Genomic DNA, 144179 nt, shown 5'->3' with positions numbered 1-144179 from the left:
AAGCCATATGGGACAAGAGACAAGATGTCACATTGTTTGGCTGGTATGAACACCAGCACTGGCAGGGAAACAGTGTGTCCAGGAGCAGGCAGCTGGGACATCAGCTTCCTGAATCTGCAGCCTCTTGACCATTGCAGAGGCCACCACTCCACTGAGCCAGTTCCACAGTTTGGTCTTAGAAATTGATCTTGGAAATTCAGCTTAGAGGGTAGTTCTTTGCCTCCTGCTGGTCCAATAAACCATAAAACACCCTTTAATAAACCCCTTTCTCTTAAACTTCCTGAATAGAGTCTTTTCTTCAAAACTTAACCCTGGCTAATACAATAGCCATAGCAGAATTTTTCCTATTTCCCTCTTAATAAGATAATACTAAAAGGAAAACAACTGTCATTGATTAGTCTTTTTGCTCAAAGCTTTCTTCTTATCAAGAAAGACAGCATGGAGGGACCTGGAGAGTATTATGCTAAGGGAAATAAGCCAGCCAGAGAAAGACAAGTATTACATGATCTCACTTATATGTGGACTCTAATGAACAAAATAAACTGATGAACAAAATAGATCGAGACACACAGAAGCAATGGAACAGACTGAGGGATCTCAGAGGGAAGGGTGGGGTGGGGGGATTAACCAAAGAATTTATATTCATATTCGCAAAACCCATGGACACAGATAATAGCGTGGTGAAGACCTGGGGAGGGGGAGGGGGAGGGAGCGGAGGGAGGAAATGGGGGGTAAGGGGGACATCTGTAATACTTTCAACAATAAAGATAAATTTTTTAAAAAGAAAGACTGTAAGGTTTCCTGTTCTTCAATTTAAATAGGAATTACGTTTATAAATATAACATAAAGGTTGTGTGTGTTTTTGTATCTCATAGCTCAGCTTTTTTGAGACAGACAATACATATTGGTAATACCAAATTGCTATACCAATCATACTTCTTTATAGTGAAACAATATTGTGCTTACTGAGTATTAAAATTCTATAGAGAAGTGTGTGACACTGTGATAATTAAATAAAGTTCAGCTTGCTATTAAAGTCACATCTACTAGATATTCCTAATATACAATCATTACTGAAGAGGGCTTATTACAATCCCGAAGTGACAGGAGTGTGTGTGATGTGGGTACTTACTCAGATAGGTCACTCATCCAGCAAAAAGGGACCCCTCAGGGTGTCTGCTCATCTTCAGAGGATGGCTCAGTCTTCAGGCAGGAGTCCGGCGATTGTGCAGCATGGCTCTCCACTGAGGGATGCCTACGTTAGACAAAATTTCTGCCAATAGCATTTCCTTTAGAAGAGCCTTCTGTTTCCCATGTGTTGCATTTGTGGCAAAATTATAATCAAGGGCAGGAGAAAGTATAACAACGTAATCATATTAAGACCACTGCTTTCTGCTAGGCTCCTCCTGTGATTGATTGATTGATTGATTGATTGATTGATTGATTGATTTACTGTGAGTGTGATCAAATCCTATTAAAACTATATGGTAAAAGGCATTTCATTCGCTTCCCCAACACAGCTTGCAGAAGGGCCAGCCATACATACCATAGAGGTTGAAGGGCATGCAGGAGTGGGGGGGAAGAAAAAAGGGGGAGACATTAGCTACAGCTCATTGGACATATGGTGACTACCTGACTAGAAGATGATCCAGCAAAGAATTTGAACTCAGATCCACAAAAATCCAACATCAGTGGTAGACCTGATGCTAAATTGGGACTGGGGACGGTTGGGTCATGTGTAAAAAGATAAGCAGGTAAAAGAACTTGCTGTAGAGAAAGACAGAGTAAAGCAAACAGGAAAAAAGAAGCACAGACATACAAGGCCACACAGCCTTGACTTCCATTCCTGCTAAGAGAATATAATCTATTCTAAACAATGCTTCAAAACCACGCATATTAAAAGCAAAACAAGCCCTGGCCAGTGTGGCTCAGTTGGTTGGAGTGTCATCCTGTGCACAAAAGGTGGTGAGTTCAATTTCCGTTCAGGGCACATACCCAAGTTGCGGAGTCGATCCCTGGTCAGGGTGCGTACGGGAGGCAACCAATCGATGTTTCTCTCTCACATCTATGTGTCTCTATCTATCTCTCTGTTCCATCGTCTTTCTCTGAAATCAATTAAAAATGGGTGAGGACTGCCCAGCTGATGTGGCTCAGTGGCTGAGCATCGATCTATGAACCAGGAGGTCAGGGTTCGATTCCCATCAGGGCACATGCCCAGGTTGTGGGCTGGATCCCCAGTAGGGGGCGTGCAGGAGGCAGCGGATCAATGACTCTCATCATTGATGTTTCTATCTCTCTCTCTCCCTCTCTCTTCCTCTCTCTGAAATCAAAGACATATTTTTAACAAATGGGTGAGGGTTAATAAAATTAGTTTAAAAAAATAAATAAAAAACAAAGCCATGCAGAAACACACATCAAATAACTTTCCCAAGGCTTCTGCTTAGATACTACCCAATCACAATGTTGAACGGATAATTATTTCCAGGCCTCATTACGGCCTTTGTGGAATGTAGGGCCTTTTGCCTTCAAGGGTCCCATCTTCCATAAAAATATATATAAATTATATTTTATGACTGTATTGGTATAAAGGCAAATAGAATCCAACTGGATTCATTATTATATATTCATTATTATTATTACTGTAGCATTTTTCTTCTGCTTTTAAACAGAATTAAAAATGAGTCATTTTCATGGGCCTTGAAAGCATCAAGCATGAGAATGTACCTAATAGGTAAGTCAGCCCTAAGAATTTCTAATACCTTCGAGGATTAGTTATAGGGGCTTTTGTAGAGCATAAGTTACAGTTTCAGTCCTCACTGCTCCTTTTAAGACCGCTTCAGGTTTTTTTAAGGTGTATTTTAAATTCTTCACACGCATCATTTACAAATGCATGACCTGTTTGTCAGCAGGTACTTCCTGTTCCAAGCACATCTGTAATTTGGCTGTTGGTTTTTTAAGTGGTTGTCATTCCCATCCTAGAAACTGATGCATTTACTTCGCTGCCTCATTTGAGGAAGTCTGTGTCTTTGAACTGAGTCACCCTAAGGACATGATTGGCTTTCCAAATGAGACTGAGTCTCCTGAGAGCATCAACTGAGAATTATTCAGAGAAGGGATGGAGAATTCATCTGAAGAGATTGGAAAAGACTGGGTGCAAAACTCACGGAAAAATGGAATACATCTGACCGATGTGTTGCAGATTTGATAAATTTTGATAAATGTGGTCCTTTTTCTGCTGACCAATAGGAGCCCAGCCTCCTGTGAGTCTCATTCCAGGACCTGGAATGAAATAAGCAAAAGCCAGTTAGCACTATTCATAGGATGGATAAATAGCAAATAGAATATAACTGTTTCTCAGGAATCCTGTATTTTAAGAAAATAATTATAATTTTGAGAATAATTTTTAATGTTGATTTTAAATTACATTAAGTAGTTTAGCTTCTCTTTTTTAGTCTTTAACAGATTAAGTAAACTATAAAGCAGTTTCTTAACACAGAGAAGATAAATAATTTAACAAATGATGTAATAAGTATATATGTAGAATTCTACACCTAAAAACATTGGAACACTGCCCTTTTCCTTTTCATGTGCTCATAGGATTATTTACAGAAGTTAATCATAGAGGAAGCCACAAAGAAAATCTCAATAAATTCCAAAAATAAACAGACAATTTGCCACCAATATTTCCTGGCCAACATACAATAGAGGTAGAAATGATTAACAGAAGTGTGAACAAAAGAATCCAACTCCTTAGGTGACCAGTCAGGGCACATACTCAAGGTTGCAGGTTTGATCCCTCATTGGGGTGGGTATGGGAGGGAACCAATCGATTTTTCTCTCTCTCTTTCTCTTTCTCTCCCTCCCTCTCTCTCTAAAATCAACAAAAACATTTAAAAAATCCAACTCCCTGAAAATGTTAAAACTCCCCCCAAGAAACTTAGATCAAAGGAGAAATCAAACTGTAATTCCAGACTATTTCGAAAATAGCAGTAATAGCACTACATATCACACAGTTGAGGTACAACCGAAGTTATACTCACAGAAAAATTTTTATTTTTAAACACTTCATTATTAAATAATAATAAATAGAAATAGATCAACACTCAACCCAAGAAATTAGAAAAAGAGAACAGCAACACAAACTTAGGGAAATCATAATAACTTTAATAAGGATTTTAAAAGAAATTGATGAATTTTTAAAAATTAGTAGAATTAACATTCAAATTTACATTAAAATGTGTATTTAATAAACATCAGTGAATTGCTTTGGCTATTTTCATCCTTACTGTGTTTCAGAATATTGTCTTTTTCTTGTTTCTGTTAGTGTTGAGTGGAATTAGGGCTTAGGTTTTGAAGCTAGTAAAAATATTAATATTTATAAGCGCTTTAGTGGTTTATGAAATAATTTTATATATATTATCTCACTTAACAACTCTGGCAGGTAGGGATAGGCATGACTATTACCCCCATTTTACAGGTGAGGAAATTGAGACTGAGAGAAGCTAACAGATCACTGTATTGAATATTTCTTTACATTTCATTTGGGATTATTTAACTTGGAGAATAGGGAAGGTAAAACAGTGTCCATCCATGCTTGGGAATTTCCCCGTTCCTAACACTGTTTTGTACGTTAGCCCTGGCAACAGGAATAACTGCATGCTGTCAAGTTTAGGACTCAGATAGTAAGTAGGTTGGGACTTACTTTCTTTTTGTCCATTAAGACCCAAGGAGCTCAAGCCACTCAGGTGAACAGTGTGTTCCATCCACCTTATCTTCCTAAACAGATAAAAACTGTGAGCCAGTAAAAACTGGACCTTTGTTCTTCCAGCTGCGTATGAGTAGAAAATAAACCAATGAGAACTCTACTTGTGATGTCACAGAGGTGAGGGGGGACAGTGAGAGGTCACCCTGAATCTACTGGACAATATTTGGGGAGGTGTGGCCGGAGAAGAGTTCCATAGAAGCTAAGCAGTTGTTACCTTCACACCCATCTTGTCAGGCGACAGACACCCTGAGACACAGGCTTGCCTTCTGCAGCTCCGTGTAGAGGCCTAGTGGAGTTCATCTAGTCTTGGAGAAATCGTCACATCCATTTCCATTCGTCTCAGAACTAAAAATGCCTACCCTGAGGGCAGTGTGCTCTAGAGCCAGGGGTAGAAGTATGTGCCATTTGGCAATTAGTCTCATTTTCTAATTGAGCGTGTCCCCCCCAAAAATGTATATACACCTTAATAGGTGGTAGCTCAATTTTGAAAATGAAATGTGCTTTAGTAAACATTGCCTTTATAATTATTAAAAATGTGTGTATACATTTGGGGGGGGGACATCCTATATTTATTTATTTTTGTCTATAATGTCAAAATTACAATAAATGCCCCCTTTACTTTTTAAAGTGTCTTCTCTATAGAGCACTTCATTTGATGACAGCAGATGGATCGTTAGGCAAAATTCTAAAAGGTTGTCTGAAAATAACTTGCATAGACCAGAAGAACTGCCAAAAATTATGCTATTAACAAGAAGATGTCCTGATCCCAAATCTGATTGTTCTTTCCACTTTTCTCCTCTCCCACTGTGGGAATAATTCCACGTCAGATTCAAAGCCAATCTTACTATGGTTCTCAGAGTCCCTAGTTCCTGCTACTGCCCTCAAATTTCCCATCACTGGTGATACGTCAAATAAACTAAAAAGGCTGTCTGCCCCCTAAATACCTTCCCCATTCACTTCCTGAGTTGCCATGTTAGAGTCATGTACATGAGGCAAATGGAATATAGCTTTTGACTCTTGAAGCAACAGAAAATTTTATAATAGAAAGACAAATAAGATGAAAAACAAAAATAAACAAATATATGATAAAAACAATAAAATTAAGATAAAAAGAACAACAAAATGAAGATAAAGGAAAGCAGAGAAAGAATGGGAAAGCACTTTTAATACAAGAACAGCCAGAGAATAAGTTCTGCTCTTAGTCGGACAAGACTGTGAAATGCAGTAATCAAATTATTACAATTTTTGAAAGCAACCATGCATATTAAGACCCATCACAGACTCCTAATAACAACTAAGACCAATTTAAATTCTATGACACCACAGCACAGAGAAGTGAAGGGACCGGCCCCAAACCGCACAGCCAGGAAGTAGAGCAACTGGGATTTGATCCCAGGTGGTCTGGCTCCAGAGCCTGTGCTTGGCATCTGCACCATGTGCCTCCGAGAGCCTTTGACAAAATACCACTGCTCCTAGGCATTTACTCCAGGAAACAAATTCACAACTTAAAAAAAAAAAGTTTGCTGCAGCATATTTGAAGCAAACAGACCAACAAAAAAGGAACTAGCAATAAACTGGATGTAAAAGAGACCCAGAAGCACTAACAACCACTACAGTTTATTGAGCACATACCCTTACGCACCAGACGCTGTTTATTTAGTCTTCACAGCACAGTGAACGTCCCCTCTTACCAATGAGGAAATGGAGCTTAGGAAGGTTAAGTCACCTCCGAGGTCCTAGAGCAAGTAAGTGACAGAGCAAGGATTCAAATGCAGGCTGGCTCATTCTAAATTCCCTGCACTTACCCTCCACTAAGAGCCCTAAGCAGTGCTTGCATCTTTCCCAACCTGGCCCTGGGCTTTACTAACTAAAAGGACCTCAAACAGTAACACAGGCAGGTGGGGCTTTGGGAAAAGCACAGTTAGAGTCAGGCCATGCAGGTCCCCATTCCCCTGTGTCCCAGCAGGGTTTTCCTATACCAGTTTTGAAATGAGATGCACCATCAGAAGGTGTGAAGGGCGATGCCTGCAGTGAAAGTCCCAGGGGTTGGGGAGGGGGGAGGGGGGGTAGTGTGTGTGTGTGGGGGGGGGCACAATACTCCAGGAGTGAAGAGAAAGGCATCTTGCTAAAGGACAGCCATGTCTTCCCAATCCCTGTACCGTTCTGACTGTACGGGGAAAACTGGACGCAGAGGTGCCAGATCTAGCAATTAAAAACACAGGATGCCCAACTAGATTTGAATTTTAGATAAATAACAAATGATTGCATGTCCCACGCAACATTTGACCTGGGAAACCCAACTGGGCAGGATGTTTTTATTTTGTCACACTCGGAGTGCCACTTTGAAAGATCATTTGTACACATGACAACTGCTCTGCAGTGCTCAGCCTTCAAGTCTTTCTTCCTCACCAGAGGCTGGGCTGACGTCCTGGTCTTTGACCCCGCTCCTGTGCCTAGCAAAGTGCCTGGCACACAATGAGCATTCCCTAAACTATCTCAACCCTAAATGTATGTTAAAGTGAACAAATGCTAGAGGAATTTATAATTTATTATTATAACATAGAATATAAATAGATCATTTATTATTTCAACGTCTCCCTGAAAAGTGATCTCTTCTGCGAAGACCTCCCAGATAACCATCCATATTAACCAGGGTTCTCCAGAGAAACAGAACCAAAAGGATGTGAATATATACATATATATATATATATATATATATAGAGAGAGAGAGAGAGAGAGAGAGAGATTTATTATAAGGAATTGGCTCCAGCAATTGTGGAGGTTGACAAGTGCCAGGATCTGAAGTTAGCAAGCTGGAGACCCAGGGGAGCCAGTGGTTCCATTTGAGCCTGTAGCCAGTCGGGGGAAATCAATATCCCAACTCCAAGGGGGGAAGGTCAACCTTTTTGTTCTACTCAAGCCCTCAGTTGATTGAATGGGGCCCACCTGCACTAGGGAAGGCAACCCGATTTACTCAATTTAAATGGTAAACTCATTCAAAAATACCCTCACAGAAACACTCAAAGTAATGTGTGACCACAAATGTGGGCGACCTGTGACTCAGTCAAGTTGACACATAAAATTAATCATCACACCATCCCCAGGCTGAACTAGTCATCCCCTGTGGGCTCCTGTAACACTGAAAGAAAGGTACAAGGCATTCATTTAAGCCTTTTAAAGGTATAAGTAGCACTTTATCTGTTAGGTATTTTTATTCCTCTACTATAAGATTCTTCTAGTCTTTCTGACCCTTTACACCAGTCCCTGTGATGGCTACATGTTTGTGCCTAGCTCATTGTGAGTTCCTTCAGAACAGAATCTTTGTGCCTAGCACACAGTAAGATCTCAACTACGGCTTATTTTTTATTTTATTTTTTTAGATATGTTTTTTAAATTGATTTTTAAGAGAGAGAGAGAAAAAGGGAGAGAGAGAAACATCGATGAGCGAGAAACCATCAATCAGCTGCCTCCTGCACACCCCCTACTGGGGATCGAGCCTGAAACCTACGCATGTGCCCCGACTGGGAATCAAACTAGCAACCTCTTGGTGTATGGGATGATGCATAACCAACGGAGCCACACCGGCCAGGGCCAAGCTTCATTTGATTCAGATATCCTCAGTTAGAAACTACTGCTGTGTTGTGAACTTGGGGGACAGACAAGCTATCCTGGGGACATGCCATCTCTGAATGGCAGGGGGAATCATGACCCGGTGAGCACAGCCTGCACAAGCGACTACCCCATTCTGCTACCAGACAGAAAATCATCATCATTAAACTATAGATTTCATCTCTGAAATGATACGCCCCAGCCCCATTTCAGGGCACCCTACAGAGATACACTCACTCCTGGGAGACTTCCTATGGGGTGATTAGGCCTTTGCTTCCTTTCCCCCCAAATCTCCTCCACTGGCTCACCAAGGGGCTTAAATTCTAGTCAGTAATCACACATTAGAGCAATGTCTGTAGGTGTGCTCCACAGACCACCTAAGTCAGAAGGATTCAGGTGATTGTTGAAAATACAGGTTCAAAAGCCTAAATGCAAATATATAATATCAGAATCTCTGGGGTAGAAAAATCTCCATTTTCACAAGCTCTCATGTGATTCTTATATCCAGGAAGGTCTGAGATCCATAGCTTTAGTTTTCAAAATGCTCTTATATATACGGGGGTGGCAAAAGTAGGTTTATAGTTATTTGTATGAAGAATAATACATTAATTAATAAATAATAATACAAGAATACTCACAACTGTAAACGTACTATTTCCCACCGCCTGTATTACCCCTTTTAAAACTCACCTCAGTGCTGCTATTAGCCTGGTTCTCACTAGCCTCATTTTGAAATAGAAATAGAAATATTGTATTAATTTCTTTTCTTTTTTAAATATATCTTTATTGATATCAGAGAGAGGAAGGGAGAGGAAGAGACAGAGATAGAAACATCAATGATGAGAGAGTCATTGATCGAGCCCGCAACCCAGGCATGTGCCCTGACCGGGAATCGAACCCCGATCGCCTGGATCCTAGGTCGATGCTCAACCGCTGAGCCATGCCCGGCTGGGCTGTATTAATTTCTTAGTGCTGCTTTAAGAAATTACCATACACCTATTGCATTAAAACCATATAGTTTATTCTCTTTCCAACCTTGAAGGCCAGAAGTCTAATCAAGCTGTAGGCAGGCTGGCTTCCTCTGGAGGCTCTGGGAGAGTCCGTCCCTCGTCTCTTCCAGCGTCTAGAGGCCACCTCGCCAGTGACCGCATCACTCTGCCCTCCGCTTTGGCCTTCCCCCTTCCTCCTCCCACTCTGTTCTCCTGCCCCCCTCTTCTACGGATTCCTGTGCTCACGCTGCGCCTACCTAGATAATCCAAGATAATCTCCCCATCTCCGATCCTAAGGCAGTCACAGCTGCATTCCAGGTAATCCCATTTGCCATACAAGGTAACATTCACACGCCCCAGGGGGTAGGATGTGGGCAGCTCTGGGGCATTGTTCAGCCTCCACAGGCACTAAATGGCTCTCTGAGATCCGGAGCTGGTGAGTGCCAGAGCAAGGATGCCAGCCAAAGACTTGATTTCAAATGGAAATGACCACATTAAACCTTGTTTTCTATCGACACGTTATCGAGCACTGGCTCCTCACATTAGCTTCAAGTTGATTGGGGGCAGGACAGGGCAACCTGAAGCACAGGGAAAGGCCACTCCCAGGTGGGATGCCACAGGGAGATTCCCAGGCTTCCACGAGGCACCTTTCAGAGGGCATCTGGAAGGACGAAAGGGGCTAGAGAACCACCAAAAACTTTAGCTAACCTGGGGCAGGCCTCAGATGCAATGCCACCAGCCTGTGGAACTTTTGCATTTATTAGAGATGAGCCCTCTTCAGACTGCAAATTGGAGAACTGAGGATACCCAGGACTGCACAAGGGGGCTTGTAATCTTTCTACGCCCAGACCAGCAGCACTGGCTGCACCTTGTTAGAATGCAGAGCCTCGGGCCCCACCCCAGGCCAAAATCCACATTTTAAGAAGATTCCCAGGTGATTTGCATGCACATGAAACTTCAAGAAGCATTCACTTTTATCACAGCCTATTGCCTCATGCACTCGGGAGAGTGAAGCTGTTGATACATTTCAGGCCCAGGGCATCATTATTTTCTGAAACTGGTCATTCTTAAAGGGATGCTGTGAACTCTACACAGGCTGACTGATGTAAAACAGAGGAAAGCTCTGAGTCCAAATGCCCTCAAGGTTATCTGCTGTAGAATCAGGATAGATATTGGGTTCATTAAAAGAAACAATTTCAAGCCAGAAAGGACAAGAGTCAAGGACGTCTTTTGAACATAGCTTCTGTTTGATCTTGGAAAACATCCAAGTATGATCTTAGAGCTACAGTCATGCAATGCTAAAACCCACTGCTGAGTCAGAATAAATGGAAAGGAAATGTAAATGTCACCTGAATACAATCTAAGAATGTATGTCATCCAAAGGTTAGCACATTAATAGAAGACAAGATGTAAAATACGGGAAGTCATTATGAAGCTTTATTCACTTATTTTTTGAAAAATCAATTACTTAAAAAAGTTATAAATGAATTTGTTCTGATTTGGTTAAGCCAGAATAGGTATATTTATTCACTCAATTGGGCAAACATTTGTTGACTGCCTTCTATGTGCCAGGTGCAGTAGATATAAACAAGACACAGTATTTGCTCTCAAGAAATTCACAGAAGAAACACGCAGGCTTGTTTTGTTTTTAACAGTACAACACAGGGTAATAAGTACAGGGTAGTAAGTGCAGAGTAATAGGTACAGGGTAATAAGGCGCAATCTCTGTAATTAAAGGAAGCATATGTTGTTCACCTGAAAAATGAACTTTTCCTCCCAGTGAAACAAAAGGAATTTATTATTTTTAATGATGCTCTTTACATGACTTTCTCCATTAGAGCAAAAACTGTAATACTAAATCTTTACTCAACAGTGGCCTAATTTAATTCTGAGGGAGAATTTCAAGAAGCTGAAGGACTGGGAAACTGATAAGTCCCTCAGACTTAGTATTGGAAACTGCTTCAAGTAAGCTTCCAGCAGGTCTCAACTCATAGTCAAACTAACTCCTGACTTCTCTGAAAGTGCTGGTAATCTATGTCATTAATTAAAGAGCGCTCCATGTTGCTCTTTAATTAAGTGCCGGGATGTTGTCAGAGTTAACTTTCTGAGATGACAATTTATTTAGAAACACAATTTTTGCCCAAGTAAAAGATCATTTCCATGTTAGTTAGGTTTGCTCGGGGAGCAAGGGCCAGAGCGGAAATGTTACAAGTCTGGCCTAACGAGAGCTGGAATGTTGAATCTCTCTCAGGGTCAGTGTTTCCAGCATTTCTGTGACCTCGCCTTAGTCCTAGTGACATAGCCATCATCTCACCCTTCCTGGTTCCTGCTAACAACTGGTCTCCTAAGCCTCTTCTATCTTTACTTCTTTTATATTTCTGTTGCTTCCATCCTTTCTCTCTGTAAGTGCCACATTCAACATGCACTTCAGAGGGAGAGGATTTGATTGAATCGTAGCCACCCAGTATGGAGCACCCTTATTAAGTGAATGAGGTACCCACAGAGACTTAAAAGTAATTACTCTAGAGTCAGACAGAAAGAAAGACCCTGGGTTCAAGCCCCAGCAACTCCAATTACCAGCCAGTGACATGTGACCTGTTACGAAACCTCTGTGATGTGGGCTGGTCATGGGTGATTACTGAGAACTTTTGCATCCTGTCAGGACTACATGTGTATTCTTATTAAGATGCATTTGATAATATTCCTGCCAAACTCATAGAACTGTTGTGAAGTTTAAATAAAACAACCAAGTGAAGGCCTCAGCATAGTGTTTGACTCACAAAACGTGCTCATTAAATATTTAGCTTTTATTACTACATTCAGCTCCTGACAATTACTTTTGACAGGATTTCTGGATCAATCTGTTTTGGCCAGGTAATAGGGTCACATAACACTGGTCCTGGTAACTGTGGATGCAAGGAACCATCTTTTCTCCTAAATGGACAATCAACATGGTATTCGCTTAGTGTTTTACACATTGTTCAGGAAGATTCCATTTCTGCATGAAATGGGATGCATTTAGCATCATAAGCCTGGAAGATATGGTTTGGGCTTTAAATAATTAAAGATGTTATTACAAACTATCCTCTTTGACCGTTAAAGAAAAGAACCACTAAAATGGCATTCTGAGAGACTTCCAGGATTTATCTACTTTTCTTTCCCAATCATTTCCTAGATATAAATCTTGATGCCACAGCAAGATTAGAAGCTTGAGAATAGAAAACCATATAACTTAATTTCTTTTTATTTCCCCAAGTTCCCAGGCAAATAAATAAAAGATTCTCAAAAAGCACTTGTGATCTGTCTTGAAAACAAACATTTGCTCAGTGGTAAATGGAAATAACCTGCATTTTTAAAAACAATTTTCAAGGTATGACTAAAGCAGAAATTCTCTTGGAGTCCTTGGAAAATGCTGTGCTCTCCTCTCCCTATGCGTCCCCCCCACTACATTTATCACAGTGGTTCAGCAGATCTCTACGATTGCTTAGAAAACGAGAGAGACTCAGGTCATTTCCATTTTTGTGTGGCTTCTGCATTATTTGTAAGATAATTAAAAAGATATATACAAATATTAATTAATAAAGGAAATATAACAAAAATAATTTTAATGGTCCATTTACAGTGTTTCTGTAGTTTAAATTTTTCTCAAAATTAAAGGACAAAGAAAAATACCGTAAAATAAACATATTAACTCACTGTGTACTACAGATGGTGCGGGCTGGCAATGAGATAAGCATGTTTAAGTTGTAGGATCTTCGACAACGTCTTTGAATCTTGTCAGTGTCTCTGCAACTATATGTGTGTTATTTGTAAACAATGTCTTGAGGTCCATCCCTGACTCCCAGCCAAGTGTAAGAATTTCATCAGCTGCTTCAGGAGTAGTGTCTCCTTGTAATGTTCAGAATTTGAAGGTCCTTAGATGTTTCTTGGCCAGCCCCATTCTCCCACCCACCTTTCTTCTCCCTCCCTCTTCCCCTACTCTACCAACATCGGCTTCTATATTCAGTGAAAACGGGTCAACATTTTTAATAATCAGCAAAGTGATCTAAAATTTCTAAAGCAAATCTATACTCCGACCCTTCCTTGTATTCTAAAAGCTGTGCTGCACAGAGGGCCTTGCTCCTATGGGAGCATGTTATAGGAGTCCTTCAAGCTCCTATAATAAATCTTAATCCATTTTATCTCCTCAGCCAGAAATCTTGGAGCCCCTTTTGTTCTACCCCTTCTCTTTTCTCCCTCTCATTATCAATCTGACATCAAGCTTTGTCGATTCTTTCTTTAAAGTACTGATTTTTATTTTGGGGGGGTAATAGACCCCTATAGAATAAAAAAAATTGAGTAATAGGCACTTTACAGTATAGTTGTTTTGTTGCTTTGTTATCTCAAGAAGGTTAAGTAATTTGTCTACGTTTTGAAAGCTAGTAAGTGGTAGTGATGGTGTCTGAACCTAGATTTTCTAACTTCAATGTCAGTGATCTTAAAACATTCTGCTAGCCCTGGCTGGTGTGGCTCAGTTGGCTGGGCATCGAGCCCTGCTCAGGAAAGGTCCCCAGTTTGATTCCAGGTCAGGGAACACGCCCAGGTTGCAGGTTCAATCCCTGGTAGGGGGTGTGCAGGAGGCAGCTGATCAGTGTTATGCTCTCACATCGATGTTTCTCTCTCTCTCCCCCTTCCCCTTCCTCTCTCTAAAAATCAATACACTGTTCTTTGAAGAAAAAAACAAGTACTCTGCTATATTTCCCATTCAGAGGTTAGTGAAACCTATAAAACTTACTGTCCATAGAAAAATACATAAAGTTTAAATTTGAGGGTTCAAAAATCCTAAAGTTTATCCTTGAATCCCAAAATGGATCCATGGTCCACAGATTAAGAAATTTTGCTTTAACGTATATCTTGGTTCCACTTTCCCCCCCCATTCCCATTGCCATCGCCCATGCCTGGGCCCCTCACAACGTTTACCCCTTTCAGTCTATTCTGCTGCCAACATAATCATCCTGAATTCTGCTTTCATCATCTCATGCCTCTGTTGAAACATCCACAGCAATGGTGAAGGTGAATCTTTGCATGTTTTAATCATTTACTTAACAATTGATAATTTTTTAGATGCTGTCTTATCCACTATACTGTAAAATCCATGGAAGGCAGGGATAATGCCTTTTTTGTTTATCACAATGCAGCAATTCTTAAGCACACAATAAATATTTGTTGCTTGACTAGGTTTTTGAATACTCTCCCCTATGAAAAGGGGGAACATAAATTGCAGAGAAATTTGCCAGTGTATTTATGTGCATAGGAAAACTGCTGGGAAATACAAGTTATGTTCATAGTAGATATCCCTGAGAAGTGGGATTACAGAGGGCTTTTATTTTCTAGGTCATCTAAATAAAACCCCAGCTCCAATGTTCCCTTTAATCTTCAAGATATCTCTTCCTTCCTTCCTTCCCCCTCCCTTGGCTTGTCTTTTAAAAGGTCCTTCAATGTCTGGTCCCATCTAACTTGATCTCCCTCTGCTCTCTCGTTAGAAAGATCTCCTCCAGTTAATTTATCAACCACCCATGTGAACAATGTCGATTGAGAGCTCATGACTTGTCTGGCATGTGGAGCAGGGAAACACATACAAACAACTCATTACAATGCAGTGTGGTTAGTCCTGCATTACAGACACATATAAAGGCCGTGGCGGTGCAGAGCAGGGAGGGACTGACCTTCGCCAAGGTGCCGAGGGAGCAGGGGAAGGCTCTGGGAAAGGAAATCATATTTGAGCTGAACCTTGGAAAGGGATTTAGCCAGGCAATTAGTAGAGGAAAAATATTCTAGGCAGAGTGAGCAGCCCATGAATAATGTCATGAGGTTTATAATTTCACAGGAAATACATGTGTGTGTGTATTTCACATGGGGTGAAATACTGTGTGTCTGAACCACGGCGTCCCCAGGCAGGACTGACTTCCAAACCCAGACATCTCAACTCTTGCTTCCTCTGGTAAGTCTTCCTGGATGCTCTTGGTGCCCTGTGGGCTTTCCCTTCTTGTAGACCTTGTGCTCCCTTATTTGGCACTTGAGTCAAGACTTCTATTTTTATTCTCTTATACAGTATTTCCCCCGTGTGGTTTGCCTCATTCTTAAGAGCAAGGACTATATCTTATGTTTGTTTCTCTAGTCTAATCATCAGACTAATTAATGTACTCATTGGCACATAGTAGGTTCTTAAAACTCATTGCTGATTGATAGGTAGCCCTTTAGCTTCTATGTTTTCAGTTCAAGGTTCTCCGAAGAGCCACACAAAAATGGTCATTTCTAAAGGTGACCGACCGGAGCAATTTGGTGTGAGTACTCACCACTGGGATGAGTACCGGTGTGCAATCACCCCAGACCATCTCTGGAATCTTCTCTCCCAGTGAAAAGGGCAGGCCCACTGCTAGTGCAGAACAGAGTTTCTGTAAATAAGGCCTGCTGCGGCCCGTCAGGCCTTTCAGCACTGACTGAGGAGCTTGCAGTGTTTACTGAACTCCCGAGGTCACTGAAGTCAGGAGTAATCTCTCAGGCCCCGTGAATCTCCAGTGTTTGAAATAATTACCAGTGTGTAACAAATCTCTGGGCTCTGGAGGTTTAAGCCACACAGATGTGTTGCTTCAGAAGAATGATGACAGATGTGATTGCGCCCTTCAGTCATTCAGCCCGCACTCCAGGGATACCTGCCGTGGCCAAGGCACCAAACTGGGCTCTTGCCCTGTGACCCACCTTCTACGTCCTCACTGCTCTATGTCAGTGAAAAATGGACTGTCTCACTCACACAAACACCTGGAAGGTCTACGAATGCAAATTAAGGGAGTATTTTAGTGATTAAATGTATCAGAGGAAGTTACCCATTGGCGCGCGTAAGGATAAAGACTTGAGAGTCTTTCTATCTTTCCTCCTTTCCTTTCCCTCCTCCTTTCCTTTCCCTCCCCCTTCCTTCCTTCCTTCCTTCCTTCCTTCCTTCCTTCCTTCCTTCCTTCCTTCCTTCCTTCCTTCCTTCCTTCCTTCCTTCCTTCCTTCCTTCCTTCCTTCCTTAAATGTTTATAGGGAACCTATAATGTATCAGATACAGTCTCCCATCAATAAATGTTTATAGGGAACCTATAATGTATCAGATACTGTACCTGAAACCAGAGAAAGGATAATAAAAAATAGACACAAAAGACAAATTTCCGGTTACAAAATAAATAATTATGGGAATGTAAAGTAAAGCATGCTGACTAGTTAATGATACTATATTGCATCTTGGAAAACTGCTAAGAGAGTAAATCTTAAAAGTTCTCATCACAAGAAAAAAAGTTATAACCATGTATGTGACAAATGTTAACTAAACTTATGGTGATCATTTTGCAATATATATAAATATCAATTCATTACATTGTACACCTGAAACCAAATGTTATATGCCAATTACACCTCAATTTAAAAAAAGAGAGAGAGAGAGAGACTCTGGCAGGTGTGGCTCAGCTGGCTGGGTGTCATCCTGTGCTCCAAAAGGTTGCTGGTTCAGCTCCTGGTCAGGAAACATGCTCAGGTTGCTGCCTTGATCCCTGGTAGGAGACGTGCAAGAGGCAGCAGGTAGAGCATCACTCTCACATTGATGCTTCTCCCTCTCCCTTCTTCTCTCTCTAAAAAAAAAAAAAAAAAAAAAAAAAAAATCTTAAAAGAGAGAGAGGGAAGTTCTGCCCATTTGGAATAGAAATAGCTTGTGCACAGAAGGCAGAGTCATCTAGAGCTTTACATTTACCATCCTTCACTAACTACTTAAAATGATCAAGATATTTTGAGTAAATTATATATGCCCATTACTTGAAAGTGTGTGTTTTACTTGGATGATGACAAGTGTTTAGAACAGGGGATGTGGAATTAAAAGGCTCGGGGTCTCCTTTGCCTTGTATTAGGTATGTAAGCTGAGAAAATCATTCCTTCTTTGTGCCTCAGTTTCCTTATCTATAAAGTTGGCAGAGTGTTAGTGCCTAATTCCTGGGAGCTAGGGAATAGCCTGTAAGATAACTCTCTGTGCCTTTCTCCCTCCCTCAATTGCCTTTCCCATTTCCCCATCCTATTTTCCTTACTCCTACTTATCTTTGAAACACTTCATGTAGGAAGTCTCCCCGTCTGTCCCTGATGGTGCTGGGGACTCTCCCCCCCAGCCCCCACCGTGCCCACCCAGGCTTTTATATGCAACAACCACGTGATATCATTAGGCAGAAATGCAGAGCCTGCGTCTAATCCACGCGCTCAGCACCTAGCATAGTACCTGGCCCGTAACCAGTGCTCAAAAAATCCGCTGAATAAATGAATAAAAATATGTTGGGAAAACGCTTCATAAATTCCAGAGTATTAAACAAAAGTAATATATTGTGGTCACCATTATGCTTCTCGTTCAAGCGGGACTCAATTCATTTTTATAAAATACAAAATTTATTTTGGCCTAATTCTGCTCACTAACGTATCAGTGACCTGTCCTTCTGGGCTTAGAGGAGAAGTGGACTTTCTGGAAGGTGCGACTAACCATGCGATTGTGTCAGCCAGTGAAATGTATGGCGCGGTCATTTCCACGTGGCAGCATTTTGTGGCCAATGTCTAGCCTATACCGGTGATGACAGAAGCGCATTTAGACATTGACCCCGAAGCAGCCCAGCACGGTGACCGTGCACCGCGTGGGGAACAGCTGTCCGCAGAGACACAGGCCAAAAGCGGACTTGGCGTGGCTGAGCGACAATGTGTATTCTAGTAACCCTCTGAGATGCTACCATTTTTTATTACCACAGCATGATCTAACATACCAGACTGATAAAGTCACCAAAACTAACTTCTGGGGGGAAAATATGTGAATTTTCTGGAAACATGGTAATAATCAAAACCAAAAGCATGAAGAAAAAACTTGTCTGAAAAGTATATATCTGAGGGTCAAAACATAATACAAGGGCTCTCGTTTACTTTATAGGGGTCTTAAGACTCTAACTTGAGTCTACTCAAAATCTAAAGAAATTTCCCTTATAGTCCATGCTGAAGCTGAGACCAAATCCCATGCTTACACCAGAAGGAAATTATATGCACCAAAATACTTTTTAAATAAGGCATTTGGCATAAGTTGTTTTAAAGAAATGTGTTTTAGATATTCCACCAACATGATCACTGTTAACATGGTTACCCATGTATATATTTCACAAACATACACATACACACACGCAAAGCACACGAAATATATTTACGGTTTAACAAAAAGTATAAAGTGAAACTGGCATCACCACTACTCTGGTCAATAAATAGTACATTGCCAAGACTAGAAACCACTGGCCTGGCTTTTTGGAATGATCACTTTCTTATTTCCCTTCTAGTGTTACTACTGAGCCTGTTTTAAAATGTGTTCTATCATCCGACTGCTCCATGGTGGAGAGATTAATCAAAGAACTTAGATGCACATATACATGACCTATGGACACAGACCATAGTGTGGAAAAGACCTGGGGGCAGGGAGGGGAAGGGGTGGATGCCGGGTGGAAGGGATCAATGGGGGGGGAGGGGCATCTGTAATACTTTCAACAAGAAAGAAAAGAAAAGAAAAATAGTTATATCATATATTGTGTACCATTTAAAAGCATACAGTTTAGTGAGTTTTGCAAATGTCTATACCTATGTTACCACCACTCCTGTCAAGATATAGAATTTCCATCACCCCCCCAAAAGTTTCCTCATGTCCCTTTGCAGTAAAGCCCCCAGTCCCAGTCCCAGGCCCCTGCTAATCTGCTTTCTATCACTATTGGTTAGTTTGGCCTTCGGTAGACTTTTGTATAAATGGAACCACACAGTATATACTGGCTTCTTTTACTGAGCATAATTTATGTCTGATTTTGAACAGTGCATAAACAGAATCATAATGTATGTTATGATTCTTTTGTGTCTTGAATTTTTGTTCAACATTATGCTTGTAAAATTCATCCACAAACTTGCATGTACCTATAATTCATTCATTTTTATTGCTGTATATAAAACATTGTATGACTATAGTATAATTCATTTCTCCATTCTGTTATTAATAGACAGTGGCTGTTCTATAGCTCCACTGCCGTCATGTATTGATTTTGTAAGTAGATTTTTACATCCAGCTAACTTGCTAATCCTTCTTATTAATAACAACTCCTTGGTGTGGCTCCGTGCATTGGAGTGTCACCCTATACACCAAAGTTTCACGGGTTCGATTACTGCTCAGGGTGTGTACCCAGGCTGAAGGCTCAGTCCCAGGTCAGGGCATGTGTGGGGAGCAACCGAAGGTTTCTCTCTCACATTGATGTTTCTCTCTCTCCCTCTCCCTTCCTCTCTCTAAAATCAATGAAAACACATCCTCAGGCGAGGATTAAAATAATAATAATAATGATAATAGTAATAACAACTCCTCTGTAGATTCTTTTGAAGATTCAGAGCATATATTCATATTGTCGGTGAATAATGACAACCTTTAATCCTTAATAATCTCTATATTTTGTTTAACTGCTCTCATAAGGACTGCTAGTACAAATATTGATAGCAGGGTCCCTGCACTATCCCTGATTTCAAGGAAAAGCTTTTTAATCATTAGGCATAATTATTAGGTCTAATGTTTACTGAAGATTTTTGTGTTTATTTGTTATCAGAATTTCTTTACAAGAATTAAGCTCTCTTTCAACTGCAGAAGTTTTAGGAGGAAAAATCATAAATTATGTAAATTTGCTAACAGTTTCAATATGATTGGAAAAGAATTTTATCATATACTTTTTCTACAACTATTGAGATGATCATAGGAAGTGATAGTCTATTATATTAGATTAAGGTTCTATTATTAAACCAGTCTTTCATTCTTGATATAAACCAATTTGGTAATTCTATCTTATCCATTATGTATTTTGTTTATTTTTGTTTACATCCAACTTCATGAATAAATTGGACTGTAATTCTCTTTTCTCATACTCTCCTTGTCAGGCTTCGGTTTCAAAGTTTTGCTAATCTCTTAAAACCATAGGGGAGTGTACTCTCTTTTAAAATGTCAATCTTGCCCGGCTGGGCATGGCTCAGCGGTTGAGCGTCAACCTAGGATCCAGGTGATCCGGGTTCGATTCCCGATCAGCGCACATGCCCGGGTTTCCGGCTCCATCCCCAGTCGGGGGTGTGCAGGAGGCAGCCGATCAATGCCTCTCTCATCATTGATGTTTCTCTCTCTCTCCCCCTCTCCTTTCCTCTCTCTGAAATCAATAAAGATATATTTTAAAAAATATAAAAATTAAAAAAATTAAAAATTTCAATCTTGTGTAAGATTGGACTTATTTTTCCCGTGAATGTTTGGTAGAACTTACCAGTGAAGCCATCTGAGCCAGAAATTTTCTGTGTGGGAAACTTTTGCTTATATATTTAAATTTAGGTTTTTCACTTCTATTCCTTTTTGAGTAAATTGGTAACATTTTTTCTAGGAATTGCCCTGTTTTTCTAAATTTTATTTATTGGTATGAAGTTCTTCATAAAAATTCTTACATTAACATTTAATAGCTCTAGCATTCTGCATTGTTCTATATACTTAGATTAAACGCACTCTGCTCATTACATTGTACAAATCTGCTCTGTTCTTGCCTTTTCTGTTTGTTGGTGCATTTGTTCACTTATTGAGATAAGTGGATTAAAGTTATCCACGCTATAGTTTTGTGTATTCTCTCTGAGTGTTCAAATCTGAGCTTTACACATTTAGAGGACATGTTTATTGATCAGTGCATATACTTTTATATTTGTTCGATATTCTAAAGAACTGAGTATATTTATCAATATGAAATCATCCTCTATCTTTAGTAGTTGTTTTGCCATAAAGTTTCTTTTTTCTGATATTAATGTAGCTGCATCAACCTTCTTTGGTAGGTAATTTTGTAAGGTATATATTTTCTAAAACATTTACCTTAGATTTTAGATGTGTCCCCTGAAAATAGTAGCCTGACTATCTTTGCCTTTTAACTGCATTCTTTTTTTCACTTATAAATAATACAACTACTGATATATTTGGATTTAACAATATAATTTCTCATTTCTAATGCATATTCCTTATTCAGTGTTTTTTTTTTCCCTTTCCTACCTTTCTTACCTTTTGTTGATCAATAGAGTACTTTTATTACTTTACTTTTCCCCTACTAGTTTTCAATTTATGCAGTTCATTTCTATTCTGTTCATGGTTAACCTAGAACTGTGTTCTCCAATACAGTAGCCACTAGTCCCATGTGGCTATTTATATTTTAATTAGTTAAAATTAAATAACATTAAAAATTTAGTACATCAGTCAGAGGAGGCACATTTCAAGGGCTCTAAAGCTGTACCCATCTAGTGGTTACTACACTGATCAGTATAATGGGACATTTTCGTCACCTCAGGAAGCTCTATAGAAGAGAGTCGCCTCACAAGCTACAGTACACGCACAATATTCATATACATCAAAGTCCAAAGTAAACGACACCTTGACTCTCCTCCTTGATAATTCAAGGATTTTAGAACATTATATGTAACTCAATTGAACACATCCCAATTTGTATATTGTGATGGCTGCATAGGTTAATTCATTAAAAAATCTCACTAGGACATATTATTAGAGTTTTATACAGTTAATATTTTTTCCACATGCCCATATTTTTTCACTTTTTTAATTCTTCATCCCTTCTATGGTAGTGATAAATTCTCTTTGTTTGCTTGCAAATATCTTTACTTTACCCTTATTCTTAAAAGACCTTTTTACTGGATGTAGTGTTCTAGGTTGTCAGGCAGTTAATTAATAAAAAATATTTTGCTAACTTTGTCATCTTTCATCAAAGTTCATCAAAATTTGCATTTTAAAAATATTGCGACTGTACATAGGCACACTGCTAGGGTTTGAGGACTGCCACAGCTCTATGCCCTAGAAACAGGGGGGCGGCCACTCCAAGCCCCCGCAGGAGGGGGCTCGGCAGAAGGGGGGACGCTGTCTACTGGCTCCCGCTCACTTCTGCAAACTGAACAAAACATGTCATCACATTGCCCAAGACTGAAACCACCCTCAATATTGGAAAGAAAGTGTGGGCGCCCCCCCCCCCACACACACACGCACACGCCTGAATGTATCGCTCCTATAATCAGGCACAGCCTCTCCTGATCTGCAGAGGGTTTGGTAAGGGTGGAGTTCCAGTACTGGTGACTTTCAGGGACAAGTGGATTGACCTCATTTTTAGAAACTGCTGCTGGGTGAGACTCCTGTTGATTGGCTGACAGTCAGAGGCATGTTCGTTGGACTGAGTCTCTGGCTAACTTTCGGGAGTGAGTGGCTGAGGCTGTTTGGCTGACTTTCAAAGGGCGTTCATTGAGGCAAGTTGCTCTTCCTGAACAGGGGTTTCAAACCAGTTCTGATAGCTTCTTGCTACTACAGCTACAGAACAACCAGGTTTTCCTTAGGAGTCTGGAAACCTTTCTTTATTCTCATTTCCAAGGCCCTCGCTGGGCTTTACAAGACATTGATGTAAATGAGGAGCCTTAACATTTAAATTTCCTTAACTTCATGGTAAATCTATCTCTGTGGCCAGGATAACCACTATTTCACCTTTACCACAAGAATGTAGCCCTTCAGGTTCCTGTTTATGGAGGGGGGCATTTTTCAGGTTCCCTAGCTCAAATAGAAGACAAAAAATTCTATCCCATTGAAATGCAAGGCTAACAAAACCAAGGCCCATCTATAAAACAGAACTGCAACAACCGGACAGTCATGTAAAAAAAAAAATGAATCTAGACACACACCTTATACTCCTCGCAGAAATTAACTCAGTATGGATCACAGATAGTCATTCATGTAAAATGCAAAACTATAAAACTCCTGAAAGATAACATAGGAGAAAACCTAGATGACCTTTGGTATGGTAATACCATTTTAGATAAAACACCCAAGACACAATCCATAAAAGAAATAATCTATAACCTGGACTTCATTAAAATGAAAAACTTCTGCTCTGTGAAAGGCAATAGCAAGAGGATTAGACGACAAGCCACAGCCTGGGAGAAAATATTTGCAAAAGACATCTGATGAAGGACTGTTGTCCAAACTATACAAAGAACTCTTAAAACTCAACAGTAAGAAAATGACCAACGAGTTTAAAAATGGGCCAAACACTTTAATAGATACCTCAACAAAGAAGATATACAGATGGCAAATAAGTGTGTAAAAAGACGTTCCCTATATATCACATGCCTATTAGAATGACTGAAACCTGGAACATGAACACCACCACATGCTGGCAAGGATGTGGAGCGAAAGCAACTTTCATTCATTGCTGGCAGGAATGCAAACTGGTACAACCACTCTGGAAGACTAGTTGGAGGTTTCCTACTAAACTAAACATACTTGTACCATAGGACCCAGCAATCACACTCCTGGTGTTTACCCAAATGAGTTGAAAACTCATGTCCAGACAAAACCAGCACATGGATGTTTACAACAGCTCTATTCATAACCGCTGACGCTTGGAAGCCAAGATGTCCTTTAGGAGGTGAATGGGTGAACAAACTTGGATACATACAGACATGGAATATTATTCAGTACCAAAAAAAGAACTTTCACGCCATGAAGAGACAAAGAGGGAGCTTAAATGCATATTCTTACATGCATATTACTAACTTAAAGAAGCCAATCTGAGAAGGCTACGTAACGTATGATTCCAACTATATTACATCCTAGAAAAGGCAAAAGTAGGTTTAAAGTTGTGAGTACATGAAACGCAGAGGTTATTCTTGTATTGTTTATTAATTACTGTATTATTTTTATACAAATAACTAAACCTACTTTTGCCCCCCTCACCCTCCCCGTATAGAAACAATAAAAAGATCAGTGGTTGGCAGGGTTGGGATGGCAGGGGGTGGGGGTGATGGAGAAATGACTAGGCAGGGCACAGGGTTTTTAGGGCAATGAAAATACAACGTATGATATTATAGTGATAAGTGTATGTCATTATATATTTGACCAAACCCACAGGATATACAACATAAGAGTGAACTCTAAGGGAAACTGTGGATTCCAGGTGATTATTATGTATAAATGTAGGTTCGTCCTTGGTTTTAAAAAGAGTACCATGTGGCAAGTGATGTTGATAATGGGGGAGGCTATGCATGTATTATGGTAGGAGACATATGAGAAATCTCTGTGCCTTCTAGTCAATTTTACTGTAAACTCAAAACTGCTCTAAAAAATAAAATCTTAAAATTAAAAAAAAAAAAGAGTTCTGGAAATGGATGTTGGTGATGATTGCTCAACAATATAAATGTACTTAATACCACTGACCTGTGCATTTAAAAAGAGTTAAGACGGTAAATTTTACATTATATGTATTTTACCACAATTAAAAAAAAAAATCTATGAGGTGGGGAGGGTCAACCCCAATAACCTAGTTGACTATTACTAGAAATGGAAGTTGGGAACTCACATTTATACTAAATACTTGTAAAGGCATCTGGTCCAGGACTTTTGTTTGCTGGGAGTTTTTACTGCTTTGATTTCATATTAAAAACCTAGTTCTGTGCCAAGGATGATGTCATATGTTTTACATTTTACTTCATATAATTAGTAATAATTTAAGTAAGAGCTACTTGCTTATTTGGCAAGCAGTCACTAGCACTTACTATGGCCTTACTATGTAGGCATTGTAGTAGGTGGCGGAGATTCAACAGTAAAATCATTAGCTGAGTCCACGCCTGCGAAGGGCCGACAGTGGAGGGCCCTGGTGCAGGACGGAGCCCCCGCTGCACAGCGAGATGATGGGAGCAGAAGAGGAGCGCCTGCCCGGCTCCTGTGTTCCAGGCTTCCTGCTAACATTTGCACACATATCTCATTGAATTTCCCCAGCAACTCTAAGAATTAGGAATATTACCTCCATTTTACAAAGGATCCCCTTAAGTCTCAGATTTAACTTACTTGAGATCGCACAACTGCTAAGTGGTAGAGCTGAAATGCAAAGACCACGCCTGCTACCCCAGAGCCCATGCCCACGGCACACACGGGCTCCCGACACAGTTCTGAGGACCACGCTGCCTCAGGGCAGAGTTTCGCCATGAATAAAGAAAACAGTACAGACAATACACCGAGTTTTCTATTAAAAAAACAACTACTGTGTTCCATTAATAGGCTGCCCTCTATATTGCAGTTTGCCCCTTTTTACAGTTTGGTACTAAATGTTCTTTTCTTTTATGAACTGATGGGGATAATAGATGGCATTTGTCACTTTTTTAGGGTCACAATATCTAAACCCTATTCCTACGTTTGGACAATTCTGTGCTTTGTAAATCTTGGTGGTTAGCACAGTCTGCCTCCAAGGACACGAGCCCCTGGGCTACACTCCACTGACCGTAAGTTCACCCCAGAAGTGCACTCTAGACTTTAAACCAGAAACCAGCAGCATGAAGAAGGAAGGATCCCCCAGAAGCCATTCTGGGGTGAATGGGGGCCATGGCAATGGCCATGTTGGGTCCCCAGGGCTATGTGTCAGCGGAGCCATCAGCAGCAGTGTGGTGATGTTAGAGTTAACCCAGGACAGTGGCTAAATATAATTCTGTATTATTTAGTTGTTAATATGGCCAAAGTTACAAGACTGACTCGTGTTACAAGTCTATCTTCTTAGCAAACCAGATTGACTACGTGTCTATGCAATTGCTTCCTCGGCTGCTGTGAAACATTTGATCCAGTTCACAACATAGATCAGCTCCTCTTTTTAAAAGATTAAAACAGCATGTAATTAATTAACTGATTACTTTATTGATTCATTATATTTACTTACTGAGTACAGCTATAGGTTTCCACCAAGCAAGACGCCTGGCATGCACAAAAGATACAAAGCTTCTCAATTATAAACCATTCTTTCCATCTCCCCTGCAACCACCATTAGTAGCCAACCACTGTGATTTCTCGTCTATGCTTTTGTAATTGCTCCCTAGCTAGTTTCTTTCTTTCTTTTTTTTTTACTCTTGCTCTTCTGCAATCCAGTTTCCATTGAGGAACTAGGGCATTCTTTTAAAACGTTAATTTGGTCCTATGACTGCTCTGCCACAAATCCTTCAACATTTTTCCAATATCCTTAACTTTAACTCCAAAGTTCTTAACACAACCTGGAAGCCCCCACGGTATCTGCCTATGTTTCTAATTTTATCCCACTCCTGCGACCTGCCCCATGTCCCAGTGTCCCAGACGTGCTGTCCCCTCAATTTCTAGATTGCTTTATCTCTTTCTTGACTCAAGGTCTTCAAATATATGATCCCTTCTGCCTGGAATGCTTTTCCTCCTACTGTCCACCTGGCTAATCCCTACTTATGCCTCCTATTTTAGATTTCACTTCCCAGAGACACCTTCTCTGACCACCCCAACTTAAGGCAGACCCCTGATTTACTCTCTCAACACATCTGACAGTTTACTTTCATATTATTACATTCTGTAATTCTAGAAGAAATGCTCCAATTGCCTGGGCTGTTGACAGCACCTGAATAACTAACGTTATTCGAGATAATGGCTCCACATGCATTGCAGAAGTCCACTATGCTTGATTATTTCCTTCCCAGTGAAATTTTTAACCAAAATTTTAATAATTTATGAGGCTAGTAGGTATTTTGAAAATAACAACTACAAATGTATTTTTATAGAAAAATACCACCAAATCAACACATGAACTTGATAAAAATAACAGGAATGAGACACTTAGAATGGCATCTTCTGTCTGATGTTGGAGAAATGATCAATAACCTTGAATGTCTCTTACATTTTTCTCCTCCACCAAGTTAGCTCAGACTTTCATTATCTTGCTGGATTACTGCAAAGCCGCTGAAGAGAAATCTTTTTAAGCTCCTGTCTTTCCCCTCTTCAGACCTCACACTGTCTCCAGATCACACCACTGTCTTACTCAAGAGCTTTCAGGGACCCTCCACTACTGACCAAAATCAATGGCATTCAGGGCCCTGGTGTTCAAGGGCCTTCCTTTTAATGTGACCCAAACTCACTTTTCAAGCTTTTTTCCCAATCTCTCTTTGCATGTACTTCACGGCTCAATCAACTGGCTTGCTTGCTATTACCCAAATTTCCCTCATGCTCCCATTTCTCTGAGCCTTGGCTGCAACCTTTCTGCCCTGATGACTGTTGTCTTAATCTGTTCAGGCTGCCACAAGAAGAATACCACAGGCTGGGTGACTTAAACAACAAACATTTACTTCTCACCGTTCTGGATTCTGAGACGTTCAAGATCAAGGCTCTGGCAGATTTGGTGTCTGGCAAGGGCTTGCCTTCTGGTTCATAGATGGCCATCTTCTTGTGTCCTCACATGGATAGCGCTTGGACAGGGCTGCATGAGGGAGGAAGTCCCTCACTGCATGAAAATGTCCAGAGGCGACAGTATAGGGGCCCCTATCCAGAAGGAGAGGAGGGCAAGGGAAATCCAAGGGGAGAGAAGGGCTGGAGAGGGGGTTTCTGTGACTAGGTCACATGTGTCTGGGAAGAAAGCTACAAAGGGCCATAGCAGCTTGGGGGCTTATACCCGCAACCCTATTTTATCAATGGCCAGCAGATGTAAGGCTTGGTTTCACAGGGTATGCAAAACAGGTAGGCTCTAAATGGATAAAAATATGCTTGTTTAGGCTATTTTTAAAATAACTGCACGTGTAAAGTTTTGAGACTGATGCTGGTAGGTTCTTGAACTAATAGATCTCAACCTTCAGTGAAGTAATAAACAAACTAGGGGTCAATACCCAGAGACCATCTTTGGCCCATTTATATAACTCAGTGGGGTGACTAGCAGTCAGTGCCACAGCAACCATTTGCAAATTGCATTAAGTATTAAACATTCACAATTTAGGAGCTATTCCAGCAAACAAGAAGACATTCTTTAGAATTACAAACCAGGAAAGAACAAAAAGGATTTGACTGGTGATGGCCATACTTGGGAATGAAGGATGGGGAGGCAACTGTTGGCTCAAATAAAGATATATAGATGTCCTACCGTGTTTTTATTTAGAGGTAAAATCATCATTTATTCTTCCATTTCTCTCCCAAATAAATCCATGGGAACTCTAATCAGAGTTGATGCCCAAGCTGAATGTTGTCGAGCATGATGGGGAACAGAAGCCCTCAATGCTATGACCACACTCATGGTGCCCCTCTTGTGGCTGCTGTGCAGGTTTGTTTTCATGAATAGACTTCCCTTCCAAATGGAAGAGATGAAAATTAGTGGGTAAAATGTATTATTATCCCATGGCATGCTATACCACTAGAATTGTTTATGTAGTCACAATTAAAGTGTCCCACAATTAAAGTATAAATAATAAATTTATATTACTCCCCGCAGAGCACATCTTCTTTATTTTAATATATGAATCACCTTCTGTTATCGGTGGAAGTGGGGTTCTTGGGGTACTGCTGGAATAAGAATTTCCAGAGGCCCCCACTGGAGGATGTTATTGTATAAAGCTTTATTTCTGTGGAATTACACCCCTAAGTTTACATGGTTCCATTTTCTCTTGTACCACCAAGGAAGAAGTGTAGCTGGGGCTTCAGCAAGCTAGAATCAGAGCCAGTGTTCAGAGTTTCCTTTCCATGTTGCAGCAGAGTCCAGTCCATCATCAGGCTAGCTTAGCTTATATTTCCCATTGCAGTTCATGTTCATCAGTCCATTGCATGAGAGGTCTGCAGGGCAACATGGCTTGGAGGGAACACAGGCAAAAGCAAGGAAGCCAAGAAAGAAAATTCCTTTGCTTGGGGGATAATGTATCCCCAAATTTTCATGGGTTTGCAATGGCCCTGTCTAGTCTGGCCAATGATCTCTGTTCCCAGATTTGACTGACAGACAAGTACTTCCCTATTTCACTGCATATGCATCTATGTCCCCTTTGTTGGACTCCTTTCCCCAGTGTTTTTCAGGGAATGGGCCAGTGGTTCCCTGGGGAGTGTGAAATTGCAGCTTCTTGGTGAAGCTGCCCAAATGGCATGCCTATAATGTCTGGCTTCCCCCTTTGCTCCTTTCCTATTATGAATAATTAGCTAATTACAACAGTATTACTACAACTCAGATCCATTCCCTACAGTCCAGAGTTGACAAATACCCCCAATTATTTGTTTGCATGTAAGTCCAAAAGCACAGAAATTCTTTACAAAACGAGAGCTTAGCATATCACAAATTTACAAGTCCCTTAAGAAGTTTCTGAGACATGGGCCATAATATAAGATTTTAATTACTGCTTAATACTCCCTGAGATGTTTCCTAAGTTAGTTAATTCGAATAGGTAGTTTTAATCATGTGACCCTTCATATTTATGTTTTTGTTCAACAAATATTTACTGAGTACCTGCTATGAGCTAGGCACTGGGCCAGAAAATGGGAACATGGCAGTGAGTAAGTTCAATGTAATTGCTTGCCCTAATGGTGTGGGGAATGATGCAGCCACCATAAAGCTGCCCCAAATTGAAGATCCTGACAGTGTAAGACAAAAAGAAGCAGTTTTACTGTTTTATTTTCTTCTGGTCTGGGCTCTCCTGGGGCTGGAACTGATTGACTTCAGTTATGAATCCTGCTGGAGAGAAAGTGCTTTTTTAAGGGGAATTGATAGCCCTGCAAACATATCACTAGTCTGAGGACTTGAGCTAAGCTCCAATTTGCTTCCTCAAGGTTCCCGATCAGCCTCAAGGAGGCTGGTTCACGGAATCCCACATTCTGACTCATCAAAATATTCATTTGACCTTGAAAACATTCCTCTTGGTGCCATACAGCTAGAAAACAAAGTATTTGAACAAAATGTTTGCATCAGTGACTCCAAACTGACACAAACTCTGTAGGTGGTCTAGGCTGAGCAACCTCTTGAAGGCTCATTTTATCTAGTGCTTGCAGATTTTTATTATTCTCTAAAAGATGACAAGCAGCATGTTACAGAACTGACATCTTTCAATTTACTCTTTTCTCACTACTTGCACTATTCCGCTTTCTCCCCCAACTCCCATCCCCACTCCTGCCATTACCAAAGAAGTGTAAATGAAAGGTTTCACATGAATAATTTTGGGGGGGCGAATGCTATCTTTCTCATCAAACATTTTATAGTAAAGTCAAACTGTGTGCCCTGTTATGATCTTTTTAACACAAGAAAAAATAATTTTGATAAAGGTTAATGCCTCCTTAATATTTATATACTTGAATTGTATTGAAAATGCATTTTTGGAATTCTGAAGTCTTGAATTAATATCACAATGTGCAAAGACTGTGTGACATCATTTGTAATTCATTAGTACATACATTACGATGTATGAGCATCAAATGTGGATGCTCTGTCAGCTCTGGCAAGCCTGGGAGTTTCATCCGAGTCTATTCTCTAGCACTTCAAGGTTTTGACTTGGATGTCCAGAGACAATTCCAAATGATTCTTGCAGATCAGGAATAAATTAATTCTCCAGCAACCTGCTAGGTATAATATACTACCCTGAGAGACATGCTTACCTAACAGCCATAGTCCAGTTTCTAGCAGATTTTAAACACCAGGCTGCCATAGTGTGCAGGAATTGTGACATGATTCTGGTAAATTGGAGACTGAATCTGCTGCACTGCACCCGGCACGTGTCTGCTCATAGTGAGTCTGCAGATAATTAACAGTCCCTACAACTCATTTTGAAATAAAGCCTATTTAACCCCACAGGCATCGTCAATGGGTCCTGGGATGGATAAAAATCTAACAGTGTCATAGGCGTCATAAGTTTGTCCTTTGCTGATGCTGAAACCCTCTCGAATATTTATGCTAATGACCTGATCTCCTGGGAACCTGAAAACCAGTCTCTGACTGACAGCTATACACAATGTCCGAAACAGTAATTGAATGGCTATATTTAGCTTGGCTATCACCTCATATACTTAAATCTTAGTTTCTAAAAATTTCCAAATCTCCAAAATTCCTTGGGCATCCTAGAATATTCGGTTCCCCTGAGTTGGAAAACTTTTGTTAAGGACTATAGCAAAGAAGTTGATGTTTTAAAATGCTTATGAGGATGTTTCAGGTTTTATTATTATTAATGAGAAAGCTGATTCATCTGAATTTTAGAATTGACAAGTCTACGTCATGTTTATTGTTAATCTCTGTGACCGAACTATTTAGAACTATAGGACAACATTTTTTACCAATTGTGTAGTGCGTGCACATAAGTTTGTGTGTGTGGATGTGCATATGCATCCAGATTTTCCTGGAACACAGCAAATACACTGTTGGATGCACGAACGCAGTCTGTCTCTGTGATCGCTGTTGCTTGTGCAAGTCAAATTGTTCTTGCTTCCTCCCTTTGAACAATGACAGACTGCTTTGTACTTAGCTCATCCCTGCAGTGGTGCTTCTTCCCTCCAGTAGTGTGTCAGGGACTACTAATTTCTATCTAATACCCATCTTATCCCCTCTATAGTAATACAATGCTGGGTTTTAGCTGGATACATTGCTGCCCACACATTTTCCAGTCTTCCTTGCAGTTAGGTGTGGGAAAATTACCTCATTTTAGACAATAAGACATAAGTGGACCTTCCTTGGACGCCTTCCATCAAGCTGCTGCCTGGAACACCAACTTGATGGCTTGGTCTCCAGCAGCCATCTTGTGCAATATCGAGTGAGGCTTATGTGCACACACTACACAATTGGTAAAAAATGTTGTCCTATAGTTCTAAATAGTTTGGTCGCAGAGATTAACAATAAACATGACGTAGACTTGTCAATTCTAAAATTCAGATGAATCAGCTTTCTCATTAATAGTAATAAAACCTGAAACATCCTCATAAGCATTTTAAAACATCAACTTATTTGCTATAGTCCTTAACAAAAGTTTTCAAATTCAGGGGAACCGAATCTTGTGACTTGGAAAGAGCCTTGTACTCTGACCACTGGAGGACCTCACCAGTTCCAGGGTGACTATCTTAAGCTATTTTATGTAAGAAAGAAATAAGCCTCTATCCTGTCCAAGACATTGGGTCTCCTGTTGCTGTGCATGCAGACAAACTAAATCCTAACTGATAAGTGTCCTAGCCATTTATTTCACACCTGCCCTTGGTGCCATCTGTCCCCTGCTCTGAGCCCTGCTGTCCCAACCTCTATCCCTCCAAAAGTGTCCTCATTAGACTCAAACTTATATTCTACCCCCTTAGTAACCCAAACAGAAAGGAAGCATCTTCCCCATGGCTCTGGGAGTAAAATCCCAGAGAACTGTCTGATTGGCTGATTTCAATCATATGCTTATCCCTGAAGTTGAGTTTGATTAGGGAGAAGGGTAATGTAGTTGGCCAGGCCCAGGTCATACTCAACCAAGTGAATAGAGCAGACTGGTTTCAGCCTCTACCTGAACTAATCACATGGAAGGAGTGTCTCTACAGGAGAGAGGGTTTCCAAAAGAAGGTGAAAAAATGTCAGACAGGCAAAAATGGAAGATTTCTACCACAGATATGCTCTCTCCTTACAGATGAGGAAACTGAGCTTAGAGAGACTATTTCATTTTCCCAAGAACACACAAGAGATAAGTCATGGAGCTGGGATCCAAATCCAGTTCTGTTTGACTCTAGAGTCTTGGATTCCTAATCACTCTGCTCCATTATGTTCCTTTATAAAGTACTAAAATATAAACACTAAACCTTCAAAATTTAACTGGTGATGAACCAGAAATAAAGAAAAAATAATTAATTTACCCAAATTTGTGAGGTAAGGCTAAGGCTGTGATCTGAATGGCCACCCAGTATCCTACCCAACCGAGTAATGTCTTGTACACTCTTCCTTTTCACACATTGTCCACAAACAAATAAATAAAAACATATACGAGCCACTTCATGTCTTTAGGGATTTTATTGTTTCACTTCTTTTGAAGATTTATTCTTGGCATAGATAGTCCCTTCAGAGATATTTTCTAAATGATACTCAGCTTTTTAATACCTCTTCCTGACTACACATAATCATAGCACCTTAAACTACCCAAATGGATTTGTATGTACACTGCACTTGTCTTGGCATGGGTTAACACTGGTCATGCTTTTTCTGACTTCCCTAAGAAAACATAGGCTACCATACCTACATATTTTCTTTCTTTTTTTTCTTTTTTTAAATATATCTTTATTGATTTCAGAGAGAGGAAAGGAGAGGGAGAGAGAGATAGAAACATCAATGATGAGAGAGTCATTGACTGAGCCCGCAACCCGGGCATGTGCCCTGACCGGGAATAGAACCCCGATCCCCTGGATCCTAGGCCGACGCTCAACCGCTGAGCCACACCTGGCCGGGCTTACCCACATATTTTCTATGCTCAAACACTCATCCATAGAAATGCTACAAGAGTAAAACATGCCACATCAAAATTAAGTGATTCACATGCAGGAAATGATCTTAGAGATCACTAAAACCCAATTATCTCATTTACAGATGAGAGAGATGAGATTCAAAGGGTAAGTGGCTTGTTCAAAGTCACTCCACTGGCTTGGCAGAATTTGGGGCCCTCGGTTTTCCAAGGCTTTGTCTAACATTGTACCATTACCCACACTGGCCCATGTCTCCTTTACCACACACCGTTAGGTCTTCCTCTCCAGAACCTGAGACACAACATCCACTGAGACTCTGTGAGCCAGAAAATTCAAGCTATAAGCTTTTGCCCTTGCATACTAGCCATGTGATTAATATAAAGATGAGGCAGAGACAATCAAATTCCAAGGAATATAAAAGTACCATTGAAAAATGCCAGGAGATTTTAACAGCTGCTGTGCTTGATAGATTTAAGTAGGCTCCTTAAATCTTGTACAGAAACTCATTTTCAACATAGAACAAATAATCCCACTGCTGTAGGAATGGGGGGGGGGGGGAATCAAAACACCCAAAGAATGAAAACTGTGATAAAAGAGTGACAAAAAGTCCTTACAAATGACTCTTAAAAGCTATCTAGATAGGTCTGGTATTCTATTTTTCTGTCACAAAGCATTTCTTTTCTCTTCCTTTTAATAATCCCTTTCATGAAGATATTCAAACCTCATTAAATTGTCATGTTGTCACAGTAGCCTCATCTTCAAATGTGAATTAACTGTACGTTGACTTCAAGAAACATTATTTTCTTATAAAAGTGTTATGCCAATACCCCTAGTGGAGTTATTTGTGTTACTTTGAAAGCTCTCAAGTAATTAAATTCTATCAATCATAGTACTTATAAACTTTCAAAGTATATCTTCATGTTAGTGTTTAGAAACGGAAATAGGATTTTTCAACTGTAGCAATTTCCCTGGAATAATAGAGTTCTGTAGTAATGACTTACTTACATGCTTTAATCAAGGTGTTTCTCAGAACTAGGTATATTGGGATACATGTTCCAACTTGATATACCAGAAACAGATTCTGGGCTTGTTTTCACTTAAATTCAAAAATCCACGGCCAGGCCTATAAAAGATTGAATATTTCCTTAGGCTAAAAATAGCAAATAGTTATCATCTAAAGACCCAACTTGGCCCGGCCGGGCGTGGCTCAGCAGTTGAGCATCGACCTAGGTTCCAAGCAATCGGGGTTCAATTCCTGGTCAGGGCACCTGCCCGGGTTGCGGGTTCGATCCCCAGTCGGGGGCATGCAGGAGGCAGCCGATCAATGACTCTCTCACCATTGATGTTTCTATCTCTCTCTCCCTCTCTCCTTTCCTCTCTCTGAAATCAATAAAGGTATATTTAAAAAAATAATAAATAAATAAATAAATAAATAAATACCCAACTCTGATAAACCTAGAAATAGATATTGGGAAGGATTGTGAGTCTGTTTCTAGGCTCTGGATGGAAAGAGAGCTGTTAACAATTAGTAATGTTTCCTACAAAGAAAAAAGGGAGGGGTAGTGTCTGTGGGATGCATTTGTACTCTCTGAAATACATTCCTCATTGTATCTTTGTTTTATTTCTTTTACTAGTTTCAATTTTAATTTTTACATATGTATATATGGTTAGAAAGTCATAGTCATAATTAGCCCAATAAAAAGGCTTATAATAAAAAAGTAGTTTCCTGATCTACTTCTTCTACTCCTGAATTTCATGTTTCTAATATTTCTCAACTTACATATTTTATTGAATTTATTGGGGTAACATTGGTTAATAAAATTATATAAGTTTCAGGGGTATAATTCTATAATACATCATCTGTATATTGTACTGTGTTTACCTCCCCAAGTCAAGTCTCCTTCCATCACCATTTATCCCCCCTTTACCCTCTTCTACCTCCCCACCCCCCTTTCCCTCTGGTAATCACAACACTGGTGTCTGCATCTATGAGTTTGTTTGTTTTTGTTTAATCCCTTCACTTTTTTCACCCAACCCCTCCAATCACCCTCCCCTCTGACAGCATCTTGGGTACCTACTATGTGACAAGTGCATTATACACATAACTGCCTTAATTTAATATTTACTACAGCCTTATTAGTACTTCCCACCATAGAAATGAGGAAACTAATATTTAATAAGATTTTAAAAGTTAGTCACAGTCATATAGCTATTAAACAACAGAGCGGGGATTCAAACTCTTCTTTGAATTCAAAGCCCATATTCTTTCAATAATGCTCAGCTGGCTTTCTTAGATATAAATCATTGTATAGCTGTCTTCTCATATTGTATGCTCAAAGAAAAAGGAAGGCTCAAGAAAAGAATTCCACAATTTAAAATGATCACCCTTTGGGACAGCCTGGAAGGACCTGGAGAGTATTATGCTAAGCGAAATAAGCCAGACAGAGAAAGACAAGTACCACATGATCTCATTTATATGTGGAATCTAATGAACAAAATAAACTGATGAACAAAATAGATACAGAGACATAGAAGCATGGAGCAGCCAGATGAATTTCAGAGGGAAGGAGGCAGTGGGGGTGTAGGTGGGGGGAGAGATTAATCGAAGAACTTAAGATGCATATATGCACGACCTGTGGACATAGACAATAGTGTGGAGAAGGCCTGGGGGGCAGGGGTGGATGCCTGATGGAGGGGATCAATGGGTGGGAAAGGGAACATCTGTAACACTTGCAACAATAAAGATAAATTTTTTAAAAAGAATCAAATTAAATGATGAACATTGAAATTATGTTTTTCCTGCCTGGAATGCATTGCATATGGCTATTGATTCTTTTTCAGAAAAATAAGCATTTTCCTTTCCTTCATGGTTTATAAATTTAATTCAGCCATGACTTGTATCCAGTTAAAGTGAGGAAATGGAAAGGTTGAACTATGATAGATTTACAAACTTAAAAGTGAGATATCAATGGATGACTCATACCCAGTCAAAGTGAGAAAATGCAGCCTAAAGTTTTAACTGTAAAAAGGAAATGTGGTTTCTTCTCACAATGATTATCAGTCTCTACCATCTAAGGATTTATGTCAAGCTGAGAAAATTCTCCCAGTTTGTTTAGAAATAGGACTGCATAATGAATTTTAACACAAGTCCAGGATAATGAGATTGATGCCTTCTTCACAAAGCAATTTAAAAACTTTCAGAGATAATTTGGGCTTCTGGATGTTGATGTCACCACAGACTGAAGGTGAGTATCCTTTTCAGGTGACATTCCAAAATGTTCCATCAGAATTATGTAAATTTACTTTTAAGAGAAGGTAACTCCCCTAAACTGTCAAGAGTTGTTTTCTCACAAGCTTTATGTTGAATCACAGCACTGCAGAATGAAACCGAGCGGGAGTTAACCACACTGTAATGAGGGTGCTATGAGCCAGAGTTCATGGTACACATTTCACACTTCCTTTTCTGAGACATGTCTGAGCGTTTTCATAATTTGAGCCCAGGAAAAGAAAAAGAAAGAAATGCCTGGGTTTTCTTTTTTTCCTATTGACTGTGGCAGCCTCATGCTCCCTCAGTGCTGAACTCAGATGCCTCCCAGAATAATGTTTTCTTATAGGCATAAAACTCACATTCAGCAGCACCAGCGACAATGCGAGCAAGTTTATACCAGGAACAGGTGAGGCCTAATGGAGGCGACAGGACGCATAGTCTCGCAACACAAAGCTAAGCAATGAGGGCACCGAGAGTCATTTTTCTTCAACCTGTGTGTTGTGCCACATGATCGTTGAAAGGTGACACTAAAATGGATAAAACATTGGTATCTCTCTAAAACAGGTGCTGCATCTCTCATGGTGATGACAGAATGTTTATTAATATTTGTTCAAAATACTTCTTTGTGTATCTCTAGCTCCGTTTTATTCAGCCAACTGCATGTTGGCCAGTGTTTATAAGATAACCAGAAAACACGACCCTCAGAGATACACAGGAAGTAATTCTCAATTCATAGGAATCATTGCAACAAAATTAAACAACAATAAAATAACAATAACCATACTTCCTAAGATAAAATTTTGTTATAAATATATTTTAAGGCCATATTCTCCTATTTTATAAATGACTATATTGTATTCTCTAATTTTTTACTAACATCATGATTTATAGTAAATGGGAGTCTGATCTTGGAGCATTACTTATTTAACCCATTCATAATTTTCACCCTTTCTGTTTCCAAAAAGAAAGAGTTGAGGGAACATAGAAGACATTTATATATAATGAAATATGAAAAAAATTTTAAATAATATAAAAAGTTCCATTTCTGACAGCATGTTTGATTAGATACCCTGAGCAACACTCATTAGACAAAAAGGTATTATATAAAATATAAATATATTACTGAGTTCGAATGAAAGAATGGAACCAATATATTTTGAAATCCATGTGAAAGCAAGAACTCTAACAAGGGAGTGGATGCTAAAAGGAGCTTTGCCCTGAGTGTTTCTGCTTATACTGGGATGGCTACATGCAGAAGGACAATAGGAGAGAAAGACCAACCCAGATGAGGATGCCAACAGAAGACTTCTGCATAAAACCGGGATCCCCAATGGCTACCCTCACTATTAAAATAAAGGAGGCACAAAGAGTGAAGCTTACGGTATGCAAACTTAAAAAAAATTACCAAGGGGGTAGGAGGATCCCAGGATAGAAGGCAATATGTGACAAAAGAATCTAACTGTATTACAAAGATATGAAACAACCTTATTGAAAGAGATGGGGAGAAAAGGTACTGACCTAAATAACTTTGGAAATGAGTAGAATCTGTAAGACCAAAGGCAAAATTAACCGCACATAAATACTATACTCTAATTGATAAAGTTGTGTCCCATAGGGTATAGATCAACAATTCTAATACTGCTATACCTATATACCGAGGTTGGATAATTAAGTAAATTAGATGGTGGATGGTGAGAGCCAACTTTTTACCGTTGGAGTAGGAGTTTTAAAGGAGAGGAGGCTAGAATAATCTATGTGCATAATAGATTAGAGGTGGAGATAACAGTGGAAACTCATGTTTAGCCTAATCAAGATATGAATGGTTACATATAGAAATATTTATAGATATTTCTATATACATACATGGGTTAGTATAGACACATATATTTCCTTGCTTGGTCACCTAAGAGAGCCGAGAATCAATGACACACAGTAGCAATGACCACACCTAGTGCCCAGATCTTGGTTTCTAATTGATTTCTAAAGTAAAGAAACTAGAGCTCCTTGGAGAAATAGCTGATTCTAGTATAGAAGCAAAAATTATGCATATACAAGATGAGCCTGGGGCATTTTATAATGCCAGAAAGTAATAAAATGCTAAAAAAAAATTTTTAAACCCCACTAATCTAAACTAAAACCCACAATTAGGAGGGTATGGCAAAGAGAAATAGGGGTTAACTGGAAGGGCTCCCAAAGGCCAAAGCTGGAACAATTTGAGAAACAAAATTAAGTAGCTTTCAATTAAAATTCAAAGTATATAATAAATATCCATGAATCCATACTGCTATAAGTAAATGAGAGAGAAGAGACAAATCTTCCATGAAAAAGAATTCTAGATAATATATACTCTACCCTTAAGATGGTGATGGAGCATAACTCCTCACCCCTTAAGCGTGGGCTGCGTGTAGTGACTTCCATCTAAAGACGACAGAATGGAAAGGGAAGGGGGAGAAACTTTACGATGGAGAGGCCTAACCAGCACTATCTCAACCAAGAGCCCAAGATCAACACCAACAGTCCTAAGTCACATTGATAGGATGTGCATGTGATAGAATGTGATAAAAATAGAAGAATATTTCTGTGATTCCCTTCCCTCACACCCATAATCAGCCTAATCATGAGAAAAATACCATGTTTCAATTGAGGAACATTCTATGAAATATCTGACCAGCAAGCACCTCTCAAAAGTGTCAAGATCATCAAAAACAAGATAATTCTTAGAAATGCCAAAGTCAAGATATGATAAGTGTAATGAATGTGGTATCCTGGATGGGATAACACAGCTTAAAAAAAAAACAAAAAAAAAAAACCCCTCACTAAACTAATCTAAACTAAAACCCACAATTAGGAGGGAATGGCAAATATGTTTATTTACTTAAATGTCACAGCTAAGAAGACATGATACATAAATGCAATGTGGTATCCTGGATGGGATCCTGCAACAACAACAACAAAAAGGAAAGAAACCTGCAGAATGGACTTTGGTTACTAATAATATATCAGCATCTGTTTATTAATTGTGATGAGTGGACCATACTAATGTAAGATGTTGATGATAAGAGTTACTAGATGTGGGGTATGTGGAAATTCTCTGTATTATCTTCACAAGTTTTCTACAGATCTAAAACTGTTCTAAAATAAAAAGCTTATTTTTTTTTTTTAAAAAAAGCAACATTCTTTTGGCCATTTCTGATTACATTTTATATCTTACCCTGACTTTGCTGTGCCCTCTTCAGATTCTCTTTCTGGACTAGCCACACTCTCCTCCTCCCTTAAACACAGGGAGTTCCTGCTCTCCTCATTAATTTCACCTGAAAAAATCTAACACTGGGTACTTTTCAGGGTAAATAGGTACATTTCAGGGTAAATTCCTCTTTGCAGTTACTTCGGGGGTGGGGATACAGGCAGGCCTTTGCACTTTAAGCCTTAAGTTTCAACCTGAAATGAACACCTTTATTTCTATTAAATTGAAAGAGGGGGATTTCTACTCTAAATTTTCTTAAAATCCATCACAGTTACGTGTTCTCTCATACTTATGCTTTGCAAGCCCTGCCCACACCCATTCTCTCTTGTGAAAATGTGGCTTTAAATACATCTGTAGTCACCTATGCAAGATTCTGACGGCTAAAGAAACCTACTGGACATGAAATTTGAGACAGTTTGAAAAGCACTAGACTTGTAGTAAGATGATCTAGGTTCTTAGTTGTACTTGAACTGGATGTGTGTCGTCCTTTATTCCCTCTAAACCTTAGGTTCCTAACCTGCTTAAAAGGAGCTAGAACACCTGTTACACTAGTGTTATATGGTACTTCAGAGCATCTAAGGAACTAATGAACATGAAAGTACTTACAAATGGTAAAGAGCTACACAGTGTGAGTGATACTGGGCATCCTGAAACTTCATTAAATTTTGTTCCTAGTTCCATTTTTCCTTCCTCGGGTCAGAATAAATACATTGACCCATTCAGTTTAGACAAGAATGAAGAATAAGACTAAGGTTTTCAGAATAATGGAAAGTTTCAAGTTAAGATAAAATGATTACTCTTTTCATTCAATCATAATATGAGAGCTATGATGATACACTTATTAGAATTAATAGCCTGAGTTGCTTTTACACAATTCATCTATGAAACTCAATTTGTCAAGAAACAGCAAATGGTTTTTTGAAATTCAGGTGGAACCTGGAGGGACTGGTGTTGGTTTTAAATTGACAGTCATATTAAAGTAGCAAATTGTTAATGTTATGAAAGTGGAATATAAATAAAAGACTTTAGGAATTAGAAGTAATTGACTATGTTATTGGAGAGGAATTCTGTTCCTAAAATAGATGCAAGAACATTTTCCAAACACAAAATATAAGTGCTGTCCAGAGGGAGTGGCTCAGTAGTTGAGCGTGGGCCCCTGAACCAGGAGGTCATCAGTGGGATTCCTGGTCAGTTCACATGCCCGGGATGCAGCTCAATACACAGTAGGAGGTTTGCAGGAGGCAGCCCATTAATGATTCTCTCTCATTGCTGTTTCTCTCTCTCTCTCTCCCTTCCTCTCTCCGAAATAAAAAAAAAACAACCCATATTTTTAAAAATTCAAGAGCTTAAAAATATCACTCAGTATATAATACATACACATATATGTACATGTACATATTCTTTCCTATCATTTCTTCTAAATCAGGGCTGCGAGACAGAGCTTCTGTCATCAATTATTCTTGGAATTTGATGAAAAATGGAAAGAATTTGGAATCACTCGCTCTGGGTTCCATCCCTCTGAGGAGCTATTTCCGTCCCCCTAAGCGGGAGGCCGGTCTGCTCGGCCTAAGGCTCCCACCTCGAAGAGTTGCTCTAAGGCCCCAATGCGCGGCAGGGGAAAGGCAGGTACGGGGGGGGGGTACAGGTGTATGGGGGGGTACAGGTGTATGGGGGGTACAGGTGTATGGGGGGGCACAGGTGTATGGGGGGGTACAGGTGTATGGGGGGCACAGGTGTATGGGGGGGCACAGGTGTATGGGGGGGTACAGGTGTATGGGGGGTACAGGTGTATGGGGGGTACAGGTGTATGGGGGGGCACAGGTGTATGGGGGGCACAGGTGTATGGGGGGCACAGGTGTATGGGGGGTACAGGTGTATGGGGGTACAGGTGTATGGGGGATACAGGTGTATGGGGGGGGCACAGGTGTATGGGGGGGCACAGGTGTATGGGGGGCACAGGTGTATGGGGGGGCACAGGTGTATGGGGGCGGGGGGGTACAGGTGTATGGGGGGTACAGGTGTATGGGGGTACAGGTGTATGGGGGATACAGGTGTATGGGGGGGGCACAGGTGTATGGGGGGGCACAGGTGTATGGGGGGCACAGGTGTATGGGGGGGCACAGGTGTATGGGGGCGGGGGGGTACAGGTGTATGGGGGGTACAGGTGTATGGGGGGTACAGGTGTATGGGGGGATACAGGTGTATGGGGGGGCACAGGTGTATGGGGGGCACAGGTGTATGGGGGGTACAGGTGTATGGGGGTACAGGTGTATGGGGGATACAGGTGTATGGGGGGGCACAGGTGTATGGGGGGGCACAGGTGTATGGGGGGCACAGGTGTATGGGGGGGCACAGGTGTATGGGGGCGGGGGGGTACAGGTGTATGGGGGGTACAGGTGTATGGGAAAGAAAGGGCCGTTGCTGTTGCTGTCGCGACAGAGTAGCTGCGCGCTGAGCGATGCTAACAGAAGCCCAGCTCCCACCACCTGGAAGACACGGTGAAGGGAAGGGCGGCTCTTTACCCCAAGTTTCTTTTTCATACCGTTTCCTATGCGGTTGAGAGGGAGGAGGGCCCGGGGGATTTTAGAAACTTGGATGCAGACCCCCCCCCCCCGCCCCGTTTACATTCTGACCCTTCTTTCGTTCGTTCGTTCATTCATTCATTCATTCATTCATTCAACACACAGTTCCCGGACTCGGGCTGGGGTGCCGGGTACTCGGCAGGCCGTGGGGGCCCCAAAGAGGAAAGGGCTCAGAAAGTGGTCCCGGGGAGCCCTCCCGCTGGGGAGCCCACACGAGACCTAAACCCGCGGGGCAGCGAGCGCGCGCGGGCGGGAAGTCTCGGCGGCCAGGGAGCCCCGCGGCCCGCTCCCGCCGCGCCTCCCGCCGGCCCGCCCATCCCCCACGGCGCCGCCGCGTCCCCATGGCAACCAGCGGTGACGCCGCCGCCGGGCGGGGCCCCGAGGTGAGGCCGTAACCGCCGGGGCCGCGCGCTGCGAGCCCCGGGCGGCGGGAGCGTGGCTTCCAGTGGCGGGGACCCTGGGGCGTGGCGGGGAGCCCGGGGGCGGGGGGGCGACCCCGACGAGCCCGCTCCCCGGGTTCTCAGACCTTTCGGGAGAGCGCAGCGCTGCGCGGCGCAGGTAACCCCCCGGCCCCCCATCCGTCCGCGCCGCCCCGATCCCTCCGCGTCCGCGTACCCTTCCTTGCCCCCTCGTCCGGGCTCGCCCAAGAGGGGCGGGGGACCCCAACAGGCCGCTGCCCCTTGACCCCCGCGCGGGTCGCGGCAGGAGGCCGGGGTCGCGGCTGGGGCGCCTGGCGGGTGGAGGGTGCGCGGGGTGCAGGGGTGGCCTCTGCAGAATCCGCAGCAGGGTTTCTCCCTAAATTAGAAGGTCTGGGTTCTAGTTGCGCGGCCTTGGGTAAGTCTCCTAGCTTCCCTGTGCCTCGGTTTCCCTGATGTTAAAGGGAGGGATTTGAGACCCACGAAATTAATTTACTCATCTGTCCGTTCCCCCCACGCCTGCTCCTTGCCCCTCCGCGCCACACACAGTTTCAGGGTCTCTCACAAATTCTCAAACCCTTTGATCTGAGTGACCTGAGCCCAGGGCTCTTCCTCCTCTTCCTACTATCTTGAATGCTAATTGTTATTCAGTAATTCAGAGGCGCTGAAGTCCTGTTCAATGCTTTATCCATTTATCCTCATAGATTGCTTTTCAGTTAAAACTTTGTTGTTGGGAAAAGCATTTTATTTTTTTAAATTTTTTTTTACTTGAGGCAAATACTAACACCCCTATTTTGTCAAAAGGATTGAGCAGGTACGTTTGAGGAATTGTAAGATTTCTATTTTTAGGGAATTCTTAGTCTTTTTGTTTTAGATCTCTGACAAAACCCAGACAGGGCCAAATAAAGAATTTACTCAAATAATGGCAAACTTTTAGAGGGGTCCACAAGAAAGGAAAGTTTGAGAGCCTTTAGCTGGAACTCCTCTCAAATAGGAATTCTATTTCCATCATCTCATGTACCTGGCACCAAGCTGTTGTTCCGTATACAGGGAGTGAGCGCTCCTCTGAGTGAGTATCCCACTTACCTACCTGTCACTAAGCCAGTGTCGTAAATGTGTAGGGACACACACACACGTGCAAGTGTCTACCTTTTGTAGAACCAAGAGCTACTACACTGAGAAAAACTCATACTAAATGATTTGCCAGAAGCAAAATCTTCTTGTTTTATAAGTTAATAAATGTTAGCATATTAGGAATCTAGATCATTTTTCCCCCTTGCAGGTTAAAAATCGAGAAATATACACCAGATGCAGCAGTTTCTCGACATGGAGAACCAAGCCCATAATAATACAGTGGGGTAAGTGCTGAGAAATTTCTGTTTAATAAGCTGGTACTTAACTATGCCAAAAAATTCCTGATCACACATGAATTTTGAAATTTAGTATTAATAGAAGGATATGCCAATTATTTTTGGTGAGGAGGGTGAAGGGAAAACTCGAGTGACTTTAAGCATCTATAGTTTGAGTCTCCAATTGTGACCAGGGATCTGCAGTTGAAATCACCATTTTTCAACTTTTAGTGAGTTTTTCTTTAGTGTTTTAGGGCAATGGGTGTGCACAACAGGCCTCATATGCTCTTGGGTTTCCACAGTGTGGCATCTCCTGGCCAACTTGCCCCTTTCTTGCTGCACCAAGAATCCAAGCATCCCTCCATGCTTGTCCTTAAGGCTGAGCTCAGCACTTAAACATAGCCTCAAAACAGATTTAGCTCCTCAAAACAGCAACAAGAATTGGATATTTTACAAAAAGTTTCATGAAGAGATAAGGAATAGAATTTGTATAGCATTCACCATCATAAAAAAATTAAATTCCTTTTCACAAATATCTGTCCCCACCCCTTCCCTGCCCCCAGCACCACAAAGGTTTCTTTCTACTGTTTCATTAGCTAACTGGCCACTGGCTGAGCCCAGAGCTCAGTGGGGAGGGGGGTAAGGTTCGGAGGGAGGTATTATAGTGCCTTTCTTGACTGTGACTAATTTTGCACTAGTCAAACCACTTCAGGTGTCTCACTTTCAGTTGTGCTCAGACCATGACTTTGACATCAGGCTAACAGAAGCTGCACAAGTCTGGATAATTCTAGCTATCCCTTTTTAAGTCCTATTGCATACTCCTCCTTCCTGCTAGACATTACTGTCATTTCACAACTAAGAAATTGGGCATGTTAGTTAGAATATAGTCTAAGCTCTTGTAACAAAAAAGACCCCAAAATACAGTGGTTTAAATAAGATTGAAGTGCATTTCTGTTTCATGTGCAAGTCCAGATATAAGCAGACCAGGACTGGTAGAGCAGCTCTGCCATTGTCACTACATCATTTCCATCTCTGGGCCCAAAGTGATTGTTTCAGCTCCCATCATCATGACTGTACTCCTGCTGGAGGGAAGGGCAAGAGGAGAGAGTAAGACCATTCCTCTTAGGACTATGACCTTGAAGTGGCAGGCCTCACTTCTCTTCACTTCCCATTGGCCAGAACTTAGTCCAGAGCTGCAGTCAGCTGCAAGGAAGGCTGGGAAAGGTGGTCTCTAACTGGGCAGCCATATGATCAGCTAAAGTTTAGAAGTTCTATAAGGAAAAAGAATGGATTATTGGTGGACAATCTGCCACATTGAGCTCAGAAAGGTAGAAAAAAGAGAAAGCAACAACTTGCCCCTAATAGACAGCTGGTTCGTGGAGGAAGTAGGATTCAGATATCTCTGGCTCCAGTCCCTGAATTCTTTGCTACACTGGAAATGGATGGCAGTGAGATGTGGGGAGCAGCCTGCCTAGTACCTGTAGCAGAGCCAGGTTAGGATTCTGGATTGAGCAGTTGTTAGGTCCTTGACATGGAGAACGAATATGCAGATTGAAGGTCTCGAACCCAAGGCTGGGCACCCAATATCACTTCAAAGCTATTTTTCTTCACTCATTCTTTTGGAAATGTATGCCAGGCTCAACATTAAGCACTATGTTTCATGCAAAGATCATTAAGAAACAGACCTTAAAGAACTTAAGAGTTTAGTAGGGAACCATAGAGTCTGTTTGGGTACAACATAATTACAAACCAAAAGTGAATGCAAATTACTGGAAGTTTCCATGAGGAACTGCTCCACTCATCACAGCAGACATGAGACCAGATGTTGTCCACCCTGGTCTCCAAAGCATGGAGAGCCAGGTCGGCTTTGCCTCTGTCTCACATGCTATTGAGAAATATGTAAACATCTAGATCATGAAGACAATCAAACATCCTTCCTCAGGGATTTGTTATGTACTTGCCAAACCATGTCACTGCCATACACAGTAATGTTTTATGGAGCAAGCTTCCTTTAACAGATACTTATCTAGAATCTGCTATGAGCCAGCCATTGGCCGAAGCACCAGGAAGATAGCAGGGGAGCAGAGACCACTGCTCCAAGGGGCTTGCACGTAACTGGGAGAGATGGCGCAAGATAAAAACATATTTCATACACTGATATAAAGAAAGTAAATAAGCTAAGGAGGAGAGGAATAGAGTGTGAATGGGGTGGTCACACAAGGATTCCCTGGTAAGGCGCCATCTGAGCAGCGATTCTGTCTGCGTACAGAGAGTTCCGCACAGCAGGCACAGAAAGGGAAAGGCCTAGGGTGGTCGCTTTTACACAGAACCTTTCCGACGCAGGTGAATCATTTTTCCAACCATCTAGGTATTGCTTTGTTTTCATTACTCATGAATTTCTACTCAAATTAATTTGTCCTTTTATGATTTATTTTACTTATCTTGTCCTTCTGATTTTTGAGCTGAAAAATATGGTTCAGTTATTTTCATGATTCCTGGATTTCATGATTTCTTTAAATAATAAAAGCATTAAAGCTAACATTCTTCCTGAGCACAGCTTTTCTGTAGACCATAGGATTAGTGTTCCCACTGTCATTTTCTAAATAGCCTATTATTTCCATTTTGATTTCCTGTTTGGCTTAAGAGATATTTAGAAATATAACTTCTGGTGGGGAGATAATTATCTTTTTGTTATTACTTTCTAATCTCCCTACAACCATGGTCATAGAATATGACCTAGATGATATTTCAGTTTCATTAAGATTATTCTTGTGATCTATTAGATGATCGACCTCTATAAATGTTCTTTGGGCATTTGAAAACGCATGCATATTCTCTATCAGTTCAGTAAAAGGGGTGAAGAAGATTGTACATATATAATCAAGCCTTTTAATTATTTTGATGATGTTTAAATTACGTTTTTCGAATCCATTATTACCTTGCTTTTGTCTGTTTGATCTGTCAAAAATTTTAAGAAAGATCTTTACCATAATTGTGGTTTTGTCCAATTTTTCTTGTATTTCAAGCAGTTTTTGTTTTACATATTTCAGTGTTCTGCTCAATGTATTGAGGTCCATGGATGTTATATCTTCCAGGTATATTCTGATTTAGCTTTATAAAATATCTCACAAGTATAAGTTAATGTTCTTTTGTTTGTCTTCTACTTTGCCTGGTACTGATACTGCCAACTCTCCTTTCTTTTTAATTTACTTTAGTCTGTAGTATCCTTGTTCATCCCCTTGTTTTCAATCTTTTTTATATTATATTGTGTCTCTTGTAAATAGCCTGCGGTTAGATTAAAAAATATATACCTCAATTGGAGAGTCTTTGCCATTAAAAAGAGAATTTTACAATCATTAATATGTTAACATTTGACCATTTTTGCCTCTGCAAGATTTGCTAATCTGATCTAATTTTCTTTTTCCTCCTTTGCTTTTAGAAGTTCTACACCCCATTTTATAAGTTGTTAATTTACATTTTTTACAAACATTTTAAATTTGGATTCCTCTTCTGGCATACTGAATTTTAACTGTAACTTTGACCTCCTTCAACCCTAATAAGACTTAACCTATAGTAATGCCTTTGCTTCCCCATTCCCTTATCCCATCTACAGGAAATAATCTGGATTTCTTCTTCCAGGTTGCTATTAATTTCTTTATAAATTATTATATATAGAATAATGTTAATTGTTGTTTTATTCCACTTTTATTTTAAGAATATTTTTTAATAGCTGTAAGTTTGATTGCATTGTTTATTACTATTATTTATATACAAAATCTTCCCTGTTCTTAATTTTAAGAAAAATTTTAATTTACTTTTAATTTGACTGAAGTATATCTTTAGGTAATCTTTTCATAAAAGTGAATATGGGTGATATATTTTTTAACTTTTTACATGTCCAAGTGTCTTATTTTTACTTTTAAACACCAACTTCCATTACTTTACTCCCACTGTCTTAAAGAATTGGGTTTTGCAGATGGAAAGGCCAATGCCAGTCTCACTCTCTCTGCTTCTTTCAGTTTTTTTCTTTCCTTCTTTCTTTTTAATGTCTAGAGGCTTATAGGATTCTTCTTATTGTTGGAATTTAAAATTTTACTGAGATAACTTTCTAGGTATGGATCCTTTCTTCATAATCCATCACAGCATTTGATACACACTTTTACTCTAAAGATTCAAATCTCTTCAGCTCAGTGAAAATTTCTTCCGTTTATTTGATTGATAAGTCTCCCCTATCCTGTTTCACTCTCATCTCCTAGAACACCTATATCTTTTTCTTTCTCTCATAATTTCCATCATTGTCTTTTTTGCTCTGTTATGAGGAATTTCTTGAGTTTTTTCATTTTTATTTCAGCAATGATTATATTCTGTTTTTGTATTTTTTTACTGCCTCTCCTGAGACGTATGGTATTGGCAACCATGCTTTTATTTCCAATAACTTCTTTTTTGTATGTTTATTTTGTTGTTCCTTTTTCATTCTAAATTGCTGGTTTTTAGTCAATGCAATATACCCTTGACTCATTAAAATATGAATAAGGTTGTTTGAAATTATCTCTTGATTCTTACAGCAACTTTTAAAAACTCAGTTTATTCTGTGGGTATGGCTGTGGTGTATTTCTCCACATCCTTCTATCTGTGCCTCTCCCAAACCCTAAAAACTGCTCCACAGCCCCATCTTTCCTCTAAAAAAAAAAAAATTCAGTTAGGTTTTCCAGAGAAATCTGCCCACCCACTACAGTGCAGCTGCAACTCCCTGAGGGCTCAGACATAGCCACCAGCCAAGGTGTTATGCAGTCTAATATACTTAAGATCATTAAAGCTTATATGTAATAAACTTATTTCTGAAGGTCATTTCTAAATGGCAGTTCCACAAATGCACTGAACAATGCTAAAATCAATGAAACACATACATAGAGTCCCAAAATATACAAATTCTGGAGTGTTGTTTTTTAAAAATGTCAGTTTCCTTATATAAGTGGATGCACATATGAATGGAGAAAGAACATTTATCCAGATCTTTCTTTACTTAGTTATACTCGTACAAAGTGTAAAAAGTCATGTTGTTCTTTATCGGTTACCAAAAACAGCTATCTCCTGTGCCCTCCCCAGAGGCACTTTCTTTTCGCTAATTCTTTTAGTGTTTACCTCCATATCTCCAGACAACCTGCTTACATTGCTACTTCTTGATCTTTCAGTTCTAGACATTACCTATTGATGTCCACAGTGGTTATTTTTCATGCGGCGCACACACACACACACACACTCACACTCCCGATTCCTCCATTCTCCCAGTGCATCATGGTCTTGGTTGGGTCAATATTCTGTTTGCCTTGAGATGACTTTATAAATGATCTTCACCTCTGAGCCAGGTAGTATACTGTGATGACTCCTTTCCTGTACAACATTTTGTTTTTCCTGGGGTTAATAACTAGTATCTTAATTATACATTTTTTTAAGTTTTCTTCTTTCTGCATAATTTTTTTTCAAAAAATGTCTTTCTGTTTATATTTGACCTAGTTGTGTAAATGGCTGTCTTCAAATGGCTGTGATCCCTGACTTGTTCCTATTTAAGGGTGGTGGAGTCGAAAGCTGACAGGGAGCTCCAGCGTACATGGCACGGCTCGTAGACAGGGGCCTTCACTGTATGGGTATCCGTCCAGTCTCCTTCAGTGATCTGTCTCGGGCTGATCAGAGTCAGAAAACACTCTTCTAAATTCTCCTGGTTGGAGGGTATAAATTGGGCTGCCAGCATTTACTCCCTACTTCCAGAAATGCCTACTGGGTTGCTGCTGGGCTTCCTCCACTCCCAGCTCCCATTATTTTTGTCCTTGTAGGTATAACCTTATAGGTTAAAAATATCCCCTTGCTTTATTTTAGTAGGATTTCGGAAGGGAATAAAATGTGTATATGCACCCATCTTCAGCCCCCAGTCTCACTTTTCTCGACCGAATCGTTTACTCCACTTTTTATTCTGTGACTCACATCTTAGCCATTGATCGCATTCATTGAATCTTGTTAAGTCCTTCCTAAAAATCTAGGTACTGCTACATGATCTGCCAAACTTTTTATCTGCTATGAAAGTCATATTTTCAAAGAACCAAAGCAGATGAATATTAAAGCATAACTTCTCACATCTGAATTCAGAAAAATCCTTTAAAGCACTACTCTTCTATGTGTGCATCTTTCTTAACCTTGAAGGTGTCCCTTCCAACTCGGAAGTATGGTAATTGATAATCACAACTTTATTTCCCAGTTTCTTATGAGTTTTAATTATAGTTTGTAAAATAATTCTGATGGAAGTCAATATATTCGGTAATTTAATAAATTGTAGTAAGGTATTCTTTTTTGCATCCTGAACATTATTTTTAATTTGATTGATGCTCTTGCTTTCTGAGTGGCCCAGACTATACCCCATTCTTTCCCCCTCTTCATATTTTATCCCTACCCATTCCACCCCCACACACTCCTCTCCAGAGTAATCAGATTTGGCAAGTTCTAGTTTCTTGTGTCTCTGAAGGAGAAAAGTGAAGTAGACATGGGGTAAAATCCTGATCTGTCCAACTTTGAACGTAGATCCTGAAATGTTAGCTCAGTGCTGACTAATTGTAAGTATCCAATGAGTGATTTGGAAAGGGAGGAAGGAAGCTAGGAAGGAAGGGACTGGGGGAGATGGAAAGGGGGGAAAACAGAGAGAGGAAAGGAAGGAAGGAAGGAAGGAAGGAAGGGAGGGAGGGAGGGAGGGAGGGAGGGAGGGAGGGAGGGAGGGAGGGAGGGAGGGAGGGAGGGAGGGAGGGAGGGAGGGATGAATTAGTCTCTTCTTTTGAGATACTAATTAAGCTGTCCAGTAGACATTCGGCCGAGTGCCTTAAAGTAGTAAGTGAGGAATGTGTAGGACACTAACAGCAACTGCTGTGGCCCTCTTTTATTTTTTTATTTTTTAAATTTTTGTTCAAAATATTACAGATGTCCCTTTTTCTCCCCATTGACTCCTTCCACCCCCGCACTTCCCTCCCCAGTCCGTCACCACACCAGTGTCCTTGTCCTTGGGTTGTGCATATATGCATATGGTTAATCTCTCTCCTTCCACCCACCTTCCTCCATCCCTCTGAGATTCATCAGTCTGACCCATGCTTCCATGTCATTGAATCATTTCTGTTCATCAGTTTATTATGTTCTTTAGATTCCACATATAAGTGAGATCATATGGTACTTCTCTTTCTCTGCCTGGCTTATTTCACTTAGCATAATACTCTCCAGGTCCATCCATACTGTCTCCAATGGAATGAGATCCTCCTTTATGGCTGCATAGTACTCCATGGTGTAAGTGTCCCACAGCTTTTTTATCCCTTCATCTACTGAGGGGCACTTGGGGCTGTGGCCCTTTGTAGAATAGCTCATGGAGACGTCCATTAAATTTCACAAGCCAGATTTGTTCCATGGCCATGCCTAGCCCCAGGAGAGACTAGGAAACACAGTTGTGTTTTTAGCTGGACACAGTTTCACTCTAAACAACATCAGAGCTCCATTTGTATGGAAGGAAGGATGGGCGTTGGGTAGGCAACTAGCCATGTAAGAGATAAGAATAAGATGCAGATCTAGAAGTTATCAGAACAAGCTGGCATCAGAAGGTTCATTAGAAATTTTGAACGCTTGGTAGACAGTATATTCCTTAGTTTTCTAGCATTGGAAAAACAGATTTTATCAATGTCTGCCTAATTTTTCACTGTTAGGGTCCAGTGAAATAGTTGGCTCTAGTTTTAAATAGAAAATGGTAAAATGACTATCCTCACATGTGCTAACACCGCAGTCTCTCATCAAATAGATCTTTAGAAAAGAGGGAATTTTAATTGTCCTAGTAACTGCCTTATAGAACCCAAGCTAATGCATATGTAGATGAACATTTGTTTATTATTAATTGTATCATATCTTTACGTGTATGAATAGGAAATGTTTCCGACATATATGTCTCTGAGGACAGCGAAGTAACTATACTTCTAGCTAATTATAAAAATCACCCTGAAGAAAGAAGGTTAGGGCTGCTAATATTTCACCATCTTCTCGCCTCATTCAGTCTGTGAACCGAGATGGTACTCAGAATGGGAATAGTTATTATAGAAAAAGCTTACCTGTAATGTAGGTATTTTAACAGATCTTCCATTCTTTTTAGAACATAAAAAAGGAAATTTTAAATTTGTATGCACCTAGAATTCTGATAAAACATTGAAAGAGACTTGGAAGCTATCACATTGCATTTTATTTCTATGAAAGTCTTCGTTTGATGATTATGATGAAGGCTTTGGAATGAGGCCTTTGTAAGTACTTTTAAGCATGCTCTGTGGGCTAGTGGGATTTATACGTCCTCCACAACCCAACATCAAGCTTATTGCAAATGAGAGGGAAGAACTGACTGAATCTGAGCCAACATCTCAAATATGCAGTAAAAATAGGAGTCGTAATGTTGCTAAATCAGCAAATACAAAAGAGGAAGCAAATACTGTAACATTTTTTTGGACAACAAGAAAAGTACTTGAGGAAAAGCCATTTTCAGCTATAATTCAATAATTAATTTTGAACAAGGGCAACCATGAAACTATGACCTAAAAGTCACAAAATAATGAATCTTTCACTTTACAGTTTAAGGAGGCAAGTGACTAAAGAGCAAGCTGACGTCACAGACCTGTCTACAGAAATGGCTCTAGGACCCCTCCTGGAGTCTCTCACACTTGGTTCTGTCTGTATTTCTGGTGTGATACAGTATTTCATGTGCAGAACAGGGTGTGAGAGCCAACAAGAAAAGTTAAATTATATTTCGTATAGCTAAATAGATAGTGATATAACTAAGACAAATATACCTGCATACATTTTAGAATGAATTTCATTGAACTATTTTGAAAAAATTAAGACCTAAGCCCTAGCCGGTTTGACGCAGTGGTTAGAGTGTCGGCCTGTGGACTGAAGGGTCCTGGGTTCGATTTTGACCAAGGGCACGTACATCAGTTGCAGGCTCGATCCCTGGCCCGGGTGGAGGTGCATGCAGGAGGCAACAATGGATGTGTCTCTCTCACATCAGTGTTTCTCTCTCTCTGCCCCCCGCCCCCAAATCTCTCTGAAAAGCAATGGAAAAAATATCCTCAGGTGAGGATTAAAAAAAAATTAAGACCTAATGTGATTGCTCACCAGCCTTTGGGAACTCGTCTTCTTAGACTATTCCATGTTGCACTACATAGTCCCCTCTCTTTTCTCTGTGCTTCCCTTCCTCTCTCCCTCCCCTTTCTCCATGCCGACTTCTGCATTTGTCTTTTAAACTTCTTTCTTTCCTGAGCTGAAGATCCATTTCTATTCAGATATCTCTCTCATGTTCCAAACTGAACACACTTGTTTATTTTTACAGACTTGTTTGTCCACTTCTTTCCCAAATTGGTGATGGCTAGGCTGACCCTACAGCCCAGTTTTCCTGGAACAATCACTGTTTACACCTGTTTTCCTGGCATAATTATTAGTGGTGCCCTTTTCAATTCTGAAATTGTCCTGGTTTCAGTAACAGGCTATATGGTCACCAGAGCTACCTATCTGATGAAGATTTGTCCTTTTAAGAACCTGCATGTAAGCCCATTGTTACAGGGCTCTGGAGTGACACAGGCCCATGTATCTTACTCCAGCCCTTTTCACTCTGAATGACTCTCTCCACATGCCATTCCCCTACCCACTCCCAACATACTTGTCACTGCCTCCATTTATACCATCACCTTTCTACTTTGCTCTCTGTCTCCAAATTTCGATATCCTGAAATTTTGACTCTAGGCCCACCAGACTGGTATGTCACACCACAAGTCTCAGTGAGCCCCCTTCCCTCTGGTTTAAGGCATTTAGACCTCTGGCCTGACCTCAGGAGCCTTCTCTTGAGAATTTCTCCTCAGAATAAACCCAATAAATAGCGAGGGCCATGGTTTGTATGTCTTAGTGTAGTGTATTAGACACAAATCCAACAAATAGTGGGCCATGGTGTGTGTGACTTAGTGTAGTGTGTTAGACACAAACTCAATAAAATAGTGAGGGCCACGGTGTGTGTGTCTTAGTGCAGTGTGTTAGACATAAACCCAATAAATAGTGAGGGCCATAGTGTGTGTGTCTTAGTGCAGTGTATTACACACAAACCCAATAAATAGCGAGGGCCATGGTGTATGTCTTCATGTAGTGTGTTAGACACAGTCCACCCAGTCTCCAAAGTTGGGAGACTCAGAGGATTTCTCTTCTTTTTTAGCTCCTCAATCAATTTCTCTAAAATTGGAATAATAACCTACTTGATGGGATGTTGTGAGGACCCGTGATAGGAAGTGCAGGAAAGTGATTATCATAGTGTTAGCATTTGACTAAAGGAAGAAATGAAAATATAAATAATGTTAGTGCCCATATCTGATAAGGGGCTAAATTGAGCCCTTTGTATTGTATTTTAAAGTTCACAGGATTTAGGAGTAAATATTGATGCTACCAATACAGATGCTGCTATTAATTATCTCCAAAAACTGAGGAAGGGCAGGTACACAAGAAGGGTCGAGACAATTGAATTTCTAAGGGGGATATTAAATTTGACACAAAACTAAGTTTGATGTAAAAGTGAATTGGACTAAATCTTAGGTAAGACTCTGGAAGAGATGATCCGTGAGTTGTGAGCCCTAGGAGAGGAAGTAGTGGCCGCCGGGACATAACATGCACATGCCTGACCCCTGTACATTAGACCGGCCTCGGCTCACAGGGCCAACATGCTGGTGCACCAGGGAGCACACAGAAAGAGCTCTACTGGGGCTTTGGCATCATATTTTGCAGGGCTTTTCATGACATTTGTGTGAAATAAAGAAAAAAATTGTAAGGTGAATTAAGTGGATTAGCATCTGATGATAAGAAAAATAATCAGTGGGTCACTGTCGCCCTGAAGGTCTAGGTAGTGGAATGACACGAGGCTCTGTCTTCCACCTCGCCCTTCGGGACATTTTACAACCACTTGTATGAAAAGCACACATGTCAGCTGATAGAAAACTGGCAAGTATAGTGAATATAATCTGACAGAAACAGGATCCCCAAGTATAAGCTCAGATGTTCCTCGTTTAGGAAGGCTGCTGTGATAGCCCACCCTGCCCAAGTCTATTCAGTCCCCACCGCAGCCCCACATTCAGTCCCAGCAGCATTGCATTCTCCCATCTCTCATCGTACCTGCCTGCCTTGTAAGGGCCTAGCCACAGGCAGCTGGTCTTGTGTCCCTATCTTCCCAGTTCCTCACAGTGGCCCGCAGCCACTTAGTGAATGTTTGCTTCAGTAAAGAACCGATCATGACGAGTCACACGGAGAGGCTGAAACTATCAAGCTAAATTGAATAAGGATAAATATAAAGCCCTGCCCTTGGTGCAATGTCCCCCCCCAAAAAAAAAAACTACACAAGCACAACATAGTGACTAGGTGGCTTTAGTCGTAGCATGTATGAAAAAGAGATAAGGTGTTTAGACAAGAGTAGAAGCACCTTGAAAGGTATGAGAGCACTGCTTTGCCCTTTCCCTCCCCTGTTCAAAGCTGATCTTCATCTGTTTGAATAAGAGTATATAGCACCTAAAGCAAAGAATGTGCGAGCCTGCTCCAAGCCGATTAGATCATGCCTAGGATTTTATGCTAAAATTCTGAGTAGTATACTTCAAGGAGGAAATCAACAGACAGAGGAGAGCCTCCCGGGTTACGAAGGGTCTGAAAATCTTACCGTAGTCATTCATGTTTTCATTCTTTCAACACATGTATATTAATCATCTAGTATTTTCCAAGCAATATGCTAGGTAGTGAGTGAGAGAGAAAAACAATCTTTATGAGCAGTTGAAGGAAATAAAGATACTTGTGGAAATAAACAAAGACCACCCAAATGAGAACAAATGAAGCCTCTTTCATTCATAGCTTGCTAGAGCAAGGGAGTCAGCAGCCATCACTTGCATTTGGCAGAGACTCAAAGGCAGGCAGGGGAGTAGAAAAGCTCGGTGGTGAACAAAGGCTTCAGGTATGCCCTAATTGGAGGCTGCTGGCACAGAGAAGCTGGAAGCAGGATATTAGAATCAGGACATCCTACGTGATTGATTTGGGGAACATATTTGGCTTTCTCCAGTTGATCCTGAGTTGGAAGTGGGGGGAAAATTAAGGAAGCTCTCAGTCATTGACCAAGTCCTGCCCTTTCGAGGACTATTGTAGAGGTTATGGGTTGGAGTCTGTTATCATGTATTCTGGCCATTGTCTGTTTATATGTTCAGGCTCTAATATTGAACATTGAGAAGAGAAGGTACAGAAGAATCTGGGGGCACACCGATACCTGTATTCATCATATTGTTAACCGAATTCAAGTACTTTAAGGTTGACTGTATTGAAAAAGCATTTGTTCTGAATAGTACTGGTGGGTCAGATTAGGACTAGTGGATGAAAAAGTTCTTCAGTATAGGAAAGAGCTTTTAAAAACTCAAACTATCTGGATACAATCTCAGTCAGTGGTTACCTGCATTTATTACCAATGTAGAATCTTGGGCTCTGTCCTAGACCTACTGAATCTGATCAGTGGGGTATGATAGGCGATTCACTTAAGAAACATTTGTGTGGAAGATATGCAGACACTATAGGGGTAGTTGGACTAGATGACTTGTAGAAGTCCTTCCACCCCAAGAGCGCACTATCCTAACTTTTGAATAGCATAGTCAAAACCAGGGAATAAACCATTTATTTGTTTAATAATATTGAAGGAGTAGCTTACATTATGCCACAGTTTACTTTGAGCCTATATTTTAATTCCATTAGCATGGTGCATTCCTACATGCCAAGAAGATAGCGATGAAAGGAACTCATTTGTTCAGTTTTCAAAGATTCTTTGAGCATCTGTTACATCCTGGGGCACTGTGCTGAGCTCTGGTGAGACAGTGAACAAGGCTGATCTAGTCCTTTCCTTTCAGAGTGTATTTACAGCAAAGGGTGATACATGTTGTTATGAAAAAGAAAATTCTTTTTGTTCCGTTGTTTTCGCCCACATCATAACTCCAATTAAAATGCAATCAAGTTTTTTATAGAGGAATTAGTACTTCCTTTCCTCAGATTTGTTTTAGGTTTTAAGTAAAACTTGAGAGTCTTTGGGCCTTGCCCCAGGAATGCTAGAAGACTTCAGAATGGCCTTTGTATTTGAAACCTCTCTGCGGTTAGATAAACCACTCAAAGGGACATCCCTTGTTCGGGTTGACTCTGGGTATTTCAGAAAGCAGTTCTGGAAATTCTGAGTTCTTTGGGTTCTATTACCTGTTTCTAACCCTATTGCAATGGAACTAATTTGTATTATACATTTCAAGCAAGTTCTCATTCAAAACACCATGTCTTTTCCTGTGTGGGATACAGAATGGAGCTTAAGATGGGAAGCAGCTGCCTACAATCTAGTTCTGACTCTGACACTAATTAACGTGTGACTTTGACCTTACTGGGCCTCAGTTTTTCAAAATGCTAAATGATCCTTAATTAGCCCTGAAATTTTGATTTGGTGAAACTAAATGGAGGAAATGTCATTTTGCACCTGCCTTCCCCCCAGCTACACAAATATATCAGAAGCCCCCTTGCCACCATTGAATGGATACTGAAATAACTTGCTTTCCTAATATGGACCTGTGTGCTCCTTAGGCTGAAGTCTGAGGCTTCAGTAGCTACCTGCTCTCCAGTGTGGATGACTAGACTATGCCAGGCCCCTGGGGAATGCTTCAGCTGCTGTGAAGGAGAATCCTGCCCTGGAAGCACCCAGCAACCTCTCTTCTCACCAACTCTCAGTCTCTATAGTTCTAGTTATTACCAGGGGTTTTGTTTCAAACACAACAGACCCTCAGAGACCCAACATATTGCCACCTCTGACTAATAGTTCCCCCGCTGTCTAAAGACTTACATTTCTTTGACCACACCTGCCTGATCAGATTCCTTCCAGACACTGGTCAGATCACACCAAGTTCCCCTCCTGGAGGAGCAGCCCCATAGCCAGGTAGTACCCTTGAATCTGGCCCTATCTTGACTGGGCTTGCTCTTGTATCCTTGACAGGCACAACTGAAGTCCCAGTTTGCCTGCCGTCGAACCTCCTCAAGTTATGACAGACATAGGTACATGGATATTCACATGCAAGAACACTGAGCCATTTTCCATAATTAGAATTTTCCTTAGAATTCGTGCACTCTAAAAATGTTATTTGCTTGTTTGTTTATTTAGTTAACTTTTATCGCAAATTTATTCCTGACATAAAATTTGCAGAACAGTGTATTTTCATTTTAGAACTCCCTTGTCTCGGTCAGAAGTCTTGGTTCAGGGAGACCCATGTGCTACCACCTGCACTAAGAAGAGAATGCAGACAGTGACTTTGTTGATGTATTGTATTGTATTATGACAGCAGCTGTGTTTTAGGAGATGTCATTTTAAAAAATTTAATGTATATACACTGATAGATCTGAAATTAGCTTTTAGTTTTAATTTAAAAAATTAACCTCTAGCTTTCGAACTTCTTATTTACATAATTGAACAATTTGAGGAAATAATGATTTATTCAGAGCCATGTAATCATTTTTCCTGTCCTCACATTTAACTTTTTAAAAATGCATTTTACTTTTCTACAATTGGCAGAGCTTCTCCTTGTGAGGCCGAGCTTCAGGAATTAATGGAACAAATTGACATCATGGTGAGCAACAAGAAATTGGACTGGGAAAGGAAGATGCGGGCCTTGGAGACAAGGTTAGACCTTCGGGATCAAGAGCTAGCAAATGCACAAACTTGTTTGGATCAGAAGGGTCAAGAGGTACTGAATATCTGTGTTAATAAACTGTTAGTTCCTCAGACTGTTACAAATAGTATTTAGTCTATCAGACTGTTTTTCATTGCACATCGTTTTTATGAGGCATCAGCATTAATAATTATTGCTCAAAATTCTGTCATAATGGGCTAAATATGTTCTATCAGAATAAGTGACAGAGCCTAACCCCATAAAAATTTGCTGATGCAGACAGAAATACAGCATCAAAGCCATCTAGAAAAGTAAACAAATATTCAGTATGTGTGTGCAATAAATATTGTTGGCAAGGGAACATATCAGTGCTTTTGCTGCTCTAGAAACAAGACTATAGCTGTCCAGGCTGGGTCCCTGGACCAGGCAGAGTTCAAGAGCATTTGCACTTTCTAATCCACTAGGAAATATTTCCTGAAAGAAGTGAAATGTTGAGAGTTTGGTGGGGGGGTGGGGGGGGAGCGGTGTGTGTGTGTGTGTGTGTGTGTGTGTGTGTCTGTACCTGGTCACCCACTCAACAGGCTTGCCCTCAGCCCCTGCAGGCTGCTTAGGTTGTAGCAGAATGTATGAGCGTTTACCTAAGGTGGACTCTGTGTCTGTGAATTCTTCTTTTGGGCGAAGCAGAAGAGAAATGTTTATTACTCATATGCTAAAACCTCCTCAGTCAATGTGTTCAGCAGCCATTTCCTACCTTTGTTGGCCTCTCACTGGAACTTGGATTTTGGCATAGTAACGATGTCGCTGTTTGGCCTAGTGACTGAGTTACCGGCTCTGGTTTCCCTTCGCGCTACATTCAAGGGACTGTTCCTCTCACTTCCACACCTGTAATGACACGTGTAAACAGTGCCTCCCCTCCTCTCAAGCAGACACATTCCGTAAGCCAAATCCCTAAGAACTCCTGTTAGACATTTTTCTTTTTCTTTTTCATATGTTAGTTCTTATAAAATGTGACAACTGTTCCATCGCCCCACCAAAGCAGAGCTCCCATGGAAGGCAGTGGGGCTTAAAGTAAGAGCTGGGTGTGTTGGGAGAGGCTCTGCCCGAGTAATGGTACCAGAAGCCTGCCAACAAGAGAGTGCAAAGTGACCTGCACACCTCCCTGTGAAACGTGACGGCCACAAGGACCTGTCACACACCCACACCATAGTGTCCTCATGTGTACCCAGGGAATGGTGCCAGCAATGTTTGGCTTTCGTGAATGTCATTATTAATAGCTATTTTAAGCACTGCAGTACAAATATTTATTCTGGGTTTGGTACAGCAGTTCTGTTTGAATTGTACCCCTCTCTTGCATATTTTTAACTTTGTCAGGCAAAATTCAGTAAAACCAAAATAAAATTTTATTCTTAATGCAGGTGGGATTACTTAGACAGAAGCTGGACAGTCTGGAAAAATGTAACTTAGCAATGACTCAGAATTATGAAGGACAACTACAAACCCTAAAAACTCAAGTAAGAAGACTTATTTATTTACTGTCAAACATTCTGATATATGTTTTGACCTATAAAATTGTGTTAATTGTATTAAAATTTATAGTTTTTAATACAAACAAAAGTTCTTATATTTTAACTATAGGCTATATGTTTGGCCCTGTCTTTCATTGTTTTATATGTATTGATTTTGCCTTTTACTAGATTGTGACCTCTTATCTCTTTAACTGTTACAGTTTTCTGTTTATCAAGTGACTTGTTGATTAATTATATAATAAATAGCTATGTGAACAACAACAACAACAAAATTAGTATTTTGGAGTCATTACTCTCTAATAGGGAAGTCCTTTTTTCTGTGGCAATTTAAAATATGCACATTTGTTATTATGAAATAGATAACTGAAAGAACAAAACTGGGTTTTATTACTTTGTTATTGGAAGGCTCTTTCAGAAATGATAGGGTTCTGCATCTGTGATGAGAGGGATACTGATTTCCTTCTTATTTATTCCTGTATCTCCCCACTGTGCTGGAAAGCAAAAAGGCTTCTCTCCCTTACACAGATAACATATAGGGCAATAGTCACCTGAGCTTCTCAGGTCTGTTAGATGATATATCCTTGCTTAACTTAGTAAATGAATCAGTGGAAAATATGGTAATTGTACTTTACAACCAACTTTTTTTGGAGTGCAAAGATTTCATAAATGGTAATGTAGTTAAAGGAGCCCAAAGTTGTTTATGCTCCTCCTTAAGTACCTTTTTTAGGGAGGTTACCAGCCACTAATATTGGAATATGAAACATTTGATGCCACATAATAGGTATGATCTTATGTGTTAGACATCTTGTCTGCAATTTAAATAGCTGCCACTACATGGTAGCTTGAATTATGAAACTTTATATGTTTTTTTTTAATTGTTTAAAATATTATAGATGTCCCCTTTTCTCCCCATTTTATATGTTTTTTTCCCTTGCTAAGACTAAGTATTTAACACTTAAGTCAATCGACCTTGTGTTTTCTATAAAGATAAAGCTCTAGCCCGGCCGGTGTTGCTCAGTGGTTGAGCATCGACCTATGATCCGGGAGATCTCAGTTCGATTCCCAGTCAAGGAACATGCCCCGGTTTCCAGCTCGATCCCCAGTAGGGGGTGTGCAGGAGGCAGCCAGTTAATGACTCTCATCATTGATGTTTCTCTCTCTCCCTCTCCCTCTCTCTCTCTGAAATCAATAAAAACATATTTTTTTTTAAAAAAAAGATAAAGCTCTAAAATTGCAACCTACATAATAAATCACTATAATTGTTCAGTGTAAACAAAGAGATCATGATCTGGAATAAGTTTGAAAATGTGTAGTAATTTAGATACAAGTAAGTAGGATCTCCAAATTATATTTAATTAGGTCAGTCATGCTTACCAAATCTTTAATTTCTGGCTTTTTTTTTTAATGCCTGTTGTTAAAAAGTTTTGGGCCTTATTTATAGGTTTTGAGCAGTCATTTAATATATGAATCCTAAACATTTGATGCTTTAAGCAGAAAAGAAAGAAAGAGGGAAGGAGGTAAAAACACAAAGAGAAAAAAGTACTATATACTGACTTGATTTGCATCATAGCTAGTAATATGTCATTTTTCTAACCAGAAAATGCTGTTTTGTGGCAAACATGCTTGTGTTGCTGCTATCTTACTCTACTGCTATCTTCTTTGAAATTCCTGATTTATTTGCAATTTCATTTTTCTAAAAGATCATAAGGATACACTTTCCTGCACTCTGCCTTGAATTACTCAACTCTGTCAAAGCTTTCCTGTAGAAATTGCTTTTTTTTAAAAAGGGGGGTATTTTCCTTTCCTTCTAACCATAATAAAATTATAATATATATACATTTGAGATTTCCACTTCTGAAAAGATGGAGTAGATTTACTTTTTCTTATTAATTCTGCTAAATACAACTAGAACCCCTGGACATTATTTATAAAACAGTATAAGAAGACTGGGAAGTAGAGAGAAGAGACAGACCAATTAGGACCACGGGACCCAAGGAACAACATGGTAGTGAGTTCCCTGGGTTGAGTCAGCAACCCAGACACTCCAGTGGGCACAACCAACCAAACAAACAAAGGCCCAAAGAAAGCCTCTCTTCAGCCAAAAGACCAGCAAAAAGACAGCCTAGCAAGATTAAACATGATTACTCCAGCCGAACAAACCAGGAAAAGACTACAACCCCAAACACACCCCACCAGCAGAGACTTAGTAGACAGCCTAGGTTTCCATCCCTAGGTTATAATTATGTAGCCCAGCCCCACCACTCCCCCGCTGGGCAAGAATCAGAGAAGACTAAGTGAAGAGCCAGGAATTTCATTACCACTGGGCATTAGCAAAGCCCTCCCCAACCCATGGTGTCAGTGGAGACCATGTGGAGAGCTTAGATATCTATGCCTATCTGCTGGTAATGAGGGCCCCCCCCCCTCCTCTCTGGAATGGTATGGGGAAGCCTAATGAGGAATCAGGATGTTCACCACCCCTCAGTGGTGACAAGGCTACCTACCCTCACTGTAGTATCCCCGAAGGCCATGTGAGAAGCAGTAATAAGGCACCTATGCCCCTGCAGTCAAGGTGGTGTCAGTAAAAGACTAGTGAGGAGCCTGAAGTCCCACTCCCACTCAACCGCAATTAAGGAACACCTTTCCTGGGTTACCAACTGAGGCCAAGACCTGGACTTCCACTGCCAGCTGGAAGTAATGCGGTAGCATTGCATTTTCCCTGCTGGAATGTTATCAGAAGAAGGCTGCTAACGCATAATATTTAAATAAAATACAGAGTGTTATAGCACAATACCCCAAAATGTATATGTTTCAATAAAAAAAATCACTCATTATACCAGAAGCGGAAAGATCTCAACTCAAATAAGTAGACAATCAAGTGATACCGACCTTGAGTAGGTACCGATAGAATCATCTGACAAGGATTTCAAAGCAGCTGGTATAAAAATGCTTCAATGAGCAATTTACAAACATACTTGAAACAAATGCTAAACTGGAAAGTTTTAGCAAAAAAAATAAACTATAAGGAAAAATCAATCAGAAATTTTATAACTGAAAAGTACAGTAACCAAACCAAAAAAATTCAATGGATGGACTTAAAAGCAGAATGGAGCGGGTAGAGAAAACAATCAACAAGCTTGAACATAGCAAAATAAAAATCACCCAATCTGAACAACAGAGAGAAAACAGACTAACGGAAAATTAACCTCCGGGAGATACAGTACTGTAAGAAAAGATTGAAGATCTGTGTCGTCAGAGTCCCAGGAGGAGACGAGGAGAGGGTGGGAATGAAAAAGTATTCAATGCAGCAATGGTGGAAAAGTTCCAAAAGTTGGCAAAAGGTTTAAACTTACAGATTCAAGAAGCTTAGTGAAACTCAAACATGATAAACCCAAAGAAGCCTACACACACACACACAAAAATTATCTTGGAAGCAGCAAGACAGAAATAACATCATACCAATAGGGAAAAACCAATTCAGGTAACAGATGTCTCATCCAAACCCATGGAGGCCAGAAGGAAGTGGAATATTTTTCAATTACTGAAAGAGCAGAAATATCAACCCAGAATTCTATGTCCAGGAGTTCTATGTCTCAGAATGAAAGGGAAATTGAGACATTCTCAAAGGAAGAGAATTTGTCACCAATAGACCCTCACTAAAAGGATGGCTAACAGAAGTTCTGTTAGCAGAAAGGAAATGATAAGGAAAGAATCTTGAAACATCAGGAAGGAAGAAAAAATACTGGAAAGAGTAAAAATATGGTTAAATGCAATGGATTTTCCTTCTCTTGAGTTTTCTTAGTTGTTTGACAGCTGATAGAAAAATTAAAACAATGTCTAATGTGGTTCTTAATGTATGTTGAGGAACTACTTAAGACAATAATGTTATAAATGGGTCAGGGTAAAGACAGAGAAATAAGATTTCTATACTTTGTTTGAACTGGTAAAATCTCAACACCAGTAGAATTTGTGTTAATGATGTATATATAACATAATACCTAGAGCAACAACTTAAAAAGCTATACAAAAAGATATATTCAAAACACTATAGGTAAATTAAAATGGAATTCTAAAAATAACCCAGAGGAAGACAGGAAAGCTAAAACAAAGAAACCAAAAGCTGGAGAACAAACAAAACAAGTTGGGCTTAAGCCCTAACATCAACAATTACATTAAATGGAAATGGTCTAAATATACCAATTAAAAGATAGAGAATGACAGAGTACATTTTAAAAATACGGCCCAACTATATGCTCTATTCCAGAAACCTACTTCAAATATGTGTATATGTGTCTGTTGAAAGTAAAAAGATAGAAAAATATACCAGGCAAATATTAATCAAAAGAAAGCAAAAGTGGTACCAAGATAATTCAGTGGGAAATGTCTATTGTCTTTTCAACAAACAGTAAAGGGACAACTGAATATCCACATACAAAAGAATTAAGTGGGACACTTCCTAAACCGTAGACAAAAATTAACTCAAAATGGATCAAAGACCTAACTCTAAAAACTAAATCTGTAAAACTTTTAGAAAAAAACATTAAGAGTAAATATTTCTAACTTTGCATTAGGCAATGGTAGCTTAGATTTGGCACCAAAAGCACAAGAAAAATTAGATAAACTCAGCTTCATCAAAAGTGAAAAACCTTTGTGCTTCAGAGTACACCATCAAGAAAGTCAAAGACAATACACAAAATGGAAGGAAATATTTGCAAATCATATCTCTGATAAGTGACCAGTATCGAAAATTTTAAAAATAACTTACCAACAATAAAAAGACAAATAATCAAATGTAAAAATGGGCAAAGATATGAATAGACATTTCTACAAAAGTGATATAGAAATGGCCAATAAGCACATGAAATGCTCAATGTCATTAGTCATTAGGGAACTGCAGATCAAAGCTATAATAAGATACCCCTTCACACCCACTAGGATGGGTATAATAAAAAAGGTGAACAATAGCAAGTGTTGGTGAAGATACAGAGAAATTGGAACCCTACACATTACCAGTGGGAATGGAAAATGATTCAGGCACTTTTGGAAATAATTTGGCAGTTCCTTAAAAAGTTAAACTTTAGAGTTTCCATATGACCTGGCAATTCTACTCCTAGGTATATACCCAAGAGAAATAAAAACGTGTATTCACACAGAAACTTGTACAAATGTTCATAGCAGCATTTTTCACAATATCCAAAAAGTGGAAATAACCCAAATGTCCATAAATTGATTAACGGATGAACAAAAAGTGGTATGTCCATGTGATAGAATATTATTCAGCCATAAAAAGAAATGATGTATTTATTGATCCATGTTAAAACATGGATGAACTTTGAAAGCATTACGCTAAGAGAAAGAAGCCAGACCCAAAAGATCACACATTGGATGATTCCATTAATATGACATGGTCACAATAGGCAAATCTATAGAGACATAAAGTGGATTTTAGTAGTTACTGGGGGCTTGGGGAAGGAGGAAATGTGTAGTCACTTTAATAGGTATGGGATTTCTTTTTGCAGCGATGAAAATATTCTGAAATTAGGTATTGTGATGGCTTCACAACTTTGTTGATACAGTAAAAACCAATAAATTGTATAGTTTAAAGGGTGAATTTTACAGTAGATGAATTATATTTCAAATTTTTAAATTATATGAGGGGAAAAAAAGAAAGCAGAAGTGACTACTTAATATCCAATAAAGTAGACACAGTTGTCCATAGCTTTATTTGTAATAGCCCCAAACTGGAAATAACCAAAATGCCTCAATATGTGAATGATTAAACAAACCGTGGTTACATCCATACCATGGAATTACACTGAGCAATAAAAGGAAATGAATTATTGGTACACTCATGAATCTCAAGGGCATTATGCTGAGTAAAAACAGCCAATCTCCAAAGGCCTTATATAGTTTGATTGTATTTTATAACATTCTCAAAATGACAAAATATAGAGATGGAAAACAAATTAGTGGTTGCCAGGGGTTAGGAGTGGGGGGTAATGGGGATGAGTGTGACTACAAGGGCACCAGGGAGATCTTGGTGGTGATGGGATGGTTCTATATCTTGGTTGTGGTTGTGGTCACACAAATCTACACGTGTGATAAAAAATGGCATAGAACTATGCACATATATTGTACTGGCTTCAATTTCCTGGGTTTGGTATTATACCCTAGTTCATAAGGTGTAAATATTGGGAGAAACTGGGGGAAGAGGGTTCGGAACCTCTCTGTAATATCTTTATAACTTCCTGTGAATCTATAATTATTTGCAAATAAAAAAACTTTTGTAAACATACAAGAAATTTCCTCACAGATGTGGATTGACCATGCTGCTTTTAACTTATTATTTGACAGTAGAAAAAGAAACAGAAAAATAATACAGTCTAAATTATAAAAAGAATTATGGGTAAGGAAACATATCAATTTTGATATTTAAATTTATTTAAGCTTATATCAACATGAGTAAGTCATTTATGTTGTTTCTATCTTTTAAATTAAGTATTCTGCTTTCTTGAATAAAGTATAACCTGCTTATTTTATAGATTGAGATATTGAAATTAAAATTGTCGACACAAGGTGGCACTAAATAAAAGTAAGGAAACAAACTTGGTTTTTTAAAATTATGAGCTTTGCTACATATGGTTAAAACAAACTGAACAAAACATTTATCAAGTGAGTCACTGTTTAACTGTGCGGTTAATGAAGTCCCAAATTTACATGGAAGCTGAATTGTGTTCAGCTTCAATAACTTAGTTTTAACAACTGGTTCTATCTTCACTAATTGGAACATTTAAGCTTTACTGTGTTTTCTAATCATGACTTAAATTTTCAAAGAGGTACACAGAATAGAACTAGAGTGAAATCAAGTTAAAAATTACTAGTAATAGTAACATGTTAGCATTCCCTATTATTTACAGTTTTCCAAACTAACTAATAGCTTTGAAAAGCTGAGATTACACCAGATGAAACAAAATAAATTTCGACGAAAAGAGTTACCACACCTCAAAGACGAAACACCCTTTGAACCGAGTAATTTGAACCAGAAATTAGAGGTGAGCTATATTTCCTTAGTCTCCTCCTGTGTATTAAAGGTTGATTTCGTTGTTGGGTGGCGAGCGGGGGTGGGGTGGCTATTTGTCGCCGGTGTTCACGATGGCATGTGCGGCTGTGGTGATGAACCATTACAGATCAAAACCTCCTTGCACACATTTCCATAGCGCACCTGCCCTTCAGGCACTTAGTGAATTAAAGCATCGCTTTGATTTGTGCATCTTTTACACATATCAGCATTTTTGGAGAGCAAAAAAAAAGAGAAGTTCAAAGAAACTTCAGATGTTGAATGAAACTGAAGGACATCCCCGGGGTCTGTTAGAGCGAACATCTAATAATAATCTTTTCATGCCTACTTACCTATTAGGTACTTAAATCCCAGTGAAGCCCCGTAACAGTTCCCAGAACAGAGCCTGAGGTGTCAGGGCCTTTCTTTAAAGAGGTGCCGCCACTCCAGTATAGCCACCCCATCCCCTCCAAGGTCTAACGTCTCAGTCCTGAGAAGGTCTCCTGTGTCACAGATGCGCTCACTCTCACCCCTTAACCTTCCAACCTTGGGAAAAACAAACCAGCTATTCTGCTTCCCTATGTTCTTGGGCATTCCGCCCACAGGTCATGTACAGCAGAGAGAGATTCTCCTATAAATTCCCATTCCTGACATTAGCCGAGTTCCCGGTGCTATGTCGTCGTTTTCTAACGGACCCCTAGTTGACCCTTATCACACTGTTTCACTCCGTTTCTGTCACTGTCCTCAGGCCCTGCGCTGCACCTCCCGCCAGCCCCAGCCAGTGACTTCTGTCTTGGCTGATGGTGCCCTGCACCCCCAGTCACCCAGGCAGGGGCCTCCTCGGACTCTCAGATCTGGTCCTTCCTCTTTTTCATACTCCAGCCCAGGTTTTCCCCTTTCCTCTGTCCAGTGCCTCTTATCTCCTTCCTCCTGTCTAATTTCTATTGCCCAGTTTTATACTTTATCACCTTACTCTTCAATTAACAAGCCTTCTCAAACTTTTCCTCCTAAATATTTTTAAGAGCAGAAAAAACAAAGTCTGGGATCACAGCCCTAAAAAAACAGCCTGTTGCAATAACTTTGTTGGAAGCTTAGGGTTTTAGTTTATATTTTTTACTTTTTTAAAATTTGTCTTTATTGTTAAAAGTATTACAGATGTCCCCTTTTCCTCCATTGATCCCCTCCACCCCACATCCACACACCCCCAGGCCTTCCCCATACTATTGTTTGTGTCCATGGGTTATGCACATATGCATATAAGTTCTTTGATTCCTGCAAATTTTATATTCTACTGAATAATGAATATACACTTTTTAATATAAAATTACTACCACTAGTAATTTTGTTGACCCTCTAGGAAAATGCAGTGTGTATAACCCCCTGGTTCTTGCTGTGGCGTAACTAAACTGGCTTTAGAAACATACCGGTCTCCCGAAGGTGGCTAACAATGTGCGCTGTCTACACATTTGCTCTCACCGAAAATGCAGCAGTCAAGCCACTGAATATCCATTTGACTGACACTCATGCATTGTAGTGGGAAAGTCACATTCATATAAATTGTTTACACAGCCCTGGTCAATGGTCCAGGCACTTATGGGAGGCAACTGATGGATGTGTCTCTCTCACATCAATGTTTCTCTCTCTTTCTCTCTCTCTCTCCCCCCCTTCCTTCCTCTCTAAAATCAATAAAAAAATTGTTTAGACAAAGAAAAGCCTTAAATTAATATTAAGTACTTTATGTGTATACATTTTACATTTAGGAAACTAAATATTTACATAAAATGTATCATAAAATTATAGTGGAAATTAGTCACAAAATATGATATGTTTGTATTTGTACAAAAAATTTTAGGCACACTATGTAGATACAGTTTAATCTGTATAATTATGGAAACACTTCATGCACCTGTTTTTACTTAGAGCCATGTGAAAATTAATATGTAAGAGATGAACTGTTCCAGTTTCAATCTGCATCTAAGCTTTTTTTCCTTTGGGACAAACATTTATACACTGCTGTAGTGATATAGCAGTGGGAAGCAGCATGCTATAGGGGGAGAAGAGGACAGTTTATAACTTAAAGCAGGTCCTCACTGACTCATTTATTTGCTCTGTGACCTTAGGGCAACCTGTTAACCTCACAGGGGACTGAAAGTATCTTATTGGTGACATTGTAGTTATGAAAGGAAAAAAATATAAATATACATATATATATTAATTTAGATGCATGCTGAAACATTTAGGGGTGAAAATGCATGAGGTCTGGACATTGCCTTAAAATACTCCCAACAAAAAAGGGAAGAGAGAGGTGAAATAAAACTGGACTAAGTCAATGGTAGTTAAACTGGCGAAGGGTATGTGGAAGTTTGTTATACTCTCTACTTTTATGTAAGTATGAAAATTTTCAAAATAAAAAAACTATCTTATAGGTGGAGGCTTGGAGAGTCCCTGACATTACTAAAGAAATGTTTGCTCCATTTCTCAATATTTAGTAGAGGAATTGAAAATATATATGTATATAAACATGTAAAATAATATAGAAATAAAATAATGTAGCTTCCACTAAAAACTCTACTTTTATTACCCCTGACCCACTCTCAACTTTAAAGACCCAGAAAAGGCTTTCCTGCCATGGAGTACTTACTCTGGAGGCAAGTCTGCAGACCCTCTGGGACCTGGGCTGTAGGAACCAGTCCCTACAAAAATCCTTATAAAGCTCCCCAGGTCTCTTCAGGGCCCCATAAGTGCTGGATATTTTGTGCTTGCCTGCTCATCTTGAATCCAATACATCTGTAAGACCAAGGAAGCCAGGAGCGTTAGAAGCACCTGCTGATATGTCTGTGACACACATTTCTAGCCTTGGCCTCATTTCTGTCTGTTGTAGAATTTGTAAGTGATTGAGGTTAATGCTCCTGCCTCCTCCTAAAGCATGTTGGGAAATACTTAATTTTCAAGATTGAGGTTATTGGATGGGTAATGTTAAATATTAGTATTATCTGAAAGATATGAACTATCTAAGTTTGACCTCTGACTCCAAAGACGCCTTTTTAGATTAAAAGTAAACATCAGCCCAGCTGTCATGGCTCAGCGGCTGAGCATCGACTTATGTTCCCGGGTTTCAGGCTCGATCCCCAGCAGGGGGCGTGCAGGAGGCAGCTGATCAATGACTCTCATCATTGGTGTTTCTGTCTCTCTCTCTCTCTCCCTCCCCCTCCCTCTCTCTGAAATCAATACTTTTTTTTTTAAGTAAACATCAATTTTCATGAGCCTCATAACATTTTGAAATTTTATCTATTTTCTACTAGAACCAAGCTTTATACATTTATCACTATTACTAAAGATACTGTTTTCATGTACCTGATTTTAAATTGTCAAATGTCAAGATCAAAGTCAATAACTTTAAATAAACTGTCTCCATTTATCTTAATATACAGTTGACTCTTGTATAAGAAGGGGGTTAGGAGTGCTGATCCTCAACCCATGCAGCCAAAAATTCATGTATTACTTTTTACTCTCCCCAAAACATAACTTATAGCTTACTGTTAACTGGAAGCCTTAGTGATAAGTAGTTGATTAACACATATTTTGTATGTTATATGTATTATATACTGTATTCTTACAATACAAGATAAAGAAAATATTAAGAAAACCATAAAGAAGAGAAAATACATTTACAGTATTTATTTAAAAAAATAACTCACATGTAAGGGGACCCATGCAGTTCAAATCCATGTTGTTGAAGGTTCAACTGTAGTTTACTTGTCTATTTGCCATAAAAGGGGGCCTGTCTGTATTCCTCCAACCTTATTACCCATCTCCACTCAACTTCAGGTCACCTGTAGTTACTATGAAAGCTTCCTACTTTAAAGCCTTTCTTCACTGATTGTTTTGGAACTTGTGGATTTATAAAATAAAAATTTCCCCAAATGGCCTTTAAAATCAGTTCTCTATAGAAAATATGAAATTATATCTTCTTTTCATTTTAAACAAGACGAAGCTTTCATTCTCTAAAAAAGTAAATTTATTTTACAGCACGCCCAATCCAGTCATTTTAACAATCCTCCAAAAGAACACCAGTCACTCTGGCCAAACGAACTATTTCAATTTCACATATTATTAGAGGTGGTTGAAATAACTATGACATCCTCTGCGTGGCTTTTATGTGCCACTGATACTGTACTTGTGCTGTAAAATTATTTACATGTACATTTTCCTACTTTATTACACATTCCTTGATTACTTTTCTTTCAAAAAAAATATAATCATGAAATATTTCCAAATTCTCATCTCTCCATAGTACCTGGTAGACACTAGTTGCTTAATAAAAATTACTGAATTGATTATTGAAAACATTAATACATTCATGCCATGTATCTATATGCAATAATATATGGTCAAAGACCTAATAACTATAGAGTTTGTTTCCAACCATTTTGTTTTCTTTGCAAAATTTAGTGAGAAACGTTTCAGTTCTAGGAAGTATTGATACCATGCTTTTGTTTGTACATTCATGGAATATAAGTGGTGTCTGGCACTTTGTCGGGCACTGTGAGGCATACAAAAGTAATGAAATGTGCAGTCCTTACCCTTAAGTTGCTTACAGCCTAGACAGGAAAGTAAAATACAATGGCCAACCCTAGGCAAAACTGAGGAGCAGTGAAGTTTTCTTTGGCATGCCCAGAGCCATCGCCTTGAGTTGAGTTATGAACAGATAATCATGCTCCCTGCATACACCACTTGAGCAAAAACTCCAACAACTGAGCATGATGTGTCACGCTGTTTCTACCACTTCGTGCCCAGGCTAGTCGGTGCTGCCTGAATGAGGCCTGAGATTCTGTTCCCAAGAATGAGTTGATCTTGGCTTCACCTTGGACAGTAGCTTTGAAAGCCACAGGGACAGTCACTAAATCAGTCCAAACCCATCCCATAAAAAAACAAGGAACAGGGCCCTGGCTGGTGCGGCCCAGTTGGTTGGGCACCTTCCCAGGCACTGAAAGGTGCCGGTTCCATTTCCAGTCGGGGCACATGGGAGCATGCAGGAGGCAGCCCATCGATGTTTGTCTTTCTCTCTCCCTCTCCCTCCTTCTCTCTCTAAAAATCAATGAAAATATTTTTTAAAAACACAAGAAACAGGTTTGGTGAGTGGGCGTAGAGAATGAAAGAAAGAAAAACACTCCTGGTGTCAGCTCAGGAAATAGAAAGGAAGTACCGGATGCAAAAAGTTGCTTGAAACTTCCTTATTAGTAACCAATTTTTTTCATTTTTAACAAATAAAATGCTTAAGTTTTACACAACGATTAAGTTACAAATTCCATATTTTCCTAATAAAAATTAAGATATATCTAGCAATAAATGCAAGATGAGTGATTTTATACTTCTTTTTTCTAATGGGGAAAATATGCACTTACTCTTTTCTCAGAATGAAGATATAGAAATGAAAGAAGCCCTGTTCATTGTGCTTTAAAATGAATAATTTTCTCCAACTTATGTTTGTCCCTCCACTTTTTTTTAAAGGAATTTAGAGCAAAGTCAAGAGAATGGGATAAGCAAGAGATACTCTATCAGACTCATCTGGTTTCTTTAGATGCTCAACAAAAAATGTTGTCTGAGAAGTGTAATCAATTTCAGGTACATTATCTAATACTGTCCTCTAAATTAGAAGAAATTAGAGGTTAAATTTTACTACCTTTGCCATTCAGCATGTAACCTTTTTACAAATAGAAATGCCAACTAATAGAAAATAACCAGAGCAGGTCCAACAGTGGTTAAAGTCATAAGTGCATGAACTATCTACAATGGTGAGTTCAGTCTCCATGTCTTAAAGGACGGTGCTATTAAAAGTGTACATTGTTGCTTGGCCGGCATGGCTAAGTAGTTGGGCATCAACCTGTGATCCAGGAGATCAGTTTGATTCCCAGTCAGGGCACATGCCCCGGTTGCCGGCTCGGTCCCCAGTAGGGGGAGTGCAGGAGGCAGCCGATCAATGACTCCCTTTCATCATTGATGTCCTATGTCTCTCTCTCCCTCTCCCTTCCTCTCTCTGAAATCAATAAAAACAGGTTTTTTTTTAAGCGTCCATTGCTAGTAACATGTTTTTGCATGCCTATGGGCAAGTCACTTAGAAAGTCTAGGGTTGCTTGATCCCTGCCCTAAGAACTTCACAGCCCAGACAGAGAGAAGCATGTCCTGACTTACAGATAATAATGACAAGCGAAGAGAAACGATCCAAATCGCTTTAGAAGTCAAAGGAGTCAAAGAAAAATTTGGACTCAGCCAGGAAACATCCTCCAGCAGGGCTCGAACTGGACCTGGACCTTGAAGAATGGATATGTTTTGAGACAAGAGAAAATGGATTCTAGGTGGTGGAAAAAAACGGGCAAAGTCACTGAGGCAAGAGAGCAAAAGGCAAATTCTGGGAATGGAAAGTGGGTCGATTAGCTGGGAATCCATGTGGGAGATGGGGAAGGGTGGTAGGTGGTAAGCCTAGGGAGCTGGATGTAGATTGTAATAAGCCTTTAATGCTTGGCTAAGGAATTTTGAATTTTTATTAAAGCCAATAAGAAACTATTGTTTGGCTGATGACTTATTTTTCATTCTTTCTTTAAGTTACTGAGTTATATGTCATACATGTTCCCCGAATTGAACAATACAAAATGATGTAACATAAAATTAAGAGCCTCACCCCTTACTCTATTTTTATCCATTTAATATAAACACTGTTGACAGTTAGGTGTTTATCTTTACTGCTTTTTCTTTTGTTTGTAAAAACATGTAAAAATATGTATTTAAGTGGAAGTTGCATTTTTCCCTTTTAAAAAATTTGTTTTTTATTTAATAAATAAGCCATGGACATTATTTTGAGTTGCTACATAAAATTCTACTTAATTCTGCATAGTATTTTACAGTATATCATAGATATACCATATATACCATAGTAAATAATAGGTACACTGTAATTTTTTCAATTATTTCCTTATTGATGCACATTCAGGTTGTTTCCACTTCTATGCTATTACAATGTTGTAACAAATATTGTATATGTACTTTAAATACTAATGCTATTCTTTTGTTAAATTAAAATTCTAGAAGTAATTGTTGAGCTATGGGATATGTCCATTCCTCACTTGAGGATATGCTTATTGATTTTAGAGAGAGGGTAAGGGAGAGAGAGAGAAAGAGAAAGAGAGAGAAAGAAAGATCGATGTGAGAGAGAACATCGATCGAGTGGTTGCCTTCCATACGTGCCCTTACCAGGGATCAATCTTACAACCCAGGTATGTGCCCTGACCAGGAATTGAACCTGCAACCTTTCAATATATGGAATGACACTCCAACCAACTGAGCCACACCGGCCAGGACTCTATGATTCTTTATGTAAGCTTAAATATAATATTCTCCATTTAATTGACACAATTTTCATATTTCTCAGAAACAGGCACAAAGTTACCAAACTCAACTAAATGGTAAAAAACAGTGCATAGAAGAAGACAATAGCTCTGAAATTCCTCGGTTGATGTATGAACCAGATCCTAGCTGTGAAATGAGTGGACGAGACGAGTTCATTATTGAAAAACTAAAATCAGCTGTGAGTGAAATAGCATTAAGCCGGAATAAGTTACAAGATGAAAATCAGAAGCTCTTACAGGAACTGAAAATGTACCAAAGACAGTGCCAGGTGAATATATATTTATTTTCAACGGATCTTGCCCATGATTTGTAAATATGATAACTCAAAGCTAATTTTATATTGCATGTGTAAATTCAGCTCATATTTCCCCTTAGTAACTAATTCTCACTTGATGAGTAAATTCATTAACCCCATAGGTACATTAACCCACTAGAGCGCACTTTGGTTCTGCAGTGGCATAAAAATAATGTATTGCCAATGGAGTATAACAGAGGTCACTTACAGACCTTTAGACCTAAAAACCATGGCCTTTTATTCATTAATAAATGTCCTCACTATCCATCCTGTGACCCTGTGCCTCTCTGACTTGCAGGAACCCTGAGTTGGAGATCCAGGAAGTCACTAAGGGTTCAACATTCTAATAATCTCACTGAGAGCAGGGGGTCACTCCCTGTGATGTATCATCGTTAACCTTGTTTATCAATCAGTAGCCTGATTTTGTTTCTTTGTTCATTTTTTTTTTGGTAAACTTCCACACTGGCAGATGTGATCGATGGTTTTTCCAAGCATTAATTTTCTTAACTCAAAAATACCTTTTCTTGTCTTTCTACTTCTTGCAACCATTAAAGTTACACAGCATTCATCAGAATTGGTCATTACCAGCTTCTTTACTAAATATCTCTCTTATTCATGGATACCCCAGTTACTTGAGACACTCTGTAGCTCTACCTCCCCTTCTAGGTCTTAATTCCCGCTGGCCCATGTCTTGTCCCACTCTCCGCCCTCCCCAGGCCGAGGGGACTTTTTCAGGTCGCTCTCTGAGCAGGCTCCACTTTCCTCTCTCAGATATTGCACCTCAGGATCTTCAGCCACTTAAACTCTGGGTCACTTGTTATTAGTCCAGGGTCAGCTCCTCATTCCCCTGTCCTGCTGCATTACTCGTGGGATTAGTCTTTCTTTCTCTGTTAGCACCTGCTCTTCTGATGTCCCCTTGCCCCAAGTGTGCAAGGGGACAGCCCAAGGCTCCCAGCTTCTCCTGTTCCTCAGCATTCCTAAGAAAGGCGTATCTTCCAGGTCCCAAGCTCCAGCCTTGTTTGGGAGGGTATGTTATTCTAATACAAATTAGAATACGATGTAAACAAACCAAGCTAAACCACAAATACTAACCACTGAGGGAGCCATACATTTTCTGGACATAGAAAAGGTATTGATGATGATGTTTTCTCTGGCTTCGCTGTAATATAAACGAGATTAGCCCTCACTCCTGCCCTCGAGGTTGTCTGGTGTTTAGCTCACCGGCCAGCCTGCAGGGTCCTGCCGAAGCTGGGTTTTCATGGTTGCTGGTGCTCTGATGGGATTCTCTCCCTCTCAGCGGCTGCTTCCCATTCATCTCCCCGGGTGTGGGACAACTGGCCATGCCTCTGGCCCTGACTGAAAGACGACATAAATTCACCTTATGCAGCTGTCTTGTACTGCAGGCATCTTCACCAGGATCACAATCAATCAACAGATTATTTTTCTAGGTGCTTCCTGAATATTCTCCCCTAGGTTTCAGGTTATCCTGCACAAACCGAGGAGTTCTCTTTGTCTCTTCTTCAAGTCTTTTGGGCTCTGGTCCTTAGAAATCTTCAGTTTGCCTGAAACATATTTCATAAGTCTGGTTCTACCCTTCAGTGAGGTTCAGCTTCTTCACTGACATCAGCTCCCCTTAAACACCCCCAAAAGAATTCTGTTTGGGCCTATTCCAGCATCCAAGAACATTGCCTTTTATAGGCTGCGGTTCAGCTCTCGAGCTGTGGCTCACTTGTAGAATAGAAATCACTGCTCTTACTCCATATTCTAGAAAGAGCCTCTTGTTGCCCTTTCTGGGAAGCATGACTGACTCTCTCTCTGTAATGCTTTCCCTGAGCAATCCCACCTTCCTACATCTCAGAACTTGATCATTTGTACTACTCCAGGAAGGAAGTTGCAGAATCTTGTTAAAAGCAAGAATGTTACAAAGGAAGAGTGCAAATTGAGAAACATTAATAAATTAGCATTCCCAGTACAGATTATTATAATCTCTACCCTCTCTCCAAGTAAATGTTTTAACCCTGTGCTTCTCACACTTATTACACTGACACACTCCTATTGATAAGAAGAGAGAAAGTGCAACCTGTAGCAGGATTCAAACCACTGGATGGCCAAGGCCATCCTGTCCTTTAGCAATATCATTTAATTGACTTTCGCTCCTGAGCCAAGATCAACAGGATCTGACGCACCCCTCAACCTAAGATTTATACAAACTTCCAGGGCCTTACACACACTCCCGAGAAGCTCAGTGGGTTGTCTGGGCTAAGGAAAGTCCATGTTACCCACTTTGACTTTTCCATATGTGTGCACATATTATTGTAAGCCTTAAACTTGTTTTACAAAATGTGTATTTTACGAAATGGGGATAGAGGTAAATAATTACTGTAACCAGCGCATGTAGTTAGAAAGAAGTTTCCCTTTTCTTTTTGCAAAACTTTCATATGACCGTGTTCCACATCTTGCATATGAATTTAAAATGACAACCATTTCAATTTGAGTTACTGTCACTTATTATATATAAAATTCTCTTTAGTTTACAACACACTTTAGTGACGTGTGCATCTGAATTTTCACTTGAATCACATCTTCTCACCTGTCCTTCCACAACTTTAAAATATGTCAGTATAATGTAAATTATAAATTTACATTAATAAATTTCATTGCATATATTTCATCACTATGCTGCACTACATTCACATTTATAAAATGTGCAATATTTCCCATTGGAGATTAATGTCAAATAAATTGTTCTGAATTTTTTCAAATATCTATGCCCAAATACCTTGACCCTTTTTTGTTTGCTTGTCAATGTGTCATTAAATACTAGAGCAACACTGTCCAGTAGATATATAATGCAAGCCACAAATATAATTTAAATTTTTCTCATAGACACATTAAAAGAATTAATAAGAAATGGGTGAGATTAATATATAATAGTAATATATTTATTCAACACAACATATATCTAAAGTATTATCATTTCAACATGTAATGTAAAAATTATTGAGATATTTCATATCTCTTTTCATACTGAGTCTTCAAAATCTGGTGTGTATTTTATACTCACAACACATCTCAACTTAGATGCTAAGTATCCATCAGAAATGTCTCATCTGTACTTAGATTTCATAAAACTTAGTTTAAAAAGTAGATTTACATGCCCCAGTTGTTCCAAACAAACTTAAAAGTGTCCCAATAGCTGAAACAAACACGAAAGGATCACTTTCCTGAATATGTGCATCCACATGGAAAATAATTGATTTTACTTTTATGCAAAAGCATGCCAGTTTTAAAACTTCATCTAAGATAAATAAATTCACTAATTCTTAGGTCAACTCAATATTATTAACATTGAATTCAAAGGGATATTGCATAAGTCAAAAAACAACTCTCGCCCTGCCGGGCGTGGCTCAGCGGTTGAGCGTCGACCTAGGATCCAGGCGACTGGGGTTCGATTCCCGGTCAGGGCACATGCCTGGGTTGCAGGCTGCAGCCGATCAATGACTCTCTCATCATTGATGTTTGTATCTCTCTCTCCCTCTCCTTTCCTCTCTCTGAAATCAATAAAGATATATTTTAAAAAAACAACAACAACAAAAAACTCTCACTTTATCAATATCAAGAAAACCTTTTTTATAGTCAATTTACATACTGCTGTCCAGTAAAATTAAAACGGTTTCATATTTATTCATATAAGAAAAATATATCAAGTCATTACTATTGATTCGTATTATGAAGAGTTTCAATTTTAACATAAATTTTCCTACCTGTATAGCTACATCACAAATAAGGTTTTTTCCCCCCTTAATGATATCTCCAAGTGTTACTCTCACAGGTATTATTTTCATTAACAGTAAACAAATAGATTCCATTATTATTACATTTTACAGAATTTCAGTTACTTGTAGCCCATGGTGACACTGTATTTCTCTGGCCTGGGGTTAGAGCCTCTTGTGCCCCACTTTCCCAAGGGAAGGCAGGCCCACTTTTCTACATGGAGCTTCATGTTAGATTCTCCCTGATGGCAAATTTGCAAAGCAAGGGGCTGAGACAGTTGTCTTCTTCAACTGGGCAAAATTGTCTTCTTCAACTGGATGGTATTCACATCAGATTAATCGGTGTTACTACTTGCTAATCTATTGTTTCACATTTATTTTGTTTATATTAAAATTTAAACTTTATCTAAAAAGTCCCACTGTTTGAAGCAGGCACTTTATCCAAACAAGTCTTTCTCTAAACAAGTCTATTAAATCACCTCTTTGAATATACTCTTTTTTTAAAAATTAATTTTAGAGAGAGAAGGGAGAGGTAGAGAGAGAGAGAGAAACATCAATCAGTTGCCTCCCGTGTTCACCTCAACAGGATGGAACCCGCAACCTGAGTATGTGCCCTGACCTGGAATCGAACATGTGACCCTTCAGTGCACTCCAACCAACTGAGCCACACCAGCCAGGGCTGAATATACTCTTACACTGATTTCAAAGTCAGCCAGGAACTTCTGGGACTAAGATATTGCAACTAGGTCCTTCAGTCAACCCAGGTCTCCAGGTCTCCTGGAAAATAATGTATATTTTAAGGCTTTGGTAAAAAAGTTTATCTGGGAACCCATATGTTGTCCTATGCTGTCTACATCATTATATTTCTAGGCTTTGTGAATTTTTGGGTGAGAGCTAATGAATAAGAAAACATATATCCACCTATATAGGCTTGTACATGACTTTTCAAAGCAGCATTATTCATAATAGCTAAAAAGAAACACCCAAATGTTTATCAAGTGCTGATAAATAAATAAAATGTAGTATATCTATACAATTCAATATTATTTATCAATAAAAAGGAATGAAGTACTGATGCATGCTGCAACATGGATAAACCTTGAAAACTTTATGCTAAGTGAAAGAAGCCAGTCACAAAAGACCACATAGTGTATGATTTAATTTGTATGAAATATCCAGAATAGGCATTTCCATAGAGACAGAACATACCTTAGTGGCTGCCAGGGGCTGTGGGGAGGGAAAATGGGGAGAGAATACTAATGGGCATTAGATTTATTTTGGGAGTGATAAAAACGTCCTGGAATTAGATAGTAGTGATACTTGCACAAATCTGTGAATATACTAAAATCCACTGACTTGTATACTTTAAAATGGATGAATTTTATAGTTTGTGAATTATATTTTAAGAATTATTGAACAATTGACTTTTTCATTTTTATTTATTTTTTAAATATGTTTTTATTGATTTCAGAGAGAAGAAGGGAGAGGGAGATAGAAAGATAGGAACATCAGTGATGAGTCATTGATTGGCTGCCTCCTACACGCCCCAGACTGGGGACCAAGCAGAAACCTGAGCATGTGCCCTAACCCAGAATCAAACTGACTCCTTGGTTCATAGGTCAACACTCAACCACTGAGCCACACTGGCAAGGCACAACTGACTTTTTAAAAATGTCTGTAGTGTTTTCTACAGCCTTTATTAGCAGAGGAACCTCCTGCCCTCAGAACACCCCACTCTGTCTTTACCAATCACCTACAGGTCTCTTTCACTTTGCGTGAAACAAATTATCTTTGCGTCTCGAATGCTCTAGCTGGACTAGTAGGAAAAAGATCTGGATTTCAATCCCAAAGTCTGCCACTTGTGAGCTGTGTAACTTTGGACCAAGTTTGGCCCTCAACTTCCTCATCTATAAAAATGGCAATGGAGTTGATGAACAGGATCAGGCACACTTAAATATTAGCTTCCCTGTACAACTGAGTGGAAGAGACCTGATGATGTGGAAGGACTCTGCCATTCCTCTCACCCAGGGCACAGCCAATTCCCGCTGGGGAAATTCACTCAGAAGGCCGTGGCCACAAACCTCACGTGAGAACTCAGCATTGCCAGGAGTCCTGCTGTGCTGCTCCAATCAGCTAACTCTCTCGTTCCCATCGCAGGCCATTTCAAGCCTTTCTCACTCTCAAACATCATTCCCAAGCCCCCACCTCCACTGTCAACACCTGTCGTTGCCTGTTTTCTTCACAAGGAAAAGAGAAGCCATCCGGTAGTCGTCTTACCTCCCCGTATCCAAGTGCATGAGCTTGTCTAGATTCCCTCTTCCTTCCTCTCCTATTGCAAAGGAGAAGGGACTCTCTCGTGCTTTGGGCAATACCTCCACTTGTGCTTTGGGACGCATCCCGCCCACCCTCTCAGGAACCTGACACTGTTACCATTACCCCTTCTCTCCTAACAGCTTTTAAACTTGCCCAAGTCTCTCCTGCTAACAAAATAAAACCCTGGACCCAGGATTGCTGGTGTTTCTAGTTACCAGCTAAGGTAGAGCTACTACTGGACAGCAGTGGAACTAGGAGTTATAATTACTTTGCTGGCCAGCTTTAAAATTAGATTTGTCTTGGCCATTATCAAGTTTAAATGGGGAATTATTTGCATTAGTCCAAACTTTATGCATTGATATTTTATTCATGCTTTTATGTTTCCCTCTTTCAAAGTTACATACGATGTAACCATACTTGCGTGATTGATTGGTTGTCATTATCACTAGACTGTCAGCTCCCGGAGGACAGATTCTGTCTGTATCCTCAGTGCTGAGTATACAAGAAGATCTCAGTAAATATTTGTTGAATAAATGAATAAAGGAATGAAATTCTCTGAAACAGAGACAGCAAAGGACTATCCATTCATTTGAAATTAGGCTGGTTCATAGATGTTAAAATTTTTTAAATGTATTATTATGCATCATGACATCCAAATATGAGCACTGAAAAATCTTTGGTATTTTTATTCAGGCCATGGAAGCAGGACTCTCAGAGGTGAAAAGTGAGTTACAGTCACGTGACGATCTATTGAGAATCATAGAAATGGAACGACTGCAGCTGCACAGAGAATTATTAAAAGTAGGGGAGTGCCAAAATGCTCAAGAAAATAAAAAAAGGTATATTCTTTATATTCAGCAGCCTGAGAGAAACTGCTCAAAATATAATGTTTGACTTTTTAAGAATTTTATATTTGAAACTAGAATTAAAAGTCTCTTTGCTTTGTATTAACATGCTGTTAATTATTAGATATTAAAAATAAAATTAATGATTATTTTATCTTCAAAATTAATATCTTTACTTACCTAGAAAATTGTATCATGTTCTGATTTATGGATACTTACGTGTGATACTGATTCAGAAATTTTCTTACATTTAATTAAGTATGGATATAGATAAGATTTATTCCATATTTTTAAATGCTTTTAATTTTTTCCCTGTAAACCTGTTAACCTTTCCACCTATAAATGTTGTATTTAATTTGACCTCCACACTCACCGCCTTGTCAGTTCCATTCAGGGTTTTGTTAGAACATATTTTTTCCCCTCTTTTAAAATCAGATAGATATTGCATATTCCATAACCACAAAGGAAATGGACTGCTGAGGATTATTAAATGTTTATGCCTGTGACTAGATGGTGTGATTGTTCCAACCACTCACTGACATTCCAGTTCTCATTGGAACTTGAATCCTTCTCAAATCTGAAGGCCAATGCCAGACCAATGATAGGACTTTAAAAACTGAATAGCCAAATGGTGAGGGATATTTTATTGAAAGGTGCTTACATTGTTTTAAAGGTAATAATTATGTCTTCAAAGTTGTGGTACTTGCTAGCTTGAGGTCTACCCTGTACAACAAATGGCAAATTAAGATTCCTAAAAATGACCTATTGTATGTCTCACCAAGGAAGGTAGAACGCCTGTTGGACAGTAAGCATTATTGAGAGCTCTGTATATAAGCTATATGTCATCATCACCAATTGTTAATAAATCTATTGGAAATACATTATGTGCAAGGCACTGTTCCAGTGTAGTGAGCGGGTGAGAAATGTCTTCACACAAAGAACGTATATGCCTAAAAACATAAATTTCCTAGAAGAGCAAACCGTTCAACCACATCTTGTGGTTTTGTAGTGTTGTAGGTACTTCCTATGGGGCTATCTCACAAGGCCAGTGCTGAATTCCAGACATTGCCAACTTTCCTTCAGGACACGATTTAATCTCAAGTCTTACGGTTATTCACATATTTGGCCAATCAACTCTTTTGTTATGCGTCATTGCCATCCTCTATTTAAGCTGGTATTTATTTTGGTCTCCAAACTACATCTTTCTCATTTGGATAGTATTACTCAGCTCTAGTTTTCTGAGATTTGATGACCAAATATTTAACTTTTGACAGCTTCCATTTTATTTTAGACTTTGGGCATAGTCTTCTCAGCCTTCATCTTTCCCATTGAAAGTTTCTAATCCTAGTTTGTTCTCATATGAATGTGGTTCTGCCCTTTATGTTGTTTTGGTTTCTTTTATTTGGACCCTGTGTCTTCTTTTTAGTTGTATTAAAATGAAGCAGCCCAGGCTACTGAGTGCAGACACACAATAGTTTTTTAGAAGTACTATTGTAATGTTTTTATTCATTATCAGAACTTTTCTCAACAATGCTAAGATTTTGTTAGCTTTTTCTTATGTTAGTTGTAGAAGGACCTTGGGCTGATACGTTCTGAGAGTTAAAAGTAATTCCTACAGCCCGGCCGGCGTGGCTCAGCAGTTGAGTATCGACCTAGGATCCAGGAGATCCTGGTTCGATTCCCGGTCAGGGCACATGCCCGGGTTTTGGGTTCGATCCCCAGCAGGGGGCGTGCAGGAGGCAGCTGATCGATGACTCTCTCTCATCATTGATGTTTCTCTCTCTCTCCTTCTCCCTTCCTCTCTCTGAAGTCAATAAAGATATATTTAAAAAACAAAAACAAAACAGTAATTCCCACAGTCCTTTCCTACGTGACAAATGATAGTTCCCTTATATATTTATATGACTATTTACATTAGCACGACTATTTTTCTCTTCTACGGACTTGCCCACATTGAGGTTTGATATCTGTCCTATTCACTCACTTAAATTTACAAGGTCGTCATGAGGTTTTTCCCATTCAGTTTAGCACTCCACCCCCTGAAACTGCTTATTAGGAAGAATTGAACAAAAGGAAAGTCGATTTTCACCTCTTCTAAATCATAGCAAATAAGAACATTTTAAGATTGATCTTGAAATAATGTTTTAAAAGAATACTGGGTAAAATGCTCACAATATTTTCCTGAGTAAAAAATAAAAGAAGACTGAAAATAATGTGTGCAGTGCATTCTAATAGTATAGGAAATGTGTATGGATTTATGGACATGCGTAGTAAAAAAATATATATATATACACACACAAAAATGCTGACAATGTTTTTTTTGGAGGACATTATAACAGTATATATTCTTATATACTCTGTTTTCTACACTTAACATATATATTTCATAAAAAAAACACACAACTCAGACTAGACACACGTACCTCAAGGATATCACTATCAACTTACACCTTTAAAAGATCCCTTTATTTTTAATCTCTTCATTGGTTATTTTTCTGTCATTACTCAGATTTTGTTTTGTTTATGATTTTGACTTGTGGAACCTTTTCCAAAGTTCTTTGGAAATCTAAATTGTACATACTTATAAGAGGACACGTTCCTCAAAACTCTGGACCTACCAGATTAGGCAGGCAATAGAGCGCATGCTGTTCTCCTTGCCTAGTTATCTTTACTTTTTCTGTTTTAATGATTTTATTTTACCAACTTCCCTGATGTAAACATTACCTGCTTACACTCCTCCAAGCTTCCTGTAGAAATTGACTTTTAATACTAGCTCTCGCTTTTCCTCTGTAGTCTCCGTATGTGGTTGAAATTCCACTTGATAAATTGCACAGCCAAAGAGTAGATGTAGTTGAGCTCTCTCTGGGAAGACTGTCAGATTCAATCATTTTGCAACACTTTTATGGAGTGGTTTCTCCCCTTGGACTCCTTCTGACATACTTTCTTTCCAGGATGTAGAAGCAACTCAGGTGTATTTCCTTTTCCAAATGGGTTCTCAAGCTATTTTATTACAGGAGACAGGCTTTTCTTCTCACCAAAAATCTTACCTCCACGTGCAAACCCAGTATTCTGCCGATTTTTAATGCATGACTGAAATTCCATATTAATTGCTAGCTGTTTATTTTTTCGCTAAAACCATTTGCACTCAGTTAAGTATGTAAATACTTATTGGATCTGAATATGTTATAACTTGCAATTTCTGTACCTAGAAATGCTTCCAACAAACTAATAACCTATCTCTGCAACCTGCAATGGTCTGAATTAACAATGTAATCCTAACGCTTTATCAATTAAGCTTAAATTTTACTCATTTGACTTTATAGACTTGGATCATCCTATTCACCTCCTATTAAAGAACCAGAAAGGAAAAGGAAAGAGATGTTTTCATTGACCCCAGATCAGTCGACTCAGGAAAAAGAATCGCCTAAGGTACGGAAAGCAACGAGCTCCATTCTTCCAGGCAGATCTGGAGTCTTTCAATACAAAGGGGCAAAAAAATCTTCCTTCTCACTCCTTCCTTTTTCCGTCTATATTTTCTCCAAGCTGCTAAAACTGACACTGCTCTGTGTGATGCTATAAAAACCACAAGCCCTAGGACCTCGCTCTGCCACGGGGGACTGCCTGTGAAGTGCGGGGGGCCTGTGGCTCCAGGACAGGGAGCTGACAGCAAGAAGTACGAGGCCGCGGACGGGTGCTCGCCCACTTGTTAGGTGCAGAAGCTGGGGCAGTTGGGTACGCAAGTTGCTTAGGGTCCCCTCTCTAGGATGGGGATGGGGTCATCAGGACCTACACCCCCTAAGGTTGCGATGAGCGTCAAATGAGTAATAATAGCTGCTCCGTAGCACTTACCGTGTGCCAGGAGCTGTTCTGAACGCTTAACAAATCCTAATTCATTCATTCCTCACAACCGTCTTATAAGGTAGGTACTAATATTATCGTCTTTTAATACTTGAGGAAACGAAGGCACAGAGAAGTTAGGTAATTTTTCCCTATATTACACAACTAACCTGGCAGAGGCCAGATTTAAATCCAGGAGATCTGGCTCCAGAGTTCAATATTCCTCCTTAGGTTAAAATCCATAAAATAATGTATGTGAAGTGCTTAGAACAGGGCCTGCCCAGCTCGGAGGAAGCACCTAGTAAACACTGACTGCTGCTGTTATGGGTTACACCTAACATGTGCCAAGTGCTCTTCCAGGAGCTAGAAATACAACAATGAATAAGACCTGGGCACTGTGGCTCTCGATTTCTACAAAAAGTACATTCTCCTCTCCCTCTAGGAAAATCCAGTGGTGGCTTTCTTTCTATGAGTTTATCCTGGCTACTACCCACTTCTCTGTCCTTTAGGTTTGTCTGTCACAAAGAATATTCAGTGCTGTATAATCTAAACAATTGCTAAAAGTAGGGAAAACCTGGGTGTGGCTTTGAATCACCATCTAGTGCCCAGCACGTGCCTGACACTCAATAAGTGAAAATAACTCTTTAGAGAATGAATTAATATTAAGTTCTCCCATAATTGTATGAGGTCATAACTTAAGTTATTATTTATATAAATTCAACAAACATTTATTGAGCATCAAGTAGGACTATGAGCTATTCTGCTCATTTCTGTAGGAAGTACGGTGATATGAAAGATAAATCTGGTCTCCCAAAGAGTTGACTGTCAGGCAACTATGAAGTGTAGAAAAGATGTTGTGAAGTAATGACATTTTCCTTATATTTTTCACATAATCCCATAAAACCAATTTTACTGATATATAAAACTATAACTTTAAAACACTGTTCTTTCTGGTGTCCCTAGTGAATGCGTTATGATAAAATGTTGATTAAAGCCATCTAAAGTGCAGTTACACTGTTCTTAACCTCGTAGATTTAGAAAGAGTAATAAAACTTTGAGTAATATCCTGATATTGCACAATTTTGATATGGAAGGAGAGAATACAAGGCACAGGTCTCTTTACAGGCTCTAAGAGACCTGTAGATAACGCATTGCTGTGCAGGAAAGGTAACAAACGAGCTGTGTATAAATAGCTGTAGCTTCCAGGAAGTGTTTGTGGAGAACATTTTCATTCACTTGCAATAAGCCAACAAGAGCCATATATTATGTATCTTCACTTGTTAACATAGAACTAGTTTTAGTCATTTATCTGTGATAAAATTGACATTTTTAATAAAGCCAAAAGTTATTTACAGCTAAACAAGTTAATCTCATCTAGAAGGGAGTTTTGCAGTACAGCATGTTATTTTAATAACTAAATGTTGTGAAAATAGCAAAAATAGTTTACTCCAGTTTCACAGCAGCATATTCATTTTCTAACATTTTAAAAGTTCCATTTTAAGAAAACACGTAAACTACACCGAAAGGAGGCAAACAGCAAAGTTCAAACTGGGACCAACTACAGAACAACCCAGTGAAAAAAACTATAAGGAAAAATGCAGAGAGAGAAGATTGGAGATGCAAGGAGACGGTTAACGTCGTCCTCGGGGTGAGGGATTTGTCCTTCGCTTACCTCGTCTCCTCTCTTGCTCTTAGGAGCAGGATTGCTTAGACTCAGTCTGCTCCCTGCCCTGGGAGTCTTTGGTGGTTGTTTCTGTTCAATGGTGGGGTTAGACCCTGTGATTTCTAAAGCATGTCCAACTCTGAAATTCTCCAAGGGTTAGCGATAAGAATAGAATCAGGTGAGGGTGTGGGAGCATCAGGCCTAACGATGGATCAGGTTTGCCTGCCGGCGGGCCTGTTTCCACACCGGGTCCCCCCTCCAGCTCTTCCCGAGGTGTGAACCCCCTGCTGGGGCTCTGCTCGCAGAGGTTACGCAGCACCGCGTGTCAGGTCCTGAGTCAACTGCCCGTCACCAGGATGTGACTGGGAGTGGTTATGAGAACTTAATTTTCTAATCTGCAAAGTGGAGAGATTCGTGGGGATTAAGTGAGGTGATGTATGTAGAGTACTTAGAACACACACGAACACATACCAGAAGAGTGGCTTTAAAAAGGTACGACCTAGTCACAATGCGTGGCCTCTATTTAGACCTCAATTCAAATAAACTTAAAAAAACATTCACTACACTTCCGATACAGTTTTTAATTTGAATACTTCCTGGGTATGTTAATATTTTTAAGACATTACAATGGCTTTCTGGCCAAGTTTAAAAGAGAGAGAGAGAGGATGCCCTTGGTCTTTTAGAAATATATCTGAAATGTTTACTAATTAAATGAAAAAAAGCCTCCTTGAAAAGTAAGTGCCCCGGGGTAAATTCGTATACCTCTCTTTGAGGATGGCCTCCTGTGACCCAGCCACTCCAAAGCCCTTCCGGTTCACTGAGTGTGCGTCCGCCCCTGCGCCTGGGCTGCATTCCTTGCCGGGGAGGGAGCCCTGCTGCATCTCTGACTCCCACCCCGCCTCCGTTTGCCCTTCGGTATTCGGTGTGACGTCCCCCTCTGGGAGCCCTCCCCTGGCATCCCCAGCTGGGGGCTACCCCTCCACTCTGCTCCGCCTCTACTCCCTGTCGCTGACACCCATCGCTACACGGTGTTGTAACTGAATTTTTCTCTCTCCCCCAGTGGACTATGATTTTTTTGAGATCAGTGACTGTGTACTTTATCTCCAAACCTCAAGAATCAGAGCCAGGGAGTGGTTTTTAGAAAGACGGTAAGAGGCTGGACGAAGGCAGTGGTAGCAGGAATGGAGAGCGGCAGTGAGGCCTGAGAGGCTGCAACGGAAGCCAACGTGCTGCCTGCCTGGATGTGGGAGGATGAGGGCGGGGAGGGCTCCCAGGTGTCCGGGGCTAATGTTAAGAATATGACACTCGCCTGGCCGGTGTGGCTCAGCAGTTGAGCATCGACCTGGATCCAGGAGATTGCGGTTCGATTCCCAGTCAGGGCACCTGCCCGGGTTGCGGGCTCGATCCCCAGCCGGGGGCGTGCAGGAGGCAGCCGATCAATGACAACTCTCTCATCATTGATGTTTCAACTCTCTCTCTCTCCCTCTCCCTTCCTCTCTCTGAAGTCAATAAAGATATATTTTTTAAAAAATAAAAAAAAGAATATGAGATTCCACAGACTGTGGAGAGGTGATATTTTTTCATGGACATATTAAGTTTGAAATTTATTATTATAACATGATTCTGAAAAACATAGTGTTTAGTCATTGAAAGTGCAGCATAATTTAGTGTTTAGAGAAAAGAAAAGAAAGCACTGGATTTAAAGCCAAGAATCCTAGGTTCTAGTCCAGTTAGTAGCTTTATGACTTTGGGCAAGTCGCTTACCCCCTCTAAGCCAATTTTTCCCCCTAAAAAATGCTTGCTGTGGGTGGTGGGCTCGATGCTGCTCTTCCACAGCGCTCTGGAGTGGCTATGCAGTGGGAACGGAGTTAGGCTATACAGGACGAGGAAATTCCAGAATCCACCACTCAGCCCAGTGCCTGCCGTTAGCAGGAAGGTGCTGTGCACGTAAGCATTTAAGAGGGTAGAGCTCATATTGTGTTCTTACCACACACACACACACACAAATGAAACAACAGGGCCACAGGAAACTTGTGGAGGTAATGGATATGATCATTACCTTGCTTGTGGGGACGGTAGCACAAGCGTAGGTCCAGACTCACAAAACTGTGTACATTAACCATGTGCTGTTTTTTGTAAGGCTGGAGGGAAATGTTTGATAATACTTTTTTCACCTTCCTGTCAAAGTCGTGTCAGTAGTAGGTGATGACTTATGTACAATAGAAAACAGAAGTCAGAAATGAACATTTGGAATTGGAAGGAAAAAAGTAAACGAATCGCCGATGTATCTGTTTATAATTTAGCAGTGATCAGAAAAGGAGGGTAGATGGGGCCTAAGTTTTCAGGTAGGATAAGAAGACTGAACGCGGCCAATAAAGGCTGTAAGCTGCTTTCTAAATAAAAGGCCGTGTTAATCTTTTCTGGACTCTATCTGCCGCAGATAAGAAGCCACCTCTGTCAGGAGGAAGAACACCATGGCTGTGAGCAGGAAAGAATGAGGAATGAAATCTCTGACCTCACAGAGGAGCTTCATCAGAAGGAGATCACTATAGCAACTATCATGAGGAAAGCTGCCCTTCTGGAGAGGCAGCTAAAAATGGAGTTAGAAATAAAAGAAAAAATGTTAGCGAAACAACAGGTATGGAAGCGGGCAGGACAGCACCTGCCCCGTCACTCTTGCTCAGTGCAGATAGCAACCCTCATTATTGACTGATAAAAGCATCGCATTTCTCTGTTGTCTCTCAGACTAGCATCATATAAATGCTTCGTGGAGTCACATAAAACCTTTGAGAGATAACACAAAGTGTCATCAAAAGAAGAGCCAGGGAAATAAGTGACAGCACAAGATAATTTCATGAGACCTCATCCTAAAGTTTTCTTATGACCCATAGTTTGATCACCTCCTACAGTATGCTCTAGTCAAAGATTCCTTCCTGAATTTGTTTTCTACAGTTTCCTTCCATTAACATTTTTTATCTTCCTAAAAAGCCTCCATTCCAGTTTTTCCTGGATACTTCTCACCCCCATTTTATATATTTATTTTAGGATTTTTAAAAAAATGAATGTTGAAAAAATGAAACTTAATTCATATTTACTAAACATTCACTCAATGCACAGCGTGGTTCATGGGGGGAAACAGCAATTAAGACATTCTACTGTTAAAATACTGCAAGTAACTTCTAAGTCCTCTCTCCCTTCCTCCATCCCTTCCTTCCTTCCTGTTTATTTTGAAATTCCCTTAATCCCTTATTCATCATCAAAGCATAGGATTTATCTGCTTTTTTTTTACCCCATGTCTAGAGGATTTGAGAGCACCACTCAATAACTTTCAAGGCATTTGAGGGCCACTTCAGAAATAACGTGGCTATTTAAATCTGTGTGTTATAAAAACAAGAAAAGATTCAGCCTCTGCTCAATTAGAAGCCTTAAACTGACTAATTTGTTCAATACACAGGAAAATGGCGTAGATGGGACAGTGGCATTGGTTGTACCTGTATAGGAAAGGGCATTTTACATGTTAACAGTGACCTGGGTGGTTGAATTATGAATTTTTTGTCACCATTATATTCTGACATACTTTTAGGTTTTGTCAAGGAGAATATATTTTGTAATTTACAAAAGTAAGCGCTTTTAAGGGAAGTGTTTTATATAGAAATGAGCCCTAGATAAATAAAAGTTCAGATATTGTGTTCTAAGTACTATCAAGTAGAGGAAATCTGGTGGTGGGGGGGGGGATAAATTAGGAGACAAAATGAAGTAGTCACCAAAAAAAAAAAAAAAAAAAAGGAAATTTGGCAGAAATATCAGAACAAAATTTAACATGAAAGTTATATTTGCATATTGTAGAAATTAATCAGGTACTGAAGACATTTAATGGACAGTATTATTCAAACATGTTTTTTAAATTGTAATATTTCTGGTGATAATTTGCATACAATAGAAAATAGAAGTGAGAGAAGGAATTTGGGAATTGGAAAGAAAAATGTAAATGAATCACTATTGTAAGTTATCTATTTTTAGCTTAGCACTGATCGGAAAAGCAGGGCAAAGTGGAGCCTACCTAAAATAGGAGAACTGAATGAGAATACCTGATTTATGCTCATGGTGCCGAAGATGTATTCCCTTCACTCCACTTAGAAAATATTTATATTAACAAAGTAAAATGAATTGTAATAGAATCATGAGCTTTTATTATGAATTTTACATTCACTTTTACCTACTAATCTCCTTTCAGGTGTCAGATATGAGATATAAAGCTGTCAGATCTGAAAACACACATCTAAAAGGAATGATGGGAGACTTAGACCCTGGACGGTACATGGTAATGTGCTGAAATCATTCAGTAAATTGAACAGAAATGACTTAGTTGGTCAGGATTTACTCAGACATTATTTTCTGAGCACTTCCTGCAGGGTGACAAATATCAAATATCCTTGCACACGGGTTAAACTTTTGTCTTCAGGCTAAAACATTTAAACTTCTGGCTTCTCCCTCGTTCTTTTCTTGGAGGGGGCGCCATTCTGATCATCTCCTCAGACATGCTACCCCCTCGCTTTCGCTCTTGCCGTTGCCTCCGCAGCCCACACCCTGCGTGGCCTGATCCACACGTCAGCCACCCCAGTGAAGCCCCCGCTCGACACTCCAGTCAGAATGAACTGTTCCATCCACACTTGGTTTGCATTTCGGTCCGACTTGTTTTGCAGCTTCTCACTTCCCCACTGGATGGTGAGCGGGGACCATGTCTTATTAATGTTTGTATCTCCAGCACCTCACCGCGTCAGCGGTGTACTGAGTTTTCAGGGAATGTTGGTTGAATAAAAATTCAACCTTGTGATTTTAACTAGTGAGTTAACCTCATAGTTTTAACCAGCGAGTTGACCTTGTGGTTTTAACAAGTGAATTAACCTTGTAGTTTTAACCAGTGAGTTGACCTAGTGGTTTTAACCAGTGGCTCTACAGGTTTACCCAAGGCAACTTAAACAGCCTCTGTGTCTTTCATTTCAACTCTTTTAATATAACAGTTGAGGGCTGGTTTTTATATGTAAATAGGATAACGCTTATTTATTGAACTAATGAAATATCATTGTTACTTGCTTACCACTTATTTGCTCTGAATGAAAATTATGAAATAAAATATTTTTTCCACTGTTCAGGGAATGGAGAGAATAAGAGATGAGTATGGTGCTTGCTTACCCTGGCCTCAGTTTCTCAGCTGTGAAATGAGGACGTTGGGTGAGGCATTCCCCACGGTCCCTCCTTCCACCATGGTACTATATCTCTGTAGCAGTATGTACTTGTTCTCATAATAGTCCATATTCTAGCGTCAAAGAGTAGAAGCAGGCTGGAAGCATTCTGCCCTCTTTTGGGGCCTGGTTAGGGTCCTGTGATTGGAGTACTACAGATGGATAAAAAGTAAAATATATGTGGTTTCCCTGTCTGTTGCATAAAATCTTCTTGACACCCAGGACTTTAATTTCTAAACACTGGACACACAGGAAGTTAAATTGCATCCTGCCCCCTTGAGTGTTTTTTTTCTTTCACAAAATGGTTTGTGTTATTTTTAAAGGTCTTTAGGTGTGTATTCTGCATCTTCACAGCCCCACCGAGCCTGCTTCACTCTGGCTTCTGTAGGTATTTAGCTTTGTTCATTTATTTGTTTTTTCAAGAGAAAAACAAAGATGTGTAAAGAAGAAGCTAATTATCCCTACTTCTATCCCCAGTCCTAGTTTGGACTCCTAAGAGATCCAAAGTAGCGTTCTATACGTTTTCTTTGCTCGTGCACACATATACAGGGGATGAGTCAAGTGTTCTTTCACAGAAATAAATGTATAGTATACATTATTTTAAACTGCCTTTTTACAACATGTCCTAAACCTCTACAAATCAGTAGAAAAACATCGTTTGATTTTTCCTAACTTCTTAGGAAAAATACATACTTATGTAAAATCTATATTATTTTTAATAAAGTGAATCATAACTTACATACTCACGGTTTTAGTGCAGCCTTTTTTCTTGCTTCTCCCGTTGTCCTTCCTTCCATTTCTCTATGCCACCTCATACCCCATCTACCAGGTAACACATGTTAACTATTCAGTTTGAATCATTTTATACTTTTTCATATATTTGAATTCATATTTGTGTGTGAATATATATACATATATATACATACACACATATATGTCATATACACATATATGTATGTAGTCATATATACCTATTTAGGGTTTTTAAGTTTAACTTTTTTTAAAAAGTGGATTACATTATACACACTTTTCTGTGTCTTGTTTTTGTTCACTCAATAATATCCTTTGCAAATCCTTGCAAGTCAGCTGGTTTAGCTCTATGTCATTCTGTGTAATGGCTTAATAATATCCCATGATGGGAATGTATCAAAATTTACTCAACTATTTTTCAGAATGAATTCACTCATAATTAATTCAACTCTATTTCTGTGTTTTTGCACAAATTAGCAATGTAAAAAAATCCTTATGTATATATCTTGGAATAACTCCCTAAAACTGGAATTGCTGAGTAAAAGGATTTGTATATTTTAATTTTAAAACATTTGTTGTCAAATCATTTTTTACCTTAATCTTTCATCGTTACCAGCAGTATATGTTATAGCTCTTTTAAATTTTTGTCAGTCTGATAGGTGTAAAGTGACTTCTCAATAGAACTTTAATTTGCATTTCCCTGACTACAGTGTACATATTTTTTATATTTATCTGCCCATGTGCTGTGAATTAGTTATATTCTTTGCTCATTCTTCTGTTGGGCTGTCTTTTTCTAGTCAATTTATAACAGCACTTTTCTAAGTTTATTGTTTGTAGTTTTATTTACAAATCCTTTTTGTAAATCCATACAAAAAGTTTGAAACTTTTATATGTCAAACATGTGTATCTTTTGGTTTCTAACTTCTGAATTTCCTTGCTTGAATAGCAAGGTTCTCCCAATGCCCAGACAGCATATATAATTCTTAGTGTTTCTTCTAAGATATCTACATTTTTCATCTAAGTCTTTAATCCATTTGAATTGTAATTTTGCATGTGACAAAAAACAGGAACCCAATTTAAATTTTTATATCAATGTGAAGCTCAATTTATCTAGTTTCTCCTGGTAATTTCCCGTTGGATTCCGTTTGGAATTAAGTTTATATATTAATTTTGAAAGAACTGGTATTTTTACGATAGTATATTTTCCCATCCAAGAATATGACATGGCTCTCCATTTCTTCATTTCTTATTTTATGTTCTTCATTAAGATGCTACAATTTTCTTTGTACAGGTTCTGTGCCTTTATTTTAAATTCATTCCCAAGTATTTTATCATTCTTGTCACTGTTGTAAGTGGAACATTTTTCTTTTTCCATGTGTAAGAACTTATTGCTAATATAGGGAGAAAAAGCCAAATTATCTGTTAGTTCTAGCAGGTATTTTACTTGAGATTCTTAAGTTTTATTGAGATACATACAATTATATCAACAAAAAATTTTATCTCTTTTATTGTTCATATCAGTTATGTTTGTCATATTGCAAGAGAGTATTAAAAAATTATATTCTCGCCTGGCCGGGCGTGGCTCAGCGGTTGAGCGTCGACCTGGGATCCAGGTGATCAGGGTTCGATTCCCGGTCAGGGCACATGCCCGGTTGCGGGCTCGATCAATGACTCTCTCATCATTGATGTTTCTGTCTCTCTCTCTCCCTCTCCTTTCCTCTCTCTGAGATCAATAAAGATATATTTTTTAAAAAATTATATTCTCCAAGAGAATATTAAATAATAGTGAGTACTGACAAATTTGTCTAATTCCTGATTTTAGATGAGATTGTTTTAGTGTTTTACTGTTTAGGATAATATTGTTCTTGATTTATGGTCTTTATTAAAGATTTGCTACTGGTTTTTATTAAATGCCTTTTCAGTATATATGACATCGTGTGGTTTTTGTTCATTAATTCATTGATATGTAATAGACTGTGGCTGGCAGATATTTCCTAATATTGATCCACCTTTGAATTCCTGGAATAAACCTTGTTGGTCATTGTATTCAGTGCTAGAGCTGCTGTAACAAAGTCCCACAAACTGGGTGGCTTCAACCGTATAGCACAGTTCTGGAAGCTAGACGCCCAAGGTGTCAACAGGGCCATGTGCCCTCTGAGACCTGTGGAGGAGGGGTCTTCCTTGCCTCACTGTGGCTTCCAGTGATTTGCCAGCAATCTTGGGCAGTCCTGTCTCACAGATGCATCACTCCAACCCTCTGTCTTCACATGGCATTCTTCCTGTGTCTCTGTTTTCACATGGCTGTCTTCTTTCCATTTCTTTGTATCTTCCCTCTTTGCATGTCTGTCTCTGTATCCAAATTTCCCTTTTTTATAGAACACCTGTCATATTGGATTAGGGCTTACCCTAATGACATCGTTTTCACTTGATTACCTCTGTAAAGATCCTATTTCCAATAAGGTCACATTCTGAAGTAGTAGGGTTAGGACTTCAACATATCTTCATGGGGACGGGGTGGCAAATTTCAACCGACAACAGCCATACTTGAATAATTTTTATATATTACAGGATTCTATGTGATAGTATTTTATTTCAAAATTAAGATCTGTATATATAAATGATATTTGTATACAGTTCTCTTTTGCCTACTTGTTTTAACCTTATGCTGACTTTATAATATAAATTGGGAGCTTTCCATCTTTATATGAGTGGGCTCAAAGAGTTTAAATAATATTGGAAATATCAGTTCTTTAAGGTTAGAAAGAATTTAGCTGTGAAATCATCTGGATACTGAAGTTTCAATGAAGTAAATACTCAATTACCTTTCCATTCTCTTTTACAGTACTTGATGTACTCAAATTTCCCTTCTCCTTAGTTTCTTTTTGTTGTTGCTAATTTGTATTTTTCTAGGAAATCTTTACCCATTCCAATTTGCTTCCTTCTTATCAAAGGTAGTAAGATCCTACAGTTCTTTTCATCTCTTCTACATTCTGTGGTTTATGTTCCTTTCTTATTCCTAAGCTTGTATAGTTTAGGTCTCTCACTCTCTTTCTTTAAGTTTGACACGTAAGGAGATTATTTATTTTTATTAGTATTTAAAAGTATTGTCTTTTGATTTCTAAACCTAGATTAAATTTTATCTCCTCCATGAATTTATCTCCAGCTACTCTAGGCCCATTTATTTCTCCTTTCTTTGACTTTCTTTAGCACTCTTAGGAAGTTGACTTTATAACTGCTCTCTATATTTTGTATTTGAAGACTTAAAATTGACTGATAATTAAAATAGCCAAGCTACTCCCTAAAGAGAAAAATCTCATGTCTATTAAATAGAAAAGAGTTTAGTATAATTCGTTGCTCTTTAAGAGTTTACAATCTATGATATCATTTATTTAGCACTCAGTTTAAAGATTTCATGAAGAAAACTCGTATTTGTTATGTGTTAAATTTATTACATGTTTAGATAATTAGTTAATTCCTTTTGAAATAATTGGAATGGACAAATAAATACAGAATTAAATCACTGGTGCTGAAATTTTACATCAGACAAGAAGAAACAAAATATTTACATCATTATTTTTAGATCTTCTAAAATATGTGGTATTTGGATAATATTAAAATAACAATTATTTTTTTCCTTTCTAGACAAGTGAAGTTACTGATATTAAGGTAAGTTATTTCTAAACAGCTAGAGCTTTGAGAACTTTTCTGCTTGACTAACTGTGAAGCTCCCTGCTAATTTATACGTAGGGAAAGATGACTTTAAAAGGCACTCACCAGTGGCAGGAGCAGCAGCCCTGCATGGGGCACTGTCCAGGGCATGCTGGGGACTGCGGCAGCTCCGCTTCTCCTCTGCAGGCGTACTGATGGGACTGACCACCCGGTGTGTAAGGGTTCCTCAGGTCTCAGAGAGAGTTTTCGAATTTGTGAAAAACCTTAACTGCATGGAGAAAAGTGAGGGGTGAGCTTTAGTCTGCTCCTGGATAGCTAAGGAAGAGTCAACTCTGTCATGGTAACTTTTGTGATTCCATGTTTACGTAGTAGACCTGTATTTATAGTTATTAAATTTTCTTTCATTTAGAGAAAGTGTCATAAAATCAGACTTAATCAGAACTCAGAATTTATGGTCCTTTTTAAGACTAATTTGCCTTTTGTTATCCATAAAGTTTGCTAAATAAAGTAATAGCATAAAAATTAGTACCCTCACAAGTATCTAAAACAGCAATTTACATACTGAAAATCAGCATACTAACCACAAAACATGATTTAAGCCAGTTCTGTAGAAATACTTTGTTAGCCTATTATTGTTGAACAAACATGAATTTAAAAGAATAAGTGCACATTCAAAATACTATTATTCATGCACTTCATTAATTCAACTGGCCTAACGCTAGTGTGTCCAGGTAAATAGGCACCAGAGGTTTTGCCATTTCAAGAATAAAGAAATGACCCAGTTGTCATGGTTCAGTGGCTAAGCATCAACCCCTTGAACCAGGAGATCAGTTTGAGTCCCTGTCAGGGCACATTCGGCCCCCCAGTAGGGGGCGTGCAGCAGGCAGCCGATCGATGACTCTCATCATTGATGTTTCTATCTCTCTCCCTTTTCCTTCCTCTCTCTAAAATCAATAAAAACATATTTTTTTCAAAAGGAATAAAGAAATGGATTAAAACTATGGAACCCTAAAGTTTTGAAGAAGAAAAAAAGAAATTGAGATAAGGGGCCTATAAAATAACCCATCAGAAATATAGAGGTAGAATTTAATGAATGTCTGTCTTCACATGATAGCCATCTAGCAGAAAATATATTCCTGAAATTGCCAGAGAAGTATTTAAGAAAAACATGAAATGAGAGAGCTCGAGAAACATTGTTGTGAAGGAAAATGGAATATGCTTTTAAATATAAATCATGGAAATGCATTGGCTGTGTAATTCTTCCAGGTCATGCTCACAACACTTACTTAATTATGGTACATTTAGAAATTGTGAGCTTTTTAATAAATCATTAGTATTATTCTTAATTACTTTAACATTGGGCCAAAAAGAGTCTTAGATAAAATCTAATTTTATAAGAAAATGCTTGAATAAAATTATAATTGAGCAGCAGACCATCAAGAATTATACATTTTCAATAGTAGATATCTTTTTAGAAGTAAAATTCTGAATCCTTTCCATGACCTTTTCCAACCAGATATGCTCAGATGAATATTTTCCTTATGAAGGGCAAAATTTTATAAGACTCTGCCTCCTTTATATTTATCGCAAATCTGCTCCAATTTTAGAACAAACAATCCTTTCTCTCTTAAAGCAGACGCGGACTCCTCCGTTAGCTGCACTGGTGTATCTTCAAATGAGCAGCTGTCGAGACATACTACAGGCAAGGGCTCAACAAACAGAGAAGCACCTTCAATGGCCCTTCCTTTCCAAAAGGCGCCGTAGGCAATAGACATAAGCACATAACCCTTTCTTACTGTTTTCAGGAAGTTTGCCTTCCTGGAGTGTGTCCTTTCATTCAACAATGAGACCTTTCTAAAGATTTATAAATTTCTATAACATATAAGGCAGTAAACAGAGAATGTAGTCGAAAGGCTTATCCTTTGAAACAAAAAATAAATCGGTAAACATTTTTGATACCTAACATGCATTGAATTTTAATACCTAAGATGTAGTGCCGTGAAATAGCATGGAAAGCCATAAATTTAGAAACTTCAGAATGAAAGTTCTAAGGCATAGTCATCTCTAGTCCTACAGGCTTTTAACCACGGGAACTTGGAGCTTCAAAAGATATTTCATACACGGTACACTGTGTGCTGAAATATTTCCCTTCTGACGGTAGAGAACTATTGTTTAACCAGCAACTACGCCAACTCACAGATATTCGCATCATAGGACTAAAAAGGGCTATGTAGAGTCATTTAAAGCATGTTCATATGAGAACATATAGTTTTTTTAAAACTTTGTGAGAAGAGCAGTTTAGACTCTCCTTAGGACACTTCTTACAGCATTTAATTCAAACAGGATCAGAAATAATTTTTTTCTTTCTTTAAACCTCTCATTGTTATTTAAACATGTTTTTTATTCTCTTCTGAAGACACATTAAAATTGGGGGGTCCATACCAGTTAGTAAAACTTGATCATGAAGCTACATTGCTCAAAACTGTGAGGTCCTGGCATAGTCCCAACTGTTAGGTCATTGGTTTAGAGTGGGCCAGAATCGGACCCCAGCCAGTATGGATTTTGATATAATCTGTTGTATCACCCAACAGCGGGGAATCAATATAGGATTTTCTATAACGACATGTATTATTTTAATCAGAAAAAAAATGTATTTCCAATTGAAACCTATGTTAATTCTGGTTCCATTATTAATCAACACTAGAAGGCATACCCTATAGACACAAAAACTCTTCAATCTAACCAACTTGTTCTAGATGCAGAGGGTGCGGTGATAAGTGAGCCTTTCTCTGTGCTGGGACACGGGTCGTGGTGCGTTCAGCCTCAGCTGTCACCGCATCTCTGTGTTGCAGGGAGGTGAGGGTGGTCCACGGCATGCAGGAGGCACACAGAATAGAGCCGCATCGCTCGACTCAAATGGAAGGGCCTTTCCAACACAGGGTCCAAATGCACAGAAAATACGCGTCACTTACGAGGGACAGCGTTCTCAGTGATGGTTTATTTTATTCTCTAGAGCGCGGACTGCACTAACAGGGAACATTCAAGGTATACATCTATTAACAAACTGGAGTATGAAAATGAAAGGCTCCGAAACGATCTTGCAAAACTTCACGCCAATGGAAAACCAGCGTGGGCTAATCACAATACCTATGAAGAAGTGGGACGGTATGCCTATCAAAACCAAATAAAAATGGAAAAAAATGAATTTAGGTATGCTGACTCCATTGCATAAGGATATAAATGTATAAACATTTCATTGAAATTTCTTTAAACAATTCAAATGATAACTTTACACATTTTCTCTTCAGTTTAAGTTTTATTTTATAGTGATAATACAGTAGCGCAGATAATGAAATTCTGTGTTGTCAATAGCTTTCAAAATATAACAGTGAAGTGGGTAGAGTGTTACAGTAAATTTTAATCACTTCAGACCCCTCTTATTAGCTGATGTGGGATACAAAACACAAACATATGTAATCTTATTTTTTATGTCATAGGAATAGAAAAACTAGATTTTAATGCGACATATAGTGTTCAAACAAATAGAAAATATAGGAATTTCATGCTCCCTTCTGACTTAACTTCAATACACTTTATATTGATACTAGCATTAGCAACAAACCACTGGCTATTCATAGGGAAAGAATTATGGATTATTAAAAGAGGGTTTCTGAGAGGAAAAGAAACATCTGGAAGATCATTATCCGCTGTCCACATTATCCCCGTGCTCTTTAAAATGTCTTAGTTCAAAATCTAAGTAAGCATAACCATAAAATTAGACTAATTTATTCAACTTTAATAAAATATTTATGGAGTCAAAACTCTCTCTGGAGGCTTTACACTGTTTTTCTAAACTTAGAAAATGCTCAGTAAAACAAACACGTTTCCTTTCTACAGAACCTCTGAGTCATTAATATGCTAATGTACACTGTGAGATTCCAAGAGGGTCGGGGTGTAACATTCCCCAAACTTATTTGATATGAGATTTGTTAACGTTCCACGACACATATGCTGAGAAATGGTGCATTGATAGGTCCAGGCCCAAATTCAATACTACTTTTGCTCAGAAGCTTAGCATACTTAGCATGAAAACTTTACGTACTGTTTTCATATAAAATAATATTTACAATCTTGGGAAATTTATCTAACCTTTGTAACTCTCAGTTTCCCATCTGACAAATAAAGATAATAATTATCAGGTTTTGTGAGGATTATTGGAGAAAACATAGTTTCATGTGAAACAAATATAGCAGTTCTATAAATGTTGGCCATTATTATTGATATTATTACTAACAAAATTATTAATGTTTATAATAATATTAATATTTCTCCCATAACTCATTCTGCCTAAAAAGTATGTTTTGATGCATAGATAAATGGCTGAATCTGACATTTCCTCAGACAATCCTGTGGGGGAGGGGATTGCAGCTGAGCATGTCTAGTTTTCAGGTACATAAATCCATAAATCCAAGGGACATACTAAATAAAGATGCCTGTTCAACATTCTTGTGGCTGTAGTACAGCTCTCCCCGACTTCACCACCTCAGCCCTCTATGTATTAGGATATATCCTAATCCGATGCAGGAAACAGCAGCCACTCAAAAATGCTAAATTAATAACCCCTCTTGAAGTGGTTAAAGAAGGGAATGAGGGAAGGCTGGCTGCTACCCTGCAAAGCACTGGTGGTGGGAGCTGCGGGGGGCAGGATGGGAGGGTGGAAGAGGCCACGGAGACGGTCACGGGCCAGCCTCTGGTGAACGTGTCCTTGTTAACTGGCCACCCTGACTGAAAATCTGTCCAAAGGGGTCTAATCTTGATTTGGGTGTAAGGCTGTATTTTCTAACATAGAATAAACCCTTTACTAAGTGCTTTCCTACTCCGTGGACCCATTTCTCCACGGGTCAGATCATGGCCCCATGTCCATGGTTTTCTCTCTGTAAGAGAAAAGCAGCCCCTAAAGATACAATAAAGGGGCTTCCCATGTGTGTCAGTCGCCGGCCTGTACAGAGCACCCATTGGGTGCAGACCATTGTTTCCTGTCCTTGCTCGTCGGAAATAACTTCAAAAGCCTTAGAGGAAGGCACCCGGTGTTGTTACTTAAGCAAAAAGACAGTCCCTCTGCCTTTTATTATTTTTTAAAAGTATTTTATTGTGTGGTTGCCCCCTTTTTTCTCTTTGCCGAGCAGCACGGAACGTGTCAGAGGAAGGAAACAAGGCGGTGGGGGACTCAGACAGCAGCCTGGGAGGCAGGCGCGCAGCAGGGGACGCTCTTAATAAGCAGTGTAGACAGACTAGTGTTCCTGCTGCAAGCCTGTGTCCTGCCACTCTCGCCTGTTGAAAGTTTCATTAAATTTGTTTTAATGCCTTGTCTGATTTCAGTGTTCTCCAGTGACCTGGTTTTTAACAGAAACAGCATTTCAAATGCTCTGAATAAATTATTACCATGTAAAAGCCACTATGGGGAAAGAGTTGTTGAGATGCAAGGACACTGAACTCACCAGTGGAGAACTGTGCAGCACATATCCATTAAATTTAGCAAGAGAAACATGAAAGTGTCTTTCTTTTCCTCACAGCACAGCTCAACAAAGTCAAACAGTAAAATATATATATGTATATATATTTATTTTTAAACATATCTTTATTGATTTCAGAGAGAGGAAGGGAGAGGGAGAGAGAGAAACATCAGTGATGAGAGCGTCATGGATCGGCTCTGCACCCCCCCAACTGGGGATCGAGCCCGCAACCCGGGCATGTGCCCTGACCGGGAATTGAACCCCGATCGCCTGGATCCTAGGCTGAGCCACAGCCAGGCGGGCTATGTGTTTATATTTGTTAGACATTAAAAAAATCCAAATATATACATTATGTTTACATATCAATGGCTAATGCAGAAACATCTTATTAAACTATTTGAGAAAGGAAAAGCTTTTAGGTAAAAATATGGGAAGACAATGTCCCATAAAAGTCTAACGCCTGCAGCCCAGCTTTTCGCTAGGAAAGGCTTGCGTGGCACGTTGTGAACATAACCTCTGGCTACTCAGGAGCAGCTCCGCTTCTGCTGCGGGCTTCACCCCATTGGAAGCGGCGCGTTTTCATGCTCACCCACTAGAAATAAGAAGTATTTTAGGGTATTCCAAAGGATTTGCTTCCCAATAACACAGTGACTTGGCACTTTTTTAAAAAATTCTGAATGAAATGTAGTTGAACTGGATGAAGATGTACTGAATATTTTAAAACTTTTTAAAGTTAGAGCTTCGAGGCTCAGAATAGCTTCCAAGCTGATCTGGAGTAGGGTGTCCAGAGCTACTCATATGTAACTAATTTTAATGACGAATCAACTTTGTAATAAGTGGAATTTGATCCCTACTTAAGATACATACTTACAAGGGAATTTATGGTTTTAAAAGTTATATCATATCCTGGGAAAATTTTAGTAATCACAGACTAATATAAAGCCATTAAAATTCCTTCAAGTCTAGTGAATCAATTAAAAGCTTCTGATACTAAAAACCCACAAAGTCAGGTCTGTCACCGCCACTCTCAGGACCCCTTGTACAGGAACAGTCACTGGAAACGAAGCACGCCGAGAAAATGCTGCGCCGTGGCGTTGCTCACAGAAAGCAGGGCCTCGCAGGCAGAGCCATCCTGGGCCAGGAAACGGGCAGTCTGCAGACTGGGGAGCACCGTGCGGGGCGTTAGGGGGAGCTGGAGGCAAGCTGCGAAGGGACCCTGCTCCCGGCCCGGCCGCTGCCCTGAGCCTGGGGACATTCGTGCAGGGCCAGGACTGGACCGGCAGCCGCAGCTCTGAAAACCGCGCCAAGGGGTGACTCGAACCCCAGGCAGGTACAGTTTTCCCCAGCACAGGAATGAGATCCTGCCCTCCTGGCAAAGGCAGGCAGAGGCCTTGGAATAGGGCCCATGGAGAGGATAATTGAAATAATTTTTAAGACGGCTATTAAATTGATCTACTTAGCATTTTATGCAAGGTGGTTTTATGAAGTATTTGAATAGCTGGCCGATTCCAGAAGAACATGTCAGATATAAAGATGATTTAAAGCAAAAGTACTTTACTTCATAATGTAGTCTTTCCTCTCAATCTCTGCATTTTATTGATCTTACAATAAAAAGAATGTTCCTATATAAATTTTAGTCATTAAGACAGTAAAACTGTATCTCTACATCCAAAGGAAAATGGATAATTGAGATAATTATTTAGATAATTTAGGACAAATAATGCTTTTCCCGAAATCTCTGCATAATTGAGATTACAGAGAGAGAGATTTCTTGAATCACTTCTATAATTATCTCACTTTCGCCAGCGTGCTTTGCAGGATAGATGGTAGCCTCAGTCAAATGAGAAGGTCTGGCCAAAGGTTCTAGGCAGATGTACTATGCAGTTGTTATAATTCTATTTGATTGTGGGATGTTTCATCTGTGCACATCACAAACCCTGTTATTTCAGCTTCATTTGTTGTTTTGTTTCCATGGTAATTATGGTCTGGGAGAATGAATTTTAAAAAAAGATATATTTCAAGATAAGGGAAAATGGAACACATGTCGTGTTTGTTTTTATGGACTAATTTACAGATGCCTCACTTAACTTTTATTGCTGTTTGTGTGCATAGCTTTGGAAATGTTTGCATAAAAAACAAGCCTATATAGATAGTCTTTGGATAAGAACAGAGAAAAATAATGTACATTTTTTTGAACTGTGTGAAATTAAAATAAGAAGGCTTTGAAAGTGGTTCATCAGTATTTGTGGAGAGTTTGAATTAATAGTAAAAATAAATAATTTTAAATTGAAGGGATTTTTGTTTTCATGGTCTTGATGATTTTTATTCAACTTAAATGCCGTTTTGATGAATTAATGCTCAGAAAGATATTTATTTAGTCCCAAACAGCCCATATTGTTAGGACCTTTTTGGGTAAAATTTTAGGGTAAGTTGGTTTGTTTCTTTGTTTTATAATTCATTTGTTTAGTCAGCATACCAAACTGTAAAACCTCACTGGCATTTTATTCAGGCTCATTTTCTACCCTCTATTTTAGCACAAACAACAAATTCTGTACTCTGCCTTTCATCCGAATTGTGGCGCTCAATTCTCTTAACAACCTTTTTTTTAACATGAAAACATTAAGGTAACAAAGATAAAGTCACCTGCTCAAGGGCAACAGTGTGGAGGAGCTTAGGAGATGGTTTAAATTAAAAATATGTTATAAATTATTAATTCCTCTAGGAATGAGAAAGACTTGTTCTACAACTTTAAAAAAGTATAATTCTGTTAAGAAAGCCAGTGAAGTTAAGTACAATAGAAAATAAAAAACATAAGGGGGGGGGGACATCTGTAATACTTTCAACAATAAAGATAAATTTTTAAAAAACAAGTATCTATTTAGAACTGTCAAGCACCGTTAACTGTTTTGAGATTTTTCTCAAACTGATATCATGTTACTTAAGTGGCAAAGAGATACAAAAGTAAAACAGAGAGGGAAGCAATGTACTCAGTAAGGATAGCAGATATTTTTAACAATTACTGTACAAAGTTTTCTGCTTTGTTATTAATCATTCTAAGTCTTTTAAATAGAAATATTTGTCAGGAAAATTATTTTCAGAGAAATACCTTTTTATATTTTTTATTATTTATTTATATTTTTTTATTGCCCTTGTTGGTTGGTTGGTTGGTTTGTACTGGGCCCTGATCTTGGCAGTCCCTCCCCTCCCCTCCCCTCCCCCCCTCCCCTCCCCTCCCCTCCCCCCCCTCCCCTCCATCTGCTGCAGCCTACTGGTCTTCCCAGGTCTGTCTCCCGTCTTTGGCCCCTTCCTCCAGTGCCACACTTCTTCTATAGCCCTTTATCTCTCCCTTGGCCACTGTCTGTTCCCAGTTGGGAATTCCTTTTTTATATTGAATTTATTGGGGTAACACTGGTCGATAAAGTTATATAGGTTTCAAGTGTGCAATTCTAGAATGCATCGTCCGTATACAGTATTGCGTGTTCACCGCTCCAAGTCAAGTCTTCCATCATCATGTATTCCCCCTTTTACCCTTGTCTACCTTCTCCCACCCCCCTTACCCTCTGGTAATCACCATGCTGTTGTCTGGGTCTATGAGTTTTGTTTTGTTTTGTTTGCTTAATCCCTTCACCTTTTGTCAAAGAAATACCCCAATAACAAGCCCAAACGTTTGGTGTATTTTCCCGCAGGTAGACATCAGAGAAGTTAAAATCCTTAGCTACATAAACGAGCAGGTGTCCTTGGTAGCGACAATGACAACTATTCCTTGTCTTTTAGACTTAGCCAAGACTGTGATCCAAACAGAAGTGCAACGCCTCCATTGCCACCTTTGCCATTTCAAATGAAAGAAATGGCAAGTCCTTTGGTTAGTGATGAAGAAGTATTCCCACTGGTGAGTTGAAGGTTGCTGGATTTTTTTTTTCCCTTTAAGGGGTGATTTTGTTACACTGATACCAATATACTGATGTGTACATAGTTGTTAAAAAAATGTTGCTGCTTGAGTCATTTGGCCATGCCTATCTAGGAAAGGAAAGGAGATCCACAATGTTTCATGAAGTATTTCAATCAGTGGTATTCACCTCTAGTGCAGGCCAGAATTACTGTGACTTTTCAAAAAATGCAAGTGCTTGGGACTCACCCCTGGACATTCCATGAGCCCTCAAGGATCTCTATTCCAGAGAGCTACAAGTGATCTTTTGTGCTTGTTTAAGAAAAAAAATCTTTTCTATTGCTCTGACATGCGTACAGAAACATGCACAAATCAGAAGTGGACAGCTTGGTGAATTATCATGAACAGAACAATCACTGTAACTACCTCCCAGGTAATAAATAGAGCAGCTGTAGCACTTCAGAGGCTCCCCTCATGTCCCCTTCCAGTCACTCCTTCAGCTTGCTCCCAAGGTAACCACTGTCCTGACTTTTAACATCATAAGTTAGTTGTGGCCATTTGTAAATTTTATATAAATGGTATACTATATGTGTTCTTTTGTTTCAGGCTTCTTTTGCTCAACACTGTTTATCAGATTCATTATCCATATTGTTTTATATAACTGTAGTTAATCCATTTTTGTTTCTCTATAGTATTACATTGTATATAAATACTACATGCAATGATACTACAATTTCGCCAGTCTACTGTTGACAGACATTTATATCCTGTTTGGGGTATAGCAGCAACAATAATGCTGCTAAAAACATTGTACATACATGTCTTTTGGTGCACATATGTATATTTCCATTGGGCATACACCTAAGAGCAGAATTGCCAGGTAATGGGGTATGCAGAAGGTCAGCCTTAGGAGGGACTGCCAAGCTGCTTTCCTAACTATCTGAGCAAGTTAACACCCCAACAGGTAATGTGTGAGTGTTTTCTTTGTTCTATATTTTTTCCAACGCTTGACAGTGATTGGTCTTTTTAAATTTAGCTCTTATGGTCAATGATTAGTAACAACTTCTTGTGGTTTTAATTCTTATTTCTCTGGTGACTCATGAGGTTGAGCACCTTTTCATTTATTTATTGGCCATTTTGATGCACTCTACTGTAAAGTGTCTGTTCAGTTTTCTTGCCTAAGTTTCTATTGGATTGTTTTTATTCTTATTAATTTGTAGAAGTTCTTTATATATTCTGGACATAAGCCCTTTGTTGATTATATGTATTGCAAATATCTTCTCCCACTCTTGCCTTTTCACTTAATGGTATCTTTTGATGATCACAGTTCTTAATTTTAATGCATCCAAACTTATGAATCTTTTCCTTTATGGTTAATATTTTTAGGTGTCCTATTTAAAACTTTTGCCTGTCCCAAAGTTATAAAAATAATATCCTATGTTTTCTTCTGGAAGCTTTGGCTCTTTACTTTCCATATTTAGATATACATCTGGAATTAATTTTTGCATGTGGTGCAAGGTAGGATTGCCAATTCTTTCCCCACGGAAAAACTCACTTGAACTTGCACATGTATTCCAGTCCTATAGATTCTTTTGAGTTTTTCTGCATTCAGAATCAAAATAATGACAGTTTGTTTTCTTACTTTCAAATTTTTATGCCTTTTTTCTTTTTCTTGCCTTATTGTACTAACCAGGACCTCCAGTAAATGTTGAGTAATAAAACTGGTATTCCAGAATCCTCCTCTCATTCTCAACTACAGAGGGAAAGTTTTCAATATTTCACTATTGTGTATGATATTTGCTACAGACTAAAGTAAGCCAGAAGGATAATAGGTAGTTTGCTTAAAATACTGATTAGTAAATAATGTAGTTATCATTGATGACAAAGTCAAGAACATGACCATGGGAGTGGGTGCCTGAAATGAAGTGTTCCCCAGGTTTCTATATTTTTAATTTCTTTTATTTGCATATCTTGGATGATTTCAATTGGACTCATGACTTTAATCACTATAATTTCTAAATGTATATCTCTGATTCACACCTATCTTCTGAGATCTGAACTGATATATCCCACTGTCTACTTGACAGTCTTGAATCCTAAGTCACCTCTAGCTCAGGCTTCAAAACTGAATGTATTTTTTTCACTCATTAAGAATTCAGATTCTGTGCTAGAAACTGGGGAATCAAGAATAAATAAGACCTTCCCTTAATGGGCTCTTTTTACTGTTTTCCTTTCTCAATAAATGGCCATTGATGTCACCCACTTGAGTGCAAGCAACAACCTAGGAATTTGTCTGAGGTCAGTCAGGTTCCCTAGAATCTGAGATGGAAATTCTTGTGAAAGTGATTTATTGAGGGAGTATTCTCAGCAGAGGACTGAGGGAAGTGTGTGTGTGGGGGGGGGGGGGGGGGGTGGAGCTAAATAAGGCTGAGGTCTCAGTTAAGATTAGTTTAGCCTGGGCTCACCAGGAGCTCGGAGCATGGATTACTCAACAGAGTTGGGTCCTTGGGGGGGGGGGGGTACAAGAAGTCTGGCATTTTTGGGCCCCTGTGTCAGTCAGTCTTGCCTCTGAGAGGGAATGGGCTGAAGAAGGGGCTGCTACTGCCCAGATGGGGCAAGAGGCTCCAGTTCAGCCAAGGGCGGGTCTCCGGGGAAGTGGGCAGCTGTGAGCTATTAGCAGTCGATCCCCACAGCGCAGCAGGCCAGATACACCTGGTGATGGGATCTGGGTAGGGCGCCAACAGCATCCACGATGGCCCACCTTTTGAACCGCTCAGATCTATGTCCCTTTCATGTGGTTCATTCCTTTCAGGCATAGCTTTTCCAAGATTCTGACCGGTCGTAATTTGGGGGAATACTTATAAGAGGAGGGTTAGTGGGACAGACACACCCTTTGATGCTACACTTGGTCTCAAGGACTTAACTGATACGCACCGTCTCCTCACCCATTCTAGATCCCCTGCCCCTTCTGTTGGTCCAGGTGGTTTGCCTTGTTGGGTGAGACCTTGGTTCCCATACCCTTACCAGGATGTGGTTTGCCATTTACAGTTAAAACTCGGCGTGAACGTACCAAAAGCCCACCTCAGTGGATTACTAAGTACCACGCATATTTCTCACTGCCTCCATTACGCAGTCGTGGCCTGACCTCTTTGTGATGATTGGGGTCAGTTACTTCTGCCAGGATAGAACCTCTTCCCTGCGCCTCTGACCCGTCAGCGCGAGGAGCCCAAAGTGAATGGGTGCCGCTGAAGCCTAAGTTCACCGAGACTCTTACAGGTCCCTCGGTGGAGGCACTCCCCCGCTGAGACCCTTGAGCCATAGACAGCCCAAAAGTACAGAGGCAGACTGCACCCGTCCTCTAAGGTGGTCCACAGAAGTGCTAGCGCGTGGAGCCATTCCTGCGTTCTCCCTTTGTTTCCAGATCCATGTTTTCCACCTGTCAGAAACAGTGCCAACAGCAGCATTGGTTTAAAGTCTCTACCATATCCTGAAGAATGGCACCCATGCTCGCAGGATGTCATTTCCAAGCTGATGCCCCAGCTGTGCCCTCAGGAGGCCTCTCGGGGTTGCATCCTCTGGATGCTGCTGCGTGTGGCAGGGTCATGCCCCTTCTCCCCTGCTAGAAAGTGCGCTGCTTTAGTATTAATCAGGGTCTCATGTCAGTACATCAGTCACTCTGTGAGCAATAGTGGTATTGGCCAAGGCAGGAAAGGCAAACCTACAGACTGCATGTCAGTCTGGTATGGATAAAACATTGCCCTTTCCAAGATGTAAGGGACCTGATGTCATCTAATTGCCACCAAGAGACTGGTTGGTCTCCTTGAGGGATGGTGCCGTAGCAGGAGGTCAGCTTTGGTCTTTACTGCAAGCAGATCCCTTACTACTGCAGTGCCCTTTCTTTCTCTGGGCCCTGCTAAAAAAATAGCCTTCTGTGTCACTCAATAAATGAGTTGGATTATTCCACCCAAGAGTGCAATATGCAACCTCCAAAACCTGAAGAGACCTAGCAAGCTCTGTGCTGCTTTCATAGTGATAAAAAAACAAGGTGCATATATTCAATGGCAATAGTAGGTAGATTAACTTTGGTGAAAGGGAGACCATGCTATTGAGCCCATGCCTAGTTTCCACTGGCATGGCCAAGGACAGAAGCTAGATCAAATCATCTTCTGAGGTGCTCTGTCCCAACTGGGCTCAATAGCATGACAGAAATGTTATGAAAATAGTATCCAGTTTTCTGCTGCAGGTGGCATGGCCTTGCTCCAGAATCTTAAGGGTCTGCTATGCCACTTTCCTACTGAAACTTGCTAGAGGCTCCACATGGCATCTTTCTCTGCCAAAGATTATTCTAGTAAATTGTTTGGCCTAAGTAGCAGGACTGCTTGTACCCCTTTCCCAACCTACTGCAGTGCCCTTTCTTTCTCTGGGCCCTGCTAAAAAAATAGCCTTCTGTGTCACTCAATAAATGAGTTGGATTATTCCACCCAAGAGTGCAATATGCAACCTCCAAAACCTGAAGAGACCTAGCAAGCTCTGTGCTGCTTTCATAGTGATAAAAAAACAAGGTGCATTAATTTGTGCTTAAGAGGAGATATGTTGAGCCTGGCCAGGCGTGGCTCGGTGGTTGACCGTGAGACTAGGATCCAGGCGATTGGGGTTCGATTCCCTGTCAGGGCACATGCCCGGGTTGCAGGCTCAATCCCTAGTCAGGGGCGTGCAGGAGGCAGCCGATCAATGACTCTCTCATCATTGATGTCACTATCTCTCTCTCCCTCTCCTTTCCTCTCTCTGAAATCAATGAAGATGTATTTAAAAATAAATTAATTAATAAATAAAAAAGAGGAGATATGTTGATATGCTTCATACAGTTGGACACCTGAAAACACCACGTCAGTCCCCTGAATCATTTATGGGGTTTGTCTTTTACTCTCTGGAGTCCACGTGTCTTGCCAAGCCTTCTACATGCTTGTCACTTTGCGCTCATCAGGTCTTAGCATGATATTAATGTTAATACACGATTGATGTCTTATAGCCTATAGTCCTTGGAATGTCCAGATGGTCCAGGCTCCTTCAGAATTTATTGTGACAGTGTTAACATAACACAATATTGGGGCAAAAACATGGGCGTGTACTGTTTTCTAGGCCATGTGAATGCTAATTGCTTCTGGCCTGCTCCTTACTATTAAAGAGAATGCATTTGCCAGATCAACAGCAGCATACCATGTACTCAAGGCTATGATATTCTACTTCAGTAGATGCTGTATCTGGCACAGCAGCTACAGCTGGGGCTACTTCTTGGATAAATTTGCAGTACTCCACTATCATCTGGCATAATCCATACACTTTTGGCAGAGGCCCGACTTGTGAACTAAATCTCCCGTAACAAAGTTTACCTGCATTCAAATCCTTTATAAAGTCCCATTCTTCCTAATAAAAAAGTTGACCACAGAACTAGAAAATTTAAGTTCAAATTTTCCCAACTTATTTGGGGTGAGGGGCTTGTTTTTTAAATTTATCTTTATTGTTAAAAGTATTACAGATGTCTCCCTTTTTTCCTCATTGAACCCCTTCACCCCACTCTTGCCTCCTTCCCCAGGCCTTCACCACACTATTGTCTTTGTCCATGGACTATGCATATATGCATATGAGTTCTTTGGTTAATATCTCCCCCTCCCCCTTCCCTCTGGAGTATGTCAGTCTGTTGCATGCTTCAGTGTCTCTGGGTCTATTTTGTGTGTCAGTTTATTTTGTTCATTAGCTTTTTCCTAAAGAAGACCCTTCAACATTTCATGTAATACTGGTTTGGTGGTGATGAACTCCTTTAGCTTTTTCTTGTCTGTGAAAGCTCTTTATCTGACCTTCCATTCTAAATCTTAGTTTTGCTGGGTAGAGTAATCTTGGTCGTAGGTTCTTGCTTTTCATCATTTTGAATATTTCTTGCCACTCCCTTCTGGCCTGCAAGGTTTCTGTTGAGAAATCAGCTGACAGTCCTATGGGTGCTCCCTTGTAGGTAACTAACTGCTTTCCTCTTGCTGCTTTTAAGATTCTACTCTACCAATTCCAGGAGACATAACAGCTCTACCTAATACATAGAAACAAACACAGGGAAGCAGCCAAAATGCGGAGACAAAGAAACATGTCCCAAATGAAAGAACAGAAGAAATCTCCAGAAAAAGAACTAGATGAAATGGAAGCAAGCAAACTACTAGATACAGAGTTCCCCAACTTATTTTTTTAAATAAACTTAAAAATGAAGCGCTATAAAATTATCTAATATTACCCTTTATTCCTCAGCCATAGATTGTGTGTGTGTATGTGTAAAAGTAAGCACTAAACAGGTCACAAACAGTTAAATGAGCGCTTCCTTATCGCGTAAAGGGTGGAACTGGGCACTCATCACTGAGGCGTTCTCAGCTGTAATCAGACAAACGAGATCCCTCCCAGCACGTGGCCCTCCCCACTTAGAAGCCACCCTTCCCCCTGGGATGGATCGTGCTGCCAGCCCCCTCACCTAACTCCGAGCAGCAGTTAGCCCCCTTTCAAAGCCAATCCTTAATTATTCTCCTATATAAGCTTTCATTGCCCCGTTCTTCTAGAATCTTTACTTCAGCTTCTTAGAGTTGCCTACTTTCAGATGAAAACCATTGGCTTTGCAAGTCAGTGGGGTATGTTTTAGGTAAGTTTCATGGTAATTGTGCTGCCCTCCCTGCACTGCGCTTCAACTGTAAGATTCACTTCTAGAGCTTTTTATTGTCATGGAGCTGTGCTGGTTTAGCTCCTCGCGGGTTTCCTTAGAGACCGCATTACACTAGTAGAGGGAATTCAGCTTAAGGTATGTGATTTCATTAAGGGCTGCAGTGTTTGACAACATGTCAGGGCTGAAGAATTCTTGGGAGTATGAAGATTTAAAAAGGCTTTGTGCTCCTCGGCTAATTTGTCTTTCTTCCTTTAGTCCCCCCCAGATACATCCTTCCCGGCTTCCCTGGCCGCGCAGCATTTCCTTCTGGAGGAAGAGAAGCGAGCAAAAGAACTTGAAAAACTTCTAAATACGCATATTGATGAACTGCAAAGACATACAGAATTTACTCTCAATAAATACACCAAGCTAAAACAAAATAGACACATATGAGCTTTCAAACTTTTTTTATGTTTCCCCATCCCGAGAAAAAAAGCTCTGACAAAATATTTACAAAGCTGATTAATGAAACTGAGAAATTTTTGTTCTGTTTTCTTGAGTAAATCATTTCTGCAAGGCAGCTAGAAAATAGTAAGTATTTTGTTCGATAATGCTGTTTATATTTCTTCATTAACATAATAAATTGTTTGGCTGTAGAATTATTATAAAATAAACATCACTACTCCAAAAGAGCTTTTTTTTTCCAGTCTAGGAATATTTTGGAATTAAATATGCAGTTTTTTCCCCACTTGAATCATGTACACTGAAAACCCATTTCCTCTATAATACCACAAAATGAGGGAAAGGAAGCACTATATTCCAAATACAAATGAATCAAGTGCAGCTCAGTTATACTAGTTCGAAACCTCAAGGATTTGTAAAAGTGAAAAATATTAAGTATTTTGAGCTACATACATCCTAAAACCTCTTTTAGGAAGGGAAAAAAAAAGGCTAGCTTTTCTGTTTGTGCATTCATCTTTGTAATGTCTGTTTCAACACAATGAAATGTGCTGTTCACACACTTACAACATAGGTGCCAAATATTAATGCCTTCCTGTTAATACTAATTACTTCATGGACATAAACAAGATAAAGAAAATATAAAGCATTGCTATTGTTACATTCTCCTTTGTAATACCTCTGTTTTTAATAAAAGAATGCAAAATTCCATGGACTTAAAACACAAATGTCAAATCTGTATAGAACAGTAATAGCACGGTAGCACACAATAAAATTCACGTCACAAACATACACGCCTGATAATCCATTATTCTTTCTTTAAAAATGACACTTATATAAAGGTTACGGAAAAAATCCCTGTGTAGTTACTCAAAGTAAGTCCCATAGCTTTTATAGTTTCTTTTTCTCTTGAAAAAAAGTAAACCTCAATGTACTGAAAAATAAGTCAAGATGCCTTTAGATAACAAGTGTCTTTGTTGTGTGAAAACTGCAGAGCCCTGATCACTTTAGGGGACTCAACCATGTGGATTTGTATGGCTCTTGATCTCTGCAAAAAGCCTTCACGTAGCATTATTCATTTCAACTCAAAACAAGCCTGTGAAGTCTGCAAGGCTAGTGTCCTTATTCCTGGAAATCAAGCTGTTATGAAACTTCCTAGAATCGTGGTAAGCAAGGGAGGCAGAAATGCCTGGCTCCTAACACCTGGCTCCAGCTGTTACTAGCAAGCAGATGGCAAACAAGGCTGTGCCTACAGAAGCCCTTTTTCATGACAGAACATTAGAGGAGCACAAAGACTTTAGTGTGCTCAAAAGAGCCCCGCCTGAGAAAAATAATAAAAATCACAGTACTTTTCAATTATTTAGTAATTTCTAGCCTGGACATAAAGAAAATAAAATAATCTTAAGATAGGAAGAAAAAGCATGTTTAGGGAAAGGGTATTCCATAGACAAAGTCTAAAACTTTTGCATCCCTAATGCAAACATAAACAATGCAAAACTTTATGCATATCTTTATAATCCCCTCTGAATGCCACTTCACTATGCTCAGGATTAAGACAAGACTGAAAGCTGGGTGGTGAAATAAAGATCTGGGCTACAGTGTTCTTAGGACTTAGCTGAGTCGAGAGAGCATGAACCTAGAGGATGTCCAAGACGGACAGTGCATTTGCTCCTCTGGATTATTTCAAGTCCATAAGCAGACCTCTTTTAAGTCACTAGGTTCCACTTAATACCAGCTTTCTTACAGCAGTGACTTTCAATATTTTTGCTTAACAACAGGATTTGGTGTTCAAAAAAATCCTATGCTGAAGCCCAACATATAATCAAGATAAAAATTAAGCAGCTCTTGTTGAATGCTGCGAGGAGGAGAGGAGGGGCGAGGCCCACGCGCTCCCCATCTCCCTCCTCGCCCCTCTCCTGCCCTCCACAGACCAGAGGGACTCCACGGAGCCGGTGCCCCAGATGCCGGAGTGAGAGGGATTGAAGGTGAAGCAGATTTGCTCTGTTACCCACACAGAATTCATTTTCCCACAAAACCCATGTCATATAACCTCCATCATATTACAGCAGCCAATTTAGCACATGACTTAGCTAAAACGTGATGGAAGGAGTCGGAGGAGGGGAACAGGAGAATGCCCAGTAAGGCCAGTGAACACTGGAAGCCAATTCAAAGAGAAAGTGTGCCATGAGTTAATCTTTGCCCCATAATGGCTTATATATATACTTTTACTTCTCAGTTATCTAGGAGCATATTAACTGGCTTGGGAATTAAGCAAATTTGGGGGAGGGAGGGCTGCTGGAAAATCACAGATAAACCCAAATTTCAGTTAAAATGATAGATAAGTCTTATTACCTGTCAACAGAGCTGCTCTGGCTAAGTGGATCTTAGAGCCCCCTTACCATCGTCCACACTCAGCCCACCCCAGCCCCTGGCTGTCTCCTCCCCATCTGAGACAGCAATCAGAGCTAGCAGCTTCCGTGCCTAATTAGAGAGCCCTGCCCTGGAGATGAGTTTTTCTAGGTCCCAGCTACACCTCAACTGTGATTAATCTGACCCCAGCAGTCTAGAAGCAATTGCAGTTTTAACGATGTGGAGTTAGCACCTCCCCAATTAATGTAAATTAAGTGTTCTTAGGCGTCTTTGCCTCCCCTGAGCACCTAGCTCAGGTCCTGGTCATGGGAGCTATTGGATAAGTAGTGATTGGTGAGTGGACTGAATCCAGACATGGGGGAGGCCTTTAGCAAAGGCAAAGAGTACAAGAAGCTTGAGGTCGTCTAGGGTACTATGACAAAATACTAGACGTCTCAAATGGTCAGCTGCAGAAAAGTGCACAAACTCTGAATTTGTCTGAATGCTGGTGGGTATGGGGGAGGTTTTCACTCATACCTGACCTCACATAGGACCCTCTGGGTATCTACACACTCCTTTTATATGTTTCAACTAATGTCTAATAGGAATCTAAAATAGAACATTAGCCATGTGCGTAATGGTTAGAGCCAATGAAACCATGAGAACCCCAGGGCTAGAGCAATGCCATGGAAGTGTGATAGGGATTTGGGCCCAAGCCCAACTAGCAACTGAAACTCTGCCCAACCCTTCGAACCCCACAGACTAGAGAGTCACCGGGAGCTAAATCCTAAGCGATAAAACATTCCCAACTCTTTCCTCCTACAGTGAGGCTGCACTGTGGCCCAAAGATAATGATGAATGGACCATGGGACTCCTGAGTCCCGGCTGAGGGAAAAGCCTGGGGGAAAGTTTTCATGACCTGCAGGGACCTCCCAGGGCAGAGGTCAGGCAGAAACTTTGGCCCAAGTCACAGAAGTCAACCAGGCAGTGTTCAGAAACGGCGCACATACCATTCCCCAACATGGGGCAAGAGAGGTCACAGTCTTGTAACAGGATGAACATGAGTCTGCGTTAGGCAGATAACTACTGTTACGGTGGCCAACAATCTCATCACGAAGCTGAACTGCCAAGTAATCTCCAACAGCAAGGTTTCAAACAGGGAAAGATTCAGCAGGGCCAAGCACAGAATGAAGAGATGCTCAGAGCCACCAAGCTAGGCCCATGGCCAGACTAGAAACTCTTAGGTCTTAATGGTTCTCAATACATTAGAACAGGTTAGATCAGTTGGAGGCGAAGGGTTCTCCAGGCCTCGGCCCCACGACCTTCACAAAGGTCCCATTTCCTTATCCGTAGAACAAGCATCATAACACGACCAGTGTCAGAGGACTGTTGTACGGATTAGAGCAGGTAATGCCCACAGAGCACTTGCACGGTGCCTGGGACACGGTGACTGCTTGGTAAGTGTCAGCTGTCAGCGTTTCGTGCCATCCCTGCCCTCTGGGGCATCAGGTCTGAGCTCAGAAGATGAAACACATCCTGAAAGAATAACACGATCATTTATTGAGGACCACGTGCCAGTCACTGTAATATAAATTAAACTTGTTTAATCGTTAACACTTTTATTAAGAAATACTGACATAGCATAAAATTCACCCATTTCAAGGGTTTACGTCAATAATTTTTACTAAATTTACTAAGTTGTGCAACCACTGCCACAACTCAACGTTGGAACATTTCCATCACCCCAAAAGACCCCTCGTGCCCACTTGCAGTCACTCCCTGTTCCCATGCCAACCCCAGGCAGCTGCTAAACTACTTTCTGTCTGATTTAACTGGATGTTTCATATAAATGGAGTTCTATAATATGTGGGGTTTTGCATCTGGCTTCTTTCATTTAATACGTTTTGTGGTTCACGTTATAGCATGTATAAATAGTTCTTTTTATGGCTGAATAGTATTCTGCTGTATGAGTAAAGGACACTGTAGCCATTTCATCAGCTGATGGACATTTGTTTCCAGTCTTGCAGCTATTATGAATAAAGTTGTCATGAACATTCACATTCAAGTCTGTGTGTGGATGTTTTACTTCTGCCAATAGATTCCTAGGAGTAGAATTTCTGAGTCACATGGTAAATTTATGTTTAACTTTTAAAAGAAACTGCCAAACTATATTCCTAAGTAGCTGCACCATTTACATTCTCACCAGAAAAGTATAAGTGTTCTCATTTCCCCATATCCTCTCCCACACTTATTATTGTTATCTTTTTTATTATAACATTTCAGTGTGGACGAAGTGGTATTTCATCCTGGCTTTAGTTTGCATTTCTCTAATGACTAATGTTGAGCATCCTTCTGCATGCTTACTGACCATTCACATAACTTTTTTGGTGAAATGTGTATTCAAATCTTTAGCCCATTTTATAATAATTTTTCTTCTTTATTAAGTTAAAAGAATTCTTTAAACATTTTGAAGTAAGTCCTTTATCAGGTGTATGATTTGCATATGTTTTCTCCCAGTCTGTGGCTTATCTTCCATTTTCTTAATAGTATCTTTTGAAGCCATACAATTTTAATTTTGCTATAGTAGAATTCATTTTTTTAAAATTTTATGGATCATGCTTTTGGCATAATATGTAAGAATTTTTTCCCTGAGGCAAGGTCACAAATATTTTCTCCTATATTTTCATCTGAAAGTTTTATAGTTTTAGGTTTTACATCAGGTTGATCCATTTTTGAGTTAAGCTTTTTGCACAATACACAAATCTAGATTCAGCTTTACATGTGGATATGCCATGGTCACAGGACCATTTCTTGAAAAGACTATTCTTTCCCTACAGAACTGTCTTGGTACTTTTGTTAAAAAAATCAATTGACCATGAATATAAGGGTTTATTTCTGGACTCTTAATTCTGTTCCATTGATTTGTATGTCTATCCTTATGCCAGTACCCCAGAGTCTTAATTACTATAGCTTTTCAGCAAGTTTTGATATTGGGAAGTGTAACTCCTCCAATGTACAAGATTGTTTTGGCTACTTGGGGGCCCTTTGTAGTTCCACATAAGTTTTAGGATTAGCTTGTCAGCATCTCAATTTTTGCCCAAAAAACCCGACACACACAAAAAAAGAAAAACCTGCTGGGATTTGATAGGAATTAAAATGGCAGTTCTCTCCTAATTGAACCTCAATTTTGGAAGAATTACCATCTTAACAATATTGAGTCTTCCAATGAATTGGTGAATGTAAAATCCCCTCCATTTATTTGAATCTTCTTTAGTTTCTTGTTAGAGATGCTGTACAGCTTCCAATGTGCAAGTCTTGCAGTTATTTTGCTAAATTTATTCCTAAGTATTTTATCCTATCTGATGCTATTAGGCATGAAATTGCTTTCCTAATCTCATTATTGTATTATTCATTCCTAATATATAGAAATTCAATTGATTTTTGTATATTGTTCTTGTATTCTGTGACCTTGTCAAGCTCATTGATGCTACTAGTGTGTGTTTCTTAAAATTTTCTACATACAGAGTCACGTTATCTTTAAATAACGACAGCTTCGACTTCTTCCTTTCCACTCCGGGTTCATCTTATTTCTTTTTCTTACCTCATTGCACTAGTTAACTCCAATACAATGTTAAATTGAAGTGGTGACAGCAACCATGTTTCTGATCTTAAGGGAAAGGTTTCAGTCTTTCCCCATTAAGTAAGATGTTAGCTGCAGGTTTTTCGTAGATGCTTTTTACCAGATTGAGGAAGTTCCCGTCTGCAATGCCTAGTTTGTTGAGAGCGTTGATGATCGGGTGTTAGATTTTTGTCTAACCCTCTTTTTGCATCTGTTAAGATGATCATGTGGCTTTTGTCCTTTGTAGTATATGACATTGTTTTTTTATATAAACTGATCCCACATTCTTGGGATAAATCCTACTTGATCATGATGTACAATTCTTTTTATATGTTGCTGGGTTCGGTTTACTACTTTGTTTTTTGCTATTTATAAGAGATGCACTATATTCTTTACTTTTAATTTAAAAAATTTTTATTTTTAATTACAGCTGACATTCAGTATTATATCAGTTTCAAGCATACAGCACAGTGGTCAGACATTTACATAACTTACAAAGTGATCCCCCTGGTAAGTCCGTACCCAAATGACACCATAGGTTTCCTTGTATTTTGTTGAAGATTTTTGTGTCCATATTTCTGAAGGACAGAGGTCTGTCATTTTCTTATCATGCTTTTGTATGGCTTTGACATTAGGGTTACTAGTCGCCTCACAGAATGAACTGGGAAGTTTCCGCTACTCCTTTATTTTCTGAAAGATTTTTTAAAGAACTAACATCATTCCTTCAAATGTCTGGTGGAAATCACCAGCGACACTATCTGGACCTAGGCTTTTGTTCATGGCAATTTTTAATTATTAATTCAGTGTCTTTCCTTGTTATAGGCCTATTCATATTTTCTATTTCTTCCTTAGTTTTGGCGACTTGAGAATTTTAAATTCAATGTAATATTTATAATAATCCTTCAAAGTAAGAATTAAGCCCAATTTGAAACCTAAAAGACTGAGTGATTCATCTCAAAGTCAGATATGTGGGAAATGGCCAATCTGTGGGGCTCCAAAGTCCACGCTCCTAACATTAGGCCACACTGCCTCTAAACAGCTTTTTAAAGTGACCCCTCACCACCACCACCACCCCCGAGAGTCACCACTCAAAACAACCCTCTTGTGTATGCCCCAGTCCATCCAAGTTTTTCCCCCTCAAAGGCCTGTGCCGCCCTGGAGTCCCAGCTGCTGGGAGCAGGGAGGCTGCCCACGGACCAGGGTTCTCCTTCCCTTACAGCCCCATGAAGAGTCTCTCCCTTCAGACTCAGCACGGTGTTCACAGACAAACCCTCTTGGGAAGGCACCTAACAGCAGTGGCTGCACTTAATTTAAATTAGCATGCTTTCTTGCCTGCCAAGGAGGGGAAAACCCAAATGCCCAAGGACCTAAGTCGTTAGAATGGAACAGACTTGTTTGGACATTGGCAGCTGACAGCTGATAACCCAGACCTCTGCCTGATAAGAGCCTGATGTGTGATCTCCAAAATGTTTTTTACTCACAACGAAATGATACGGTTGCTTCCCAAACAGGATGAACCCATCAGAGATAAAATTTATTTGGCTTTGTGTGCTTCACACAAAATAAGAATTAGGCTTTTAAGTTTTCTGATCAATATGTCTTTTATCAGGTATGGTGAACTGCCTAAAAAATTATTATATAAAATGAGGCCAAAGGGCCCATGCTTAGTAGCCTTCACCTTGCACTTGAGTTGTGCACAGCAGATCTCTCATCATGCGAAAATTTTACACACTAAAATGATAAAACAGAAAATAACTGAGCTAACATTCTTCCCATTTGGTAAAATTTCTTTTGTTTTTCTGTTTCTCAAAGCAAGAATATTGCAGCTTTGAAATTTCTCATTTGCATCAGCTTGAGGAAAATCTTCCAAAAGTAAGTAGTGTGAGCTAAAACCGTTTTCGATCGCAAACATATCTCTTGGCTAAGACAAATTGATAGTCATTCTCAAATGATTTTGATGACTAAAATTATAAGTAACCAAACTAAAACACTTCTTCAGCTTCAAACATAAAGTCTGCTACATACATAGTTTAATTTATAACCAAGGGTTTCTATTAATAAGAGTTACACCCAAGAATTTTTGGGAGAACAAATATACATATATGTGTGTATATATATACACACATCCATACACAAACACACACACACACACACACAAAGCTCTGAAATAACTATCAATAAAAATAATAGAGGGAGGGAGGAAACTTTTGGAGGTAAGGGATATGTTCATGGCATAGATTGTGGTGCTAGTTTCATTAATGTCCAAATTCATCAAGTTGTATACATAAATATGGACAGCCTTTTATATGTCAATCATTCGCAATACAGTGGTTTAAAAAAACAAACATGAGTCAAGAGCAGTCTCAGAGCTTGGAAAATAAACACATAATTCAGTCACTATTTTTCATATTAAGATACAAGCACTTAAGAAAATATAGGATTTAATAGCCAAACATATAGCTGCATTTTGGAGGAATGCATTTATTCCATTGAAGCCACTATGCTAGATACACAAGGCACCGCCAACTTTGGGTCTGTTGTTTAAGCCACACAGTTTGTAACATTTTGTTACAGGGCCCAGGCAAACTAATACACTCATATGTCCCAGACTTGAAGTTGAAAAAGCTGACGACCTTGAAACAGCCACGGGGGCAAACAAAAAAGCCCCAGCAAAGCCTGATCTTTTTACATAAAAAAACAACAACAAGGAAAGAGGCAGCAAACCAAGACAAAATACTTTTAGACAATAACAACTCTAATTCAGCCAAATACCACAGAGAAAAACTGTGTCCCCCGCCCACACCAGCCTGGATTTCCACCCTCACCCCAAACTCCCCAGCAGAGGCCGAGCAGAGCAGCAGAGCCCCCCGGCCGCAGACAACGAGGCCTCACTCGCAGCACCGGCCGCGGAAACGATGCGTGGAGCCCCCAGAGGCAACATCGAGGCGGCCCTGCCCCTCTCCCCTGGGGGGGTCAGCAAGGCCCGCCGGAGAGTCAGCTGTTCACCTCAGCGGAAACGAGGTCACCCTCTCCCCACGAGTCACAGTGTCACTGGAGTCCAGGTAGGACGCGGTAGTGAGGCGCCCCCGGCCCTCCCAGCCAGGGTGACATCACCAAAGGCTGCGGGAGCTGGAGCTCCCCCCCAGCCCACCAGGAAGGAGCGCCCCCTCCTCGGGCGTCACCAGGGGCTAAGTGGAGAAGCTGGGCTTCCACCGCTACCTGGCAGTAATGCCCCGCTTCCCTGCTGGGACTCTGTCAGGCAAGGCCTGTTAAAACACGGAGTTTAAGTCAGATCCAGAGTCTCGTCACCTGATGCCCAGATATCCAGGTTTCAATCAAAACTCCCATCTCCTACCAAGCACATGGAAGGTCTGAGGTGGAATGGGAGAGGACGACACGACCGAGAGAGGACACCAGCAAGATGGCACAGAGGTTAGCGCTACCTGACAAAGACTGAAAGCAGCCCTCAGAAAATGACTCGGCAAGCAACAGAAACACGCCTGGAACAATGACTCTGCAGGAAACTTTCGGCAAAGAAACAGAAGACAAAGCCAAATGGCAATCTTAGAACGAAACGCTGTAATATCAAATAAAAACCCAGTGGGTAGGCTCAACGATAGACTAGAGGAGACGGAGAAAGCGATCGGTGAACAGAAATTGCCGAATCTGAACAACCAAGAGACAACAGAATTGGGGGGCAGGGCCCTGCCAGGTGTGGCTCAGCGGTTGAGCGTCGACCTGGGATCCAGGCGATTGGGGTTCGATTCCCCGTCAGGGCACATGCCCGGGTTGTGGGCTCGATCAATGACTCTCTCATCGTTGATGTTTCTATCTCTCTCTCTCCCTCCCTCTCATTTCCTCTCTCTGAAATCAATAAAGATATATTTAAAAAAAGAAAAAAGAAAAAAAAGAATTGGGGGGGGGGGATCAACAGAATCTCAGGAATGTATGAAATTATAATAAAGTACCTAACAATTGTGTCATTGGAGTCCTGGAAGAAGAGGAAAGAAAGGGGTAAAAAAGTACCCAAAGAAATAATGCCTGAAAACTTCCCAAGAAGCTAAGCAAATTCTAAATAGCATAAACCTAAGGAAATTCACATTATGATATATTACAGTCAAACTTCTAAAAACTTAAAACAAAAAAACAATCTTAGAAATTGCAAGAGAGAAACAACACCTTACCTAGAGAGAAAAAACAATTTTAATTAAAGCAGATTTCTCATCAGAAACCATGGAGACCAGAAGTATATGGCACAATATGTTCAAGTGCTGAAAGAAAAAAATCATAATCCAGAATTTATACACAATGAAAATATCCCTCAGGAATGAAGAGGGAAGTCAAGACATTCTCAGATGAAGGAAAACTAAGAGAATTTGTCACCATTAGGTCTACCCTAAAAGAATTGCTAAAGAGTTCTTTAAACAAAATTAATAAATAAAAGGAATCTTGGAATATCAGGAGAAATAAAAACACAACAAAGAATAAAAACATGGTTAAATACAGGAGACTATCTTTTTCTTCTTGTTTTCTAAATTATGTTTGGTGGTTAAAGAAAAATTATTACACTTTATCATGTGATTCTAAGTGTCTGTAGAATTAATATTTAATTTATAATTATGTTATAATTTTAAATTATAATTATGTTATAAACAGGGCAGGGTAGAGGGACAGTAAGGAGGTAAGGCTACTGCACCTCTCTGGAACTGGTAAAATGACACTAGAAGATGTGATAGTTATGTATATATAATGTAACCTAGAACAACCAATAAAAGAAGCTATACAAAAAATAGTCAAAATGTTATACATAAATCAAAATAGGATTCTTTACAAATGTTCAAGTAACTAAGAGGAAGGCAGGAAAATTTAAACAGAAAAATTAAAAACAAAAAGGATAAAAATAAATAAAATGCCAGACTTAAGCCCTGATATATCAATAATTATTTTAAATATAAATGGTCTGAATATACCAATTATTTAAAAACAGAGAATGGCAGAATGGATTAAAAAACATCACCCAATTATATGCTGTCTGCAAGAAACTCATTTCAAATATAATGCTATAGGCAGGCTGAAAGTAAATATATCATGCAGCCTGATATAACTTATCAGGCTGAAAAGTTATATCATGCAAGCATTAAGAAAGGAAAGCAGGAGTGGCTATGTTATCACATAAAGTAGACTTCAGAGCAAAGAAAATTACCAGTAAGAGGGAGGGACATAATATAATGATAAAAGGGTCAATCCACCAAGAAGAGAAAGCAATCCTAAGTGTGTATACACCAAAAAACAGAGCTGCAGAATATATAAAGAAAATAGAACAAACTTCAACACCCCTTCTCTCATCAACTGGTTGAACTAGACAGAAATCAGCAAGAATATAGAAAAAAATCAATAATACCATCAATCAACAAAATTTTATCAACACGTATAGATTACTCCACCCAACAAAAGCAGAATATATATTCTTTTCAAGTGCCCTCAGAACACATGCCAAGATATAGCATACCCTGGGTATTCAAACATATCTAAGCAAATTTAAAAGAAATGAAAAATCACAGAGTAAACTCTATCCCTACAATTGAAACAATTAGATATTAATAACAGAAAGAAACTGAAAATCAAAAATAGAAAAAGAAGGAACTTGAAATCAATAACAGAAAAATCTCCAAACGCTTGGAAACTAAACAACATTCTAAATAATAAATGAGCCAAAGAGGAAGTCTCAAGGGAAATTTAAAAATATACTGAACTGTATGAAAATTAAAATATAGCATATAAAAGTCTATGGAAAATAGCTAAAACAATGACAAGAGGGAACTTTATAAACGGCACTAAGTGCATACATTAAAAAATATAAAAATCTGAAATCAATCATCTAAGCTCCACTCTCAAGCATCTAGAAAAAAAGAGCAAAATAACTCCAAAGCATGAGAGAAGAAAAAAAGCATAAACTAATGAGATTGAAATCAGAAAAACAGTAAAGAAAATCAATAAAACAAAGAGCTGATTCTTTGAAAAAAATCAATAAAATTGACAAATCTCTAGCAAGACTGACAAAGAAAAAAAAAATGACACAAATTACCAATATAAGGAAGGAAATAGGGGATATCACTGCAGAACCTGCAGAAATCAAAAAATCAAAATGAAAATAAGGGAATGCTATGAACAACACTATGATGAGTGCTGTGAACACAAATATTTGACAACATAGTTGAAATGAACCAAGTCCTTGAAAAACACAAATTACCACACCCACTCAGTATCAAATAGATCACTTAGAAAGCCCTAAAACTATTGAGGAAACTGAACTCATAAATTAAAAACTACCAAAAGAGAAATCTCCAGGCCCAGATGGTTTCACTAGAAAATTTTAACAAATGTTTAAATAAGAATTAACATAAATTATATACAATCCCTTCCAAAAAAATAGAAGACTTCTCAATTCATTTCATGAAGCTGAATTACCATGATACCAAAACTAGACAGAGACAATACCAAAAAAAATGCAGACCAGTATCCCTCATGAACACAGATGTAAAAATCCTTAACAAAATATTAACAAATGAATTCAGTAATATATGAAAAGAATTATACACCATGATTAAGTAAAGTTTATTGCAGACACAAGACTATCTCAATATTCCAAAATCAATCAGTGTAATGCACCTAAAGACATAAGAAGGCTAAAGAAGAAAATCACCTGATGATAGAAGAAAAATCATTTGACAAAATTGAACACCCTTTCATTACTTAAAAACTCTCAGAAAAATATAATAGAAGGAAATTTCCTCAATTTGATAAAGAACATTTTCCAAAAAAAAACTATGGGTAACATTTTTTTCTTTCTTTTGTTTTTGTTTAATCCTCACATGAGAATATGTTTATTGATTTTAGAGAAAGAAGAAGGGAGAGACAGACAGACAGACACCAGTTGCCTCCCATACGTGCCCTAACCGGGGATTGATCCTGCAATCTGGGTATGTCCCCTCACCAGGAATCGAACCCAAGACCTTTTGGTTTAAGGAACAACACTTCAACCAACTGAGCCATGCCAACCAGGGCTGGGTAACACTTTAATCAGTGGTGAAAAACAATGCTTTCCCCCTAAGTTCAGAAACAAGGAGAGGATGTCCATCCCACCGCTTTCACTCAGCGCGGTACAGGGCCTCCCAGAATGAATGAGCGTGGCCAGCTGCCAGGACACAAGATAAACATACAAAACCAATTGTATTGCCCTGTACCAGCCATGAACTCACAGACACTGAACTTGAAACTACAGTACCATTTACAATTATTCAACTAAGTTAAATACCTCGGTGTAAGTCTAACAAAACGTGCAGAGTTGTATGTTAAAACATCAATGAAAGAAATCAAAGAAAATTTAAATAAATGAGAGATATACCATGGATTGGAAGATTCAACAGATTATAGATCTCAGTCCTCCCAAAAATCGATATATAGGTTTTAAACCATCCCTATCAAAGCTTCAGCAAAATTTCTTGGTACACATAAACAAGATTATTTTAAAGTGTATATGGAAAGGCAAAGGAACTATAATAGCTAAAACAATTTTGAAAAAGACGAAAAAGGATTCAACCTACCCGATTTTACGACTTTATAGGAAAAGCAGGTAAGACATAAGGCATACAAGCATCCTACTGTGCAGACAGACCTGATCCATGTACAGAAGCTGACTCCATTTAAAACTAACCCACTGAGCCCCTGACGCCCTCCCCTTTCCAGCAGGCCCCGGGGGCTTGTCCCCTTGTTCCCCTTGGTCACCCTGCATCCCTCTAGGAGCGGGTAGGTCCGTTTCTTTGGGGGATGTACACAGGCGGTCTTGGGGGGCTGGGGATGGTATGGGCGTCCGTCCGTTTTATCCCGTGGCTGCCCAGGACGCATCTCTGCGAGTAAGTTCCCTGACCGAGCTCCTTAAAGCGACAAGCTGGACTTTGCTTCGTTCTTTGACCTCTTTGCTCCTTCAGAATTTGGGGCCTACTACCAGGCCTCTTCATGAAACACATACTTTACAGAAAAATTAACTTTCTTTATAAAATCAATTATACAAAAGTAGGTCATGGGCTCAAATGTAAAACTATAAAATTTTTAGGACAAAAACATAGGCGAAAAGCTATGGAACCAAGGGCTAGGCAAAGCGTTCTTAGACATCAAGGAGCAGCAGAATTCATAAAAGGAAAATTGGATAAATTGGAAGTCATCAAAACTGAAAACTTTTGTCCTGCTAAGCACCCTGTTAGCAGAATGATACAAGATACTGGAAGAAAATATTTGCAAACTATATATCCGAAAAAGAACTAGTATCTAGAATGTATAAAAATCTCTCAAAACACAGCAGCAAAAAATAAATATTCCAATTAGAATATGGGTAAAAGACACGAGGACACATTTCACTGAAGATTATATACAGGTTGCAGATAAACGCATAAAAGATGTTCAACATTATTAGCCATTAGGGAAATGCAAATTAAAACTGCAATAAGATATCACTACACATCCATCAGAACAGCTAAAAATTAAAAATAGTAACAACACAGAATGCTGTTACAGGAACACAGGCAACCTGGATCACAGCGCTGGTAGGAAAGGAAAGTGGAAAAGTCTGGCCGCTACCACGTGGCCTGGAAATTGCACTTGGCATTTATCCCAGAGAAATGAGGACGCGTCCGCACACACAAAACCTATATGTGAATGTTCATAGCAGCTTTATTCATAGAGGACCCAAACTGGAAACAAAACATATGTCCCTCAACAGGTTAAAAAAAAAAAAGCGGTATATCCTATTAAGGAATACTATTCGGCAATAAAGAAACCAATTAATTCATACAAAACCAATTAATTCATACAAAACTCTCTTGAGAATTATGCTGAATGAACAAAGTTAAGCTCAAATGATTACATTTTGTTATATAACATTCTTAAAATGACAAAACTATAGGAATGGACAGCAGATTAGTGGTTGCCATCGACAAGGAGGGAGTGGGTGCAAGAGGAAAGTGGGTGTGGCTATAAAAGGGAAAAGGAGCTTCCTTGTGGTGACTTGTTCTATACTTTGTGCCCTTGCCAATACCCTGGTTGTCCTATGATGCTGTACTACAGGTTTGAAGAAGTTAATATTGGGGGAACTAGGTCAAGGATCACAGGATCTCTCTACATGACTTCTTATGACTGTATTTGAATCTACCATTATCTCAAAATAAAAAAGTTTGCCCAGCTGGGCGTGGCTCAGCAGTTAAGGATCGACCTAGGATCCAGGAGATCGAGGTTCCATTCCTGGTCAGGGCACATGCCCGGGTTGCGGGCTCGATCCCCAGTGGGGGACATGCAGGAGGCAGGCGATCAATGACCCTCATCATTGATGTTTCTCTCTCTCTTTCCCTCTCCCTTCTTCTCTCTGAAATCAATAAAGATATATATATATTTTTTTTAAGTTTAATTTTAAAAAATAACTTTTCTTAGCTCTCCATCTGTTTTAAAACAGGAACTAGGCTGGATTTGACCCACAGGTTGTACTTTTATAGTCTAATGCAAACACCAAAAAACACTAAGTTCATTCAACGGTGTTTTAGAAGTTAAAAATTTACAGAGGCCTAAGCACAATAAGGGGTCTTAAAATGTGTTTTCAGACATTAGTTCCTACAGTAATGCAGTGATTTTCTAGAGGGTACATGGCCATTCCCAATCCTAACATGAAGGGGGTGAGAGCACTGAGGGTGTCTCCTCCTCTGGCTTTGGAATCCTCGCCATCCTCTCTCGTTGCTTCCGTATCAGCATCGTGAGCGCACCTTCCCAGCTGCGAGCCGATCTTACCTTCCTGCATCCTAGAAGTGGGTGTTTGTTTCGATCAACTCCACTGTGGGTCACATGAATGACTGTTTCTTGAACAGGTTTCTGTTTGAATTGTATAGACTGATTTTAACTTTCTCAGTATTTCCATTTACAATCTCGGTTTTGTCCACTGTGCAGCACAAAGAAACTTTTAACCATATTTAAAACATTCATATTAGAAAATCTACATTGATTCAATACAACAATTATTCAGTCATTCAGTATAGTCTCTGTTTCCTCTGCATTGCTTTTTAACTATTTCTTTATTTTGGCCTGTTTTTAAAAAAATGTATTAAGATCCTTGGCTGATGGTATTTGGGGGGGCACTAAAAAGCTCTGTGCCCATGGGTGAGGCTTCCCAGAGTTTCACTGTCCCAGGTCTTTACTTGAAGGCTAATCCAAATAGGTGGTTTCTTTGGGTAGCCCACCATGTTAGTGTCTTCAGGTACATTCTCCTGGGTCTGTTAAGCTACCTGGAGAAGATGTTTTACTTTCTATCTGAAGGGTATAATCCTTCAGGGGCTAGGTATGGAAAAAGGCTGGGATCTCAGCCCCATATTTTTAGCACAAGACCTCTTCCTCCAACTATACCTGGTGCTCTCAGCCAAGACACCTTCTCCTAGGAATCACCTGCCTTCTGCCAGGGTTGGGGGAAAGTCTGGGTTCTTCTTTTAGACTATCAACCAATCTCCTTTTTTCTAGCTCCACCTTCACAGCTTCTTCCAGAAGAACCTGGTTATACCAATGCCTGAGCTTTATGGGGATTTGCAGGCAAAGTTGGGTTGATTCTTAGGTGCTGCACTGCTAGCTTATAATTCAGCATTCTCGGATCTGCTCAGCCAGTCACCACGCATCCACTTGCTTTCACCTCTGTTGTTGCTCTTACCTATGCTCACTTTCTCTTCCTCCTGGAAACTTAGTTCCTTTTCGTTTACTATTATTGTTTTATCACCAGGAGGGAGCATGCGTTCATGTCGCCATCACTAATCAGAGGTCTTCATTCAAATCATCATAGTCTAACACAGAAGGAACTAATGTCAAGGTTTTAACGTGACATCTGGGCTTGCCATCACTCTTATCCAGTGAAGAGCTGGGATGGCATACCCCCCCCCCATGCCATGGTTACTTAATGCACATGGACTCAAGTTTTAATCTGGATGTAGCTGAGGTTAGTTCTTATTATCACTGCAGGTGGTTAGACTAGAGGGCAGGGGGTCAAATCCCGAGCCTAACTTGAAGTCCAGTTAAGAGATCCTTATTTGGATGTGGAATCTTCTCCTGCTTTCTGTTCTGTTCTGTTCATACCAGCACTTAGGGTCCATCTTAGCCAGTTGTAGGCTCTCATCCTAGAAACTGAATCAGAATCTATCAGGGTGCTCCAGGAAGAGGCAGGAGATTGAACCAGTACTTTCAACAGGCTGACTCCAAGGTTCTAAAATTATGTAGTCTGGAAATCTGACCATAAAATACACACCTTTATTGCTATGTGAAAAATGTATTTTGAGTCCTGTGTAGCAAATTTACAACTGCCACGCTGGGGGCGATACTCCACCGAGAGCTGCCGAGTGGGGCAGGCTCTCAGCAGGGGCAAGAGCAGCCAAGCAGACAGCTCCTGGGGGGCATTCAGGAGTGTGTCAGCCTCCGCTGTGGCTTTATTAGGTCGATATGCCATTCTGCCTGGGGCCATGCCAGCCACTGAAATAGAGGGAACATTGGGATGTGACATACACAAGTAGTACATACACTTCCTGAAGATCATGGCTCACCTTGGATATGTGCACGAGGAGATCAGAAACTGGGAAGCACTATTCGTGTTATCTGTGCTGCCTGACGTTTTGCAGAGTTGACACATTGCGTAAGTATGCATTTATATATATAAGCCAAGGATTTAGAGCAAGTGTTTTAAAATTTTGCCAATCTGATAGGGAAAATGGTATTCTATTACTATTTGAACCAGAAATACCTTTGTTTATAAACTCATGCTCCCCCCTCCCCCCCCCACGCATGGGCTTGCTGGTCGTTTGTATATTTCTTTTATGAATGTGTTCTTTCACTTATTCAAAAATATTTATTGGTCACCTCTGTTAGTTCCTGGGGAAACGGGGTTCACAAAACAGACAAGGTCCCTTCTCATCTCACAAAGCTCATGATTTAGAGGAAGTAAACAAACATTAAATCAGTAAATAATTTTTGTGAATATTGGAACTTGCTAAAAACAGCCTGTTTTTAGGGACATAATTTGATCTATATGAGTCAGATCTCTTTTATGATGCTGTTCGGGTCTTCTATTTATCTTTTATCCACTGGCTTTGTCATGGGCTAAAAATGAACTAAAGTCTCCATTTACTAGTATGTTTCTATCACTCCTGTAGTTCCTTTTTTTTAAAAAATGTGATCCTTTTGTACATATTCATACTTTTTAGATCTTCATCATGAACTATACACTTTCATGGCTCATATCATCATATGTCCTTTCTCTTTTAGGCATTTTCCTCTCCTTCATCTTTAATAGCAGGGTTGTGAACACTGCTTCCTTTTTGCTTTCCTAACAATTTCATTTTTTCCTATTTACAGATGTAAGCATTGAAAGCTATGAATTTTCCTCTCAGCACTCCTCTAGTGCTATTGTTATTTTCTACATGTATCACTAATATACCTTTGCCCATCCTTTTCCTTTCAGCTGTCTGGAATCACTTTAAGATGTATCTTTTTTTTATGGTATATATTTGGGTTTTCCTTTATAATCCAACTTGAGTCTTTTTGTCAAAATGACTGTATCCAGGCCATTTGTACATTTACGGACATGACAGCTGCTTGGTCTTGTTTCTGTCGCCCTATTTTACATTACACACCTACTTCCATGGATGCTTTAAACTAACTTCAAATATATGATTTGTTTCCTTTGCTCATGTATGTGTTGCGATCATTTTCAAAGTTTTTATTTTGTCTCCCCTTTAAATGGTTACCTTTATTAATCCCCTAGTATTTTAGCTTCTATCTACTGGCACCATATTTAAGCAATGACAAAATAATAGCATGCTTTTTCTGCTTGATACTCTCCTCCACTAAATTAGCTGATTATTTCTATTTACTCCTTCAGTACTTACCCTTATAAAGTATAATAGCAACTTTAATTTTTACTCCTGATAACAGAAGAGCAAGACATCAGAATATTTATGTCACCTCTTACTTCCAACTTCTGTTAACAGCATTCTTGAAACCATAATTTCCAGTCCATCTTGTCTTCCTCTTCTAGCAAATTCTTTTGCTGAAGATTTTCCACTTATCTCTTGATTAGCCTTTATCTTCTGGTAGTTTCTTCATAACATGTTCATGAGATATATTTCTTAATTTTTCCATATTTATAAATGGACATTGACACCTAAGTGGCAGTTTGATTGACACATTCCCTCACTGAAATGCCCACCAGGTAGACAAGCATATGTGTCTGTTTTGCTCACTGATGTGTCTTCAATGTTTAAAACACTACCTGGTATACAGTTGCACTAAAAATATTTATTAAACAACACACAAAGGAAAAATCCAAAAAAGGTCTTGGGCCGGGCTTTCCCCTCCTGAGAATTTTGTCAGCATTGTTCTTCTAAGTGCTAAATGCTAAAGAAGAGAAGTTTGAGGCCAATTTCTTCCTTCACTACATTTTTGATTTTCAGCAATTTGACCTTGAGGTTCCCAGATGTGGTTTGTATTTATCTTGCTTGGAGCTGCTGAACTTCTTGAATCTGTGGGTTTATATTTTTCATCAAATTAAAAAATGTGAGCCAATTTTTATTAATGTTCCATGTGTGCTCTTAAAAAATGTTTATTCTGTCAAATAAAAAGACCTATACTTATTTTCTAGATCAAGTTAATTTTATCATTCAAACCTTCTAATCTTTGCTCTTCTCGGCTATTGGATCTATCCATTTATGAAAGGTGTCTCTCTCCAACTAAAACTGTTCATCTATTTCTAGTCTGCCCACAGTCATGTTTTGTATATTTTGAGGCTATATGGTTAGCAACATACATATCCATGACCGTAATGTCATTTGTTACTGCGTTACTGTTATATGTCATCCTTTGCCCATGATGGCATGTTCATCTTATAATTGTTTTGCTAATGTTAAAACCACCGCCATGGCTTTTGTTCAATTTGCCTACCATATCTTTTTCCATCTTTAACATTTTCAACCTTTAAGTACACTTTTGCTTAAAATATATATTTTATAGATATTGCCACATCTTTTAAAACCCAACCTAGGAGGCAGGGAATTCCAATGTCTCTGGCAAATCTGGGGGGATAAAAGAAATGGGCAACCTTCAGCAGAGCTAGCAGTGCAGCTGCAGGTAGCGAGCTTTCAGGGTGGAGGGGCTTGCAAAAGAGGTTCATAATGGGCTTCAATTTATTCCAATCCAAACGAGTTATGCCTTGGGAGTTAGGCCTAATCCCCAAAGGCTTAATATGCTTTCTGAAAGAGCTGAGGTGATCAGTGTGTGGCCAGCTGTGCCTTGTAGCAAATGGAAAAGGAAAATTCACAGGCAGGAGAAAAGTTTCAGTCCTAGGAGGGTTCCAAGACAGACAACCTTCATTAACGTCAGGGATGTGACCGACAAAGGAGCGCGCGCCGTAAGCACAGGATGACTGCGCATCCAAGTGCTCACTGCGCCCCATTCCTTAGGCTATCACCCAACAGCTCCGGGGATTACAGGCTTTTTGAAAAGACTGGCTCCCTTCCACAGAACTGGCAGGCAGGGAGAAAACACAGATGACCCACTAAAATACACTAAAGTCGGAGACATATGCTTGCAGAATGAGAAAATACTCAGAATAGAGGACAGGCTAGCTACTGAAGGACAAAATGACCCATAAGGAAAAATTCGGCCTGATAGCCTGGGTGAGGCAAAATTACTTTAAAGCATGGGGGAGAGCAGGGCAGGAATCCAGGGGATGGGCAAACCCTATGCAATGGTTGTATATATGTTCTGGAAGGACTGAGAGGAAGCTACTCATATTCCCCTGATCCAAAGACTCTGTATCTCATTTTTAATGCTTAAGCAAGTCATATTGTAGAGAAGGGAATCAGACAAAGTTCCTGAAAAATAAATTGCATTCAAAGTAAGGCAAACACCTTCAGGTGACACACCATGTGGGACATTTTCAATACAAAGCTATAAAGGGTAGAGGTATATATATTTGTGTGTGTGTGTGTGTACACCTGCATACAAATACATACACACGCATATGATGGCAGATTCCACAAAGACATCCAGGAGCCACAATTTCAAGAGTTTCCTTCTTTTTCTACCTCCAGTGAGTAAATGATGTGAGATCCTTTAGCAGAAAAGGGAAGGACAGTTATCTCTTTAATCTTTTTAGCAACCCTGAGGCAGGTGTTACCATCTCCTTTCCAGGTGTCTGGCTGCAGGTTCCTTCCTGTTGCCTCAGGAAGGCTGCAGGAAGGAGTGACGGGCATGTGCTGCTCCGTCTTTGAACGGACAGGGAAGGAATTAAGCTGGTGGCTTCAGAATCATCAGACGCACAAATGCATCTTGGTATCATGATTTTTTAAAGCACATCAAGTGACACTTTTTAAATGAATGACAATGGTTTCTATTCCCATTCCTAACCTGATTCCTCTTTTGGAATTCGCTCTTCAAGAAACGTTAGGCTCAGTAATGAGGACTCTGAAAGCCAAAAGCCCCATATCCTACTGCAGAACCCCAGCATGACTTTCTGTAAAACTGCTAGTAAATTATTCAGTTTTGCCTTGAAGCCACTGAATAACTGGGAATAATTTGGAAGCTGATGTCTCAAAAAAACTACCCAGTGCACCCACATGGGAGTAGTATTTACCCTGAGAATTATTAATCTACACCCAGTAAGTCCAGAGTAAATTGGAATTTCATCCCTGCCAGGAGGTGGCTCACATCAAAGTTGTTTTCACTTTTAAATGTCCATGTCAGCCTGCTTTCACCAAGCCCATCTAGTAAATGCCTTCTCCTGAAAACCCATAGGCCTCCCGATGGACAACGAAGAAGAAAACCGTGGGTGAAAATAAGGCCCAGAGGCACCTAAAAAATCTATACACAGTGTGTGGTGTGGTGTCAGCCTGGCAAGTAAAGCCTTGGGAAGCTGGCCTGGATGTATGTCCTAAGAGCTGAACACACTGACAAGAAGCAAGGGAATGGCCATTTATTGAGCACCTAAAATGTACTAGGCACGATGTTGATACCATTGTAATCAGCTAATTATTAATAATAGAAAAGGAGCAAAAGGGGGGCCAGACGTTATAGGCACATCATTTGGGCAGCTTCACCAGGAAGCTGCAATTTCACACTCCCCAGGTTCATTCCCTGCAGGTCACTGGGGGAAGGGATGGACAAAGGGGAAGATGGGCATACGCGCAGTGAGTCAGGCACTTTAGGAAGGTGCTTGCTGCCAGTCAAACCGTTGGCCACAGGGGGTGGGGCCACTATCAACGCACGAAAACTTGGGAATACATAATCCCCAAAACAAAGGAGTTCACTTGCTGTCTCTTGGTCTCTGGTTTTAGTTTTGCTCCTAATTCCTTGCAGTCACCCATGCTTCTTCCATAGTCATGTGACCCTGCGCACCCCACATGCAACGGACTGAAGGACTGCAGCGGGAAACACACGCTAAGCTAGCCTGATGCTGGACTGAACCTGTGCTCCAACATGGAATGGAACTTCTGGAAACTGGCTTTGATACCAGCTCTGCTGAAGCCACAGCCACACTTCTTCTAGGACAGGACAAAGGGAAATGGGACAACTCAGAGGTGTAATTCCACAGAAATAAAGCTTTCTACAATACCTCACCCTCCCGTGGGGCCTCTGGAAATTCTTATCCCAGCGGCACCCAAGAACCCCACTTCCACCAGTAACAATGTCATGACCTTTCCTACTTCAACGTATCTTCCCATCATCCTCTGCAGAATAAAATGAGCCTGACTTGATAGCTGCAGGGCAACTGCTGCTCAGAGTCTGGAACCTGACCGAGGTGACCTGGCTGCAAAGTGGCTGAGTTAGGACTCACCCGTGTTTCCCATTCCCAAAATATATGCTCTTCTCACAGCATATCCAACATGTCCTAAGAAAGAATACCCAAATATTATCTTAAGGAGCCCAGGGATCAATATTTCGCCTTGATGGCTGAGGGTGTGGCTCCTCTCCCCCTGAGCAATGGATGAGGGACTGAGCAGGATAAGATACCCAGTGGGCAAAGCTGAAGTCACGGCCTGTTTGTCTAAAGATGGCATCTAAGGTTGTTCGCATCATCTGTTACCAGGTGAGGACTGTTCACTCACACCTGGGCAGGAAAGATTTCTATAGACTGGGGGAAATCAGTATTAAGAGGTAATAGATCTTAATGATCAAGAGCATGAACTCTGAAACCAGACTGTCTGGGTTTAAATCCCACCTCCTGTTTTGCTACAAAATAATCCAATGTGGAGTGCATGTGAGAGTGCCTGGATGTGGGAGGCAGTAGAGATGGATGAGCAGGACTGGTCCCATGTGGGTTTGCTGAAGCAGGTCAATGGGTACATGGAGTATATTGTATTATTCTATTTTTGTGTATGTTGCTCAATGAGGCCAACAAGCACGGAGGCTCCTAAGAGAACCAAATAAAGGGGAGGAAAATAAAAATCTAAGAGGAACTTTATTCGAGCAGCCTCTGCATTTGAGAAATATTTTAGTAAATTGTTTTCCAGGGCCACGGGCACTTGAGTGTAAGGTGGCATGGTGTCTCCCACCGAGACCAACTCTCGCAGAGGCCCGAGAGCCCTATCAGCCCTGCCAGTCCCAGGATGTCCAAGCATAAGTTGGAGACCTTCCTTTCAACAGCTGCTTCGTCTTCCTGAAAGATTCACTCCAAGAGACCGGCCCCAAGTCCTCAAGAACAGCCTGGCCATCAGTGAGCGCATCACGTAGCCTCTGAGACCAGAACAGCTCTTCTCTCCCCCCAGATCTCTCTGTAATCAGCAATGACAGGAGAACAAACACAGAACAGTCACGTGAATCTGATTTCCAAAGGGGCTGGCTGCTCCATCAGAAACCAGGACAGGGCTAACAATGTCTTTAGAATACAGTGAAGCCACCCTGCTGGCTTGGCCAATCTGCATCAGAAATTCAGCTGGACTGCCAACAATTTGCACCCTTTCGGCAGGAACAGAACCAAATCTGGCCTTTCCCTGCAGGACCACTTCTTCGTTGCCATTTGCTAAGTAGTGCAAAAAGCACTTGCAGTCATATCCAATTAGAACTCTTATTTTGCTAAAACAGACCAATTAACACACCCTTTCTTCCCCTCTCACAATTCTCTCAATCCTAAAATGATCCAGTCAAAAAGTACAATTTTCCTGAAAGTGATTCACAGCTGGGGGTGAGGAGACGGAGAAAGCCTCAGGGGAAGTGTGGAGGGAAGGGAGACATTGGCCTGAGAGGGAACCCCGGGGACACACAAGCACCTCCCAACAATTTCGGAGAGCAAGGCTGCCCGTTGGCAAAACCAGATAAACATCCAGTAGTTAAGGCTATTATCTCCTTTATTCGAAAAATAAATATTTCACTTTTGAGTCGACATATTTAAAATCACATTAAGCACAGAGAAGAAATACAGTCCCTTTGGAAATTGTGGACACATGTAAGAAAAGAGTCATGTTCAAGACAATGGGGATGGGGTGAGCACTGATTCCAACTCATTCATGATCCCGAGATTCCTCCTCTCACCAGGGGGAGCTACACATGGACTTAGGAGAGAAAAAGAAACACACACACACGGCTTTGAAGTCTGAAAGGCACATGAAGTGGACCATAAGGTGTATGGCACGTTGACTGATAAAACGCTCCCTATTCCCTCCCAAGAAAGTGGAAAAGCTTTAATCAAGTCAAAGAGCAGAGAAGACAGGTGCGCTCCTGCTCAGAGCTCAGCATCAGGAAAATCTGACAACGAAAGCCATGTTTCTGCTACTTTCCCCTCCTCCGGCGCTCACTCGGTGATGGTGGGGCGCGTGGCCACGTACACGAACACCACAATCAGGAGCACGACCACGGCCAGCGTGGGCAGCACCACCGTGGTGATCTGCTGCCGGGCCTCCTGCATGGCCTGCTTCCGCTCCTTCTTGTCCTTGGACGTCTCCTTCTTGGGCTTCCCTTTGAGCTGCCGCATCTTTCCTAGGGGATGCTAGGAGGGCGTGTCCAGAGAGGGTTCTGAAGAAAAGGTCACACTCCTTGGGTCAGGGCACAGAACCTCCTGCAGAGAGAACAATGATAAAGAACGAAAGGAGTGGAAGGAGAGAGAAATGATAAAATTAAAGGCAAATGCTACACTAGGAAAAGTACCTGCTACTTACAAGGGGTTAAGAATAGCAGAGGTCACACGGTAGAGGTCAGCGTCAGCCCCGCTAAGTGTGGACCGGGGGAGCTGGATATACCCGAGGGTAACACCACCATCGGCGTGTCCCGGCCGCGTGCACAGGTACGCTGTGAGTGTGTCACCCGTGTGCTGAGATAGCACCTCTCAGCCCCACGGGGGGCTGGGAAAGGCCCTGAGTTCCACATAAGCACAGTCACTAGCAAAACACTAACCTCACTGCCTCCACTCCAAGGAAAGAGGGGCCCATTTCTCCCTTTCAAGGCTCTACCTACTGTCTCTGCTGTTCTGAATTCCAGTCCTCCCAGCCAATCTCCAGGATCAAACCGCAGACAACCTGCAGATTTCAGGCATGTGGCTGGCCTCCTGCCCGGATGCCTGACCTCAGGCCAGGGAAGCCTCGCTGGCACTGAAGATGGCTCAGAGGCACCACCTTCTCTTGTCTTCCATTGTTTCCTTTGCTTGCACATGCCAACCTTCCCGAGTACCCGTGTGTGGGGCACTGCTGGAGGAGTCGAGGAGGAAAGGGGTGAATGACCTGGCTCTATCCTCATGAACCTGCAGTCTAGGGGTACATGACGGGTTGAAGAGTGGAATCTGAGTCAGACAATGAACAGAGATGGCTGAGCCTGTGGTCCTGCCACCCTCTTTACCAGGGATTCTCATCCTGAGGTTCTTGTAAATTCTATGGCCCGGGTAGGGTGCTCGGGTGGTGAAGCAGTGCTATCAGAGGCCTAGCGATAAATAAAACCCAGGGACAACTACAGAGCAACAGCTCCATATAAGTCTGATTCTTAGCTTTAAAAAGCAACAGAAATACACTTTGGCTGATTTAAATTAAGAAGGAGTTCACTCAAAGGCCTCTGGCATGTCCCAGAATCCCCAGAAAAGCCAGAGGACCAGACTCAGGGAATGAGCAAGACGGCAGCCCAACTCATACCACAGGCCACAAGGATGCCACAGGTTGTACCACCACCTGGACACTGCACACTGGAGCTGTAGGCCCTGAGGCCACCACCACTACCCTTGGAAACTAGATACAGCTGCTCTCACTGCCTCCAGGATGAATTCTGCAGCATTACCAGCTGGCTTTTCTGCATCACCAGCTCCCCATGTGCATCTGACCAGCCAAGCCAAGGCCCACAGCATGCCCACAGTCCAGCTTCCCAGCCTCCACAGTAAGTGGAATGTTTTCTAAACACACAGAAGGAGTGGGTGTTGGATATGGGGTAGGAAAATAAAGACAAATGTCCATCCTAATATCCTGGGAGACTAGCATGTAGTTAGGTGCTCTCAGAGGCAGAAGAGCAGTGTACACCAATATTCTAAACACACAGAAGGAGTGGGCGTTGGATATGGGGCAGGAAAATAAAGACAAATGTCCATCCTACTATCCCGGGAGGCTAGCATGGAGTGAGGTGTTCCCAGAGGCAGAAGACCGGTATATGCCAATATTCCTCTACACATAGGCTTTTGTAACAGGAAATTGTGTGCCCAGTTCTGTCCTAGGGCAGTGAGTAGCCAACGACATTTACACCTGAGTGGCTGTGTGAAGAGGAGGAGTATGGAATGTGAACTGAGTTGGAAAGGTCGTACATACCTTCCTGTTGGCAGAAAGATCTCAATCTCTTACCACTCTTCTCATCCCATATGGACGCCAGAACTTTTTTGTATTATCCACAATCAGGCAGAGATTCTTACGGTGCAAGATGAGTAATATTACACTGGGATGTCATAATGCCAGCCAAAAGCAACCATTAAAGGTCAGGGCGACCCCACTTGGGCAAATGTATAATTTCCATTAGGTTTTTAAAAGTACCCACTATTGCTTTCCTAAGACCTGACAGGTGTAGAAACCCCTGGCTTTACCAATTTTCCTTTTCAGATCTTTCAGAGAACTTCAGACAGACCTGGCTTCAAACTCAGAACACACCCCCTTACTGGCTGAATGGCCTGGGGCAGGTGACCTACCTTCACTAGGCCTCAGTGTCATTGCCTGAACCATGAGAACAACTTCTCTCGTAGAGGATGACACGTATGCAGCATTCTACCCACCTGAGAAAAGCAGTCCAGGCTGGCTGAGCCAGACAGAGCCACTCCCTCTCGCACCCCTTGCCTACTCCGAGACCCTGAGCAGAGCTCAGTGAGCTTCTCTGCACCTCAACTACCACCTGGGAGGAGGTAATAAGGACAGTGCCCAGCCCCCTCCTCACAGGACCATGTGAAGATGAGACAAGAATCTGGGCCACACGGTGCTTGGCATAGAGAAGGTAGCTGACACTCCTGGAACTTACTCCGGTGGACAGAGCAGGCTTATTGCCCCCATTTTAGAGATGAGAAAACCAAGGAGCAAGAGGAAAAAGGTCTTGTCAGTGTCAACCAGTCTGTAAATACTATCAGTGGCTTCTAACAGAGCAATGGACAGTATCCCTCGTCCAAAGCTATGAGGCATGGTCCATTTTCTCTTTGATACATCCTATGAGATTGTTTTAACAGACACCAGTCGTTAGCAAGACTCCGATTTGTAGCCATTTTCCCCTGGAGTTAATGGCCCGTCAGGCCTGTGAGGGAACGGAGGGCCCTGGCCCTGCTGTAGCCCCACACAGGACTGGCTGCAGGCAAGCAGCACCGGGGACCCAGACTGAGGAAGGGCCCAGCACGGCCCTGACTTTCACCCTGTTCTCACTGCTGTCATCTTCTCACATGTGTGCGGCTGACATTCCAAGGCCCCAGCTCTAGATGACCAGCTCTAGACATTTGTAATGTGCAGTTCTCGGAGGCTTGGGAAAAACCTTGGGTTGCTGGTGACAGTGCAGATTTGATCAGGATTTAAAGGACAAACACACTGGACTGAATTCTGGGTTCTTCTTTAGGCTTATAGGGGCGGCCTCCTGTCCTCACTCACCTGTGGTGTGGGCCTCAAACCACGGCCCCTTGCTCTCCCTGGGGAAGAAGAGTCAGGGAAAGCCTGTCGGAGATGACAAGTGAGGAGAGGGGAAGGGACCACCCAGGATGAAAGCGGGGCAGCCCGGCAGGCAGAGGGAGAGGAAGAACTCCGGGGAATGGCAGGAGATGAATCTGGAGGGGGCAGCAGAAGCCAGGTTATCCAGGGGCTCCGAGACCACAGTGAGGAGTCCGGTTTTATTCTAAGAGCAGCGTGAGGCACAAAAAGGCTTCACCCCGGGAGGCACATGGTTTAAAAAAGCTCCCTATGGCTGGACCAGTCCTGTCCCTGGAGAGCGGGGCACAGGGAATGAAAAGGGAGGCTCCTGGAGCAGGCCAGGGAGAGAGGGGGTGGCTCATGGGGGAGGGTCAGTTGACGGAGAAGAAGATGGAGTCAGGTTGTATTTTGGGGGTACAACTGGCAGGACCTCCTAGAGATCAGACACGGTGCATGAGAGGAAGGGGGAATCGCAGGTGACCTAAGGTTCAGAGCTTGAGCAACTGGTAGGTGGTGATGCTGCCTCAGGAGCTGGAGGAGGGTGGATCTGAGAAAGGGCATGAAGCGCTCTGTTCACACCTGCCCATGTGAGGGCGCCTATTAGACATCGCCGTGGAAACATGGAGACGGCGACGGGCAAGGGAGTCAGGAGCTCAGCATGGGCTGAAGATCTATATTTGGAAGTCATCAGCTACTAGGCGACGTCAGCCCAGCGAGGGCAACACAGATGGAGGACAGGGCCCAGCGAGGGTCCTGCAGCACCTGACAGTCAGAGGACAGGTAGAGGAAAGCAAAGGAACCTGGGGAGCAGGGGCATGTGAGGAGGGGGAGTCCTGGGACCACGAGAGTCAAGAAGAGCACTGCTTCGAACCTCTATTGAGAGACAAGGTGAAGCTAAAGACGCATCGACTGGACTCTGCCCCAGGATATGTACCATGAGTGACTTCGTGGAGTGCGAGTGAGGCTTCAGATGAGGGCTACTGAAAGCGCGGATCCCAGGCCACTACTTGTCTGAGAGAGAGAGAAAATTGCCCCAGAATGTAAATGCACACACTGCTTCCTCCATGGAGAAAGTTTTGCCATGAAAAAAATGTCAGCTGAATGGAATTATGCATAGTACACAGCTGATTTACATTCTGGAGCAGACTTCTTAATTTTCTAACAACTTGGCATAAATGGTTCCCATGCAGACACTTCAACTCGCACTCAGACAGACACTGGTCTGAAGTTCTCCAGAAGAGCATGTGGGGCTGAGAGAGAAACTAGGGGATGTTTGAGGGGTCCACAGAATGAAGAGATGGGTCGAGAAGATGGGTACAGGAGGAGAGAGGTCTGTGCTGTGTGCTGGGAACAAGAGGCTTCTATTTTCTCAGTGAAACAGGAAAGGGCTCCTGCTTCAAGTCTGGGGAGTCGGGGAGCAGGCTGGAGTAAAGAGAAGGCATGAAATAGCCATCATGGAGGGTGAAAAGCCAAAACAGCAGGGAAGCACCAGCCCTTAAGGTTAATGCTCTTAAGTGCTTGAAATCCAGGCTCCATCTCCTCCTGGAGGTGCTGAGGACCACCTGCCAAATGGTCTGGCCTCAGCCCACTGGACCACGCCTGCTGCGCCGGGGGTGGCTCATCCAGACTCTGCCAGGATCTTTAAAATGTGTGGCTTGCCTTGAAAAGATAAGCTGGGCCAATCAGCCTGTTTCAGAAATCTAAACTAAGAAACATGAAGGGACACTGAAGCTGGACAATCACACAGATGTAGGCACCATGGAAGCCATCGATGCCATGTGCATTAGACAATAAAGGAAGCCAGGTAGGGGAGAGGAAATGAGAGCAGAGGGGAGGACCCCTAAAACTTGGAGAGAG

The 144179-nt window shown here is 40.2% G+C and overlaps 2 protein-coding genes across 6 annotated transcripts in view; one reads left to right on the top strand and one right to left on the bottom strand.

Moving 5' to 3' along the window:
• The first annotated feature begins 43257 nt into the window (after nucleotides 1-43257).
• Nucleotides 43258-115495, top strand: DEUP1 (deuterosome assembly protein 1). Its single transcript, XM_081152731.1, has 15 exons — nucleotides 43258-43319; nucleotides 44460-44535; nucleotides 59177-59348; nucleotides 60689-60784; nucleotides 67714-67848; nucleotides 73365-73478; nucleotides 75280-75525; nucleotides 82332-82477; nucleotides 85807-85912; nucleotides 90424-90621; nucleotides 92218-92304; nucleotides 97619-97642; nucleotides 100659-100855; nucleotides 106933-107047; nucleotides 113994-115495. The coding sequence occupies exons 2-15, from the start codon at nucleotides 44486-44488 to the stop codon at nucleotides 114168-114170; spliced, it is 1863 nt and encodes a 620-aa protein (XP_081008857.1). The 5' UTR covers nucleotides 43258-43319; nucleotides 44460-44485; the 3' UTR covers nucleotides 114171-115495.
• A 23041-nt stretch (nucleotides 115496-138536) lies between these two features.
• The window catches only part of SMCO4 (single-pass membrane protein with coiled-coil domains 4), a 62270-nt gene continuing 56627 nt past the window's right edge, over nucleotides 138537-144179 (bottom strand). For all 5 annotated transcript variants that reach the window (XR_013999957.1, XM_081152733.1, XM_081152735.1 and 2 more), the window contains one exon: nucleotides 138537-139261. Coding sequence is in view for 4 of the 5 variants with exons in the window: in XM_081152733.1 (XP_081008859.1) it covers nucleotides 138998-139177 (180 nt within the window). In the remaining variant the exon portion in view is untranslated. The remainder of the gene's footprint in view (nucleotides 139262-144179) is intronic.

Source organism: Miniopterus schreibersii, assembly GCF_964146895.1.
Source record: "Miniopterus schreibersii genome assembly, chromosome: 12".
In the NCBI taxonomy this organism is placed as follows: domain Eukaryota; kingdom Metazoa; phylum Chordata; class Mammalia; order Chiroptera; family Miniopteridae; genus Miniopterus; species Miniopterus schreibersii.
The sequence above is the reverse complement of the archived record's forward strand: the minus strand, read 5'-3'. Positions and strand labels throughout refer to the sequence as shown.

What these genes read in the sequence shown, in the direction of transcription:
- DEUP1 (XM_081152731.1), top strand. Translation starts at nt 44,486, where the DNA reads ATGCAGCAGTTTCTCGACATGGAGAACCAAGCCCATAATAATACAGTG. An exon ending in AAATGTTAGCGAAACAACAG is followed by an intron (nt 90,622 to 92,217) that starts GTATGGAAGCGG and finishes ATCTCCTTTCAG; the next exon opens with GTGTCAGATATGAGATATAA. An exon ending in ATGAAGAAGTATTCCCACTG is followed by an intron (nt 107,048 to 113,993) that starts GTGAGTTGAAGG and finishes TTCTTCCTTTAG; the next exon opens with TCCCCCCCAGATACATCCTT.